At 39.5% G+C, this 144179-nt stretch overlaps 2 protein-coding genes across 3 annotated transcripts; one reads left to right on the top strand and one right to left on the bottom strand.

Moving 5' to 3' along the window:
* The first annotated feature begins 6755 nt into the window (after positions 1–6755).
* On the top strand, positions 6756–29312 carry LOC110726936 (leucine aminopeptidase 1-like). Its single transcript, XM_021906481.1, has 10 exons — positions 6756–7146; positions 7507–7912; positions 8001–8195; positions 8410–8632; positions 9201–9327; positions 9523–9618; positions 12490–12567; positions 16401–16461; positions 16913–17100; positions 28878–29312. Exons 1-10 carry the CDS (start codon positions 6913–6915, stop codon positions 29007–29009), a joined length of 1740 nt encoding a protein of 579 aa, XP_021762173.1. The 5' UTR covers positions 6756–6912; the 3' UTR covers positions 29010–29312.
* Positions 29313–30452: 1140 nt separating this feature from the next.
* On the bottom strand, positions 30453–52298 carry LOC110726937 (leucine aminopeptidase 1-like). Of its 2 annotated transcripts, XM_021906482.1 has the most exons (12): positions 52081–52298; positions 51548–51598; positions 51391–51464; positions 50722–51136; positions 50431–50625; positions 49978–50200; positions 49333–49459; positions 49053–49148; positions 48413–48490; positions 41300–41360; positions 40899–41086; positions 30453–30671 (listed from the first exon to the last, which is right to left on the bottom strand). In XM_021906482.1, the coding sequence occupies exons 3-12, from the start codon at positions 51454–51456 to the stop codon at positions 30540–30542; spliced, it is 1581 nt and encodes a 526-aa protein (XP_021762174.1). In that variant the 5' UTR covers positions 51457–51464; positions 51548–51598; positions 52081–52298; the 3' UTR covers positions 30453–30539. The 2 variants fall into 2 exon arrangements, with proteins under 2 accessions (XP_021762174.1, XP_021762175.1); XM_021906483.1 differs by lacking the exon at positions 51548–51598.
* Between the last annotated feature and the right edge of the window lie 91881 nt (positions 52299–144179).

Here is a 144179-nt window from a genome sequence, read left to right on the forward strand (position 1 = left end):
ATACAGAGTACAATCAATAAACAAATTATAACCAAACATGTCCAATAAATTTACACATAATAATAATAATAATACAATCACGTTAATATCAAACAATTCCAAAGGATCGATAGTGTGATTACTAGTCAAAAATATAAAAACATACGACTCCAAAACGACAAGTGTGATTACGCATAATAAACAATTCAATCAAATTATATTATCAAAAGATTGATATAGTGTGATTACTAGATGATAGATTATAAACATACAACTCAAAAAAATTAAATTTGTGTGATTACCTCTCGACAAACTAGCACTAGGTCGGGCGACATTGAGGTACGACTCTCGTATGCTTTGAGTTTTACAAACATAATATAGGCTTCTCTATTGATCACATTATAAAACATAAGATATGATGAGAATGATTTTTTTTTTATTTTTTTTTAAGAAAATATCAAATCTTGGTTTGGTTTCACGCACAGCCAATAGGAAAATGACGGCAATCTTTTTTTTTTTTAACATAATTTAATCAAATAAGTTGATAAAATTTAAAGTATACGAAATCTTTAATTTGTATTTTATACTTTATAATCACAAAATATACGGGTATTACAAATAATAATAATAATAATAATAATAATAATAATAATAATAATAATAATAATAATTAAATGCGATAATAATAGTAATAATTCTTAAAATATAATAATAATAATATTAATAATAAAAATAAGAATGATAATAATAATAAAAATAATGATGATGATGATGATAATAATAATAATAATAATAATAATAATAATAATAATAATAATAATAATAATAATAATAATAATAATAATAATAGGACTGTGGAGACTGACCTTTTGCGTAACCCTAGTGAGATCGCTTCCCCCAAACTCATGAAGAAATTGACAAATATATATTTCACGAAGGTCACTGCATCTGTAGAATCCACTTTCTCCTTATCTCAGCGTCAGGTTGCCTTATGGATGTCCCAGCAGGGGGATCACATTTCTGCCTGGTTGCGAGCGGTCCCGATATCAGGTTTGGGTCAGACTATGAATGGTAAGACTTACCGTTGTGTTCTTTGCTACCGGTTGGGTGTTCCCTTGTTCTCCGTTTCGACACCTTGTTCTGCTTGCTCAAGGGTTTTCGATGGGGATATTTTTGGGGATCATGCATTGTCTTGTGCTGGGATGGTGGGTATTAAACATCGGCACAACGTTGTTCGTTATACCCTTGTTAATACTTGTTTCCGCTTTGGGATTTCTGCAAGGAAGGAGGTCAACGTTGGGTTGACCGGAGGGAACGACGGGGCTCTTCGACCAGCAGATGTGTTGCTTTATTCTTGGGATAGAGGCCTAGATGTATGTGTTGACTTGACGGGGTCTTCTCCATTGACACAATCTGGGTTGTCTGACTTCGTTCCTGGTCGTGTTGTGTCGGCTGGGGCTCAGCGAAAGCGAGACAAGTATAGGGCGCGTTGCAGGGCTATTGGCTATGGTTTTCTTCCTTTCTCCTTTTCTTCATTGGGGGAATTAGAGAAGGATGTTATTGCGTTGCTGAAGTGGGTTCAGGCGTTCGCTAAGACTCAGGATATTGGTGCTCGTGCGGCTGCTCACATCTTCAACAGGATTGAGTTTGCTATAGCTAGAGGGGTGGGCCCCAGATTGTATCTCGGCTCCCCACTAATTTTTTGTAAATCATTTGACTTCGTAGGTTTTTGTTATAATAATAATAATAATAATAATAATAACAACAACAACATTAATAATAGTATTAATAATAATGCCGAAATTTTCTATACTCTGCTGAAATCTAATCTACTCTGCTCTGTCCAGAAGCTCAAAAGAATAGGGCCTAAGTGTAACTTAGCCTTGTAGGGTTGTCCTTTATTTTCATAGACACTTAAAATTTCCATGAATTTCCTTTTGGCCATCTTATTTGGTTAGCGTTAAAAATAAAATAAAGAAGTCAAAATTCATGTAATTACAATTTCCCACAAAGAATTTATACTCACCCACCCTTGTTCAATCATAAGTCCTATGATTGACAAATACAACCAAACATATTTGTGTAAATCCTAGGAATTTTATAAGGCAATTAATTTCTCATGTATTAGAAAATCTTCAGAGTTTGTCCGATATTCTAAGCTAATATAGTATACTTAAAGTGGGTTTGATCGTGCTGGTGGATTTTCAATAGAGGGATTGTACTTGCGGTTCTTGTTCTTGACTTCTCTTTACAAACACGCTCTAAAGGTATAATTTTAAAAGTATATTATGTGTTGTGATTAATCTTTTGAATTATTTCTCATAGAAATTTTTTCCATCCATCAACCAAACGAGGCCATAATATGGAAACACAACCTATAATCTCCATGATAAGATATAATCTTATCCGCCAAGCTTGTGTTGTTTTCTTCCTATTTGTCCATTATCATCCATTACTTGATTATGGAGAAGGCTTTTTTCGTTGATTGCACGAGCTAGCCTGCAAGTCTTCCGCTGACTAATCTCCTATCGGTAGAAAGCCCAACCAGTAACCAAAAGAAGCAAGCCGGCTTCGGTAGTGGTAGTAGCTTCAAAGGAATTGGTAGTATGTCTTGAATAGGAAAGCTTTCATAATGTATGAACTCAACCTATGTTCAAGAGCTTGAACAATGAAGTGAAAGGCTTGACTTTAGAACAATCAATCGAACGGCTAAGGCCAAGGTAAGGGCCTGTTCATAATCCCTATTCAAATTACTTGCTTGACTGATTAAGGTGGCTTTCCTCTTGTTGCAGTCACTGTGGCTCTTGCTTGAGCCGAGAAGTAAAGAAGGCACAGAGGTGAGAAGTGTTTAGATTATAGATACGAAGGTACAAAGTGGATTTCTCATGGCCCCCCAATGAATCCTTTTTATGCTATACGAGCATAAACAAGAACCATTTATTTAAAAGACCCGCAGGTTGAGGTAGTTTCTACTTGCTTACTTCTTAGAGTAAGGGAGAACTGCTTTGATTCATTTTCCACGCATAAAAGGGTTGTAATAGCTAAAGCTATGCTTTTGGAAAGCGGTCCCTTACCTTGTGACCTCTATTTCCTTCCCGTAATCGAACCTTCCACAGAAAGCAGCTCGCACTCGGTAATAAGACTTTAACATGGATTCTTTCCCATCGACTGGACCTTTCACAGGGACCAGGACGAATAGGGAACGGGAACTACTCTTTTCGTTTCGGGATTGGAGTAGGTAAGGGCAGCGGGACCAGCAAAGCAAGATGAACAATCGGACCAAGCAAGCTATTAAGACAACTAACAAAGCCACAAGCTACAGGCAGGATCCTTTGTTAGCTCTACGATTAAGGAGTACGTCACCTTCCTTTAGTAAACTAACCTCGTCGTATGTTGAGTTTTACTATACTAAATGAGTTGGCCTATTTGAGTCTTTCCTTTCTTTTTCACTATAGGAATCGACACAAGCACAACACAAGCAAAGAGGGAAAGAAGCAATCTAAACCATTTAGGATAGAATGACTCGCCACTGAATAGCAAAGAAAGGAAACTCTTTCTTTGCCTCTGGTTAAGCCCCTTCTTACGTAGGACATCGCAAGCTCCTCGCCTTCCGCCAGAAATCAAGGGCGGCAAGATATGAAGCAGGCCATGAAATAGGTATAATAAGAATTTAGAAAGCCCTATATAAGATATATAATAAATAGGGCCTTTAACAGAGACCAAGGCAAGTAAGCCCGAAGTAGCGTAAGATGAAAGGCACAAAGCTTGACCTTAGAGGTCGGGAAAGGATTTGCTTCTATCTTTCTCATGCTGCTCGACCGTCGGAAGAGGGTGTTTGGAGCTTTCCTGCTTGTGAGTGAGGTTAGAGCGCTAACTAGACCCATTGGATTCTACTTTTCTTTGACTTAACTCTCTCCCCCGATCCGGATTTTGTGCTCTATGAGTGATCAACCGTATCACTTTGAGTAGTTAAAAAGCAGTGGGCCCATCTTCTTACTTAACGAGTTTGTGCCCCTTCTCTTGGTTTTCTATTCAAGGTTGTTAGCTCGACTTATCCTATTAGAACTTTACCTTACGTCGTAGCATCAGTGGAGCTCCTGGCTGAGGGTTACGTTCTGAGAATTCGACTAAGGGAGGCTCTCAATAGGTTGGAGGTTCATTCTCACCGATAAGGAGAGAGTCAACAGCTGGTGCCAACGCATAAGTACTCTCTTCTTTTAAGTAGTGCTCCTACCTTAGGGAGAGGAATATCAACCAACAAAGTAGGGGCTTTGGGTCTATAGACCTAGATCAAAGGGATAGAAGGTTACCTAAGTCGACAGAGATGAAGGACTCGGCTGATAATGCTAAGGATAGGGTTTAGGCTAGAGGTGCAAGGGAAAGGGGAGAGAGAATATCCCGGCTAGAAAAAGCCGATTCATACCATTCCTCGGGCTGACTTAACTCAGCAACTCTTAACTAAAGAATAACTCTAGCAACTAGTGCCCTCAGGGTGGATATCTCAAATCCAAAGAGCAACAAAGAAACTATCTAGCTCTAATAAGAGTTCGGCCTTACCAAAGTAAAGAGATTGGGCTCCTATAGTCATAGTCTCCGTATTATCCTCTGAAAGGCAATTTGAAAGGTCAGAAGGAGCTCCCCCATAAGAGAGAGGAATGAAAGGAAGTAGCTCTAATAAAATGAAGAAGTCAAAATTCATGTAATTACAATTTCCCACAAAGAATTTATACTCACCCACCCTTGTTCAATCACAAGTCCTATGATTGACAAATACAACCAAACATATTTGTGTAAATCCTAGGAATTTTATAAGGCAAGTAATTTCTCATGTATTAGAAAATCTTCAGAGTTTGTCCGGTATTCTAAGCTAATATAGTATACTTAAAGGGGGTTTGATCGTGCTGGTGGATTTTCAATAGAGGGATTGTACTTGCGGTTCTTGTTCTTGACTTCTCTTTACAAACACGCCCTAAAGGTATACTTTTAAAAGTATATTATGTGTTGTGATTAATCTTTTGAATTATTTATCATAGAAATTTTTTCCATCCATCAACCAAACGAGGCCATAGTATGGAAACACAACCTATAATCTCCATGATAAGATATAATCTTATCCGCCAAGCTTGTGTTGTTTTCTTCCTATTTGTCCATTATCATCCATTACTTCTTAGAAAGGTAAAAGGTGGTATTTACAGTGGCGGATCCAGGATTTAAATAATAGGTTGTCCCATCCCATCATCGTCCACCGACCGCATAATATCAAAAAATAATCAAAGCTTGAATAATGGACAAAAAAAATACATAAAAAAGTTAATTTCATAAAGTAATTCAAATTCATATTACAACTAAAAAAGTACTAATTTTATTACAATTGCTCTCGACGAGTTTTCATATTTTGATAACGATGTACAATATCATCCATGCTTGAAATAATGTGACAAGAGTAGGCACTTTTTTAGTAAAAAAAACTTGAAATATCTCGAGTTGTTTTTATTTTCATTCTGAAATTGAAGTTAAAGGTTGAATTAGATAAATCATACAAGTAGGGTTCTCTCAAGGTTATTAAAACTAATAATATCATAAAAAAAACGCCCATTGACCTCAATTTCAGTCCACCAAACCCCAAATCTCCAAATTAGCAATCACCATTCTCAATAGCTAATAAGCAAGTTGGACAACTATTATTATTTATCAATTAAACAGAAATAATACTATCCTCAGGTTTTATTGGCAAAGAAATTAGAATTCGGAGTCAGAATGGGAACACGAAGCTCATAAGCAATATTGGTCACTTTCTTCTTGTCACATTCTCACTCTTCTATAGCATTTTTTGGAGGGAGAATGGACGGAATGACTACTTACTACCTGAGCATCATCGAGTTCAAGCTTAGTCACGGAAAATTCATACAAAGGAGGTTGACAAAAATCCCCCAAAACCGTCTTACATCTTATGATAAGTAAGATATTGAGCAACCAAAAATTGAAGAGTTGTTGCAAATTTCATGAAAAGTAACTCACACGGAAATTGCAGCAATAAACCTGAAGAACCCTGAAGTATGCAGCTATAGATCCTAATACTATATCAAGCACTAATCAAATCAAGAAATTTCAACCAAAAAAAAAAAAAAAAAAAACTCATACACTGATATTAAATATACTGATAATTTTGATAATTAAACATTTAAATTGATGATTTCATATAGAATCTAATCAATCTATAATCTTATTGCAATGCAATTATATAAATTAAAAGTTTAAAACTAACTTACAAAAATCGAATTTGGGGAGCCACTGCACGAGCACGACGCTACGACAACCTCACAGACGGATTGACGGACGCCTCACGCCTGACGGAGAAGCACGAAAAGGCTGCCGATGATACGGTGAACGGCGACGGGGGCACTGGGACGGGGCTGCTGCGGATTTCAATTTGGGTGACTTTGAGACTTAGGGTTTCAATTTTGGGGGAATTGGGGATTTGGGGATATGTTCAGTGTGCTGCCTTCTGACTTTTCTAAATCATGAAAATGATGTTGTAAAGCCAAAAAAAAAAAAAAAAAAATTGTGAGTAATGGGATTCGAATCCATATCTCGTATGTGGTAGGATGGGGAAAAAACCACTAGGCTGCAAGCTAAAGATTTGATACTTATTTTTTTTTTTTTATATAAAATAATAGGTTGTCCGCGGACCCACTATGACTACACGTGGGTCCGCCACTGGGTATTTAGTGGGAATGAAAATTTATGAAGAGATATAGTCAAGTTAGTGGTAATATTGAGTAATTATGTGAATGAACATTAATTTCAATCCAAATTCATTCTCACTACCAAACGGGCCGTGAAGGGTATTTTTGTTCGTAGATAGCTCGTACTTGAGTTGGGAATTGGAAGGTGGTGACCGGTGAGTAGTGCTCCAGCTCCAGAATAGGGATAATGGCGGCCACCGTAGTGTCTGCTGCTTCAGTGGTTGCATCGGCCACCGTAATTTCGAAGTTGCAACCTATGCAAATTCTGAGACTATTTACTGCCTCTACTTGCATATCTACTTCTTCTTCTGCACCGTTAGGACTCCAATCCCGCGGAAGGAGGATGATGATGGTGCACTCTCTCAGCAGCAGCAGCCCTACATTAGGACTCACTCAACCTGCTACTCTTGAACCTCTTCAGGTTTATCTCTCTCTATATTGGCTTTTGTTTTCGTTTCCTTTAATCACAATTTTATACCCTGTCCAGACAAAAATTGATTAGTCGTCGGCGTTGTTATATCAGTCTAGAATCACCAACAACCAAAAATTAATGGCTTTTGTTTTCGTTTCCTTTAATCACAATTTTATACCCTGACCAGAAAAAAATCGATCAGTCGTCGGCGTTGTTATATCAGTCTAGAATCACCAACAACCAATAATTAAATTAACAGTACATTACCAGATTATGCTCTCAACAAGAAACTATTTCATATGTGTCACAATCGGCTTGGTTGTGCATCGACAATAATCAAATTAATTTAATTTACTGTTTGCAAGGAAGATATCATTTGCGGTTAAAGATATTGATGTGGCAGAATGGAAAGGAGACCTGCTTGCTGTGGGTGTTACAGAGAATGACATGAGCAAGGATGACAATATGATTTTTCAAAATTCTATCTTAAAGAGGTTAGATTCCCTACTCGGTGGTTTACTAACTGAAGCTTCTGTTGAGGAAGATTTCACGGGCAAGACTGGCCAGTCCACTTTTCTTAGGCTTCACGGTTTTGGATCCAAGAGGATTGGTTTGATCGGACTTGGTTCGAACCCTCCTTCGATCCCAGCATACCGTGCTCTTGGTGAAGCTCTTGCCTCTGCTGCTAAGACTGCACGAGCTCGTAATATTGCTGTCTTCCTTGCTTCTTCTGACCCCCTTTCCAACCTAAACACTGTCTCTGCCATCACTTCTGGTAACTGCTAAATGCCTCTACTCTTTTTTTTTTTTTTAAATGCTTGTCCTATTCCTGATACTTCAGATATATTTATCGTCTGTCTCAGGTACTATTCTTGGAATGCATGAAGATAACAGGTTTAAATCAGACTCAAAGAAACCACTTCTTAAATCTTTGGATATTATTGGCCTTGGAACTGGCCTTGATTTAGAAAATAAGCTCAAATCTGTTGAAGATGTTTGTTCTGGAATTATATTTGGAAGAGAGCTGGTTAATGCACCTCCTAACGTACTCACACCTGGTTAGATGCCTGTTATATCTTATTCGGTTTCAGTTGACTATCTTACCTTTCTATGTTCAACTACCTAAGAGGGTAGTGCACGATTATCAAATTCATGTCTTATCTGTTGTTTTTTTTGAGCTTGAGTTGGGTTTGGAGGAGGGGATAAGGGAAGAATAAACTACTAAGCTTTATGCCTTTATGACTAACTACATGTGTTCAATTTATTCCTCAGGTGTACTTGCTGAAGAGGCTTCTAAGATTGCCTCAATGTACAGTGATGTTCTGTTGGCAAAGATTCTTAGTGTAGAGCAGTGCAAAGAACTGAAAATGGGATCTTACCTTGCGGTTGCTGCGGCTTCAGCAAATCCACCTCACTTCATTCATCTATGCTACAAACCTAGTGGGCCAGTAAAAACTAGATTAGGGATTGTTGGAAAAGGACTGACATTTGACAGGTGGGTTTGTGTGGGATGGTTTTTTATCATTATAAAATGATGTTTTACCCATTGAAAACAGAGTGGTGCCTGATTTTGTAATTTACTTTAGTCATCTATGACGTGGGAGGGGGGTGATGAGATGCTACTTACTGAAACATTAAAAAAAATGAGCTGTTCAGTCTGTATGTGACTGTGGATTTGACTTTAAATGTCTCTTATTGTGGCATCATGTCCTGGGAGGGGGTGATACTTCTTAGTACGTAAATGGTCTTTGTTGCTCATGCTATTAGCCCCGTAAAATTTCTCTGTGCCCACAGTCCCTATTTGTCTGCCCTCCCTCCTTTCAACAAAACATTTCTTTGTCTAGAAGTTGACGATTGATGGGGGTTTTTAATTGCATAGTTGCCTCTGATAATCTTCTCCTGAATTATTGACTTTGTTCTTCTTACATTTGATGTGTGTTTTGTAAGGTTCTTTTTCTTACTCATCAAATGTCAAGAGTGGTCTCTATCTGTATTTTCCTGTTAGAAGTACATTTGTATTCTGAATATGGAATATTTCTGAGTGTATCACTTTGATTTTGTAGTGGGGGATACAACATTAAAACTGGACCTGGCTGTTCAATTGAGCTAATGAAGTTTGATATGGGCGGTTCAGCAGCAGTTTTAGGTGCAGCTAAAGCGATTGGTCAAATCAAGCCTGCTGGAGTTGAGGTAAGTCACAAAAAATATTCTCTCACTAATTATATAGGAATAAGTGGAAAAAGAAAAAAAAAAATTCTTCTCCAAATTGTGTAAAGCTAGAATCCTAGAACTACTTTAACTTTTAAAGCTGTGAATTTGTATTCTTCGTTTATATTTTCGAATACAATTTGTATATGAATCATTGAGGATCTTGGACATGTGCAGGTTCATTTTATTGTTGCTGCCTGTGAAAATATGATTAGTGGGACTGGTATGCGGCCTGGAGATATAGTCACTGCTTCTAATGGAAAGACAATAGAGGTAGTTTATTGAAAGCAATGAATTTATTATTACAAAGTATGCATTTGGCATATGTGACTAAATTAATTTGGGTATATTCTTTCAAAAAATAAAATATAATTTGGGTATATCTGTTCTATAGTGAAAACTATATGCTTTGAAAGCCCTATTGCACGGGCTTTGGATGAGTTAAAAGCCAAGTATTTTACAACAAGATTGGCATCCTCTATCCTCTTCTGTGTGTAGTCTGAAGGGAATGTCAAATGTGCGCTTCCTTTTCTTAACAAACCACAGAAGGTGTTTTGTGGAATTTCTGCATAGAAAGAAGAATGCCCCCATCCGTATTATCTATCCTCTTCACTATTTTTTTTTTAAAATTAAGTGTCGGTTGAAAATGAGATAATTAGGAAGAAAGTAGGGGTTATATCTATTGAGTACAAGATGAGGGAAAATCGTTTAAGGTGGTTTGTCCATGTACTAGGAGGCTTGGAGAGTTGCAAAGTGTTGGCAGGGGCCGGTGGCCCAATCCCGTGGCCCATATTTTTTTTTTAATATGGCCCCTGTAAAGTTTAGTACTATTGAACTCCCTTGTATGGCATAATTATTTTCTTGTTTAAGTGGTAAGTGGGTGTAATTATTACACAAGGGTACTGGGTTGGAGGATGCATATGGGCTATAACGTAATTTTTTTTTATTAATGTTTTTTTGAAAAATTAAAAATAAATTACAAAACCATTTCTAAAAACTCCAGACTTCCACTTGCTTTCTAGAGACTTCGACCACTTCGTCAATGTCAGTTCATCTTCTCTTTTTTAAATTTTTTTCCCCATAAATTTGCTTAAACCTTTCTTCAATTCCTCTTTTAATCTTTTTAAATTTCTTGAATCATCACTTATATGATATCAAAATTCAATTTTCTATATACAAAGCCAATTCTAAAGAGGATAACAATTTCAACCCTAGAAATTCACCTTAATTTAATTGGTTTGTTTTCTTTGATTCTTCCTTTATTTTAACTAGTTTCATTCATAATTTAGTGTTTTAGTATGATGTATGTGATTTTTATTTTATTTTTATTTTTTTTTAAATTTTTTTTATAACTTTTGTGGGGAGTTTTTGTTTAATTCATGACTTTGCCCTTTCTATGATTTTTTTTTGGGTCTTTAATTATGCATTATGCTTAATTGCTTATGCAAAAAAATTTCTACTACTATTTTCGAGTAATTCTAAGCATAGTATATAGTTGGACTATAGAAGGTTTAGCAATGAAAATTGATGATAATTGGCAATCACCTTGTATGTGAATGTGAGTAAACTATAATCTAGTAGGTCTAATACACAAGGTGGTAGCTATGGGGGGCTGGCCGGTTTGCCCCGGTAGATTTAAAATCCGGCTACGCCCTTGGCGTTGGGATTGCGAGGGGTAGAGGAAGACCTTAGAATACTTGGAAGAGAATGATTGAGATTTGAGAGTGATATTAGTGCTTTGGGGATTGAGGAAAAAATGGTGTTGGATAGGGCGATGTGGAGGGTGAAAATTCATGTCAACCACGTGTCATGATTATATATATATATACTTTTGTTTATATTATCTTAGTATTTACCTATATAACCTTTATTAATACGTTTATAACCTTTATTGATTTCTTTTGCTAAAGTTTTCTCAAGCTATTATGGTTTTTTTTACTAATACGTTTTTACCACTTCTTAAAACTTTCTTAAATTTTATTCTCGGCACTCTTTTAAAGCTCTCTTAAATTTCATTTGTAAATTTTTTAGAAACGGTTATCTTGTTATATTCTTTTTTCTTTGTCGAACGATCCCAAATTATTTTGGGACCAAGGCTTTGTTGTTGTTGTTATTGTTGTTGTATTACTAGTTAATTATAATACCAATGTGATATTTGTATCATTAAGAGAGTTTTATGCAATACTCCTCGTCTCATACTATAAAACCTATTTGGGTTTTTTCACGGGAAATAAGGAGGTTGTAGATTTCGTAAATTTATGATTGGGAGTACATATGTGCATGTGAAGTTAGAGAGAGATAGAGAGAAAGAGAAAGTAGTTGAGAATTATTGAAGAGAGAGAGAGAGAGAAAGTTTTGAGAATTAATGTCAAAAGACATCATTAATACAAAAAAGAAATAGAAAAAAAAATGACCACTCATAAAAAAAAAGAGGGGAATATTGTCAAAAAGTACAACCATTAAATATATATAGGCTTTTGATTTTGGTTTACCCAAAAAGGAATACATGTTTTGTAATATGAGACGGATGGAGTATTGTTTATATTTTTTTTTTTTGCATAATGTTAGGACGTTTATTAACAAATGTAGGGACTGGAGGGAGAATTTGAAAATTGAGTAGGTAGTGATGATAAGTAGATGAGATAGTCTTCCACCGTTATAAAGGGTTATAGTAGACTCTTGATACGGAAGATTTTTTTATATTACACCACTCAAATATTCTGGCATCAACCAAAACATCGTTAAAACTTGAAATCTCGAATCCAACGAAGGTTAGCAAATTAGAGAACACTAGGTCATCTTAGATTCCTTAGCAAACCATTAGGTGGTTTTTTTAATTAATCAATTAATTAATTTATTATTGTTATTATTATTATTTGGTATAAAAATATTTCTTCCATCTTGATGCGTCTAGTGTGGAGAGTTTGCAGATCCTTTTGATGAAATCCTTCAAAGTGAAGAAAAAGGGGCAATTAGCTAGTATGGTCCATTACAACATCTGAGTTGATGATAAGCACTAAAGAGAGTCATGTGATTAATTTACATTAATTACTGTATTATTTTATAGAAAATATTGTTTGCGCGTTTCACTTGTATGTGTTTCAATATCTAACTTCTGCTTTCCAATCATAATCCTGAATGCAGGTAAACAATACCGATGCAGAAGGTAGGCTTACTCTTGCAGATGCTTTGGTGTACACTTGCAATCAAGGTGTAGAGAAGGTATATTTAAGTGGTATATATCGTTGCAAAATGATGATTGAATGGATATGCATGCATGCGCCTGCACACAAACATTAGGATGGAGAGTTGAAGTGGCTTGCTCCTCTACCCCTCACATCTGGCACAATTCATGAGTGTTCAATTCTTATTACCCCCAACCCCGTAGTGTTTTTGTGTGGATGTTTGTGTGATATACTTTTGCTTGATATTTGTTTTCAATTTCATCGTTTTTGGGCCATTTTTCAATTATGTCTAAAGAAGACTAAGGAGGTGTTTGGTTCATAGGTTTTAGGTATGGGGTGATTGGGTGTGCACCGGTCCAAAACTGGACCAGGATCAGAATGTAGATTCTTCTAGGATCGGAATAACCGGTCCGTACCTAAAAAGTAGTCCGGTTCCGGTTTTGGACCTAATCGGAGTTTGCCTTTTTATATATATACACATTTATTTTAATTATCATGGTTAGATGACTTAGATCTAAATATTTATAAAAACAACTTTAACATATATGTATAATCTAGAATATTTACAACATACTTTCTCCGTTCCAAATTAGATGACACAGTTTGACTTTGTGCACTATTCACATAACTTGCTTTTACTTCACTTTGTGATTTCGTTTTGAGAAAAAACGTAGTCATGTGGGATTTTGTTAGATTCGTCTCAAACATCTATCTTTCAAAAATCAAATTTTTATTATTTTTGCTAATATGTAATCAAGGATATTTGCATTAGAAAGCATGCATGGACAAATGTACCTGAATGGAATGTGTCATTTAATATGAAACAGAGGAAGTATAAATATGCAATACACAATCTAGCACTGGATCCTACCTACGTTTAATGCATTCTTAGTTGTCGCTGAAAGAGAACAAACCTTTGTCGAATATTAGGTAGTTAGGAAAGAATATCTTATACCCTTACTCTTCTCCGTGGCAAGCTACGCACCATTGTGCGAGCTCGAAGTGATGAATATGGAGACTCGCAGCTCATCCCAACTGTACGAGATGTTGCATATTCGCTATCAATAGGGTTTGGTTTATTAACTAGCCTTTTGAAGAATAAGATAGAAGGCGGCTTAATGCCAGCTATTTTAAGACACGATGCCACTAGTAAGAGATGCTGACATTTATGCTACTTCCAACACCCATTCTCATTAGCAAAATTAGCCATGCATCTCGACAAGTCCTCTTGAGGAACTACCGATATAACTTTATCAAGGGTTTTTCCCATTCACCATAAACCTTCAATAAATTTAGAATCCGCCCATTGACAATTACCCACTTCATCCCTATCCCTTAAGTCGAGTCATTGATTTTAGTGCTTTTAATAATCCCACACCTTACAACGATTATAACATTTAAAAGTATAGAATTTAGAAACATTAAATTTGAAATTATTGGATTAAAACAAAAAAGTTTGGGGGAATATACATTATAGTATTATACATAGTACTTAAATTCCAAAAATGAATAAAGCTTACAACAATTCAATGAACCAGTATTAAAAAAATATATTTTTTTTTTAAGAAAACCAAAAATTAATAATTAACATACTTCTGTGGTTCCTACCTATGTTACATGGACTCGGGAACGGGTGTCGGACACGGACACATGTCCAAGTGTCCGATCCGGCAAGTTCCAAAATTTTAGGACACGGGGACTTTGTCCGATATTTGGACACGTGTACGGGGACACATTATACGTCACTTAAATTTATATTAATAAATTATATATTACAAAAGTTTCAAATTTTTCATTATGTCTACCCCTATTTTTTATTTTTATTTTAATTCTTCCTCGGTTAATTCTCCTAATAAATGGCAATCTTCTTCTCTCCATCTTCTCCATACTAATGGTGGTTTTCGAACAGATATGTTTTTCTTTCATGTTTCTTCTCTTTTTTCCTCTCTTCTCTTAATGGAAAGTGTCCTTCTGCACGGTGAAGGATCGGACACGTGTCCCGTGTCCGTGAAGTGTCGTGCCGACATGGACTCTTTGCGATATTAGCCGTGTCCGATTAACATAGGTTCCTACCTGTTAAACAACAAAGCAATAATGTAATGCAAAGTTTTAAAAAACAAAATGAATCCCTAAAAAGGAAAAAAAAACGATTATATATGTTGTTGCTGTCAGCCCCGAGACCAAAGTGGTGGATTGGTGGCCGCCGGTGTATCCTCGCTAGTGGCCAACAATGTGCACAGTAGTGGTTCTTTAGTGTTTTCTTCTGTTTGTTTTGAAAGAGGGAGTTAGGATGAGTGAGAGAGGGATGGTGGGTAGGGTTTTTGTTTTGAGAGGGAGGGAGTGTCTGTGTATGTTTTTAAAAAAACTATGTATATGGACCAGGAGGGAAGGAGTGGGTGTCTCCAAACCAGAAACCTAGACCGAAAACCCAAAATCACCTAATTTCATGCTATCGGAGATCAAACCTATTCCAATTCGGATTCAGGTCTTTTTTTGCACACCCCTATGAGGTATTGGGTTGGAATGAGTAAAACTAATACCTAGTTTTATATATATATTTTTTATTTAATAAAATCCAGTTTTAAACCTATACCTCAAACATACAAGGTATGGGGTTTAAAAACCCAAGAGGTGGGTATGGCTCATAAGAGTATTAAGAATCAAGTTCCAACCATATACCACTTTAGTTTTATTCCTGATTCCAAACCCATATCACCTTGTCATAAGGGTTGTAGTCTACGTTATAAGTGACGAGCACCAGTGTCCAAGAAACATAGGTTGTAGAACAATAGAAGTCAATTTTTTTTTATTTTTAATTAGTTTATTAGAAATTTACGTCTTATCATAAACGGCCTATGCTATCGATTTAGATGACATTTTTAAAATGGGCAATGTTGAATATTATTTAGTCTTGTTAAGAACAGGAATTATGTTAACAACTCAAAAAAAGGAGCACAAACAAAAGAGGACAAGCTTTCCTCTAAACCCTAAAATTTACACCCCAATTGATTAATCCTAAATAGGTGTTCCACCTTATAACCTATCACAAACACCACATTAGATAAATCACACAGAAAGATCAACACCTTCCTTGAAATTGCCATGAAAGGATTGCACCATAACAACTTCTCATTACTCTTGCCAATCTAAAACTGTTATGTCCTAACTTCTAATCAATATATTTAATGAGTTAATCCAAAATTAGCAACAGATTCCTAGCAAGTCTTATCTCTCATTTTTTAGAGATAACAGCAAAAAATTTCATTAATTATATTTAATCATAATTGAGTGGGCTTGGAAGGGTTGCATACTTGACAATGTTGTTTGTCCCAACTATTAGTTAAAAAGTAATTTACGCATAAAATTAATAACTGCTTTTAGCTACTAAAGACAACTATGACACGTTAGCTCTACTTTTAAAGGAAACAATAACTATTATAGAGGAGACAAAAGCATGCGGTCCTTGTCTACGTGGCCTCTTTATGTTTCCCCATTTTCTTTATTCTTGGAAAAATGCTCACTTTTTTTGAAGACATCACATAATTAGCCGTCCTAACTACTGTGTAATATTATGAAGAACTATTTGTTTTTGCTGCTGTGTTAATTTAGTAATTGAGGTTTTTACTTCCCCCGTACTTGTATTGCAAATTGTATTGCCCCACGTTCTATGTAACAATGTGTTGAACTTCTTAGAAGGCAAGCTTACTACATTTTTACTTGTATGCATGGTATAATCCTAACGAGATTGTGAGCTAGGTGTTATGATCCTTTTTGATTTTAACAGAAAATCCATCTTTGATCAATCGTTTTCTTTGTGTGTAAAATTGGCGTCCAAGAGATGCGCTTATTACTTTGTTGTACCTTTGGCAGATAATTGATCTCGCAACATTAACTGGAGCCTGTGTTGTTGCTTTGGGACCTTCCATAGCAGGTAAAGTGCATAATTAAGATCTTTCTTTGCCATCAACTAATTTGCCAAACATGGTTGAAGTGGTCTTCAAAGTTAATCAATATTGTTATTATTTAGGCTCTGTTCTATTCACCTTATTTTTTCTAACCTTAAATTATTTTTGCAATACTTAATTATTTTTACTGATTAAAACTTATTTTTATTCATCTCTATTACATTTTTTCCTTGAACTTACGGAAATTTACCGATTAAAACTTATTATTGCTTAACTGAACTTATTTTTGCTTAACTGAACTGATTTTTACTGAAAGCATTTGAATAAAGTGAAGAGAATAGGGCCTAATTAGTCCCATAAGGCAAGGATGTCAGATAAGTCATGCCAGGCACAATCTGTGATTTTTTCTCTCCTCTTGTTGTCTTTGATTGTTGATATAATTCAGCTAGCACTCACTCATCCCTGTTTGTTGTCCAGGTGTCTTTACACCCAATGACGCACTTGCCAAAGAGGTGTTTGCTGCATCAGAAGCTACCGGAGAGAAATTCTGGAGGATGCCTTTGGAAGAAAGTTACTGGGACTCGATGAAATCAGGAGTGGCTGATATGGTTAACACCGGGGGGCGTCAAGGTGGTTCTATCACCGCAGCTCTGTTTTTGAAACAGGTAGGCTCAATACTTTATCTTGCTTTTTTTATTTTTTATTATTTTTATTATTTTAACTTAAATGTTGCCCGTAGTGGTACTTTCTATCACCTTTACGTAAGCTTTTCCCCAGGCCATTACTGTTACAACTCCTTTTTATTTGGCTCTTCTTGTTATCTTCATTTTAGTAGCATTTTGCTCAATTATTGGCACCGATTTAATAATACAATATCTTTCTGCTATCACAAATTTCAGGACTTCTTTTTTTATTCCTCTAAGGGGGAAGGTTGACCTTATTGGTTAATGGTGTATATTGTCAAGCATCCATCGTTACCTTATGTAGTTATCCTTGTTCATTTGTTGCTCCTTCAATTGAGAAATTTGAGTGGATGTAGTTTACCATTGGCTTAACTTTGTGGGCTAAAGTCGTATCACCTATTCAAAATTTAATCATAGAGTCCACTAACAAGGTAGTTAGGAAGCAAGCTGGGTCCAAGGGAAACAACAATTTTCTATTCTTAATTGATTAATATAATCTAAATTATTAGGGGATGAGTATGGTTTGTATAAAGTTAAACTAAAATAATAATTAAACTAAATAAAATAATCAATAATAAAAGGCTTAAGGTATAGATTCACAGATAAAACATAACAATCAACAGTCAATATTTTAATTAATCACATTAACAAGCTCTTGCATTTATTAGTCACATAATTTAGAAATAACTAGATTTCGCATTTATTAGATCTAATTCTACTTATTGAAACTAACCTTAATATCAAAATTACATCTCTGGATTCATAAAATCAATATTGCGATACTAGTACAATCAAACCTGCGCGAATCTAATTGCATAGAATTAAAATAATCAATAGGAAATCAATATGCAACATCAACAATCACATAATATCCCTTCATATTAATCATGGATCCCCAAAACCCTAGAATTAAACTATTTACACATTTAAATCTAAACTAATCATAACAATTACAGTAAAAATATTGAAAGCAATAATTAAAAAATAATACCAAGCGAAAGGAAATCTTAACTTGTAATTATGGAAAGCTTGAATTCAACAATAAGATAAAAAAGTGCTCTAAAACTAAAAATCTCTCTAAAACTAAAGCTGGAAATTAATTAATGAAAAGCTTACTTAAAAAATTGGTAGTCTTCGTTTTTATAACAATAACAATCAGGCTTCGTAGGAAGACTCACGTGCCCAATCGGGCAAATGGTCGCTTAACCAGGCTGCCTTTTCTCTCATAAATCTCTAGTGATATGCCTGACAACAAACTCGATTTTGCTAGCCTTTTTTAGGATCTTTGAGTTGTGCCTTGCCATTTAGGGCCTTCTTCACATTTATTTGTGACTTGAATTCTCGTGGCCCTTTTTCTCCTAAAACCGAGCCCTTAATCAACGATTCTTTGGCCTTGGGCTTTATAAGCGGTTATTAGCAATGCAATCTGACTCTAGTATTTCGTAATGGACCAAAATGATCAGAAATCACCGAAAATTTGGAAATTCAAAAATCCATACCATTTCTACAAAATACTAAAAAACACATATTAGCAATAAAAATAACTCCATAGAGCTCAAAAGGGGGAATAAAACCGTATATGAATACACACATCACCGCCGGGCGTGCCCTACTTCCCAAATATTAGTGTTATAACTTAGTTTTAGAGCCTTTAGACTAGTTCAAATGTCTTGTAACAAAAATATTTGCTTGCAATTTGAATAGGCCCTTGGTATAATTGTACAAAACCTCACTTATGATGTTTATTGATGAAGCACTTAACAATAAGATCAATATGGGTCTTAGAGATTTTTGACCCTTTAATGTATCAAAGGTTTCAAGTAGTGTTAATGAATGAAACTTGTAGAAAGTCTTAATTGGTAACAATTTATAAGTTTGATCCTTAGAGTAGTGGCCATAAAAGCTTATTAAACTGTTTAAATTCTTAGCAAGAATTCTTTTCAAGCAAAACTTAACAATTTGATTTTTATTTCACTAATCTAATCCAATATATATATAAATAAATGAGGCATTTTTCGGGAGTATTCGGCACGCCACATAACTAATGAAAAATTAGAGGAAAAATTCATTTTATTATTCCAACTTTTTCCAATTTACTTTGAATAATCCCAACTTTCGATTATTCTGCAATAATCCTAACTTTTATATGCGTTTTCTTTTATCAATTCTGTCCGGTCATCAACCTATTATATCAGGTGACCCGGACATATATGTCAATACGAGGTTGTCCAAAAAGTAATTTTTTTGTAAAAAAAAATCAATAAAAACTAAATCCAAGCACCAGCCCACAACCACCAGCGGCGGCCACCCCCTCCCATGCCACCCAAAACCACCCCGAACTACCCCCTTCCGACCCCTTCCATTACCCCCACGCCGAAATCCGGCCCCACCGCATAAACCGCCATCCCCTTCATAGCACAACCCTTGAAACCATCCTCTCCCGAATCTTAACCTTTTAAAACGGACCCCTTCCTTCCCACACCCCTAAAATCGACCCCTCTTCCCCCACCCCAAAAATTGCCCCCCTTTCTTCCCCTCGACCACCTTCAAAATTGGTCCCCCCTTCCCTTTTAACGCACTACATAAGCGGTAAGTTCTGGGGTTGGGGGAAGGGAGGGGGGTTAGAAATCGGGTGGAGAGGGCTAGGGGAGGGAGTGGTTCGAGCTAGGAATGGGGAAGGGGTGGCCACCGGCTTTGGTGGTGGTTGTTATGTTGGGGATAACTCTTATGAATAGTGTTTATTGGTGGTGGCCACCCTTTCCCCATTCCTAGCACCTCCACACCACGTATTGTGTTAATTGGTTTAAGAAAATTTAAAACTATAATAGATGAAGCCACTCCTTTAATTAATTATTATCTCTACCTTAAAAGTTTGAGATAACTCTTATGAATAGTGTTTAAACAATTATACTTAAGATGAAGCCTAAAAAAGCAGTTGGCCCAAATGGTATACCGATAGAGGTGTGGAGGTGTTTAGCTAAGATTGGTATTGATTGGTTAACAAACCTCTTTAACAAGATATGGAGGGCTACAAGGATCCCACAAGATTAGAGAAAGGGTATCTTGGTCCCGCACTATAAAAACAAAGGAGAAGCTTAAAATTGCTCTTACTATCATGGGATCAAGCTTATGAGTCACACTATGAAGTTGTGGGAAACAGTGATTGAACATAGGTTGAGTGCATGCGCAAGCATTTCGGATAACCAATTTGGTTTTATGTCCGGGAGATCTACTATAGAAGCTATCCATATGATAAGACAAATAATGGAGTTATATAGGGTAAACAAAAAAGATCTCCATATGGTTTTTATTGATTTAGAGAAGGCATATGACAAGGTGCCAAGAAAGGTACTTTGGTGGGCAATGTTGAAGAAAGGTACTCCATGAAGGTACGTGAACCTGGTTAATGATATGTATTTGGATGTGTCAATAAATACGAGGATATGTGCAAGGGTTTAAAAGATTTTCCTATTACAATTGGATTGTATCAAGGGTCTACATGAAGCCCTTTTCTTTCTGTAATGGTTCTAGATGAAGTAACCAGGCCAATTTAAGATGAGGTTCCATTGTGTATGTTATTTGTGGATGATATAGTTTTGGTGGATGAAACTAAAGATGGAGTTAATGTCAAATTGGAGCAATAGAGGCCAAGGCTAAATCTAGAGGGTTTAAGCTAAGTCAGAGTAAGACTGAATATTTGGTATGGCGCTTTGGTACACAAATGAGCTTAGTTTTACAAAGCGCGCCTTAGGAGTGCCTAGGCGCTAGGCGAGGCTAGGCGCAACCCAAAACGCCTCGGTCTTCCTAAGCGAGAAGCATTCCAGAAGGAGAAGGAGCGCGTCTCCGACCGCCTCTACCAAGGCACAAGGCGCAACGCCTTGGCCCCCTCATGTTCAAAAGCAAGAGAAATAGTAGATCTGAGTCAAATAATAATGGAAAATCATTTTTTGTAACAAAAAAAAAAACCTTACCCGGTCTTTAGGAAGCTATTTCGAGTAAAAACCCTCAAAAAATTGCATGAATTTACTTCAATTGAAAAGCCTTCATTCTATAGAACTGTGATTTTATGAATCCCTAGTTTTCTGGTGTTGAAGCAATTGGAAAACAGTTGGTTGCCGACATGACAAAAATTTTCGGCAAGCATCTTATGGTGGTTTTTGGCACCGCATTTGCTGGTGTTCGTCGCCGGTTGAGTTTTCAAGTTTGCTTTTTTTATTTTTTATTTTTTTTTATAAATCCTCTCTCCTTGGACCTTTTTCTAACCAATTTGCGTTAGAAAAGATTTTTTTTTTCTTTCCAAATTCCTGTATTACTATAAGTCACGTGAACCCTGTTGCCACTTTCGAATTTTATTTAAAGTGTTTTTTTTTTTTTTTTTATGTTTTTTTTTATATATTTTTATAGGTTATTATTGGAAGTTTTTTTTATTGAAGGGATTTTATTTAATATTGTACGAAATAAGTAATTTAAAAAAAAGGAAGTAAATAACTATGCAATTTTATTCCAGAAAGAATTAAAATAATAATAGTAAAAAAAATATGCGCCTCATATACAAAGGCACGCGCCTTCGCCTTGTGCCTAGGCTCCTGGGGACCATTTGTGCCTTGGTGCGCTTGGCGCCTTTTAAAACTAAGCAGAGGGGGACAAGAGATGATGTAGTGAGCTTGGACGGAAAGGACTTAACCATGAGTGAATGTTTTAAATATTTTAGGTCGATCATGAAGAAAAATGGTGGCCCACGGGATTAAGTCAGGGTGGCTTAAATGGAGATCGACCTCGGGGGTGTTATGTGACCGAAGTATTACTTCAAAGCCTAAGGGGAAATTCTACAAGACTGCCATAAGACCTGTGTTGCTCTATGGTACAGAATGTTGGGCTTCTAAGAAGAAGCACATTAAGAAGATGGAGGTTACGAAAATGCGCATGTTAAGAATCTAAAATGGATGCGCGGGAACACTCTAAGAGATAGAATCAGAAATAAGGTTATTCGTAAGAAAGTGGGTGTTTGTGGTAGACGTTGCAGACAAACTAAGAGAAAATCGTCTGCGTTGGTTCGGGCATGTAAGACGGATACTCATTGTACGAAGAGTGGGACCATGGAGGGGTTAAACGAGGGAGAAGGACACCGAAAATAACTTGGTTGGAAGGAGTTAGGAAACATATGAAGTATATGGATTTGCATGAGAATGAGACATTTGATCGTAAGAGATAGAGGAGAAAGATTTTGGTGGATGACTATACGGAATAATAACTTTTGGTTCATGTAGCCGACCCCACTTATGGGATTAAGGTTTTGATTGATTGATTACTTATTCGCCTTATTAATTTTAATTTTTACTTCTTTAAAACTATTAAGAACAGTGTGCGAACATTTATACCCCTAAAAATATTTGTTTACGTATTTTCCTTCATTAATGCTACCAACCGTTAAAGTTGTGATATAGGGCCAAAACGAAAGTGCTCCTTGAATATGTCTAGCTATGGCGCACGCGATGCGCGCGTTAGCCGCCCTAGTTTTTATTATGTGTACTTTGCTACACTTCCACATAAGGCTAGGGATTTACACTTCATGTGAGTATGAAGGAAAGAAAGGGCAGTTTTACAACCCAAATTTTGTTAGCATCTTTTTTGGGAATAGTAAAGTTAGTTATGGTATTTCTTTGCCATGAAGTAGAATGGTATTAGATGGAATTTGTTAGGAATTTGTCAGGAATTAATTATGATCATTTGTAATGGATAGGGAGTAGAGAGGAAAGAAAAGGCTTTCAGAATATTGTATTGATACACTTAGTGCCTGAATTAAAGAGTGTAAACATCTCGAATACAAAATTGTTGCTATACCTTATTACTAATACATCTGTATTCTGTACCCTAAAATTTTCCTTCTTTCCGACACATTTTTTCTCTTAAAGCTTTTGTATCCATTTCCTTATTCTTTTCTATCTCATTGGATCTGATTTCTAGTATGCCTCACAGGTTCCCATCAATGAGGTGCGCACCTTACACATGCGCTTTGACCCCTAGGCTTTAGGACCTTTATAGCCTCTGTACTTTGAGCTATTTTGAACATTGGGATTAGATATCATTATTATTTGAAATATACTTCTCAAGATTGTGAAATGATATAGCATAGGTTGTGTAATGTTAGAATGTTGAACCTGTAAGTGATGATTCATGGTTTGGTTGATTTCAGAGGTAATGTTATTTGTTTGAGGTGGAAAGATGGAATATATGGGGAAATTGGCCAACGAAGGATCAACCATTATACCATGGACACGAGACCTTGAGGCGCATCCTCATCCCAGAAGAACATATAGTTAAAAATTAGATGACTAGGATGTCCACTGAATTGTTCTTTAGAGAAGGAAACCTAGTTTTGCAAGTTAGAGCAGTGTAAGCAAAACAACAATACTCCCTATTGTGATGGGATCTTTTTGGTTCAATTGACCCGCAGTTTTCATTATTCTACACGGAGCATCCAAACGATGAAAGAACATATCTTGTCTTAATCTGCTAAATAAAATCCCTTTCATAATGAAATAACATACTTGCAATTCAAAGTAATATAACATGAAATTACAATAAAAAGAGATTTAAGCTAAAGAACTAAAGAACACTGACTAGGAGAACAATATAATGATTGCAACCTACCCTATCTAGAGATGCTTCAACATACATGAAAGAGTAGGCTAAAGAAAATGTGGATTACTTCCTCTATATTATGATACAAGACTTGAACTCTGTTCGTTTCACCTTCAAAATTTTTTTAGGGAAATAAAACAAAGTTCAAGGCTTATAAGCTCATATAGTGTAAGACAATATAATATTGACCAAGCACACAAAAGGTGCAATATTTGTGGAAATTGAGGAAGAATGTAATTTCTGAACCTCAAATGTGCTCTTCTACCATGATTAATATTGTACGTCGTTTGGGAACCTGCAATGTGCACCATAATGAATTAATTAAACATACCTAATCTACTCGATGAATTCAGATTCAATCTTATCTTTAGTATGTACCACACTTCAGCTAACATGACTTTTGCAAAGTTTCATTGCAGCCTCAACAATGCTACTCAATTTTACCCTGTTACCATATGGTGAAGTTACCAAATCTTCTCTTCACACTTTTTGTCGGACAAGAAATTTCAGAGTCAAACATTCAACCTTCTTTTGGTCCAACATCTCCTTCCAAAAACAAAACACTTCCCTTACCTTAAATTTTCATCGACTTCCTTCAACCTTTTCCCACTCTGCTCCATAAAGAGTTGTTAGAGTAAGGTTATTCAGGGTCTTACCTCAGATCGTGGCCTGTAAACACTGGCTTGTAGACTGTTAGAAGAGTTGATGTTCCAACAAGCTTCACCAAGAGAACAGCGTTCGTGAGGACTTGAGCTTTTATCTTCTACATCTTAACCATCTTCTTTCTTTAAAGATAAAAATATGAAAAAAAATTCTTATAATTCTTTTATCTTCAGCCTGTTACAAATTGGCACATATGTTATCCATTTGTTCAAGGATTTTCTTAATATTGTGTATGCAGTATTGAATGAGGACTTGTTAACCAGCACCTTTCTTAGAACATAGGCTTCCATACAAACTGACTTTTTTTTTTTTTTTCTTCCTTTTTACTATTGCCATTTCTCACTACAAGGAGGTTAGAAGAGTTAAATCTCTTCTTAAGAGGAGAAATCATAAATAGGATCCGATGTCATCCATTGCCTTTACATTCAAGATTTTTTTTTAAAGAGATTCGGTTTGAGGAGAGTAATTGGGAGAGAACACAATTATGCTCTTCTTGATGTTTATTCTTAGCCAAGATTTGAAAAATAATATCGAGGAGTGCTTCATGGCTACGTGTACGTATCTTGACGTAAAACATGAACTTTTTTTGTGATTAATGAAAGGGATTGATGTTATTGAAGCTCGCAAGCAACCAATGGAATTTAGTATCCTCTCAAGTCTCAAGAACACCCAAAGAATGTATTAATGACCTATTGACCTATATAGCCTAATAACTAACCCTTACAACTTGGAACCTACCTATACTATAAGCCCAAAACACCTAAAAATGAAATCCATTAATAATAAAGACAAATTAAAATCCCACTTGTAAGACCCCTACTTCAAGAGTAAGGTGAAACTAAGAGTTCCTAAATAAAGTTATAAAGATAGTTATTAGGAGTCTCGACGCTTCAACTAGACGGGTGGGCTCGTTCCTACTTCAAAGAGTATGAGATCCAAATGGGATGTGGAATATGTTGACATGAGATGTAGTAACTTGAAAGGCATGCCTACAAGTCTTTAGAATTAGGTGGGAGATGAAAGGCATGCCTACAAGTCTTTAGAATTAGGTGGGAGATAGTGCCCATGCAAATAAAGTGTAATGGAGATATGGAGTCTCCTTACCTGATACCCGGAGTCTAGAAAGAGTTTAAGGGGCCGTTTGGTTTGCATGGGGTAAACGGAATGAAATGAACAAAGGGAATGAAATGGAATGGAATGAAAATCCCTCAAATGTAGTATGTTGTTTGGTTGTAAAAAAACAATGGGAATCACTAGATTCACCACCACCACTGTTGATCTCTTTCATTAAAATTTTCCCCACTCCCGGGCCTCCGGCGACCCCCTTCCAGCACCCCAGTCCCCTCCCCTGCGCCGGCGACACCAACCCCGACCACCTTACCGCTCCCTCTCCCTTCTCCGACTCCTACCCACCACGTAAAAAACCCTAACTCCGACGACGTATCAATCCCATTGCTCCAACGTTCAGATTCGTTGGTGGTTTGAGGGGAGGGGAATGAGGTTTCGGTGATGGTGGTTTGGGGGAGGGGAGGGCGACGACGATGGTGGTTTGGCGGAGGGGAGGGCGACGACGACGGCGACGATGACTTGGCTGGCGTCGTCGGGGGTTTGGGGAGGGGAGCTGTTTCCGGTGATGTGGTTAGGTAGGAGGGTGGTAGTGACCAAGGAATGGAATGGAAATACCTTGGGGGGGGGGTGGGGAATGAACTTGGAGGGATTTGGGGGAATAAAGGGGGTAAAGGGAATTGGAAAAGTGGCCTAACAAACAACAACAAAGGGAATGATTCCCGTCGATTCCCATTCCCTTTGTTAAATACCCCCAACCAAACAGCCCCTAAGTGTTTAGCCATTTCATGAGAATTGAAAAGAATATAGAAGAGATGCAGCTCATAATAAGCTTTATTGAGGTTTCATTAGAGAATTGTGGCAAATGTGCTGTGATAAAGTCCAGGTTTAACCTTCATGGGCTTTCTGAGAATCAATAATAGGGTAAAGAATCCTTTATTTTCCTTTTAATTGGAATTCATAAAATGCAAGACATCAAAGGTCATGATATAAGTTACTGTCAGCCCCCCTCCCATGTAAAGAAATGATGCCAAGGACATGATACTTTCTTATGTGATCTACAGGTGAGGAGATGATCCCCAGGATTAATCATGTGCTTCTTTGGATGAAAATGAAGTCGATTATTTAGATAGGTTTTTGAACTCCCAAAGAGCTTATGTTAATAAGGCTCGAGGATTCTTAATCACTTCCAAAAGAGTGTCAGTCCTACACTGTTTTCAATTGCCACTCTTTGAAGTCGTAACCCATAACCAGTCCATGGTACACCATGGCATCCTTCATGCTGATTGCTAAAACACAAAACTAATGAAATCTAGAACTCGCCATAATGGGTCATGTCAAACTACCGCTTAAGGTGATTTCACAACCACTATTCAACAAAAATGTTTTAAGGCACAAATTTAATAATTTAATTCCTGTCTTACTGCACATAATGCGGTACTAGTGTGCCCTAGGGTCTCCGTCTTACATACCCGAAACATCGCAGACGATTTTCCACACCTACTTTCTTGCGATGTCATGTGGTTATGTCCAAGTCAATATTTTTTCCTACTCTATATTCTATAAATGTTGCCAATTGCATATGGTGGTTTAGGAATATGGAACTAAATAAATCCTTAGTTGAGGTAGCAGCTGCCTGCTGGTGGAACAATTGTTACTTTCCTGCTCGTCATAACATGACCCGAAAATAGTGACCCGTAATCAACCCGACCCGACCCATACCCGACCCGAAGTGGAATTGACCCGACCTTGACCCGTAACCCGAAATGACCCGACCGGAAACGACCTGACCCGAAGTTGACCCGAGACCCGAAGTGACCCGAGACCGAAGTTGTCCCGACCCGAAGTTGACCCGATACCCAAAGTGACCCGACCTTTAACTTGAATTAATTGACCCAAATAGACTCGAAACCCAAAATGATCCGAACTAAAATTACCTTATACCTGAAATGACCAGAAACTATTTAAGCTAACGATTTGATATGATCAAACCGAAATAGAAAATAACCGCAATCAAACTGACTTAATTTTTTTTTTTTTTTTATTAATTTGTAATGTGTAACATTGTAAGTATTTTACATATTTTGAGATTCTGGGAATACAAAATCTTCTAGGCCACTTAGAGTAAAATACGCTTCAATGGAAAATGAGATGAAGTGTGTAGAGATTAGAGAAGAGTGAAGACAAAAGAGAGAGATTGGACTCCTAATTTGCAATTTAGCAGTAAATTTAATTTCAAACAAAGCATGTCATAACATATATCTGATCAAATCGGTTAAGAAAAGTTCACAGCGCGAGTAAGTACTTGGCGTCCATCCACACTACTACTCTTTAAGTCTTTATTAGAAAAAATATAGTCTTGTCATTCTTGTGTCATTGTGTGTACGTGTTGAAATCGCCACCACAATAAATATTTTAAGAATATTCAATTGGTAAAATTCTATAATGTAAATTACTGATAATAATAATAGGAAGTCTATTATTGATCAATTTCCTGCATTGGCATGCTTGCATACATGTATCAATGTATGTCCCATTAAAATTAATGGAGCACTTAAAAAACCTAGATTATTATAAGAATAATACAAAGAAATTATTATAACAGTGAACAATGACAATGATAATAAGAGTATTAAAACTAAGGTCAATAAGAGAGTGAGGTATAACTCAATTAGTTAGAGCATCCCTCTTAGTTTCAGGAGATCTTGTAATTGATTCTCAATCTAAACAACAAAAAAAAAACAAGGTCAATAAAAGTCTAACAATTACTATATTCCATGAAAAAAGTAGCCTTAATAAAAATAGTGAGTTTCTCGCCAAAAAATAAATAAATATATATACAGAATTGAATTTAACCCAATGCATCGACCCGAATATGATCCGACCCGAAGTTTACCCAAAATTTGCACCCGAAAATTGACTCGACCCGAATATGATCCGACCCGAAGTGTTGACCCGACGCCCGGCTCGGCCCGATTATTAGTCGACCCGAAATCAACCTGAAACCCGAAATGACCCGACCCGACCTTGACCCGATAACTTTTTGACCCGAACTTGACCCAACCCATATCCAACCCGAATGACCCATTTGCCAGGTCTATCATAACATGATTCAAGACGTGTTTCCCTAAATACACGTAGGAAGTTGCTCTAATGTATAGATGATCTTTTTAGTTTAAAATGTCCTGCTCATCATAACATTCCTTAAGACCGTGTTTCCTTATATGTACATAGAAAGTTGCTTTAATTTTTAGCTGTTCTTTTTTGTTTAACAAAGATCCCGGTTCAATATTTAAGATTTATTGCAAAAAATCATACCTGATTGTATAATATGTTCTTTTTGTTTATCGCTATTGATTTTCAATCCTGACTTTACAAGTACTTTTCAGTTTGTGGATGAGAAAGTTCAGTGGATGCATATAGATATGGCTGGCCCAGTTTGGAATGAAAAGAAACGTTCAGCAACAGGATTTGGCGTATCTACATTGGTGGAGTGGGTTCTGAAAAATTCAACCTCATAGCGGTATAAAGCGTTACTAGAATGATACTTTGGAGTAACTCACAGTTCAAGAGAGTTATTTCGCTTTCAGCATGACCATCCCCTCAATATTACAAGTTGGTTGGAATGCAGCCCCTTCCACACCCTATCTTTCCGTTTTTTTCAATAAAATTCATTTGTACTGATGTTTTATGGAACCTTTTTTTTTTTTCGTGCTCCACAGAATCCAAAAGAAAATAAGAAGTTAATTGGGGTCTTTGAAAAGCAACAAACTTTTATCCCATAACTTGACCCACGCTATATATTTTGTACTAATTCTTTCACATGTACTTAATTTTTTAAATTTTTATGCTTTATAATTCCATGGTAGGTAATTTTTTAATTTTTTTTTATGCCTTATAATTTCATGCACTAAGGTGGGTGAAGGCTCAATAGTGGGAAAAAACCATAATAATGACGTTCAGAAACCCTTATTTACTCCAAGAGCCCACCTCAGCCACCTGTTTAGACATCTCTATTGTCTAAACTACTCAGGGGATACTAATCAGGAACAAAAATATAAGAAAAGATGATGTTTAACTAAACTACAGTAGTTAAATTTAAAGCTCTTAAGTGTGAGGTTTTGATGGTTAAACTTAACCATCTAGAGTTTTATGGTTAATTTTAACCAAATAAAGCCATAATTGAAAAAAAGGTAAGTTTAGGATTTAAAATTTGTGGGTCGTTTGGGGTTCGTGATGGTGGTGACCGGTGAATAAGGGTGGAGAGGATCGTGGTGTTGACAGGTTTTGATGGGTGGGGTGGTGTGGGACTCTGGGTAATAGCTTGTGGTTGTGGTTGGTAGGGGGGTAGTGGGGGTGGGAGTTTTGGTTGAGGTGAGGTTTGTGGTGTTCTTATGAATTAGTGGGTGATGACAGGCTAGTCGTTGCATGACGCACGTGACTGCTTACAGCTGGTGGGAGTTTGTGTGGCAGCAGGTGTTGTGTTGAGTGCAGTGGTGATGTTGGTGTGTTGAGGTGATTGTAGGTGCTATTGTTGGTGGGTAAGTGGAGGGGATGTGAGGTGGTAAACTGGTAATGGAGGAAGGTGGTGACGGGGGTAATGGAGAGGAGAGAGAAAGAAGCTGATAGAGGAAGAGAGAAAAAAAAGGGGGGGAGGGGATTTTTAATTTTAATTTTAATTAATTACTATTAGAATTTAAAAATTAAAATTACTTCCAAGTTAAAAGTAAAAGTAACAAATAAGAAAGTGACACATGATTTAGTAACCGGTTTGATGGGTAGGGTGACTTGTTAGGATTGGTAGAAGAAAATGGGTAGCAAAAGTTGAATTATTCTAGAAAAATCAAAGGTAAAATATTTTACGAGAATCGACCAAAGGTTGGATTATTCTTGTTAAATTTTCCAAAAAAAAAAAAAATTGTCATATCATGCAAAGTTGTACATTGAAAAAAAAAAAACAGGGATGAGATGTTTCAACTCTTACTGGAACTATAAAATTATTTTGAGCATTATCCTGGCATGCAATACAATCAGTTTCAACTGGTCACCAATTATGAGGTTGAGTTTTTCAAAACCCACTCCACTAACGTTGATACGCCAAATCCTGTAGCTGAACGTTTCTTCTCATTCCAAACTGGACCAGCCATATCTATATGCATCCACTGAACTTTTTCGTCCACAAACTGCAAAAAGTAACATGTGAAGTCAGAATTGACAGTCGATAGTTAAACAAACAAAAATGAACACTTTACACAGTCAGGTCTGATAATTTTACAATAATCCTTGATCTTAAACCTGTGAATATTAAACTAAACAGGATCACCTACATTAGAGAAACTCCCTATGTGTATTGCTTTATAGCCCGCGAAATAGGGTATTCACATTAAGCACTTTCAGTTTGGGGTAAGATAGAAGTTACTTCAGGCAATTAAATGAGGGTTTTTGCTCGAAATTGTAACGTGGACTGGACAAAAATTAATCTGGAAAAACTCAAAAAATTTAACTCTGATCGTTTATCTTGAAAAAAAATTTTACCTCAGTTTTCTAAGGTTCACTTAATCATTAGGATTACTTCAAGTTCATTTTCATACGAATGAAGATATGTTTTCTCTATGTCAATTCAAATTTTATGCAGATGATGAATGCTATCCTAGATCAAGACTTCCTCCCATGGTATTCCTCCTGTAATTAACAAAATGGTTACCAAGAAACCACAAAGCTTTCATAACTTTGAGATCTTAGTTCTCAAGAGTGAATTTTCTTTTTTTGTCAGAGGGGAACCCAATACAACTCATTTACTTCCAAAATTTTTTGACTTGGAGTCTGTGCCAAGCCCCAAAGTTGATGAATTCCCAAAAAAAAAGAGGGGGGATCACCTTTTTGTTTTGCGTTTTATGAATTCGATTAAAAGGGAAAAATAAATCTTTGACTTCATTATTCATTTAGAGAAGGCCCATGAAGGTTACAGTAAAGCTTTACCACAAAATATTTGCCACGATACTCCTAGTGAAAAAACTCCTAATGAAAAAACAACGCTAAAATTATTATGAGTTGTATGCTTGTGTCTCCTCTATTTTCTAATCCATTCTAAAAATAAGGACAAATAAGTAATTCTTTCAAACTCTAGAGGTTGACAAAGGAGACCACAAATTCCAAACCTCTTCATTATTTGCATGGAAGTTACTAAAATTTAGTCCGATTAGTAAGGAGGCATGTATTAAGAGCCAAGGTGAACGCTATGTTCCTAGAAACAACTAGATAATTAGTCCTCATAAACGTTACCACCTTAGCTTTCCCATTAATTGAATTTTTGATGCGATACAAAAACGTGCCAAAGAAAGTCCATCATCAAATAGTTAACATAAGAAATAAAAAACTTCACCATAATCCACAATAGAAACTCATCAGCCCTAAAGAAAGAAGCTGGTTAGGATTCAGCACTATAGTCATGGCCATGAGTGAGTCTCAAGTTTCAGTAATCTTCTAAAAACATCAACAACATCAAACCCATCTTCCGGCAAACCACAACGGTTGTTGGAGACAGATTGCAAGAGAGAATGGCAAAAGGGCTGTGACGTGACAAAAGGTGGGGAGTGGGATATCAGCGTAAAAAAAAAGGGAATTAAATGTCTTGCTATTCGGGAAGAAAGATGGTACAGCAAGGAAGAGGCGGCACAGGCGGAGATCCCTGTATTCAATGGTGGGGATTTTGAACCCTAAAACCATGAAGGTATTGGCAGGTCGGTGAGAGGGAAGTGGTGATAATAATTAATTCCCGGGCTTAGCATAACTCATCTCCACCAATATCATGACGTAAGCCTGAATTATAGCCAATTAAGGGAAGGAATTTAGAGTATTGTTGGGCAGTGGCGTTTTCACACAAGAAAAAGGGACCTGCCAAGTGGTACAAAGTACAATAGCCGTAAAAACTTGGGCCGGGAACTCTAACCACTAATTGGTTCGAGTAAAATCACAAGACACTCGCAAAACAACATTTCAAACCCAAGAGGGGCACTGCAAATTCTTGGTGACGTCCTTTGGCTTAAATTATGCTCTGAAAACCTTACAAGCTCTCAGAAATGATGTATTTCAGCCGATTTGAGGAAGTTTTTGCTAGTCTTTTATGATAATATTTCGATCTATAGCGCTACTCAAGAAAGCCATCTTTGAACATATGAAACTGGTCCTTTCGAAATTGGGAGAACATTGCATATCAAAACAAGCCCAAATTTGGGAAGGAAGAGGTATTTCATGGAGTGGAGTGGCGATAGACATGGAGAAGATAAAGGCTATGGTCAAGTGGGTTGCCCAATGAAATCTAAGGGAGTTAGAGAAAAACTAGGGTTAACCGGGTGTTACAAAAATTTTTCTCGAGATATGCCTATATTGCCCACTTATTGACCGAGCATAATGCAGAGCATATTACGCAACATAGTAGGAGAGCACAATGGAAAGATGAAAACGTATTTGCAAGTGGCAGCCAGATGGAATTGGCCGTGAATACGTAAGGATATCGAAGCTTATATGAAGCTAAGCACGGCTTGATAGAAAAATAAATAGAAGGTTTGCCACACTAAAAGTAGTCAATACGGTAATGTTAGTAATGGAAAGAACATCAAAGTTTGTTCACTTTAAAGGCCTCAAACATCCATTCGAGAAATTCACGCAAGAAATAGTCGAATCCATGGGTTTCCTTCATTGTGTCGAATCGAGATCGAGTGTTGTTTAACTTGCAAAGGACGGAGCTCAAGAGAAACACATTGATGCATATCAGGAAGATACTAGAAGAGTTAGTTAAAGTATATCTTTTGGGTGGTTATTATAGATTATATTTAGTTGTTATTTATCTTTTATTTTGATAGATTTAGTTTAGAAATTAGTTTATCTTTAGATTTTAGAATATTTGCCTATGTAAAGGGCTTTAGGTTGTAACGTTTTCGGTAGAGATTTGAGTTTTGATTATCATATGAAAAACGTGAGCTTAGCTTGTGTTTATGGTTTGTTAAACCTTGCCGTTGTGCTAAATTTTGATTCTTGAACCGAGCAAGTATCACCTCTCAACCGAGCCTTGGGAGTTCTATCATTGTGTCACAAAAACTCTTTAGTTCATTTTTCCTCCAGGAAAACGAATACATACAACTACAATTGTATATTAAACATATTAAACATATTAATATCCAAGAAAGGTTTAAAGATTGTTTCTTTTATTCAAGAAACTCAAAATAGCTGCGTAAATACGCATCACACATACCATCCCCAAACGAAAGGACAAACAAAAAATATCTAGAGCCGAATTTTCCTATCATAACTCTTAAATTCCTCGATCGGCATGACACTATTTAGGGTAGTGTATGGAAAGGATCCCGCAAGCCTCATCAAGATTAGCAAAGGGCGGACAAGCAAAGAAGGGAAGAGAAATTTCAGCTTGGATCAATGAAGAACTTCACATGAATCTACTTAAGGCGCTAATAGAGGATGAAGAGCAATAAGGACAAGCAAAGAAGGGAAGACGCATTTTAGCTTCATCTAAAGCTAGAGGATGATGTGTACTTAAAGCTAAAGGATGAAGAACAACGGGAAAGAACTCCCAATGATAGCTACATAGGAAGAGGCCTCCCTCATCAATAATTGTTTTCCTTCGTTCACTAAGGACAAGGTAAAGCTTCATAGAAGAGGAGATGCAATGAGCAAGGACAAGTCTCGATGTGGCTAGAATACCTACTACAACTAAGGCTGGGCAAATAATCCGATCTGATCGATCCGTGATCTAGTTGATTCGATCCGGAACTTCTGATACCCGATCCGCTTTTTTATATTTCAGGTTTTCCGGATTGGATTCGGATCACTTATTTTGGAAATTTCGATATCTGATCCGATCCGGTTTTCTTACAAAATAAGAAGTAATAAACGTTTAAACAAAAAAAATCCAAATGAAACAAAACCCAAAACCTCATTCTGTCATTCACCTTCCCCGCCTCCCGTAGCCCTCATCGTCACCGCCCATATTCGCCTAGCCCTCCTCAACGTGAGTCGTTAGTTCGTCACTCTCACTCGACCATCTACACTCATGAGTCATTACTCTCACTCGACGGTCATTCAGTCTTTTCGACAAATTGAAGTTTGTCTAACGTAGTTTGTACTCTTTATGGTTTAGGTGGTTAGATTTTGGAATTGTTTATTGGGTTTATGGGATTAACCAGATTATGTAGTGATAGTAATATGATAATTATTTTGTGGAATGTGATTATGGGTTTTTAATTGAGGTTTATAGATCTATCATCTATGTTATGTAATATTTTTGAAGGTATTGTTATATAAAATGAATTTATTTACACTTTTTACTGTGATATTCTACTCGTTTTCAATTTGATTAAAAATAATTTATTTTGGTCTATTTTTTTAAAAACATGGTTTTTTAAATTAAATCGATGGTACTACGGTACAATCTGAATTTATTTATGCTATGCTTTGGTTATTATTACATGAAGTTTGAACAGGTGGTGCTGCCACTGCCAATAAGTATGGTTTTTTTTCAATTAATAATTTCGGATCGAATAGCCGGTGCTTTCTAGATCGGATTTTTTGCCGATCCAAAATATCGGATCGAATCGGATATCCGAAATGGCCTGCCCTCGATGACTACAAGAAGCGAAGGAAAAAAGAATGACTAAGGAAGGCATTAGTGGAGCAACAATCATCATAATAGAAGACAAACGATTAGTAGGAGGGTAGGTAGGATCTTTTTGATAGGATGAAAAAAGGGGAAGGGGAACAAGGGAGAGTGGCTTATGAGTGAGTGAAACAAGAGAGGGTGACCTAAAGTTACCAATTAAGACAGTAATCAAACAACCTTTCCTAGCTCTTTTTAGCTTATTTTTCTTATTAATATGTTCATCGTAAACAACTAAAGAAGTAATTCGTTACACTATGATGAAACTTCGAATTGGCCATACTTTAGTGTGGAAAGTACCGAAGATGGATATAATCTAACTTCATTGAGATTGAATGGCCTTGGTTATACCATTACGATGCAAAGCATTTGATTAAAAGTTAACTAAAAGAGGTTAGTTTATACACAAAGGTCTGTAAAATTCGTCTAGAACGTCATCAGTTTGATTATTATTATGAGTTCAAAATTTGTTATTATACATATTTTGTAAGCTTTATCAATATTATATTCTCTTACCTTGCCTTATACTTCCTTTGTTATTTTACTTCAAACACTTAGTTAAAATGAAAATGTCACAATACTTACAACACAATATAAATGGAAAGCTTTTACCACAAACTTACAAATTTCCCCTTATTTGATCGATCTGATATTATTATCTTATTACCCGCTCTCATCCTAATTCCCCGTCCCCTTTTAACAACTTTCTCATTCTATCTCTTCAACCTACTTTCACCATCTTTTACGATTCAACACTTCTAACCCACCATCTTCATTACAACTACCAACCATTCTCATGGAAAACCACCGGCACCCTCACCACTATCATCAAAACATCCAACAAATCTACAATCGCTAAAACCTCAGCAGCAGCAACTGCAATTGCCTCCGCCACACAACTCTCTATATCTACAACTCATCTCACCACTACCCTAATTAAAACCCCAAAATCATCACCACCTACCGTACCTATGCAACTCCACCATTATCTAACCATAACCATGAGGGTGATGAGTTTTCTCTCTCCTCTAGCCTCTCTCATCTTTCAATTTTTTTTAACGTAGATTTTAATTATGTTTGTTTAGATTTGAATTTCACAATTTAAATTTGAACTTTCTTATATATGCTATAAATTATGATTTTTCATTAATTTGAAGATGATTGTGAGGATTTGATGGAGGTGGTGACAGTTTATTTGTAGTAGGTGACTTTTGGAGTTGAGGTGAGTGGTAGTAAAAAAAATGACAAAGGTGACATTGGTTTAGGTAGTGGTTGTGGTCGTGGTGGTGGCTTCCGCAATGATTGAGGCGATGCGGTGGTGCCTTTTACTATGGTAGGGATGAGATTATGAAGTGGGTGAGTACCGAGTAATTAGAAGAATTAGTTTAAGTGTTTAAAGTCATGTGGGACCAAATTTCTCAAACAGTGTGAAAAAGGGTATGTTGCAACATTTAATAATTAATAACAGAGGAAGTATATCATATTAGCCCTAAACTTAGCTTTGTTTTAAGGAAACTTATGTTTATTAGGCTACTTATCCAAGTGGACTGAATATCATTGACAAAAGGTGATTGCAATCAATATATTTTGTGAACCTTATTAATGTCCTTTAATTTTTTTTTTTAATTAATTTATCAAATCTCATGTTATTTATTTATTTATTTGTGTTACTTTGTGGCATTTGTTGTCGCTCTTGGATAAATGAGGGATAAAGGAGAGTAGTAGTAGGTCTATGGCACTAAGCATAATAACTTAGTCACATCTTACGGACATGAATTGAAATTTGGATATACTGGGGCGTTCCTTTCTCGGCAATGTGTTACATTTCATAGGCATGGTGTAGTGAAAAATATGGAAGAATTTCCATCCTGGTGTCAAATATGCAGTTTGTGACACAATATATCCGATGTCCGATGTTTGACCGAGAAATTGGTAAAATTAATAGAGGTTAGGAAGAGGAAAAAAATAACATTATGTGCGTAAAAGAGACTAAGTGACTTGGATACAACGCAATATATATAGCTCTAAGCGATTATAAGCTTCGTTAACTGGGAAAGGATAAAGGAGGAACAGAGTAGGTATCATATTGATCCAAAATATGTGTAATCAAGGTGTGTAGAAAGAGTGGTCAAATTATGAGCATTAAGCATGTGATACGAGATCCGGTTGTAACTATTATAAGTTTACATGCATCACAAATAGGATTGGATGACTTATAAGACATGAATTTTAGGAAGTTGGTGAGCAGTTGGACATTGGTAATGATCTCAACGAACATGTGGGTTTTAGGAGGGATAGCTTTGAAAGTATTCATGAAGATTTTGTTACAACGACAAGAATGGAGTTATATTTGGATTTGCATTAGTATATCAATTAGGTGAAATGAACACTTGATTTGATATCCCACCTAGTGACTTATATCAGTGGGGATGATGCTAAGTCAAAATGACTTCTTTTTGGTAAGGAATGCTTGGAGAAAGAGATGCTTGATTTCTATAATAGGAGATAAATAAGAAACTTTTAGTAAAAGATGGTCGATGCAAAATTAAGTTAAGTCTTATAGCAAAGACTAGATTTAGTGTGGAGTAAAATGGAGAATAAGATTGAGGAAGTAGCGAAAGAGGTCGTAAGAGAATCTAAAGGAAGCATGACACTAAGGACAAGTTGAACAAAGAAGTGCAACAAGTGAACGAGAATTGCTATAAAATGTTTGAGAAATGCAGGAGTGATGTGTATTATGAGAAGTATAAGAGCTAGAAGGGAAGCAAAGAAGCTCGTACGAGATGCAAAAGCAAAGGTGAACCGAGACCTATATGCAAGCTTGGATACGAAATATAGGTGATAGGGATTTAAAGACTTGCTCACATGAAAGATAGGAAGATGCAATACATTGGAAAGGTTTGATGGTTAGAGACGAGGAGATAACGGATAAATGGAGGTCCTTCTTTGAAAGGTTGTTCAATGGGGATCAAATCCAAGATATTGGAGATATCTAGTTAATTGGGAGTTTATGCGAAAAATTCAAAAGGAAGAAGTCAAAATGGAATTGAAAAGGCTGGGATTGAATGACGGAATTTTAATGGAGGCTTAGATATATTTGAGAGAAAAAGAAGCTTACAAGACAACATTTTTCAAGCAAATTTGAAGAAGTAATAAGATGCCTTTGGAGTGGAGAAAGTATTTTAATCTCTTTATTAATTTTTATGTTAGATCTTTTTTTATTCAATTTATACCACCATTCTTTATTTGTCCATTCAAATTTTCATCCACTTTCATTTAATCCCTATTCTTGCTTTGTTCCATATTTTGCAAATTCCTTATGACAACTCATTTTAGCCAACCCTAAATCATTTGGGACTAAGGGCTTTGTTGTTTGTTGTTGTCATGTTATTTATTTTGTTTTAACTTCTTATATTCACATTATTTTATTTTTTTAATCATGATGAAGATAGAGGGTCAACTGAACTAAAAGACCCCATAACATTAAAAAATAAAAAATAAAATTAAGAAAAAAGGGAAAGATTGCAAAGGTTTCTTAAACCTGGAAAGTTAGATATCTTTCACTGGAAGGCTTATGCGGGGATCCTAGTTGTTCTACCCTTGAAATTATAACATGAAGGGACATGTAGTTCAAATTTTATCAATAGTTCGAAAATATGAACAAATATAGTATTTTCCAACTGCAAAAAAAAAAATGAACATAGCTCAAATGTTATTATGAGATAAGGATACGTAATCATGGACTTGGATCCATGGTATAGTACTCGATATTGTCGTGCATTGTTGTCCAAATAAAGTCTTACTAAAACACCTACCCTTAATCGTCTCGCTATCTTGAGAAGAACAATCACAATTGTTACCCCATGTATTCCATCTTTCACCTCTAACACATTACAATACCTCATAACTTAACCAAACACCATCACTTAGAGATTTGACGTCAAACAACCTATCCAACATCATTTCATAATCTTAAAAAAAAAAAAAAAAATCAATGGTAAATAATATCTGATCCCCACATTTAAATTCAGCTAGTGTAAAGGCTATAATGGTCCGAAAGCCTGGTGCAAAGAGCACGTGTAAGGTGTGCACATTATAGAATTTAGGCACACTTAAAAAAATTACTCCATAAAAGTTATGGAGAAAAAAAGGCATGTCTTGTCGAACAAAAAGCGATCAGCCCCTAACGAAGTTAATAATCTCCAATCAAAATAATTAATTCATGCATCATAGCTACCTTAAAAGGTGCTAAAAATATGCTATTTGCTTTCCAATAGATGATTTCCACAACATATGATCTACAATCATCCCACTTTTGGCCCTAAATCTTACTATGGCCCTATTCACCAGTAGCGTATGAGCTAGCGGTAAACATTTTGACCAAGTCTAAACACTACTAAAAAAAAGGAGTGTTTGGCAAAGTAGTGGTTTGGATAGGTTGAGCTAGCGTTTAGGTAGCTTTTCTAACGTTAAAATAAGTAGTGTTTCAAAGGTAGCGTGGAGATTTTGTCAAATTTTGGTTACTTTATTAAACAATAAGTATGTACTTTAGTATTTCAACCGTTACTTTTGCCTGACAACTAACCTCTACCTAATACTAATTAACAGCTACTCGCACTCCCACTAGTTATGCCGAACAAGAACTACGAGATAAGAGGTGCACATTAGAACTATCCCTAACTCCTTTGATAAGCGGAGCTCCTTAATATATTTGGAAAACATCTAAAATCATCTCTAATGTGGATCTAAGACCCATTCTTATAATAACCTTTATTGGTGTGTTTATAAATTCCTTCATTTTACCTTACTCTTAATATATGGGTTTCAACAGTGAGTTTTATAACCAACTATTATTGTATTTTTATTACAAGTTATGAGGCCTTAGACTTCCAAACTTGTGTTAATTAATTAGCAGGTCATTGTTTCATTAATTAATTAGCCTTTTTTCTTTATTTAATTTGCTCACATATACATCACCATGTTTGATATTGTTTTGCTGGAACATAATTCTTGTTAACAGTTGTGGTAACTAGGGTTGTACAGTCATTACACCTAACATAAAACCTAGAAATCATTACCTTCTAAGACTATCCTTGAATTTTCCACCATTGAAATCACTTGAAACCTTCAATTTTGGGGCATCAAGTCCCATAGTGAAGGAATATTATTTCATTAGTAGTGCTTCATTTATAAACATCACAACAAAGTTTTGTACAAAGTACAATTAAATCAAGGGCCTACACTTCTCTTCACGAGGAAATATCTTTTTTACAAGTCATTTGAACTAATCTAAACCCAAATATTACACTAAGATTAAATTGGGGGAAATAGGGTATGTCCTTCAATGGCAAATTTTATCTCTCAACTCAAATGAAGTATCAACAACAACCCAACAATGATTATGAATAGACAAACCCACATGATATTGTACACCACTAACCAATAAGATCAACCTTCCCCCTTAGAGGAATAATAAAAATAGTAATCATAATATTTGTGATAGCATAAGATATTGTAGTATTAAATTGGTCCCAATAATGGTGCAGGATGCTACTAAAATGAAGATAACAAGAAGAGTGAAATAAAAAGGAGTTGCAACAATAATGGCATGATGACAAGCTTACTGAAGTGATAGAGAAGTACCACCATGGCCCAACAGTGACTTTTAAGGTTGTTTTAAAGATTAAATATAAAGACAAAAGGGGGGGGGGGGGGGGACAAGATAAAGTATTCACTCTACCTGCTTCAAAAACAAAGCTGCTGTGATGGAACCACCTTGACGACCCCCTGTGTTAACCATATCAGCCACTCCTGATTTCATTGAGTCCCAGTAACTTTCTTCCAAAGGCATCCTCCAGAGTTTCTCTCCAGTAGCTTCTGATGCAGAAAACACCTCTTTGGCAAGTGCATCATAGGGTGTAAAGACACCTGGAAAACAAGCAAGGGATGAATAAAAAAGCCAGTAGGATGGGAGAAACTCTTCTATTTTTTCAAGATACAATGATTAATGAAAGCATATTTAACTGATATCCTCACATTATCAGGCTAAACAATAAAAATTTTGATGCACTATGATGACAACATCAACCACAATAGGCAAATTAGCTACTGGCAGGGAAAGATCATAAATATGCACTTAACCTGCTATGGAAGGTCCCAGAGCAACAACACAAGCTCCAGTTAATGTCGCGAGGTCAATTATCTGCCAAAGAAGGTACATCATGATGATTAGTGCATCTCTTAGATATAAATTTTACACAAAGATAAAGGTTTGTCAAAGATAAGTTTTTTCAGTACTACTGTACAAAAAAAGTCCATTAACATCTCATTATAATTACACTATCTGACCATCCACAAAAACATATTTTCATGTACTGCATAATAAACTTTGCCTTTAAGAAGCTTAACAGCTCCATGACCTATATATACATCAACCGTCAAAATTTAGTTGGATTACTTTTTTGCAGCGAAGAATCGAAGTCACTCACCTAGAGCTAAAGCTCATCTAATTTTGAATGAGATACATAAAATTTCAACAAAGAATAAATTCTGAAGACAATATTCTACTTTGTGAGCTTGCATTGAAAAATGCTGGTGCACTGGGAATTACCATCGGAAGTTTTCTAGGCTGGATAGGTTTATTTTTTCCAAGGACATCAATGTAACAAACTACAACAGACCACCTGTGAGTCTGTGACCCTCACTACCAGGAGGCGGCAAGACAAGCACCAGCAACAACCAACCAAACAGCAGCCAGGCAGGAGGCCAAACAAGCACTTGGTAGTGGGTTGAATAACTGTTTTTTCATTTTCAGAAGCAGACAAGTAATAGTAATTAAGTTCTAGTACTAGGTAGCATCTTAGAGATTGGTGAACTTGTTACATAAGGGAAAAAAGAGTAGATAAGGGGGATATTTATAAATTTGTAAGCTTGGACATTTGCTATGGTGGCCTAAAGCCACATTTAAGACCCGTTTTTGCATTTCCAATAATCAAAGATCTAATCTTTCTCTCCAATTTTGAAAATTCACTTAAAGACATTACAATGAACTCGAACACACTGCACATCGAGTTTGACTTTCCTTTGCATGTTCAAAATCATTTTGCTATTCTTCTTTACTTATCTCCAGCTCAATGGGTACCTACGCTTCTTCAAAATGAAATTATGGACCAGACACCCAAATTTTAAGATGCTAGTAAAAATGTGGTGTGATGAGTTCAAATTCCAAGGATGACGAAGATTTTATTGTATGAAGTAATTCAAAATTTTAATGAAAAATCTGATACTACTCAATTCTCACAGGAATTCAAGGGTTTCTAGTTAATCACAATCAATAAGATGCAAAAAAAAAAAAAAAAAAAAAAAAATAAATAAAAAAAAAACACAGTTTTGTGTTTGGTTTACAAAACCTAAACCTATGATAGCAAAAGCTCATCAAAAGAAATTCAATTCAATCAACTCTGTCTAATATTTATATCAGCCTATCAGGTGACATTATATAGCCATAAAATATAACACTAATGTAATTTAAAAGAATCCTACTAGATAGTATAACAAAATAACTAAATAAAATAAATCCAAAAGTAACTAAAATAACCCCATAAAATATACTTCATGCATCTTTAACCTGTAATATAATCCAAATCTATATATTTGAAGTCCAATAAGATAATTATTTATGAATATACCCTTTGCTCCCACATCAGCCACCATCGCAAATAGCTCTCCACAAGGCAGCTACTATTGTTAGTTTGTTATACCCTTCTTGAAACTATATTTTGTCCGAACTGGGGTTTTGATTCAAGGTTGAATTTGAATGTGCTTTTGTAAAGAAAAGACAGATCTAGGATGTTGCTTCAAAGGCTAATAAAATGATGGATTAGGAAGTCAAAGTCAGTTAAGGCCATCTTGAACCTACGCTTTGAAAAGGCTTAAGAATTAGAAATTTTATGATGTACTTATAAGTAAAGATTGTATCAATCAGATTTGCGATTGTTTGTCTAACTCTGAATTTTATAGTTATGGTGAATAGTGCCCCTATGGAGAGGTTAATTTCATCCCATAGAGGGTTGGGCAAGGCAATCTCTCTCCTTTTATTATCACAATTTGGGGTAGGCATAAATAACCAGAAACTCAAATTGAATCAGACCGGACGAGTCTCCAGTCCAAGAAAAAGTAGGATTCCAAGTTCCTAGTCAGGTTCGGGTATGATTAATAAAACCTTATAACCCTCTAGACTTGCTGTGCCCTCCTTTCCCCTCTTTCTTCCTCCTATGTCCTCTCTCTTCAAATTTTCATCATACCCTTCCACTCTTACGTAACCAACGAAATCCTTACTAGATCTAACCTTCATGCAATTTAGAAAATAAAAGTAAAAGGGATCGTAGCCATTGGATCCAGTTCCCTTAGTGCTGCTGCTTATACAAGCCCATTTCGTTTTCAATTGAGTAACTTTTAAATACATTATCTCTTTAAATGGTGAATGTCTTACTTGAGTTTAGCAAGTGATTTGGTTTTGATTTAATTTCTTAGTGGGGTATGTAAAAGCTGTAATTCACTTTAATTTTTTAAAATCTTTTGAGAAAATTGCCAAACCAACTAAAATGGGTCTTATCAATCTAAATTAAGACCAAATAGGAAAATTAAGGTCTAGACTAATTTAACAGGAATTTTTCTGCCGATCTCCGGTCCAAGAAGGTGCACAGTCCTAATCAATTAAGTAGTTGATGTCTCACCGGAGATCGAAGGTCTTAATGTGAGGAGAAAAGGAGGTGCATGCTACCCATTTGCAATATGTGAACAACACTACATTGTTTGTGGCCAGTAGATAGGTGAAATTCAAGAGAAGTTCTTACCCTACTACAAATATAACGCTTAAAAATAATTCTCACTAAATGTAGTTTTGCAGGGATATAGTAATCTTTAATCATGATTATGTTGTTCTGTTGTATGCATGCAGCTATGGTTGGATGTTAAGCTCTGGGTTTGCCTCTTGGAGGAAAATCACTTACAAGATCTTTTCAAAACTGGTTATTTCAAGGATACCTCTGAGACTCAATAACATGGGAAAGGTCTGCTATTCTTTTGGTGGAATAAATTTAGTCTTGTTTGTTTGGCATCCCACTAAATTTCTGCTTTGGATAAATTTAGTCTTGTTTGTTTGGTATCCCACTAAATTTTACTAAAGCAATAAATAGGTTTGAATATTTAACTTTACTTTGTTGCGCTAATAATGAATCTTGTATATTATACGGCAAACCACTCACTTCTCTCTCCTTAAGTAAAAAACCTCCCCCACCTGAAACCTAGGGACTCACCAAGGTTCCTGCGTGAGAAAACTCCAAAAAAAATCGGTGCCTCTCCTGTGCAAGCGGACGTTATTTTTAGCCACCACAAGGTTCAAGTGTCCTCGGTAGAAAAGTGGATACCTCTAAGACTTAATAACATGGGAAAGATTTGCTATGCTTTTGGTGGAATAAATTTAGTCTTGTTTGTTTGGTATCCCACTAAATTCCTGCCTATTCAAAATTCAAGATTTGCTGCAACTAGGATGAATAGGATGATGAGGAAATTGTAATAGTGTGGGTCAACCAATATGAACAAACATCACTGCGTGAGTTGGGATTTGGTGTGTCGATTGATAACAAAAGAAGGTCTAGAATAAGGGTAAGAGGTCACTATATTACAAAATGATTGTGGCGTTTTCTTCGTGAATGTCATAATGCTTGGACTCTTTGGCATTGATAAGTTGCACCAAAACCAGTGGGATGCACAAGATGCACTTATAGTGACACATGGTTGTCCTTAGAAATTCGTTGCACTATTTGTTAACCCGTTTACAAAGATTTAAGGTAGAAGATGGTCATCATATTAATCGATGTAAGGTATTAATAGAGGAGAGCCTTTCGATGCCCTATATCCTCAATTTATACCAATTGTCATCTCCCCACCAGGCCACCATACAAATGTTGTTTTTTTTTTTTATTTTTTATTTGATGTTAGATGAGCTCACTTCTAAATTAGAGGAACGAAAATAGATAGAGGCATTCAAACGAAAATCTTCCTTGAACCAAGGTAGACTACCTTTCTAAACTAGAAGGACTTGTTCTTGCTTTTCTCAATTATTAAATCAACCCACAAACTTCATTTGAAGAGGGAGGATGCATCTAAAGGTGAGAGCTTTGATGAACGCATTGGCACTAGGGTTTAGGGAGGATTAACATTGATAACATACTCCAAAAGCAATAAATAGGTTTGGATATTTTACTTTGCTTTGTTGCGCTAATAATGAATCTTGTATATTATGCAGCAAACCACTCACTTCTCTCTCCTCAAGTAAAAAACCTCCCCCACCAGAAACCTAGGGACTCACCAAGGTTCCTGCTCCGTTCAGTGAGAAAACTCCAAAAAAAAATCGGTGCCTCTCCTGTGCAAGCGGACGTTATTTTTAGCCACCACAAGGTTCGAGCGTCCTCTATAGAAAAGTGGAGCCAAGCCCCTCTCCACCTCAGGTGTCTTTCTCGTTTTCCTCGGTTTCAAAGGGGTTCATGGGATTTAAAGTTTTGGGAATCCTTTTGCAAAGCTTCCTCAAACGTGCTACAATATATCACTCCTTTAAAGGTGAAGTTTGGGTTAGGATTTCTTGTTTGGGATGGGATTTGTTACCTTACGGGTTGTCAACTAAGGTTTTGGGCTTTCATCCTGGAGCTAACTTCGTCGCCACCTCGTGATTTCGAATCAATTGGTAAAGGTAAAGACTCTGTTAAGGTTTCTTTTTTGATTTTCTGCCCTCTTTTCACTCATGGTCTGCCTTTTGAACTTTTTCATATGTACTCGTCTTTGTGTGGCTTTCGGAGTTAAGTTCGTGTTTTGGTATGTGTTGTGGTGTCCTTGCATTTTTTTGGGCATTTAGTCGAAAGTTCAATGGTGATCTTTGATGCTATAAATGTTGTTTTAATTGGGATTGTTCCGGGTTTTTTTTTAGGTTTTTTAAGTTTTTAGGGGATCTGGGAGGCTGTGTTAGCCTCCTCTTGTAGTGTTTTAGGATTCGAGTTAGGTAGTTTTGGGGATGGATGATGGACCTTTCCTATGATCAGATTTAGTTTTTAGGGCTAGTCTTGACTTGGTGTGTGTGTGTGTTGTTACCTTTTTTATCTGTGTTGTTACTAATCAAAAGGGGTTTAAAAAATTATCTCGAGGTAACTCTTGTATTAGCTTAGCTTAGTAATGGATTTTCGATTCATTACATTGAAAAAACCTTTATCTTAACCCTACTCTCCAAAATGGGGGCTCCATAAGTTTCTTGTGGGGTTTTTAGTATGGTAATAGTCTCTTCCTTCAAGGATATGCCAAAGGTACCCACAATGAAGGGTACCGTGTCACTTGTAAAGGTAACTCTGTTGTGTCTAAGTCGTCATAATTCCTTTCCCCTATTGCCTAACATTCAGCTCGTTTAGTTATAAGCCAAAGCCTTACTTCTTTATGTTCTCTTGTTCAATTCCCAAGTTCAATGCAATACGGGATTTATGCTAGGCCTGAGCACGGATCGGATATCCGATCCGAAACTGGATTTCTGATCGGATATCCGTATCCGAAAATCTGGATATTTGATATCCGTATCCGATCCGAAAATTTCGGTTATCCGAAAATCCGGATATCCGAAATTTTCGGATCGGATATGTCGGATATCCTATATCCGACTTCTTTAATAAAAACCTAGATCTACTTATACAATTATTGCAAAACAATTATACATAACAAAGTCCAAAAATTAGAAATTAAAGTAATTAATTATATAAGTATAAACTACAATTACAAACTAAAATTCCAATAATATCAAAATTAATAATATAGTAAATATAAAATTGAAAAAAATAAACCTAGATCAATTTTCTAATCTAAATTAGAATTAGATCTAAAATACAAAAACCTTGAAATTTCGAAGCTCATGGGCTGCTAGAGTTGAAGCTTAGGCGGGCGTCGGTGCTTGGCTAGGGTTGAAAGCAGGCAGCAGCATGGGCAGGGCGGCAGCTTGGGAAATGGGAACCCATCCCACCTAACGCCTATGAACCCATCCCACCCACCACCAATTTCGACGCCTGTGAACCCATCCGACACCACCCCAGCCCACATTATTCACGTTGCTAGTGAATTTAACCCAATCCACCCCCATTCTCGAAGCTAGTAATTTAACCAAGATAATTTCAAAAAAAAATGTAAATAATTCACTTGGGCTAGGTCGAACGGTGGAGTAGGAGGTGATGGTGGCCTGAGGTGACGGCGGCGACGAAGCCGAAGTTGCTAGAGGTGGCGGTGCTGGGTATTTTGTTTTGAAGCAATAAATTAATTCATTTGGGCTAGATTAAGAGAAAGAACAAGATGAATTTTGGAGAAATGTTTGGAATTTTGGAGAAGAAGAATGAAATTAAGCAAATTTGTGTTCGATCTAAAATGAATAAGATGCTGAAGATAAAGAGAAGGATGGGGGAGAATGAAGGAAGAGGGATGAGAGAGAAATGAGTAGGGGGCGGTATAAACTATAAAGTAGATCCAGGTTTTTAACTTTTTACCCGAAAATATTTTAAAATGGTAAAAAAGTGTTTTTTTCGGATTTCGGATCGGATATCCGACTTTTTTTCGGATATTCGGATATCCGAAATCGAAATTTTCGATATCCGATCCGATATCCGAAATTTTCGGATCGGATGCGGATCGGAATTTCGGATTATCAGATAGTTTTGCTCAGCCCTAATTTATGCAGCATGTTCGTAGGGCTTCTTTGTGTAGTTCTTCGAACTTGCTTCGTAACTTGTAATTTTTATTCTTGTAAAAAATAATAATGAGTCTTGTTTGGATGTTTTCATACATTATGAAGTGGCAAGTTACCATTAATATAGTTTATTTAGTTTGCATGAATAATCAATCATGCACTTTTTCTTTAAAGTTATGAGGTGGCTAAAGATTTATTTTCATATGTTTCATTGTCTTTTATTTGTTGTGATACAAAGTCTTTTATTCGTGATGGGCCAAGGTAGCGAGGGGCTTCTAGGATTACTCAATACGGGAAGTTAACAAACAAGAGTAAATCATGCACAAAACCATTCCGGATGGTGATGGTAACATTTTGAGTCGGTGAGAGATATAGGAGCAAGCCACTTCAACTCTCCATTCACATATGGTTTGTGTGTGCGTGCACTTGTTCATCCATTAACTAATCATTTTCATGATACATAAATATTGAACACCTAACTATACCTTCTCTACACCTTGATTGCAAGCATACACCAAAGCATCTGCAAGAGTAAGCCTACCTTCTGCATCCGTATTGTTAACCTGCATTCAACATAATGATTGACAAGCTAAAGTTAGATAAATAATAAGTTAAAAAAAACATACATGTGACACATCAATACAACCTAAATGTTTATAAGGACATTAGATAATCATATCAACTCTTCTTAGTGCATATCACCAATGCAGAAGTGCAACATACAAGCTAATTGCCAAGACACCCAATCTTTTTCACTTTGAAGGTGTTTGTCAGAAAGATAACAATCCTCTCCACATTGGATGCATCAAGATGGAAGAGACCAAAACAAGAAAATAAGAACCAAGAGACGACCTAATGATTCACTGGAAAATCCGAGATGAACCCAGTCTTCTTTATCCTGTCAGCCTTCAATTGATTCAAGATTTCAAGTCATAACAGTATTCTGGTTGGACAACCAGAATGTCTGAGCGGTCTAATTTTTTATAAATAATTTATTTCAATTGTCTTCTTAATTTACAAAAACTCCCTCCAGTTCCAACAATTGTTAAGAGTCCCTCACTCCCTCTGATTAGGAATTACCTAATTATTTGATACAAAGAAAATCTTGTTACATTCCAGAATTACCTCTATGGTCTTTCCATTAGAAGCAGTGACTATGTCTCCAGGCCGCATACCAGTCCCACTAATCATATTTTCACAGGCGGCAACAATAAAATGAACCTGCACATGCCCAAGATCTTCAACATTTCATACATAAACTGTATCCCAAATGGAGAGTGCAATTTCACAGCTGTCTTTAAGTTAAACTGGTTCTAGGCTACTAGCTACACACAAATTTGAATAGCATTTTTTTTTTTCTTATTCCTTTATATGTGATAATGTGAGAATAAGTTTTGAGACTTGCCTCAACCCCAGCAGGTTTGATTTGACCAATCGCTTTTGCAGCACCTAAAACAGCTGCTGAGCCACCCATATCAAACTTCATTAGCTCAATTGAACAACCAGGTCCAGTTTTGATGTTGTAGCCCCCACTAAAAAATCAAAGGGAAGCACTTAAGAGCATGCTAATTTCAGCATCCAAATGCACTTCAACAAGAATATACAAATAGAGACAACTATTGACAATCAATCAAAAAAAGAGATAACCTTAGTAAACAAACAACATCAAAATATAAGAAGTACAACATTAATCATCCTGAAGAAGAAAAGTATCAAAAGCACCTACACACTGAAACAGCCCAAAATTGTGAATTTATAGGTAAAGAAATGTAATAGAGGTAAAAGCATTAGCAATGAAGGAAATTAACATACTATAGGTGGTACCATCACCTCCCAAGGTATGATGTCATGAACTCATAATAAGAAACATCTAGAGCTAAATCCCCACAGTCACATACAGGATATAAAATCAACTTCTTAAAGTAGCATCTTATCATCCCCTCCCATGATAAAACCGTAAATAACTAAAGTTGACTCCACAATCAGACACAACTCAGTTCCAAAGGGTGAAGCAAAATTTAATCATATCAATTCATCCCCACAAACTCACCTGTCAAATGTCAGTCCTTTCCCAACAAGCCCTAATCTGGCTTTAACTGGACCTCTAGGTTTGTAGCACAGATGAATGAAATGTGGCGGATTTGCTGAAGCTGCACCAACAGCAAGGTAAGATCCCATTTTCAGTTCTTTGCACTGCTCTACATTAAGGATCTTTGCTGAAAGAACATCACTGTACATTGAAGCAATCTTGGAAGCCTCTTCAGCAAGCACTCCTGAGGAATATATTAAGAACTCTTGTATTTAGTCCTGGAGGCATACAGCTTAGTAGTTTATTCTTCTTATTCCCTCCTCTAAGCCATCTCAAACTCAAAAAATGTTTAGATAAAAAATGTATCATTTGCCCTTGGAAATTCAATAAACTTGCACCAACCTCTTAGGAAGGTGAACACGGAAAGAAAGGAAGCTCAATTGGAACCTAACAACATATAAGAGCCATACTAACCAGGAGTAAGTACATTAGCAGGTGCATTAACCAGCTCTCTTCCAAATATAATTCCAGAACAAGTATCTTCGACGGATTTAAGCTTTTTCTCTAAATCAAGCCCAGTTCCAAGGCCAACAATATCCACAAATTGAAGAAGTGGTCTCTTCGACTCTGATTTAAACCTGTTATCTTCATGCACTCCAAGGATAGTACCTGTCACAGACATTTCACCACATAAATATAAAGTATCATGGACTGGACAAGTGCAAACGACAAGCATCAAACAAGGAATGAAGTTGAGGCATTTACCAGATACGATGGCGGAAACAGTGTTAAGCTTTGACTCTGCTGAAAGCCCCTCAGAAGAAGCAAGGAACACAGCAGTAGCACGAGCTTGAGCAGCCTTTGCAGCTGTGGCAAGAGCTTCACCTAGACCACGGTATGCTGCCAGAGAAGGAGACTCAGAACCAAGTCCAATCAATCCTATCCTCTTGCATCCTAATCCGGGAAGCCTAAAAATAGCAGATTGGCCAGCCTTGCCCGTAAAATCCTCCTCAACAGAGGCTTCAGCTAACAAACCACCTAGTTGGGAATCTAACCCCTTTAAGATAGAATTTTCAAATTTCATATTGTCATCCTTGCTCAAGTCTTTCTCTGTAACACCCACAGCAAGCAAGTCTCCTGTCCACTCTGTCACATCAATATCTTTCACCGTAAATGATACCTTCAATCAAATTTCAACAGTTAAGAGTTTAGAATCTACAAGTGACATTTATATTCAAAAGGAAACACTAACTAATATTCAAGTCTGCTAAACGAGAGATCCAACCAGTAAAATAGAGCACGAAGTAATATATATATATATATATATAATAAAAAAAACAAACAAAAGTGGATAAGAGCAAACTTTAAAAATGCAGGCAAAGCACAAAATGCAAATGAGCTTCAAAATTTTGCTGATAATGATGAGAAATAAACCTTAATAGGTTCAACGCTGGTAGGTTGAGTGAGTCCTAAACTGGCTTGACTGTGAGAGTGTGCCATTCAGCCTCCTGCGTGATATAGGCAACATAAAAATAAATTAGAAGGCGTTAATTGATAAAACTGATAAAGCAGTGGATACAACGATGGCAACCTGTATTGGAGCCAGTGACAGATTTGAAATTTTTGGAATGAAAGACCACCACTGACCACGTCCCATTGTGCCAATTGACAGCCAAAACAAGAAAGCAAGACAAAAAAAATATCATATCATATAGTTTTATTCAAAAATACGTAAATATTCAAATCACAGCCTAAAAGTACTTAATAAAATTATTACAATTGATTACAACTTTCATAGTTTGGTACAATCTACAATAGCATCTATGCTACATCCAAAAACAAATCTCTCCAGATAAGTTTAATTACATTATATAATCCATCCTCTTTTCAATTTTGATTCCAATTACAATTCACATGATTAGATAATCACATTTATTCTAACTTCAACAATAAGATATAAACTTAACAGCTGACTGATTTACCAAAAAATCCGTAACTATATTACAATTTTATCCAAAGTTGCCTTAATTTCTAGCATCAACAACCAATTAAGCAAATGCAATCAAAAGCATTTCAGGAAACAAAATTTATGAACATGAACTTTTAATTAATAGAAACCCTAACCTTTTTCAAATGATGATGAGCAAGGAGATTGTCGCCTCTTGGAGAGCTCCCGCCGACTCGTGGACTTGTGACGGTGGATACGTGGTTGTGACAGGTAATGGTTGCGGTCAAGCGGGAGACTTAGGTCGGCAATTCGGTTGCTGGTTGAGCCCGAGAGTAAATCCTGGGAGAGTATTTTTGGAATAGTTACGGAGTACTTGTGTAGTGGGTTACTCGTAAGAAACCAACGTACTAACGTAGTTATAGAATTTTAGTCCTCTACTCCCTCCGTTTCGCATTAGTTGTAACACTAGGCTTAAGAAATAGAAATAATTAAAAAAAAAAAGTAGTGTGGGTGGGGTTAGACCTGATCAAGTATGGTCCGGCCCGACCCGACCCAATTTTGGGCGGGTTTTTTTTGGCCCGAAATCGGGTCGGACCCCCGGCCCGGATTTTTTTTGGGCGGGTTTGGGAATGCGTTTTTATGCATATTTAGTTGTTTTTTTAGGCGCGGCCCGAAAATGGCCCAACCTCTTGAAAAATGCCTACTTTATTTATATATATGGGTTACTCGTAAGAAACCAACGTACTAACGTAGTTATAGAATTTTAGTCCTCTACTCCCTCCGTTTCGCATTAGTTGTAACACTAGGCTTAAGAGATAGAAATAATTAAAAAAAAAAAAGTAGTGTGGGTGGGGTTAGACCTGATCAACTATGGTCCGGCCCGACCCGACCCAATCTTGGGCGGGTTTTTTTGGCCCGAAATCGGGTTGGACCCGGCCGGGCCCGGATTTTTTTTGGGCGGGTTTGGGAATGCATTTTTATGCATATTTAGTTGTTTTTTTAGGCCCGGCCCGAAAATGGCCCAACCTCTTGAAAAATGCCTACTTTATTTATATATACTCCTACTTTAGATATAGGATTTATATACCTACTATTATCAGATAAATTTTAATAGCGTTTATGATAAGAAATAAAAATTATTCCTTAATTATAATTAAATTAAAATTTGTGATATTTACCATTATAAACAAATGTATCATATGACACCAACAAAATTTCGTATCAATACTGTTTCAAGGGTTTTTGGAGTCCCTCGGGAGAGTTACAATCCTGAGTATGCGCGTCCGACCGTCTGTACCTGCAAAAGCACGGAGACTCCGGTTGGGTGGAGTTCCGCCTCCGAAGATCAAGTTAATATGATTCCGGATGGGTAAAAGTGCGGAAAGTAAATGGGTTTTTCTCCCTGATTCAAAGAGATTCCGCAATTAATATTGCTCGGTTTTTTGTGTTTGTATTTATGTATCCCATAAAGGAGAATCTTTCCCCTATTTATAGTGGGAAAACATGCACCCTGATTAGGGTTTTAATGCCACGTGTCAGCATCCGATTGGATCCCGTTGGCCCTCTGATGGGCTGCCACGTGTCATCATGCTACTGGGCCACGTGGCATAGGGTATTTTTACCCTAAACATTTGCCCCTCACAGGTGTGACGTGGCTTTGCCACGTGTCACCTGTGACAGGTGTCATACTCAGGGGAAGCGACGGTTGGTCTGCTTCCCGCCTCTTTTTTGAAGTTCGAATTTTGAATGTTTGAGGCGCAAGGTGGCGATTCGCCTTCTAGGTTTGTCTATAAATAAAGACCACCCCCCTCTCCTCTTCACTTTACAAATTTCGCAAAAAATTCCTTGAGAGTATACCGGCCGCTTTTTGTGCAACCAGATTCTTCTTCCAGACGTATCCGGATACCGGCTGAGCGCTTTTTTAATCAACTCGTTAAGGTACCGGCTGACTTTTGATTTTCTCTTGATTTGAGTAATATCTCAGACGGTCTTACACCGTCTGGGGCACCTTAGGCCCTTTCTTATCTTGCATTTGATAGACCCACAAACGGTTATGGACCGTCTGGGGTATCTTTCAAACAATGACCCTTTGTTGCGAAGAGGTCTTATTCAATAGACCCATAGACAGTTACGTGCCGTCTGGGGCATCTTCAGACAATAGTTTTCAACATTTTGCATTCAATAGACCCTCAATCGGAAATATTCCGCTTGGGGCATTTTCAAACAACTGATCTTCAAATCTGGACCCACAGACGGTTTGTATTGTTTGGGGTATCTTCAAACCACGGTCTTCAAAAATAGAACCCCAAACGGTTAGGGCCGTCTGGGATATCCTCAAACAATGACCTACCAATAATGCATTCAGTAGGCCTACAGACGGTTACATACCGTCTGGGGCATCTTTGAACAATTGTCTTAAACTGCTCTCTAGACCCACAACCGGTCTTCTTCCCGCCTGGGGCATCTTTAAGCAATTGATCTTCAAAGCGAGACCCTCAGCCGGTTAGCATGCCGTCTGAGGGGTCATTGAGCAATCCTTCACGAATACCGCTTGGGGTATCTTTGAGGAGTCCTCAATAAAACCATTGAATGGACCACTACACGAAAAGAGCAAATTGGCAACGGTTCAAACCCCCCCAATGGCAACGGTTTTGAACCGTTGCGTATTTGAGGGTTGCCAAATCCCAAAATAATTGGCAACGGTTCAAAACCGTTGCCAACTCAAGCAATTGGCAACGGTTAACCGTTGCCAATGACCATGGAGCCTTTTTTTTTAACCGTTGCCAATTGCTTGAGTTGGCAACGGTTAACCGTTGCCAAATACAATGGCGCGCTTTTTTATTTTTTTTAATATTGGCAACGGTTAACCGTTGCCATTGACTTGTATTCTTTTTTTTTTTTTTTTTTGCTGCACTAATATTGACCTGTTTTTTTTTTGGCTGCAATATTATTAGTATTATAATATTAATATTAATAATAATAATAATTATTATTATAATAGTAATAATAATAATTATTATTATGATAACAGTAACAATAATTAGTATTATTAATAACAATACATAAATAATTAATAATAACAATCGCAAGAGATGATATAAATTAGAAAAATGTTTCATGTATAGTACATAATTAGTAAGCTAAGGCTAGGATTGATGAAGTAGCTAACTAGTAAACGATATTTACAAATTAAATGTGATGTAGGTCGCCAACATCTCCCGAATTACATGGAGTTCCTCGCTCGTGTATGGCCGTCCCATTTGGCCCTTGCAAAACTTAGAATACACAAAACGTGAGTTAGTAGAAGTGAAGTAATAATAATTGGGGTTAGTTAAATGTGACTAATGCTTGAGATTACAAGAAAAGAGCAAGTAAGAGGTTTTGGGACGCAATTTCAACCAAAATGGCTCAAGTAAGGCCATTTTGGCTACTATGATGCCTATTTTCTACAATTCATGTCTATTGAACTCATAAATAGTTAAAACATGTCATTATCACTTAGTTATAGGTGACTAATGCTTGAGATTACAAGAAAAGAGCAAGTAAGAGGTTTTGGGACGCAATTTCAACCAAAATGGCTCAAGTAAGGCCATTTTGGCTACTATGATGCCTATTTTCTACAATTCATGTCTATTGAACTCATAACTAGTTAAAACATGTCATTATCACTTAGTTTAATGTGACTAATGCTTGAGATTACAAGAAAAGAGCAAGTAAGAGGTTTTGGGACGCAATTTCAACCAAAATGGCTCAAGTAAGGCCATTTTGGCTACTATGATGCCTATTTTCTACAATTCATGTCTATTGAACTCATAACTAGTTAAAACATGTCATTATCACTTAGTTTAATGTGACTAATGCTTGAGATTACAAGAAAAGAGCAAGTAAGAGGTTTTGGGACGCAATTTCAACCAAAATGGCTCAAGTAAGGCCATTTTGGCTACTATGATGCCTATTTTCTACAATTCATGTCTATTGAACTCATAACTAGTTAAAACATGTCATTATCACTTAGTTAAATGTGACTAATGCTTGAGATTACAAGAAAAGAGCAAGTAAAAGGTTTTGGGACGCAATTTCAACCAAAATGGCTCAAGTAAGGCCATTTTGGCTACTATGATGCCTATTTCCGATAATTCTTGTCTATTGAACTCATAACTAGTTAAAACATGTCACTTAGTTATAGGTGACTAATGCTTGAGATTACAAGAAAAGAGCAAGTAAGAGGTTTTGGGACGCAATTTCAACCAAAATGGCTCAAGTAGGCCATTTTGGCTACTATGATGCCTATTTTCGATAATTCTTGTCTATTGGACTCATAACTAGTTAAAACATGTCATTATCACTTAGTTAAATGTAACTAATGCTTGATATTACAAGAAAAGAGCAAGTAAGAGGTGTTGGGACGCAATTTCAACCAAAATGGCTCAAGTGAGGCCATTTTGGCTACTATGATGCCTATTTTCTACAATTCATGTCTATTGAACTCATAACTAGTTAAAACATGTCATTATCACTTAGTTATAGGTGACTAATGCTTGAGATTACAAGAAAAGAGCAAGTAAGAGGTTTTGGGACGCAATTTCAACCAAAATGGCTCAAGTAGGCCATTTTGGCTACTATGATGCCTATTTTCGATAATTCTTGTCTATTGGACTCATAACTAGTTAAAACATGTCATTATCACTTAGTTAAATGTAACTAATGCTTGATATTACAAGAAAAGAGCAAGTAAGAGGTGTTGGGACGCAATTTCAACCAAAATGGCTCAAGTGAGGCCATTTTGGCTACTATGATGCCTATTTTCTACAATTCATGTCTATTGAACTCATAACTAGTTAAAACATGTCATTATCACTTAGTTATAGGTGACTAATGCTTGAGATTACAAGAAAAGAGCAAGTAAGAGGTTTTGGGACGCAATTTCAACCAAAATGGCTCAAGTAAGGCCATTTTGGCTACTATGATGCCTATTTTCTACAATTCATGTCTATTGAACTCATAACTAGTTAAAACATGTCATTATCACTTAGTTATAGGTGACTAATGCTTGAGATTACAAGAAAAGAGCAAGTAAGAGGTTTTGGGACGCAATTTCAACCAAAATGGCTCAAGTAAGGCCATTTTGGCTACTATGATGCCTATTTTCTACAATTCATGTCTATTGAACTCATAACTAGTTAAAACATGTCATTATCACTTAGTTAAATGTGACTAATGCTTGAGATTACAAGAAAAGAGCAAGTAAGAGGTTTTGGGACGCAATTTCAACCAAAATGGCTCAAGTAAGGCCATTTTGGCTACTATGATGCCTATTTTCGATAATTCTTGTCTATTGAACTCATAACTAGTTAAAACATGTCATTATCACTTAGTTAAATGTGACTAATGCTTGAGATTACAAGAAAAGAGCAAGTAAGAGGTTTTGGGACGCAATTTCAACCAAAATGGCTCAAGTAAGGCCATTTTGGCTACTATGATGCCTATTTTCTACAATTCATGTCTATTGAACTCATAACTAGTTAAAACATGTCATTATCACTTAGTTATAGGTGACTAATGCTTGAGATTACAAGAAAAGAGCAAGTAAGAGGTTTTGGGACACAATTTCAACCAAAATGGCTCAAGTAAGGCCATTTTGGCTACTATGATGCCTATTTTCTACAATTCTTGTCTATTGAACTCATAACTAGTTAAAACATGTCATTATCACTTAGTTATTGGTTACTAATGCTTGAGATTACAAGAAAAGAGCAAGTAAGAGGTTATGAGACGCAATTTCAACCAAAATGGCTCAAGTAAGGCCATTTTGGCTACTAGGATGCCTATTTTCGATAAAACTTGTCTATTGAACTCATAACTAGTTAATACATGTCATTATCACTTATTTAAATGTGAATAATGCTTGAGATTACAAGAAAAGATCAAGTAAGAGGTTTCGGGACGCAATTTCAACCAAAATGGCTCAAGTAAGGCCATTTTGGCTACTAGGATGCCTATTTTCGATAAAACTTGTCTATTGAACTCATAACTAGTTAAAACATGTCATTATCACTTAGTTAAATGTGAATAATTCTTGAGATTACAAGAAAAGAGCAAGTAAGAGGTTTTGGGACGCAATTTCAACCAAAATGGCATACCTCTTCAAGCTGACGTGTGTCTGTACAATGACTTATCACTATGTCATACATGAATCTCATCACGTATAGGCCACAGTCAACTCCGTTTTCCTGTTGTGCGCACTAGCATGAGGAACAAAGCATATGAATCAAAATGCATAGCAAATAAGCAACATCTTAAGCATTGTAAAGTAAGAAAATCACAACATCATGGGTGAATTACCTTGGGTGCTTTCCATGTAGGACCTCGAGGAGATTGAGGATTTATCTTCTTTATGGTACTACAAAAAATCAAAGTAATAAGTTCAAATTTGACTAGTATAATCAATACATATGAGTTCAGATATGAAAATGAATAACAAGAAGTGAAACAAACTAGATGCTTACTTTTGCAGTATGGACCTCACGAGGCGCTTTCTTACTTGAGGTAACCGAGCATAATCAAAGTAGAAGATTGTGTTACTGGAAACACAAATCACAAGTAGGGTCCAATGATAACTACACACGAGACAAACGAATCAATAGTTAGCCTGTTACAGCAAATAAACTGGGAAAACAAATGAACTTGACTAGCATAATCAGACGTACTCCTCATAGTATGGGACGAATATAAACTTGTCTCCCGCACTCACTTATTGCCTGATACCCCGTTCAGCATAGTACAACACGTCAGCGGAGTTGCCTAAGATTCTAGCAGTGGACATCTGCTCAGGGCACAACCACCCAACTTGACAAGGAGATTCAAGCTCCCATATTTGCTCCTGGAGTGCTCTGCATGCATGATAACACAATGTTAATCGAAAACCAAACGACAAACACCACTAAACTGAATAACATAAATTGAGTACCAGTTGAATTACCTCATGGATATTTGAATGAGGGAAATGTTAAGCATTGCACCACTTAGAAATTCCTTGACATCTTCTTTGAATATTCATGCCGTTGCATCATCATCGTAGTGGAACATTTCCTTAGGAAGTTGAATTTGGATGGGGCTGTCATTAGGCAACACGCAAACACGGTTGTGCAAATAAGCTAACTCCTGAGATAGCGATTGAAGCACTGTGTCTTCAACTAATGGAGTAGCTTGCGTAGCTGAACCTCGTGAAGGGCTCTTCATCGACGCCTTTCCACTCACCGAGCCATGTTCACTCCTGTTCTTTGGCCCCTCCACCCTCTTCTTTGGAGTTTGGCTTTTCCTCGATGGCTAATAAGACAAATCACACAAATGGTTAGAAAAGATTTCCATCCAACTCTTGGGAAGAAAATATTAAAGCGTGAAATCTAAATCTTAATTACCTGGTTCATCAACCGTATCCAAGCAGATGTCCATTGCACAAAACTACCTTTTGCTGCCCACAGTGTAGTGAACTCATCCTCCTCCACGGGCACAGGTATTAAGATGTCCTCGAACCCGGGAACCACAAAATGGATCCCGACAGAATAATGCTTAGGCAGAAGAGGTCGAAGATGGACCGTACCTTGTTCGGCCGGTTGTGCACTACCATAGGCAACAACATTCAAAGGTCCATCATATTATTCGCCCGGGTGAAGAAGTTCACAACGGGTCTCTTCCTGCACCAATTAGGAAGATACTTCATTTAAATATTCATAACTAAGTATCTTAGGTGTAATATAGGAGTTAAATCAAGCATTGAGCTAAAATCATGAAAAATGGGCAAGTTAGAACTCATTTAGGCCATTTCGAGCCGTAAATACTCTAAATGAACCTAAAACTTGTGAAATTGCTTTTTTTAGGTTGTTTCAAGCCATAAATATTCATAACTAAGTATCTTAGGTGTAATATAGGATTTAAATCAAGCATTGAGCTAAAATCATGAAAAATGGGCAAGTTAGAACTCATTTAGGCCATTTCGAGCCGTAAATACTCTAAATGAACCTAAAACTTGTGAAATTGCTTTTTTTAGGTTTTTTCAAGCCATAAATATTCATAACTAATTATCTTAGGTGTAATATAGGAGTTAAATCAAGCATTGAGCTAAAATCATGAAAAATGGGCAAGTTAGAACTCATTTAGGCCATTTCGAGCCGTAAATAATCTAAATGTACCTAAAACTTGTGAAATTGCTTTTTTTAGGTTGTTTCAAGCCATAAATATTCATAACTAAGTATCTTAGATGTAATATAGGAGTTAAATCAAGCATTGAGCTAAAATCATGAAAAATGGGCAAGTTAGAACTCATTTAGGCCATTTTGAACCGTAAATACTCTAAATGAACCTAAAACTTGTGAAATTGCTTTTTTTAGGTTGTTTCAAGCCATAAATATTCATAACTAAGTATCTTAGGTGCTAGTTAAAAAAAAGAAAAAAAAAACAAAACGAGTGCAAAAAAAAAAAAAAAAAAAACCCGAGCGCGAAGGGCAGCAGCTGCAGGCTGCACAACTGCTGCACAGCTGCTGCAGTGCTGCTGCAGCCTCTCCTACCTTCTCGGCTTCCCAATAAGAAAGAGAAGGAGAAGGAGAAGAAAGAGAAGGAGGAGGAGGAGAAGGAGAAGAAAGAGAAGGAGGAGGAGGAGAAGGAGAAGGAGAAGGAGAAGGAGAAAGAGAAGGAGAAGGAGAAGAAAGAGAAGGAGGAGGAGGAGGAGGAGAAGGAGAAGGAGAAGGAGAAGGAGAAAGAGGAGGAGGAGAAGGAGGAGGAGAATGAGGAGAAGGAGAAGGAAGAGGAGAATGAGAAGGAAGAGCAAACAACAACAACACATCACATCAACAAAGCATACTGACAACACAACACAGCGAACTTGACCATTTCACAGCCAACTTAACCATTTCACAACACAATCCAAAAACAAATATCATTATCCAAACAAGTAAGTATAAAATCACCTGTAGAATAGGAAAGTGATGAGGTGTCGGAGTATCAAGCCCCCTTGAGTTCGCATGTGAAGGAGTAACAATCTACAATAGTGTACTGATAGTGAAACATTAATTAGAACCGTACCCACGTAACTCAACATATCAAAACTTATAGAGTTGAATTCTAATCATGTACCTCCACGCGTGCATTTATCTCCTGTTCTCCTTCTCTTCGTGGGTGGCTACTTGAGTCGGCCGGTGCTGTCGAGGAAAAGGGCAAGGTCGGAAAATTCATTTGCTTCGCCCATGCATTGAACTCTTCGCGCATCTCATTGCGCACTTGTTCTTTAATTGATGCCACTGTGGCATTAAAGTTCTGTGGCGAGTTCACACTTGCTCGGGATCTTCCAGATTTGGTATATTCGGGACCCATTACCTTCTCCCATCCTAGAAAGCTCCCCCAGCACCTAATACCTGTCCCAGATGGTAGGGCTTTCCCATAGCCAAGGTGAAGGGGTCCTTCTCTACCGTCGGGACGAGCTTGCCTTCAACAAGCTCTCTAGTGTACACAAGCTGTAGCAAAAACAAAATGGAAACATGAAGTAAGTGTTTATATAAAGTGATATACATGCAAATGAATAATGTAGTTCACTAGTTCATAGTTGCTTACTAGCTTATCTGTCATTTCTTTGGTTTCCGGAGCCTAGATGGACCATTTTCCGGTTTTCTTGTCCCGCGAATGCATAGAGCAAAAAAAATCCCCAGCACGACTCACCAAAGTACTGGTCGTGGAGTCAGACGACGCTGTGGAGGACCCTAGAAGCGCAGTGGGGTATACTCCTTCACTCACCCACGTATCCCTCCATTCATCATACGTCATTGCTCCCATATGATGATTGCTTTTGCAATGCATTCTTGGAATTCTGCTCCCTCATTTCCTACATAAAAAGACATGTTAGTTTCATTTCTAATAAAAAAGACGATAAATTACAACACAATTTTCATCAGAGTTTTTTAAACTTACAATTTCTTCTTTTTTACATTTTTGAAGAACGAAAGCGTCCCAATCATCCTTCGATATGCTAGGCCATATTTGCCATGTGAGTTTCTCTTCATCGATGACATCATCATCACTGCCACCTCCTTTCTTGTTCTTTGGTTTCCTCACAAGTTTCTTTGTGATAAACCGACGAACTAAGTTACACTTGAAGCTTCTGAATCTTGCCGCAAGTAAGGATTCAAACATCCTTCGCTTGGCGTACTCATTTGGAATGTTAAATAGACTCTGCAAGCACAAATAATAAACATTATTAGTTTGCCCATAACATAACAATAAATTGAAATTGTTTATAAATAATGTGGAATCCATAAACTTTACCCTAGTATCATTCCAAAACGTGTCAATCAAGCCTGTAGGCACGTCGCTCATACGAAGCGTAATGGGGATTTTGCGAGCACAAATCCCAACTTGACCAGCATACTGACGCCGCCATTTACCTGAGGGTTGCCCTACCCTGTCATACTCCAAGACCATAGGACCGACAGGTTTCTTGAAAGCTGTCGTCGGACCCCTCTGTTTTTTCTTCGCTGGTGCATGCACCCCCCCTCCACTTTGATCCTCACGAAACGGCTCCATAATGGCATTATCGATTGGAGGCGCTTGCTCAGCTGCAATTTCAAACTCATCTATCATTCTCTCCAATACATCTTGCGCCTGATCTTCTGGCTCACCCAAATCAGTTTCCTTGTTCACATCATACGGCTGGTCCCCATCATTAGATGAATCATCTGAATTAGATTCAACATCCTCAACTCGAACACGGTATCGATCGTCCGCCATTAGATGTTAAAACCTGTCATTACAAACATAACACGTTATTAGCTGCTGAATTGTAAGGTAAACTTATAATCATATATAAATTGCTGAATTATAATACAAATAAACATAGAAAATGGTGATGCAAGTTACTTTATTCATTTAAAAGAATATAAGAAAAATGGGCAAGTAATTCAACAATTCATTCATTTTCACCTAAAATGTGATTTTTTAATTCTTTCTACGTCTGCAATTCAAACTAACAGAAAATATATAGTACCTCAATCTAATATTCCTTCATCGTGGTCTGATCTCATGTAATTGGCTTGGTCGTCTTTCTCATTTGGCACAGCAGGTCTAGGAACAGTGAAAGGTGCCGAGTCATCAAAGGCATCATATTATTCCTCATCCTCGACATCTCCAACGCCAAGGATTCTTCTTTTGCCGGCTAGCACAATAGACCATTTTGAGTCGGCAGGGTCAGATACGTAAAACACTTGCTTAGCTTGAGATGCAAGGATGAATGGTTCCGCACTATCATTCAGGTTGCCAAGATCTACAAGAGTAAAGTCATCAAATTTGACGTTACGCCTGATATTATCAACCCACTTACACCGGAAAAGAGCAATCGTGAAGTCACAATAATCAAGCTCCCATATTTCTTGAATTCGACCGTAGTATGACAACTCTGCATCAACGGGTGATTTATCCTTAGCACTTGCAAACTCCCTTGGCGATGCCACAACCGTTACACCACTGTTTTGGGTCGAGGATGATTTCAAATCTTGCCGCTCAGTCCAAAATGTGTACCCATTTATGTCATATCCCTCAAATGAGCGAACATCATCCCTAGGACCATAAGCAAGCCACCTTACTGTAGCTGTGACACTCTCATCCATTCCACCCATCACTCGATCACGAAACCAACTCACAAACTTCTTGTTGTGCAACTTCATCAGTGCCCTTTCACCTTTCGACGGAAACTCATCACGCAAACTAGCCATGTGCTCGTCTAAATATGGGTGAACATCTGCAACATGGTGCAACACATAAAGGTGTGCTTGTAAGAACTGCTCTCGATCAGGTGACATTCGTTTCGACCCGATTGTGCCATGACCATCAAGTCTACCTTCATGTCCAGAAGTAGGAATACCAATAGGTTCAGCAACGGCTATGTAGTCGGCCACAAAATTACCAATCTCCTCGGCCACGGTCCCTTGAATCATACTTCCTTCCGGGTGAGCCCGATTCCTAACTTTATCTTGCAATGTACCCATGTGTCTTTCAAAAGGATAGCACCACCTCATGAACACTGGACCGCACAACTTTATCTCACGCACCAAATGAAGAATCAAATGCACCATTATGTCGAAAAATGAGGGCGGGAAGTACATCTCAAATTTGCACAAAGTCACAACCACATCCGCCTGTAAAGCATCAAGGGTACAAGGATCAAGCACTTTGCTACATATTGTATTGAAAAACGAACAGAGGCTTGTAATAGCTTCCCTCACGTGCTTTGGCAAAATACCACGTATTGCAATTGGTAGAAAAACTTGCATCAGAACATGACAATCATGGGATTTCATACTTGTCAGCTTCAATTCTCCATTTAAGGATACAAATCTTTTCATGTTAGATTTGTACCCTGATGGAACCTTAATGCCATACAGACATTCACAAAATATCCGTTTTTCTACCCTTGACAATGTGTAGCAAGCCGGAGGTAAATAGGCCTTCCCCTCTTTGGCTTTTCCCTCATTTTTCTTCTTCGACGCATCCGCGGCCTTTCCCTTTCCCTTGCTCTTCCCCTTTCCCTTTTTCGAACCCATTTCCTTTTCCTTTTCCTGTTCCTTTTCCTTACTAACCCTTTGCTGAACCCACAATTCTGGACGCACCCCCATCTTTTCCAAATCTAAACATGCACCCTTTCCGTCCTTTGTCTTGTTTTGAATATTCATCAGCGTTCCCACAAGAGCGTCACACACATTCTTCTCTATATGCATTACATCAAGACAGTGCCTAACGTCATGTTCTTTCCAGTACGGGAGCAACCAAAAGATTGATTCTTTTTTAAAGAGAGCAACTGATTCCGCCGTTTTTTCAGATTTCCCAAATACTGTTCGTACACCCTTGACCCGAGCATAAACCTCCTCACCAGTCAGTGGCCTAGGAGCAGTCCCCTCCTTCACCGTCCCATCGAAAGCCTTTTTCTTCCGACGGTACGGGTGATCGCGCTTGAGCAACCTTCTTGTCCTCAAATACACCTGTTTGAAAGAATGATCAAGGCGTCTGCTTGGCGTATTATCAATACAAATAGGACATGCCTTTTTCCCTTTATTCTTATACCTAGACAAGTTTCCATATGCAGGAAAATCATTAACGGTCCACATAAGAGCTGCACGTAATGTGAACATCTCATTCTTATGAGCATCAAACACGGAAACCCCTTCGTCCCACATCTTTCTCAAATCATCAACCAATGGCGCAAGATACACATCAATGTCGTTTCCAGGTTGCCTTGGCCCCGATATCAAGAGTGAAAGCATTACATATTTCCGTTTCATGCACAACCAAGGAGGCAAATTGTAGATCACTAAAAGTACCGGCCATGTGCTGTGCTGGGTACTAAGAGTGCCAAATGGATTCATCCCGTCCGTGCACAAACCAAGCCTTAAATTTCCGACTTCATCACCAAATTCCCCAAACTTCATATCAAGGTTCTACCATTGCGGGGAGTCGGCTGGGTGCTTCAGCATTCTGTTTTTCTTTCTTCCCTCTGCATGCCACCTCAAGTTTTTAGTGTCTTTTGGTAAAGAGAACAGACGCTTAAACCTAGGAATTATGGGAAGATACCACAACACCTTAGCAGGAGGTCCCTTCGTACCAGCATTGCAACTCTTGCGCTTGTAGCGCGACTTCTTGCATCTTGGACACTCCTCTAATTTTTCATATTCATTTCGGTAAAGAATACAATCATTAGGACATGCATGTATCTTCTTATACTCCAAACCAAATGGACACATGAGCTTCTTAGCGTAATAGTAAGACTTAGGAATTGCATTCCCATCTAGCAACATCTCACTTAACACGCTCAACAAGGAAGTAAAACTACTGTCCGTCCACCCATGCTTCGACTTAATGTTAAAAAGAGTTAGCACGGATGATAGTTTGGAGTATTTTTTGCACCCAGGATACAAAGGCTTTTTAGAAGCCTCCGATAATGACTCAAACACGTCACCTTCAAAACCACGCATCATCTCATCCACACCTTCATCCTCAACCTCATCCACATGATCATCCTCAAATCCCTCCTCAGCACCATCATCATCAATATGTTCATCATTCTTGTATTCCTTGTCCACACGGATATCATTGCTTCTATCATCATGCACATCATACCCAATAACATCCCCACTGTACTCTCCTTCTTCACCATGCCAAATCCACACATGATATTTAACCCTAAACCCACGACAAACTACATGATCTCTAATGATATCAACACTATTGACCACCTTCACATTATTACAATCAACACAAGGACAATAGAGGCACTCGAAACCCATTCTGCGCTGATAAGATGAAGCCGTCTCGCAGAACTCTTGAACCCCATTAAAGAATTCCAATGTATCATGTCTACCATACATCCATCCACGATCCCTCTCCATTAAGTAAATTGTCTCTAAACATGGCAACATATTACGAATAATGTATAATTGCTACATCTATTATATATACAAATCAAATTCAAACACACAACATGCATATAACATTCATATAGATACAAAAATGCATATATGCTTCCAAAGGATCCTTATCACTCCAACCTAACCCATCCTTGAACGTTTACTCTCACTAGTGAATGTATATCAGATTTCCAATTTTAAGGAAAATCCGGCAACATTTCCCCCCAGTTCTCCAAGTACACGACGTAGGTAATTACTCACCCACATATGTACCCAGAGAACATGGTGATCTAGGAAATGCTAAGCCAAGATGTTCCTTAAAATCGAAAAAACTGACATACATTCACCACCTAAGTGAGAGTAAACGTTCAAGAACAGTCCCAACCGGGGACTATTCAAGACTTTCTCCTAATGAGAAAGCCTTGAACGGGTATCTAGGCATATGATGATACATGCAATCAATTAAAAACCAATGGATTAATCACACATCATGATAGAAGATGCACTAAAGTTATATCACACACCATCTCCACAAAATTGTGCAACCAAGAACTTATTTAAAGCACATAAAGTTATATATATATATACCTGAGTACCTATAAAGGCTCAACACTCTCAAATAAAAGGTCAATGCCTAGGTCTATGCTTCGCCCCAAAATTCCTGATAATCTTTTTCAGTGTAACCTATATAGAACACAAATAGAAAACCAGATTAAGGGAAAAGATAAGAATGATATTAGTGAGCAATTCAAGAACAAGGACAGTCAGAGTAAGATACCAGGATGTTTTCCGCCCACTCTCCAAACTGATGATCTTACCCTAGAAGCCCTTGACACCCATTTCTTAGCCTGAAACACGCATATATATAGTGAGAAGCAACTCATAAAGAAAAATATATTCAAACCCTAAACCCTAAACCCTAAACCCTAAACCCTAAACCCTTAACCCTAAACCCTAAACCCTAAACTCTCAACCCTAAACCCTAAACCCTAAACCCTAAACTCTAAACCCTAAACTCTCAACCCTAAACCCTAAACCCTAAACTCTCAACTTTGTTCTCTTAAATAAAAAGGACTAAATTATCCTATAAACAAAATAAAATTCTCAACTTTATTAGTGATGATAAATAAAGTTCTCATAATAATTTAGAAATATAGGTAAATTTAGCTTGTACTAAATACAATAACAACTAAAAAAGGCCTTACATTTGTGGAGGGGGAGCCTTATGCGTTCAATGGAGGGGGAGCCGAGCCTTGCGCGTATAAATGTAGGAGTTAAGTAGCAATTATTGACAAACCCTAGCAATTACAAGAAACTTGTCAATATTAACTAATTTAAAGACCAATTCTTCAAAAATCATAACAATGGAGGAGTGCTATTACGACTTACCTAGCAATGAGGAGCGCTATAACAATGGAGGAGCTGCTACATACTTCAATAATGCAAGCATATATGGAGGGAGGCAGAAGAGAAGAGCTGAGTGCGTGCGTGAGGGAGGCAAAAGCAAAAACGTGAGTGCGTGCGTTTTTGGAGGTGAAAGCAAAAACAGAGATGAAAGCAAAAATAGAGGAGTGCGTGCGTGAGGGAGGCAGAAGAACAAACCCCTTCAATGGAAGCTTCAATTCAATGGAGGAATGGTTTGGGGAGAGGGAAGGCGCGCGTTTTTGGAGGTGAAAGAAGAACGTTTGCACAGTATAGCTCTTTGTATTCAAAAACCCGATTTTTTTTTTAAATTGGCAACGGTTAACCGTTGCTAATCTACCCCTTTTAATTTTTTTTTTTAAATTTTATCAATTGGCAACGGTTAACCGTTGCCAAATGTAACCAATTTTTTTTTTTTTTTTTTTTTTTTTTTAAAATGGCGCTCACAGCAAGTTGGCAACGGTTTTCATGAACTGTTGCCATAGGGGGGTTGCCTAATTCTTTTTTTCTACTAGTGGACCCTCAGCCGGAAATGTTCCGTCTGGAGCATTTCTGAGCAACATTCATAATTTGCCTTGCATAGACCCTCAGTCAGTATTTATACTGCCTGGGGCATCTTCGAGCCATTTCGATTTGTATTCATAAGGCCCTTAGCCAGTCATAACGCCGTCTGGGAGTCCTTTGAACAATATTCATTGATACCGCTTGGGGTATTTTTGGGCAAATTTCTTTGATACCGTTTGGGGTATCATTGAGCAATTTTATTCAAAAATGCCAGACTGTTTGTTTTGTGCTTCAACTTTTCTTAATCAACTGGACTGCTCCGCCTGTGGCATCTTCAAGCCACACTAGGTTTTCAGCCAAGTATACTACAAACGTCTTCACAAACTGAAGGTATCACCTTTGCCCCCTTATAACCTTTTGAGTTTACCGGTTGTATAGGTTGTTAGAGAATAATGGAATCTCCTAACTCACACACGACACGGCCTAGGGTAGTTGTCAACCGGTCACCGGATACGGCTGAGTCTAGGACTGGGGATGCCGTCTGGGGGTGTTTGGACCACCCTTACTTTTCTGCGAATCCGACCGTCTCTGTTCATGTGCAAGATAGAATGGCTCGGACAAGAAAAACGGTTGTTGACCTTGAGTACCAATCTGATGATTCAGCTGGAACTCCGGTTGAAGATGTTCCGTTTGACCAACCAAGCGTCCCAAGTACGCCTGGTGATGAGATTATGGGAGAACCCGGGAGCACTGGCGGTGAGGAAATCGATCAGGAAGCCGGGTCTACTGATTCTACCATGACTCCGGATGCCCCTATAGGGAATGACGAGGAGACATACAATTGGCCTTCAATAAATAATCCAATAGAGGCGCACATGAGCGCCCGGGATGTTATGACGTTAAACGCAACCCTCCCGGCTTTTTTGGAAAAGCGCCCGGTAGGAACTGGTTGGGAGGTGGGCGTCCCGCCTGCTGATGCATCAGTCGTCTGGGATGACGACCTTTTACATGCCGACAATTATTTCGGCTGTTATGAGGCGGCGTTCAAAGCCGGCCTCCGGTTCCCCCTGCATGGCTGCATCAAAGCCATTCTAAGAGGCTACGATCTGGGAGTCCGGCAACTCACACCCAACTCCTGGGTCAACATACTAGGGTACATTGCCGCCTGCGAAATGCAGGAAATAAAGCCTAGTTGGGAGGCATTCGCGCACATGCATTACCTTAGCCAGGCACCGGGTGGCTAGAATGCGTGGTACACACTGACCACTTATCCGGAATATATGATGACCTTGGAGAAGCCCTCCAAGTGGACTAGCTGGAAGAGCAAGTTTTATTATGTCTCTTCCCCATCTACAGCTGCTAATCACTAGATGCGCCGATACAATAAGAAACTAGCTCTGCTAGGAAAGAAATGCGCCCTTCCCAAGATACCGTTTGAGGCTTGGGATGCCATTATGGAGCCTGGGTTGTTCAAGAAAACCACCTAGCCGTTGGATGATGGGACTCAAATCATTGTCCCCAAATTCTGGCTCCCTCATCTGGACTGGTTCAAAGACGAGGCGTTTCTTTCCGCCTGCGGTCTCAGCACCTTTTGGGACAGACGTAGGTTTACTGTATAACCGGCATACTATGCCGCTTGTATGGTGTTTGAATGCTCTTAACATTTTTCTTTGATATTTTGCAGAAAAAGGATTCGAGATGACTCCTCCAGTGAAAACACCGGCTAAGTCAGCAGCCGAAATAAGGAAGGAGCAACTTGAACAGATTCGGGCCCAACTTGCGGCCCAGACCGGCGGGGTGAGTACCGGCTAATGTTATACCGTCAGTATGTCTTGCAAACAACTTTGATTTTAACTTGTTGATTTTCTATCTTTTCCAGACGGGGAGCCAGAATGTTCCTCGCTCCCGCAGGCAGATGGTCAGGAGACCAGGGGAGGAGCTCCCTCAAACAGCCTCACAGAGGCGAAGGGTCTCAAGCGGGCCTGCCCCAACCTCAGCCGGGGAAAGACCCACAACCGCAGGCAAAAGTCTGCAAAGCCTAGGTACAAGCTTAGGGCCGGCTGGGGCCAGAACTAGGGAGCCTGAAACTCCTTCTAGCCGGGTGCCTGCTATTGCATCCGGCCCTAATGCGGCTTGGGGTGGTGGCACCCCTCAGCCTGATAACCAAGGTATGGATTCCCCTTTTGACCCCCCCTAGCCGCTTGGGCCAGTTCGAGTCAAGTCTCATACTTCTCAATCATGAGAGTCTTCCGGCGACTGGCTGAATATAGGAGCCGCCTATGCCCATCACTTAAGCAATATATCTCATGATGCAGATACTGCTTCTCGTTGGCCGGATATGCGAAACTATGCCAGGAGAATGCTGAGGACCCTTACCCGGTCTGAAAGGGATGAGGTGCCGGGTATCAACCAGGTCAATCTTGACCGGATTAACTCGCTGCTGGCTGAGGTAAAAATACCGGTTGGGGTAGTTTCATACTATTTTGTTGTATACCGGATGGGGTACTTTTGTGCAAAATTTCTATTTACCGGTTTGCTTATGACTGAAACTCACCCCTTTTCCGGTTGACTGCAGGCGTTGCTGAGGGTGGACGCAATGAAAACCCCCTTGCGGAAGAAGCAAGAGGAGGTAAGGGATGCCCAGAAACGGGCATCCGAATTACTAGATGTCTGTCAATACAACTAAATAATGCTTGAAGTCAAAACTAAAGCCAGGGAGATGAAACAGGAGGAACTCATCCGGGAGCTTACGGATGTTGTTGACGCAGCCAACAAAGCTGCCGCCGACCGGCAACTCCAGATTGACCAACTCCAAGCAGACACCAATGCATTGAAGGAGGCTAAAAAGGAGAGGGCTGGTCTGAAGGACGAGATCACCCAGCTGGGGGAAGAGCTGAACAATACCGAGGACGAGCTGGTCAGGACCAAGAAAGAGCATCTGGACCAACTGTCGGCTGAGCAAAAGCGACTGGTGACCGAGAATGAGCGCGACTGCGAAGCGCGCATGAAGATGGCGTGGTCCATGATCCACCCGGATACCGACTATGCCTACTTCAACTTGAGGTACAGATACGCAACGGAGGTATTTGATGCTCAAGTACTCGGGCTCCAGCAGCCGGTGGCTTTCGAGGAGTGGGCCGGCGCAGAGGAGGAGCAGGCGGCAGAGAATATGGGGCTGGAGAAGCCCAAGACCAGGAGAATCAGGGTTCCCCTCCAGCCGGTCAAAACCAGCCATCCGAGCAGCAACCACAACAAGAGCAGCAACATCAGCAGCAGTAGCTTTAATTTCTCCACTCCTACTTTCATCCGGCTTGCGAGCCGTGTCAAGTTGTATCACTTATCTCCGGATAGGGGTCCGGCTAACATTTTTAAAAATTTATATATATGCATACCAACTGTGTCGGTTTGCTTTGCCAATGCTTCAATGTTTTCAATTTTGCAATTTTTGAAATTTTTGCTTTTGAATGACATATCTTGTGATGCGCCGGATTCATTGGCCCTGTCTGCTCCTGGATGGTTGTTTGCTTAAAGTTTTCAACTCTAAGCAGGCAACCTTCCATAAGCATCCGGTTGAATGAACAGACGGTCCTTGACCGTTTCAAAACAGGATTTACCAAAGTTGATTTTGTCGGCCGTGCTGGCTAAGTCAAACTAGGGTTACACGCTTACCCGGATGCTGGTATTCAGCACAACCGTTGTCAACAAGCAGGCGGCCTATGGCCGGACGCATGCGTATTAAACAATTTTGATTTATTCGACAAGGGTTTGAGCTTGGTTTTGGGAACGGGAGCCGGCTGTATTGCTTTTTGCAAAAGCCGACTGCTGATCAAGAGTTAATCCACCGCTTGTATCGCATTAGGGCAATAATCGGTTGTCTCTTGATGCTTAACAGGGTATTGACCTTGTTTACAAAAATTGAGGCCAGCTGTATTGCATTTTGGCAAACGTCGGCTGCAGATCAAGATCTAATTCATCGACTGTCTTACTTTGGGGCAAGAGCCGGGTGATCTTGATTTCAATAGGTCATTCGAATGGCCATGGGTTATCTTTAACCTAATCGGTTAAAGCCGTTTGAGTTCATGACGCGTAGAACAATGTACCACCCAGAAGGGAGATGTTCTCTTCGACGAATTCACCCAAATGGGTGTCGCCGGATGCCTGCCCATGATTAGGACAGACGGTTTAAAATATGTTGGCCTTGTGCCTTTTGAATAACTAAGTTAGGTACTTAGCTTTCGGGTACCCGGCTGTGTATTGCACATGTGGGACCTAGGAGATGCCCGGTTTTGCATTGCACATGGGACTTTATACAAACTTGTACAAAAATTAAGTTAAATAAAGTACTCTTTAGTAAATATACTCTATTTACAATAATTACAAATCCTTAGTAGTACTTTTTTAGGTTGTTTACATTCCAGGTTCTGGCTAGCTGCCTGCCGTCTGGTGTTTCCAGGCGGTAGGTGCCGCCTCTAACTTCTTCAAAAATCCGGTTGGGGCCTTCCCAATTTGGGGTTAGCTTTCCTTGTTCATTTGCCCTACAGGTTGCCTCCATCTTTCAATTCGTAACACAAAGTCCCCTACTTTGAGGGGCCGTTTGTGTACTCTTTTATTGTAGGCCCTCGTCATTCTCAGACGATATATCTCATGACGCAAGACGGCATTGGCCCTGCGCTCCGGGAGTGAATCCATTGCAAGACGCATGGCCTCCCGGTTAGTCTCTTCGTCATAGAGCATGACTCGGAGTGTTGGCTCGTAAAGTTCAATTGTCAGGACGGCTTCAGTGCCGTACGTCATGAGAAACGGGGTATCACCGGTTGCCCCTTTTTCAGTTGTTCTGATGGCCCAAAGGACGTGAGTTAACTCATCCGCCCAAAGACCGCCAGCTCTTTCAATCTTCTTCTTTATGCCGTCTGAGATGAGCTTGTTGAAGGCTTCAACTTGGCCGTTTGCCTGGGGGCGGCCAACGGATGCAAAGCAATGTGAGATCCCCTGATCTCCCAACCAACTCTTAAAGGTAGGCATTTCAAACTGAGGACCATTGTCAAAGACCATAGACATAGGGACCCCAAACCGGGTGATGATGTTTCTCCAAATAAAGGAAATGACATCCTTTGTCTTTATGCCCTTGACTGCTTCTGCCTCAACCCATTTGGTGAAGTAATCTATAGCCACCAAAATGTATCTGCGCCCGCCTGGGGCAGGCGTATATGGACCTAAGATGTCCATGCCCCATTTTGCAAATGGAATCGGGTTGTAGATAGCCGTCAGATCTGTTGCCGGACGGTGTATGAGCCGGCAAAATCTTTGGCACTTGTCACATTTCTTCACCAAATCCATGGCGTCTGCCTCAAGAGTGGGCCAAAAGTAGTCTTGCCGTCTGGCCCTCTTTGCTAGAGTCCTGCCGCCTATATGTGATGCGCAAAATCCCGCATACAGATCCTCTAGCACCTCTTTTCCTCTTTTTGGGGTAACACACTTTAGCAATGGTTGGAGGTAACCCTTTATGAAGAGTTCCCCTTTGTACATTTCAAAGCTCAAAGCTCACTTTTTTAGTGCTGCCGCTTCTGAAGAGGCATCCGGCAGAGTGTCGTCTACCAAATAATCCCGGATGGGGTCCATCCAGGTAGAACTTCGGTCAAGAATTCCAATGGGATCATGCTCAATACTTCTTTTTTCCATGACCTCCCAGAAGACTGACCTAGGCGTGTCACAAGTGGCGGATGAGGCCAACTTGGACAAAGCATCCGCCTGATTATTTTCTGAGCGGGGCACTTGACTTAGATGAAATTCGTCAAAAGTACCCGCCTCATCTTTGATCGCCTGAAGGTATTTGATCATTGCCGGATGGGTGGCCTCGTAGTCACCATTAAATTGGCTAACAATCAATTGCGAATCAAAACAGGCGTCAACCTTTCTTGCCCCTGCTGCCTTACACATGCGCATACCGGGTAGCAACGCCTCGTACTCAGCTTCATTGTTTGAAGCTTGAAACTTGAACCGTAGTGCATATCCATATGTATCCCCTTCCGGAGATTTGCAGATCACGCCTGCACCACAACCGTTCAAGGTAGAACTACCGTCTACAAATAACTTCCAAACCTGATCGGTATTCTCTGGCTGAGCCGGCCTAGTCATATCGACAATGAAGTCGGCAAACGCCTCACTGCCCGCCTTGGTTCGAAAGATATCTCCAGGCTTTGCATTTCAACAGCCCACTTGATCATTCTGCCGGATGACTCTATGGTAGTCATTGGACGCTTGAGTGGCTAATCAGTATAGACAGTCATCGGATGAGCAAAGAAGTAGGGCTTTAGCCGCTTGACTGCTTTGTAAAAAGCCAGCCCAAATTTTTCAATCATTGGGTACCGGAGCTCAGCATTTCTAAGTATGTGGCTGATGAAATACACCGGGAGCTGCTTGGCGTCTCTCTCAGCAAGGAGAACAACACTAAGGGAGTGATCTGAGATGGCTAGGTACATGTAGAGAACCTCCTTGGGCAGGGGACTCACTAGCCTTGGCAAAGAGTGCAAGTGTGTTGGGTTTCGTAGTGACCCTCACTACGCGGAAAGAAACCCGCCAAGACCCGCTCCCATAATAAATGCAATTAACAAGCAAAACATAATTAAAACATAATTAAGGATAAAAGATTATACCTTTGACGCGTGCTTCGCTCTACTATGAGCTCTTACTTGAACCCCGAAAATACGAGGTCTCCAACGGGATCGTACCCTCGAACCCAACCCGAACGTCCTAAGTCTCGAAGGTTAGTCGAGACCCAGACAAATAAAACTGAGTTTTACGAATCAAGGTTTATTCAAATTAAGAGTTGCCTTTTAATTCCACTCAAGGTTGTTCTTTCCCAAATACCCAAACTTTGGTATTTATAGGGAAATGAACCCTTGAACTTCATTTCCCAACCAATGTGGGAGAATGAATAATTTTGATAATTAATTTAATTCCAAAATAAATTAATAATCAAATCAATCACAATGCAACAAGTGTCAAGGGAGAGAGAGGGTTAGGTGAGGACCGTGAATCTTGGGGGGGGGACCATTGCCTTGCTCCCTAAGGCATGCTCCAAGCCTTTGGGCCCCACTCACCACAAACCGCCCCAAGCAAGGGCTGCTAGGCTGCTTCCAGCTAGCAAGCCAACTAGCACTGCCAGCTAGCCCAGCCAGCAACCTCGCATCCCCAGCCAGGGAATGCGTGTTGGCGCTGGGCGATGCTTGTGCTGCTGCTGCGTGCCAGTGCTAGGCGCTGCTAGCTGCTGATGCTAGTGCTGGTCCTTGCCTCTCTCACCATCGCACACGCACACACCCTCTCGCATAGCCAGCACAGCCAGGCCAGCATACGCATAGCCCAGCCAGCGCACTCACGCACGCAAGGCCTAGCATGCGTGCTGCTAGCGAGCCACGCATGCTGGGCTTGGTGCTGCTTGCTAGCTTGTTGTGCTTGGTGCTTCCATGCGAAGGAACGCACGCAAGCACACAGTTACGCGAAGGCTCGGTGCTGCATTGCAAAGCTGCTGGGCGATGGTGCACACGCACACGCACACAAGCATGCGCCTAGCACTGCAATGGTGCTGTGCGTGGTGCTAGGGTGCTGCGATAGTGCCTACTTACATTGCACACACACACGGGTGCTGTGCTTGGTGCGATAGGGCTGCGATGGTGCATAGGCATGATGCTAGGGCTGCGATGGCGCCTAGGCATGATGCTAGGGCTGCGATAACGCCTAGGCACTCATGCCTCGCCTAGCACACCATGGTGCGCCGGCCACGCTCATACTTCGCTTGTGATTTTGCGACGCTCATACTTCGCTTGTGATTTTGCGACGCTCGGTCTCGACGCCCTAGGCTCGATATCTGACGTCTGTATTCGTAAAACTCTGTCGACTCATTAAATCCTTTGGATTAATTCGTCGTCTCGGATCGGTTGTTCGATTGGGTTCGACCCGAAGGGTTCAGTTAAGATTAAGCTGTAATATTAATTGTACCTTAATATTACTGATCGGAAGCGGCCTCCACCTAGGCATTCCGATCACTTGACCTTACTGAAGAATTTGCTCTGTAATAATTCTGAACCCTCTATCAGAATAATACACTTGTTGGAAGGACACCATTCCTTTCAATCTCCCACTTGTCCTTCTGGACAAGTGTGCATATAGTGTATATCCCATTTCCTATGTCGCTTAATGTCTCTTCGTGAACTGTAAGGTAAGATTCATCATCATCCTTATTACGTCCAGAAGTGTTTCTCGATCTCCGAGTTCGACTGTCAATAAATAGATGATTTCTAAAATCCATCTGAGCACGGCCATGCATTTTCACAGTCTCGCTCATCGAGCGGCCTTGTAAACAACCAAGACATATTCCCTATTTGTTAATAGGGGAACATTCACAGTCTTGCATTGTAAGTTTCTCTTACTAAGAGGACCTAATCTCCCGAGTGTTCCCGTTATGATTCCCAGTTACGGCAGACGTTAGGAAACATCAAAGAGACTAGTTCTCAAACAAGAAAACTTCACAATACTCATGGTCGAGGAAACGAGTTCCGATAGCTATAATGAGAATTGTACTTATGACAATTTTTGAATCTCTTAAAGTACTCTCATAGGTCGATCCAGTGCAGTTCCAAACTTCCACCTGTGCAAATGATTTATGACCATCATGTCCTTGCAGCACAAGAAACGGTGCTGTAAATCATACTACACACTAATCTCTGGTGGTCATCAATCGTCCATCATTTAGATGACCTCGATTAGGGATAATTTTCGATTTAAATATTCAATGTTCACTTAACATGTGTTTCTTTATCCAAGATATGGTCTTGATACCCTGTTTTGAATATTTCCATAAATCGAATGGACTCATTATTTAATTTTAAACCACAATTAAATAGCAATGGAGTGAATGATAATTTTGCACAAAATTAATTACTCCATAAATGAATGGTTTCAATACAGTGTCTTACATTAAAACAACTAGTTTAATTAAAACGCATGTACAGGGAATTTCAAAGCCAATCTCCAACGTGCTTGATTCCCATTGCCTCAATGTGCTTGTTGTGTTTCACTTGAGGCAAAGGTTTAGTCAAAGGATCAGCCACATTATCATCCGTGCCGATCTTGCAAAATCTGATTTCACCTTCGGATTTTCATTCCCTTATCATGTGAAATCGCCTTTGGACATGTTTGACCTTCTGGTGTTCTCTTGGCTCCCTGGCTTGAGCGATAATTGTTGTCACAGTAGAGATCTATCGGACCCTTGATCGAGGGTACAACACCAAGTTCACTGATGAACTTCCGAATCCAAACAGCCTCCTTAGCAGCTTCTGAAGCAGCCAAGTATTCGACTTCAGTTGTAGAGTCTGCAGTTGTGCTCTGCTTGGCACTCTTCTAGCTAAATGCTCCTCCATTTAGGCAATATATGTACCCTGACTATGACTTAAAGTCGTCTCCGTCAGTTTGGAAGCTAGCGTCGGTGTAACCTTCAACAACCAGATCTTTATAGCCAACATAAACCAGGAATTTATCCTTGTTCCTTTTCAGGTACTTCAGGATATTCTTGGCCGCAGTCCAATGCGCCTCTCCTAGGCTTGATTGGTATCGGCTCGTAGCACTCAAGGCATACGAGACATCTGGCCTGGTACATATCATGGCATACATGATCGACCCAATTAGCGAAGTATATGGAATCTGATCCATTCTCTCTCGCTCAACAGGTGTCTGTGGACACTGTTTCTTGCTGAGAGTTACGCCATGGGACATGGGTAGATGCCATCTCTTGGCATTCTCCATGTTGAATCGTGCCAGTACTTTATCAATATAAGTACTTTGGCTCAATCTAATCATCCTCTTAGATCTATCCCTGTAGATCTTGATGCCCAATATGTACTGTGCCTCTCCTAAGTCCTTCATTGAAAAGCACTTTCCCAACCAGCCCTTTACGGACTCCAGTAATTTTGTGCTGTTTCCAATGAGCAGTATGTCATCGACATATATGACTAGGATTACGATGTCACTCCCACTGACCTTCTTGTATACACAAGATTCATCTGGATTCTTGATAAAACCAAACTTGCTGATGGCTTCATTAAATCGCAGATTCCAACTCCTGCTGGCTTGCTTTAGTCCATAAATGGACTTCTTAAGCTTGCAAACCTTTCCAGCGTTACTCGGATCGACAAAACCTTGTGGATGTGTCATGTACACAATTTCTTCCAAAATTCCATTTAGGAAGGCGATTTTGACATCCATCCGCCATATTTCATAATCGTAATATGCAACAATCTCTAGAATAATCCGGACAGACTTTAGCATTGCAACTAGTGAAAAGGTTTCATCATAGTCAATCTCGTGGACTTGCCTATAACCTTTTGCCACCAGTCTAGCCTTGTATATCGATACATTTTCATCCTTGTCTGTCTTCAATTTGAAGATCCATTTGCAACCAATGGGTGTGTAACCCTCGGGCAAATTCACCAAGTCCCAGACTTGATTTTCAGACATGGAGTCCATCTCGGATTTCATGGCTTCTTGCCATTTAGCAGAGTCGGGGCTCGTCATAGCTTGCTTGTATGTCGCTGGCTCATCTCCATCCATAACTAGGATGTCCTGATCATCGGTTAAGACAATACCAAGGTATCTGTCTGGTTGAGATCTTTGCCGTTGCGACCTACGAAGGGTAATAGGTTAAGCATTTCATTGTCTGTTTGATTCTGACCAATCTTCCCAGCTGCTTCCAAAGCACTTAGATTGTCAGTTTTATCAGGTTGACACTATTGCTCGTCCTCTCGTACTTCGTCGAGTTCGATTTTCCTCCCACTTGTCATTTTGGAAAGGTGTTCCTTCTCCAAAAAGAGACCATCACGAGCAACAAACACTTTGTTCTCGGATTTATTGTAGAAGTAATACCCTTTGGTTTCTTTTGGATATCCCACAAAGAAATACTTATCTGATTTGGGGTGAAGTTTGTCCGAAATTAATTGCTTGACATATGCTTCGCATCCCCAAATCTTGAGAAAAGACAACCTAGGAGGTTTCTTAGTCCATAATTCATATGGAGTCTTTTCAACAGCTTTTGACGGAGCGCGGTTCAGTGTTAGTGCCGTGGTTTGTAGCGCATGTCCCCAGAAAGAGATAGGAAGTTCACTAAGACCCATCATTGATCGAACCATGTCTAACAAGGTTCGATTCCTCCGTTCGGATACTCCGTTCCATTGAGGAGTTCCAGGAGGTGTCAACTCTGAAAGAATACCATTTTCTTTCAAGTGATCGTCGAATTCATGGCTCAAATATTTGCCACCTCGATCCGATCGAAGTGCTTTGATTTTCTTGCCAAGTTGATTTTCAACTTCTTTCTGAAATTCTTTAAATTTCTCAAAGGATTCAGATTTATTCGACATTAAGTAGATATAGCCATATCTACTAAAATCGTCGGTGAAGGTGATGAAATATCGATAACCTTGTCTTGCACGTGTACTCATTGGTCCGCATACATCCGTGTGTATTAGACCTAATAAGTCGCTTGCCCTTTCTCCCAACTTGGAGAATGGCTGTTTTATCATCTTGCCTAATAAGCATCCTTCGCAATTTTCAAACGACTCCAAGTCGAATGAGTCAAGAACACCTTCTTGTAGAAGTTTCTTGATGCGTTTGACGTTAATATGGCCAAGACGACAATGCCACAAGTAGGTTTGATTCGACTCGATGGTCTTATCCCTTTTGGCGGTATCATCAATGTTATAGACTTGTTTGTCAAGAGAAAGCACATAAAGACCATTTTCTGAATATGCTTTACCATATAAAACATTATCGAAATAAAATGAACAACTATTGTTTTTAACTCGAAATTCAAAACCTTTGGCGTCCAACGCCGATATTGAAATAATGTTTTTGGTAACTCTAGGAACATGATAACAATTTTCAAGTTCTAAGATAAGCCCAGAGGGCAATGACAAACTGAGAGTTCCAACGGAGACGGCAGACATTCTTGCTCCATTGCCGACCCGAAGCTCGACCTCTCCCTTCTCTAGCCTCCTATTTATCCTTAGTCCCTGAGCATTGGAACAAAGGTGTGAGCCACATCCGGTATCTAATACCCATGATGTTTTGCTAGCGAAGTTTAAGTCTATAACAAAAATACCTGATGAAGAAGCAACGGTGTCGTTCTTCTTATCTTCCTTGAATTTGGGGCAGTCCCGTTTCCAATGTCCCTTCTTCTTGCATTAGAAACATTCGGAATCGGATTTAGAAGAGGCTACCTTCTTGTCCTTGCTGCCCTTGGCAGTGTTTGACTTAGGCGGAAAATTTCCCTTTTTCCCTTTAAAGCTCCTCTTCTTGCCCGGACGTTTGAATGGCTTGCCCTTCCTCACCATGAGCATGTCATGCTTACCCTCATCCTTGAGGGTTTGCTCAGCTTGCTTCAACATACCATGAAGCTCGGTGAGGGTTTTCTTCATGCTATGCATATTATAGTTCATCTTGAACTGATCATAGCCTTTGTGAAGCGAGTGGAGAATGATGTCAATTGCCATCTCGGTTGAATACCTAACATCAACCCTTTCCATGTTCTCAAATAATCCAATCATTTTGAGGACATGCGGGCTGACTGGCTCTCCTTTCTTGAGCTTTCTCTCAAGGATCTGCCTGTGGGTTTTGAACCTTTCGGTTCTTGCCTGCTCTTGAAACATATTCTGAAGCTCAGAAATGATCTCAAAAGCCGTCTCCTTTTCAAAGAAAGTCTTTTGAAGGTCCGGAGCCATAGTGGCCAACATGATGCATTTGACATCCCGATTAGCACTTTGCCATCGGTTAAGGGCAGCCTGAGTGACCTCCTCATTGGGAGCGTCGGGCATTTCCTCATCAAGAACGTATTCCTTTTGCTCTTGCATTAATACAATGCGCAGATTTCTTTGCCAATCAAGAAAGTTTGGCCCGCTCAACTTCTCCTTGTCGAGAATTGAGCGTAAAGAGAATTGGTTGTTGTTTGAGTTACTTGCAGACATTGTTCTACAATTGAAAGAATTTGAAATGAAAAACCATTCATATAACCAATAAGTTGAAATTTAAAGGCGTTCATGCATATATTCAATCTTATTGAGCATTTTATCCACGCATTTATAAAATTGTCCCTTTTAGGCGAGAATAAAATGATTCCGAGATCCCAAAGATCAAGAAATGGTTAAGCATGATTTGGCTTGTCTTAATCATTAAATATCTTAAGGTAAGAAATCCAATTGCTAATAGCTCCAAGCTACTCTCGGTTTGATAAAATGTCGCATCTAATGCATCCCTGACATTTTATCTCTTTTGCCACGACATCTAAGGACTCCTTACTAATATCGTTGAGCTTAACCAAGACAACTTGTATAACTAGTATACCTTACGTTCCTAGGGAAGTAGTGATGCCTCGCATGGGCGTAGCCCATCACATACGCGCATTAGTTTGGTAAGTGTTGTTCTTGGAACGACAAATTTTAGCTCAATATTATTAAGGGACCTAGGGTTTCTATGTTGGTTTGATTTAAGTGAACTTAACTAATCGTCGCAACATATGAAATCCTAGACATGCATCTAACATTCATATATAACAATAATATATATAAAGCATAAATTAGTGCATTTGGCAACTAGCATGACCCCTTGAAATCTTCAATTTCCATGGGTCTTCATCTTGGCTCGTCTTCATTGAAACGTCGTCTTGAGTCATCTTGGCCAAAATAAAATAACTAGCTAGAACGACTAAGATTAATCTAAAGTACAAAAATACTTAACGATTCGCAGACCGTGTTTAGATTTACAAAAATACATAACGGATCGCAGTCCGTATTTTTTATCCTAGTCGGCCCCACTAGTTGCCATTTTCAATAACCTGTTTTGAAAACAATCTTCCATTCACCCATTCACTATTTGTGAATGGCCCATGCAAATTACGAAATACATAATTAAACACGCAAAACTAGTAACTAACTTAGGTGGTTAATCCAATTAACGCGCCTAATTAAAACTAGTCAAAGTTGTTTAATTCATTATTTCTAAAAGCAAATTGCTCACGTAATTAACTAAGCTCCCACTAAATCTGCATCCATACTTAATTAATCCGATTAATTAAGTTGGCATAACCCATAATTTGTCAAAATCAAAAATTTTGCAAAAGCCGGAAAAATCGAGGTCTAACCTCGTTAAAATAATTACATAAATAATGTAAAACGGCAAAATTTTCGCAAAATTGCATAGCTCAAAATTAAGCAACAAAGCCTCACCCAAGCATGGTGCATTGCGCACCATGGCTGCTAGGCAGCAGTTCGCTGGCTGGCTGGGGCTTGCTGCCTCGCTGTCTAGCAGCAGCACAAGCTCGCCAGCAGCCTACGCCACACACGCACCAGTAGCATTAAGGGCTGTGCTAGCGCCTGGTGCTAGCATGCTGCGCCCAGCACAGCACACTACGCTGGCCAGCACCACGCATGCCTGCTCGCATGCTGGCGTCTGCCAGCAAGTGGGGGCTGGCTTGTGCTTGCTACCACGCTGCCCAGTAGCGCCCCAAGCAGCCAATGCCACTGCCCAAGCCCAGCACCTTGGCACCCCTCGCCACACAGCCATGCAACATTGATGCTTAGCCATGCGCGCACTGTAGGCAGCCTAAATCATCCAAAAATTTTATTTCTAAACAAATTTAGGTATTTCTTTATGCTTAAAATTAAATGAGCTATGTCCATAATAATTTTGGCCAATATGCAAATTAATAATGGATTTGACAAATGGGAGTTGGAAAAATAAATTAACCATCTAATGATAAAATTTTTTCCAATTTTTATACTTGTGTAAAATAACAAGATTACATCTTCCAATATGAAGATTAATCAAAATTTTACTCACAAGTATTTGAACTTCATGGATTTTAATCAACCAAAATGAAAAAATCCAAACTTTGTTCAATATGGAATTTAGGGTTAGAGTTCCAATCATTTAAACCTTTAAAGATTAGAACTTTAACATACTTGGGAACTTAAAATTACACATTCACTTCAAACATTCACACATTATTGCAATTAATTTGCAAAATTGTGAAAAATCAAGTTTATGTGAAAAAGGCATATCAACTCAAGCACTAATTAAAACTCAATAATTATGCTTAAGGATATTTAAAATAGCAGTAGATTAGGGATGCAATAATGCATTTAATCTAACCTTGTAATGCTTGCATTAATCAAGGCTTAAAAAGATTTAAAATTTCTGTTGAAAAACGAAAAAACCCCAAAAACTTGGGTTTTTGGTTCGAATTTGGCTTCTGGACAGCTCTCGAAGAGGGTTGATTCTATTTCAGAATGTCGATTCCACCCAAGAATCACTATTTTTGAGCCAAAATATGGGTTCGATAGCCAAATCGATAAAAATACGAGTTTTAAAATTAATTAAAACGAGCTTCTAATCTAATTAGAAAAGCAAAACCAGAAATTAAATCTTACTTTAAAACACCTTAATTAATCAATAATTGCAAAAATCAAAAGGAGCGTGGCTCCGATACCGCTGTAGGGTTTCGTAGTGATCCTCACTACGCGGAAAGAAACCCGCCAAGACCCGCCCCCATAATAAATGTAATTAACAAGCAAAACATAATTAAAACATAATTAAGGATAAAAGATTATACCTTTGACGCGTGCTTCGCTCTACTATGAGCTCTTACTTGAACCCTGAAAATACGTGGTCTCCAACGGGATCGTACCCTCGAACCCGACCCGGGCGTCCTAAGTCTCGAAGGTTAGTTGAGACCCGGACAAATAAAACTATGAGTTTTACGAATCAAGGTTTATTCAAATTAAGAGTTGCCTTTTAATTCCACTTAAGGTTGTTCTTTCCCAAATACCCAAACTTTGGTATTTATAGGGAAATGAACCCTTGAACTTCATTTCCCAACCAATGTGGGAGAATGAATAATTTTGATAATTAATTTAATTCCAAAATAAATTAATAATCAAATCAATCACAATGCAACAAGTGTCAAGGGGAGAGAGAGGGTTAGGTGAGGACCGTGAACCTTGGGGGGACCATTGCCTTGCTCCCCAAGGCATGCTCCAAGCCTATGGTCCCCACTCACCACAAACCGCCTCAAGCAAGGGCTGCTAGGCTGCTGCCAGCTAGCACGCCAGCTAGCACTGCCAGCTAGCACTGCCAGCTAGCCCAGCCACCAGCCTCGCATCCCCAGCCAGGCAATGCATGCTGGCGTTGGGCGATGCTTGTGTTGCTGCTGCGTGCCAGTGCTAGGCGCTGCTAACTGCTGGCGCTGGTGCTGGCCCTTGCCTCTCTCACCATCGCACACGCACACACCCTCTCGCATAGCCAGGCCAGCATATGCATAGCCCAGCCAGCGCACTCACGTACGCAAGGCCTGGCATGCGTGCTGCTAGCGAGCCACACATGCTGGGCTTGGTGCTGCTTGCTAGCTTGCTGTGCTTGGTGCTGCCATGCGAAGGCACGCACGCAAGCACACAGCTATGCGAAGGCTCGGTGCTGCATTGCAAGGCTGCTGGGCGAATGTGCACACGCACACGCACACAAGCATGCGCCTAGCACTGCGATGGTGCTGTGCGTGGTGCTAGGGTGCTGCGATAGTGCCCACGCACATGCACACACACACGGGTGCTGTGCTTGGTGCGATAGGGCTGCGATGGTGCCTAGGCATCATGCTAGGGCTGCGATGGCGCCTAGGCGTGATGCTAGGGCTGCGATAATGCCTAGGTACTCATGCCTCACCTAGCACACCATGGTGCGCCTAACACACACATGGTGCGCCTAAGCTTGCGATGAGCTAGCCTAGCCTAGCTACGGCCACGCTCATACTTGTCGCTTGTGATTTTGCGACGCTTGGTCTCGACGCCCTAGGCTCGATATCCGACGTCTGTATTCGTAAAACTCTGTCGACTCATTAAATCCTTTGGATTAATTCGTCGTCTCGTATCGGTTGTTCGATTGGGTTCGACCCGAAGGGTTCAGTTAAGATTAAGCTGTAATATTAATTGTACCTTAATAATACTGATCGGAAGCGGCCTCCACCTAAGCATTCCAATCACTTAAACTTACTGAAGAATTAGCTTTGTAATAATTCTGAACCCTCTATCAGAATAATACACTTGTTGGAAGGACACCATTCCTTTCAAAGTGTTTCTTTAACCTTTGAAATGCCGCCTCGGCCTCTTCTCCCCATTCAAATCTCGACCTCTTCTTGATCGCTTGGAAGAAGTAAAGGCATTTGTCGCCTGACCGGCTAAGGAATCTTCCTAAAGCCGCCAGGCAACCGGTTAGCTTCTGGGCCTCCTTGACGGTGCGAGGTGACTTCATATCAATTACCGCCTGCACCTTTTTCGGATTGGCCTCTATGCCTTTTTGATCAATCAGAAATCCGAGAAACTTCCCAGACTCAACACCAAAGACACACTTTTTGGGATTAAGCATGACCTTATGCTGCCTGAGGGTGGTGAAGGTTTCTCGGAGGTCGGCTAGGTGATCCGTCTGGAGCTTGGATTTGACTATCATGTCATCAATATACGCCTCTACGTTTCTTCCAATTTGATTAATGAAAACCGTGTTGATCATTCGTTGGGAGGTAGCAGGCGCATTTTTAAACCCAAACGACATTACCGTGTAGCACTACAACCCCTGATCAGTGACGAAGGTCGTCTTCTCCTGATCCTTCTTCCATAGGGGGATCTGATGGAAGCCTGAGTAGGCGTCCATGAAACTCATTAAGGCATGGCCGGCTGTAGAGTCGACCAGGCTGTCAATCTTAGGAAGTGAGTAGCTATCCTTCGGACACGCCTTGTTCAGATCTGTGTAGTCTACACACATTCGCCAGGTGCCGTTCTGCTTCTTGACAAGGACAACATTTGCTACCCAATCCGGGTAGTAGCATTGTCGAATGAACCCAGCGTCGAGGAGTGTATTGAGCTCGGCGGCTGCCGCCTGAGACCTCTCCTCACCATGATCCCTCTTCTTTATCCTAACCGGCTTCATTTTAGGATCAACGGCTAACTTGTGGACGGCTAGATCCGGGCTGACGCCTGGCATCTCCTCCACTTCAAAGGCAAAAATGTCTTTGAATTCTTTCAGAAGTTGGAGCAAGTTTGCCCCCAACTTTTCAACAGCAACCGTCCCAACCTTGACTGTTCTGTCAAGACGGCTGTCGTCCAGGACGACATCAATGCTCTCACCAGCCGGCTGGGGTCGAGAATCATCCGGCCTTTCCCCGGCTAGTGATTGCTATTTTTTTTTTCTAGCGGGGGCTAACTGGTCCGCCTTTCTCTTATTACCGGTTGCCTTGGGGGCAGGCGCGGCGTCCTCGTCTTCGAGGTTGGTGGGTTCCTCATTAAGATTGGCTGCAGTAGCAGTCGGCCTGACATCTGAGAGATAGCACTCCCTAGCCGTCTTTTGGTCCCCGCTTAGGGCACCCACTGATCCGTCATCCCTCTGAAACTTGATCATCATAAGAGAGGGGATGATGACTGCCTTGGACTCGTTGAGGGTGGGACGACCCAGAATAAGGTTGTAGGCGGTCAGTTCCTCAACCACCAAAAACTTGACGACCATGTGCCGTCTTTCCCCCTTGTCCCCTAGCCGGATGGGTAGGTCAATCTTCCCCACCGGATGCACTACCCCTCCCCTAAAGCCGAGTAGGGGGTGAGGAGCCTTGTGCATGCTGCTAGGCTTGTACTTGAGCTTTGTCAAGCACTGGTAACCGATCAGGTCAGACGAGCTCCCGGTATCGATTAGGATCCGGCCAACTCGTTGATTGGCAACTTTGCATTCGATGACTATGGGGTCATCATGAGGCCGCCTGACCATGCCCTTTATCCTTCTCAGAGATGAAGACCTCAAGGAAGGTGTCTTTCAACGCCCGGCCCTCATCCTCTGGGTTGGATAATTTCCGGATGTTATCCTTGGTTCCCGGGATGGTTAGACCTCCGCTTGCGAAGCCGCCTGCTATAGTGAAGATGTGCTCTTCATCAGTTTCAGAGCTAACAGCCGGCTTTTTGGACGGTTGTCCCCCGCTTGATTTGGAGTTTCCCTTGGATTTCACCAAATAAGACTTAAGAGCCCCCTCGTCAGCTAGACGGTCCAATAGCCGCCAAAGGCTATAGCAACCATTGGTGTCATGGCCAACATCCTCATGGAACTGGCAGTACTTGCTTTTGTCCCTGTTCTTGACAGAGCTTTTCAATGCAGCCGGTTTCTCGATTGTCAACCGGTCCTTTATCTCCATGAGGATGGAGGAGCAGTCTTTGTTGAACTCGTACTTGGGGACGTACGGTTCCAACTTTCTTTGCTTCTTCTGAGACGGCTGACCTAGGCGGTCTGCTGCCCAGACTTCTTTTCTTTTCTTTTCTTCTTTTTTGACCGGCTGGGTAGGCCAGCTGTCTCTCCTGTCGGACCGCTTGGGCTCCGACGGGTGCTTGATGGCGCAGAGTTCATTTGCCTGTATATAGGCCTCAACTTCCATCGGCGCCTCCTAGAGGGTAGCCACCCTCTTACGGACTAAGTCAAACTTGAAAGTTGACCTATCCTTCACACCCTTAAAGAAGTCTATATATGCAACTTCGTCAGACAGCCCCTGAATCTGAATTCTCATCAGATTGAACCGCCTGACATAGGACCGAAGTCCCTCCTTGTCACCCTGCTGGATAGCCCCTAGGTCGAGACTTGTCTTTTTGGCAGGGATGTTTATTGAAAAGTTAGACGCGAACAGGTATGCTAGCATCTTGAAATTATTGATGCACCCATCCGGCAGGTTGCCAAACCATCGTTGGGCTATGCCCTTCAATGTAGCCGGGAAGCATCTAAACCAAGCGGCGTCATCCAACCCTTGTAGGTACATGAGGTTGGTGTATGCCATTAGGTGATCTTCCGGGTTGGCGGTACCGTCGTAGGCACCAACCAACACGTTTTTAACCTTGGCCAGTTGTGTCGCCTCGGTTATTTCACAAGGGAAAGCCGAAGGCTGCTCCCCAAGGTTTAACAGCCGGAGCTGCCAGTCCATAGGCTGGACTTGGTATGCCGCCTGACCCTCGAAGGGAGTTGACTTCATGAATGGAGATCCATACGGTGCGTAGTGTTGTTGGGGCACATACAGAGCCTGTTGGATCACGTGAGGGCCAGTACGTGCGAACACACCGCGTGACTGACTCCCTTGTTGCGTCTCCGAGTGCTTCATTGAAGCATTTCGGAAACTGTCTGGATAGGTCGACGTGGAAGCCGACTAAGACATGCTCTAACTTCTCTTCTCCTGGATGAACATTCGGGCGTCAGAGAAAGTCTTCTTGGACCCATCCGGCTGGGTATGCCGGATGGCTTTCCGTTGCCCTGATTCAGGGAAACGAAGTTTTAAAAGGTCGATCAGGGGCCCATCCGTCCCCTTGGGCTTGGGGTGAGGAGTGGGCACCCGGTCTTTGACTTGCTTCTTCCCAGAAGCCTTTTTTGCCGACTGACCCTTTCTTGGGCCAGCTGACTTCTTAATTATGTCCTTTATTTCCCCCTTGAAGCTTGTCATGAGGTTCATGAGCTCGTCTCTAGTGACGGGGGTAGTTCCCACCGCCGCCTGGGGTTGCCAGCAAGCTTGCCGCCTGGGTTACTGGGACCAGCTTTGTCTTGGCCCCGTTCCTTTGTTTCCTTGGAACGGGTGTGCCTGGATCGAAATGACCCGTCTGGGGCCATATAGGTTTCGACTTCATAGTCGTCACCACTGACACTTTCATGGTCCGTATGGACCTCAGGGTCAGCCGTAGGCCGGCTGCCCTCTGCATTTGGTACAGTATCAGATGCCATCTCAGTAGTACTCTCCCCACAGACGGCGCCAAATGTTTCAAGGGTTTTTGGAGTCCCTCGGGAGAGTTACAATCTTGAGTATGCGCGTCCGACCGTCTGTACCTGCAAAAGCACGGAGACTCCGGTTGGGTGGAGTTCCGCCTCCGATGATCAAGTTAGTATGATTCTAGATGGGTAAAAGTGCGGAAAGTAAATGGGTTTTTCTCCCTGATTCAAAGAGATTCCGCAATTAATATTGCTCGGTTTTTTGTGTTTGTATTTATGTATCCCATCAATGAGATTCTTTCCCCTATTTATAGTGGGGAAAACATGCTCCCTGATTAGGATTTTAATGCCACGTGTCAGCATCCGATTGGATCCCGTTGGGCCTCTGATGGGCTGCCACGTGGCATAGGGTATTTTTACCCTAAACAAATACAAAACCAAACCAAGCAAATTTTGTGTCATTAATTTTGTGTCAGTTTTATTAGGTCATCAATGGTTGGGTAATTCTTAGCCTAATTTTTAAAACCCATGTTTAAATGCATATTTGTGATTATTGCTTAAATTGTGTTTATTTGGGATACTTAATGATTATATGTTTATGTTTTGTTTTTAGGTAGCTTAATTAAGTCATAAAATTAACTTAATTTTTTATTCTTAATTACAGGGTGATTACGTTCATACCTCAATTAAAGAACTTTGTTCTACAATTTTGTTCAAAATTGATTATTATTATTATTATTTTATTTTTGATTTTGTTCTACGAATAATGATTTAGGATTTAAATTATTTTAAAAATAAAAAATTATTATCTTTTCACATTAAAGATTTTATCCTAATATGTAATCAATGAAATATCATATTTACAATTTTTTTTTTGAAAGATATCATATTATTGTCATATAACTACCAACAACGAATAAAATACAAAACAACAATAAATTAAGTCGCATTATAAATTACATTAAAAAAATTATACTTTTGTAATTGGCAATATCATTTTAATTAAATTATTATTTGTTTTTTTTGTCTGAAATTATTAAATTGTAAAATAAATCAAATAATTATAAAAAAAAAACTTAGAGTATATAGGAAAATATCTTTTCTTGAAATATATGTATGACAATTCGTGCATCGCACGGTATTATTTCGACCAATTAAAAGTTAGATTTGTATTTTATTTTAGAATTAAAAAATTCACTCACCACATAAGCAAAAGTGACGAATGAAATTTAAAATTTTTGCCACGTAGGTAAAAACGACGAATAATGATTTATTAAGATTTAAATTATTTTAAAACTAAAAATTATCTTTTTTAAAAGATGATCTTTTGATATTAGGATTTAAATTAAAAAAAACTATAAATTATACAATTATTATATACAAACACTTTAAAATTAAATATTCGAAAAAGGAAAATATATGTTCATTTTGTTTTTCAGAAAACGTTCAATCAATTTTTTTTTTTTTTTTAAAAAAAAACATTTTAAATGAAATATAAATTATTAATAATTAACTAAATTCTTCAATTGTTTTTTTTAAAAAAATCAATATTCTTCAAAATAAATAAATAATAATAAGTTAAGACTTTATCAATATTCTTCAAAAAAAAAAAAACCAATAATGTTCAATTTTTATCTTATCTAGCAACCCATTTCATGATTAGATAAAATTTTTTATAAGAGATTTATTTGCTACTCCACAAATATATAAGATAGGATGATATTAAAGATTTGTATACATCCTCTCAAAAATAAAATTTTGATTTTTTTTTTCAATTGTAAATAGACAATATATATACTACCTCCGTTTTTTTTTATGTGCAACTTTGGCACATAAAACGATTCACGAGGCAAAAGATTGAAGGGCAAAGATTAAGAAAGTATAATGGTGATTAATATATTATAAGAGTATGTAATTAAGGTGGAGAGAGAATGTTTGAATAATTAATCAAACCACCCATTGCCACCACCAAGACCAACCACCACCGCCGCCGCCTTCACCACCACCACTGTCGGCTTCACCACCACCGCCACTGGCTTCACCACCACCACTACCACCCCCACAAAACCACCACCACAACCGACCCCACGAAACCACCACCACCCTCACGTCTTTCCTTCTTTTTTCCGGCAGCCCCCTCCCTAACCAAAAAAACCCAGATCTAACCCAGACCACCTAGACCCACATCTAACCCAGACTACCCCACCACCTAGACCCACATCTAACCTAGACCACCCCACCACCTACGCCACCAAGACCCAACCCTAACCCAGACCACCCCACCACCCAAACCCACCTCTAACCCAGAAAATCGAAACCCAGAAAATCAAAATCAAAACCCTGAAAATCAAAATCAAAATCAAAACCCTGAAAATCAAAATCAAAGATGAAAGAGAGAAAGCCGGTGGTCATAGGGAGCAACAATTGGGCCGGAATCATCACCGGTATCCGAGAACCCACCACCGCCGGCGCCGTGAACAAACTTGCAGGCGTTACCATTCGAAAAAGGGTCGTTCAAGAGACCCAGTTTTCGTTCAAGAATTCGGGTCTTTCATTGATGGGTTCGGGTTTGGATTCGTGTTTCTGGGTTTTGTCGATGAGAGGGAGGAAACGACGGTGGCGGAAATGGTGGTGGTGGAGAGGGCGGAGATCGGCGGAGACGACGATGAAATGGGGGTTGTTGGGGAGGTCGGAGTTAGGGTTTTGAGGGAGGAAAGAGGAGTAGGTGGAAACGATGAGGGTGTTGCAGGGGTGGAAAAGGAGGCCGGGGCGGGTTGAGACGACCGAGAGGATGGTGGAGATCAGGAGGAGTGAGAAAATGGAGGTCACCGACGATGACGCCATTGAAGGAGAAGTGAAGAGAGGAGAGAGAAAATGGCAGGTTTGGGGGAATTTGGGATTTCTGAGGTGATGAAGAAATTGGGAATGAATTTCTGAGGGGAGGTAGTCTTGGAGAAGGTACAATTAGGTTAATGATTTTAGATTAGATAAAAAAGTTATTGTGATTAAAATAAGATAAGGATAGCATTAAGAAAATCTGAATTTTTAAGTAAGGGTAAGTTTGTAATTTTCAGGGTTTTTATTTACCAAAAATAGAATGAAAAAGGAAAGTTGCACATAATAGTGAACGGACTAAAATGGCAAAAGTTGCACATAAAAAAAACGGAGGTAGTATATACTGTACAGTTGATTAACAAAAAATATTGGAAATAATGTAAGAATATCAAGGCTTTTTGATGGTAAACAAAATAAATTGATTGTTATTCATTATTTTATAAAATGTATGTTTTGTTTTATTTTACCTAATCTAATTATGTTCTTATCGTATTAAATTTTGTTAAACAACTTAATTGTAACTTAATATTAATTATTTTGTATTTGAAGGGATTATGTCCATGCGCCAATTGAAAGAAATTATTGGAAAAGTAAGGGCCTGTTCTCTTCAGCTTATTTTCAGTTCAGTTCCTAATTTTCTTCTCTCATAAAATATTCAATTTAGTTCAGCTTCAATCAGTTCAGTTCAGCTCAGTTCAGTAAATCAGAACAGGCCCTAAGTCAACTACAATGTTACAATAGTAGGGAAAAAAAATTAAAGATTGTAAGAGATGTCTCTGATAATTTTGATTTTTTGTGTATTATAGTTTCTGGTAGAATATCTATATTATTACTGTAAAAATCATTGTAGTAGTGTATACATATAACTCTATTATTAAGACATATGATAATGAAATTTCATTATAAAGATTTAATTTTATTCAATTAGATTAATTTTAGTAATGCAACACTCTTGGTAGTACATATATATTTTATTTAACTATTTAAAAATTTATAAAGTCATATCTTTTACTATTACTCCCACCGTCTTTATTTTAACCTTATAATTTTGGGTTTACTTTATTAATTTTCATTGAATAAAGTTGATACGGAGTAAAAGAATAATGGTGGTCTAAGTTATTGTTTGTGAAAGAAAAATAGTGATTCTATAACTATATATGTATAGTGGAATAACGTGTTTTCGTTATACAAACGAATCGTAGGTTAAAAAAATACGAACAGGATTATGATTTTATTCTAATATCTATCCTACTTATAATTTTCATATAACTAATATTAGTAAATTAAGGTCGTATTATAAGTTGCATAAAAATAACTCAAATTATTCGTTTTCTAACAAGCAAAATAATAAAAAAATTATAGGGTTAAATTAAGAAAATAATCTTTTTCATGAGATTTATGTATAAAAACTGTGCATCGCACAGGCTTCCATCTAGTAATGAAGTATTTGTAAAACTGAGATTAGTGGGAGAGAGAAATTATAAATAATGGTGGATCCTTTCCAAATGTAGTAGTGTTGCAAATAATATGAAACGGATGAAAATGGAAAGTGTTGCAACTAATGCGAAACGGATGGAGTACTATTGAGTGAGGCAAATTGGTCCCTGGCCACCATGGAAAACTATTTTCAGCTACTCCCTCCGTGTTTTAATAAGTGTTACACTTTGACCGACACATAGTTTTAGGCAATAATATTATCTTAAATAAAATAAGAGGTAATCCGTAAGTGGGATAGTTAGAGTATTAAAAAAATAAAAGAAAGATAGTGTGGTTAATAGTTTATTGAAAAGTAATGAATGTGAGAGGAAATAAATAATAAAAAATGTAGTAGGGGGTTTAGGTGGGGACCACGAGAGGAAAAAGTATAACACTTATTAAAATACGGAGGGAGTAAATAGTTTAGGGACCTAACATAGTCAACAATAGTTTAGGGATCATTTAAAAGTACGTGGTTAATTTGTGGTGCTCCTTCCTTTAAGCATGCCATTTTGTAGTTTTTTTAGCTTCTAATTAAACTCGGCTTATGCACCCAAAAAAAATTAAACTTTATATTTAAGTAAAATAATTTAGTTCAGCAAAAATGATTTCAGTTCAGCAAAAATAAGGTGAAGTGAACGGGGCCTAAAACTTCAAAATCTATGAATTTAGACATATATTTAAATAACGATCATTTTAAATGTTAAAGTTCAAATTATGAAAATAAATGCATAAACTTTATGATATACTAGGTTAAGTCCCGTGCATGCACGATCATAATTAAATTTTACAACAAATGAATTATAAATAATGGTGTAATTCAACATTAATTTATCTAAAAAAATTATTTGTAACAAAATAGCTTGAATTTTGGTTTATAACAATACCAAATAAGTAAAGGTTATTGAATTGGAGTGTATAAAAAAAAATTAATATAATAATAGAAATTTAGAAGCTATAAGGTTTTATATAAGAAATTAAAATATTAGCTTAGATTAGTGCCCATATACGAACTCATATACATTTATCCTTAGATGTTGACACACTTTGACCGGCATAATATGAAAATTTAATTAATTTCATTTTACTTTAGAATAATTAGTATTCCGTAATCAATTTTCTAATATATTTTTAGTGAGTAGTAGGGGTTTTTATTTTTTAAATAATCACATAAATATTTAAAGTAATTAGATTAAATTTTCCAATATATGTTATGTATACTATAACAGAATGATTTTGTTCTTACAAACGTTATGTAATTTTAAGATTTATACAAAGTGTGCTACCAAATGATTTTTCTTTTTTAATTAAAATAAATTTTATTGTCAAATGATGAAAGTTGGAGAAATAAATTGATATTGATAATATTATAATAATCTTGAAAAATAATACATTACAATACCTTATTTTTAATCTATGTTAGTATTTTTGTGACTAAAAAGTTTCCTAGTATATAAAATATATGTAAAAAAATTGAGCATAATCGGATTAAATATGTTGTTAAAATGGAAATAACTATTATTGTAGGTTATAAAATGAATGTCATTAAAATATGGCAAAAAAAAAATAATAATAAAGGAAAGAAAAAAAGGCGGGAAAATTTTTAACCAGGAAATGACAAGTGTCATTCCAGATTTCGCCTTTAGTATATATATATATATATATATATATATATATATATATATATATATATATATATATATATATATATATATATATATATATATATATATATATATATATATATATATATATATATATATATATATATATATATATATATATATATATATATATATATATATATATATATATATATATATATATGTATATAGGGTCGGGATCCGGTGAGAACCAACCTTTATGTGAGAACACTCCTAATATATGAGAACAAATCTAAGCCTTAGGATCAAACGATATCAACGGTTCTAATAAATCCAACTTTTGATATCAAACGATATACTGCTGCTATTCAGAAAAACAGAGCAAAGAACTACGAGCTTCAATTTCAATGAGATTCAAGAATTTCGAACACAATTCCGTTCGATTTTTGTCAGATTTCAGCAGTAACAAGAATCAATAAGCTTCATAGATTATACAGGTAAATAATCAACAAAAGTTAAGTTAGTTTAAACCGAATGTAATTTTCCTAATTTTTGTCAGTATTTTCGAATTTCATGGTTTGAATGTTGGATTTTCGTTAAAATTTTAGCAATGAGTGATCTTAGCATCAAAATTTACAAAATATTTTTCAATTGCATGTTAATCTTAGTGTTTGAGTATTTCAAATTGTTCCGTTCGAATTATTTTCGTTAAAATTTTGGATAATTTTTGTTAAAATATTCGATTATATTTGTTAAAATTCAATGAGAAATTTTCGATTTGAGTATTTAAGAACTATTAAATTGCCTGATAATCTTATTATGTCCAGTTGAATGAGCTCAATTTTTGGTTTGAGTATTTCAATTGAAGGTATGTAAATTGAGCGAGCAAACCTAAATATGTGTAATAATATAGAAAAAATATAATGAGCAAACATAATGAAAATGAGCAAATCCAAAAAAAAAGAGCAAATATAAAAATGAGCAAATGAGCAAAATAAGTTGGTGATGGTGGTGGTGGTAAGGTGCAGGGGATAGGGGCGGCGGCAGGGGAGTGAGGGTGAGACAGGTTATGGTGGTGATAGTGGTGGTGGTAGGGTGCAGGGGCAGGGACAGGGGCGGAGGAAGGTGAGAAAGTGGTGGTGGTGGTGATTGTACGGTGTAAGGAAGAGGGTGAGAAATAACATTCAGCTCATTATCATGAGTTGCAGAAGCAGTGAAAGTGAAAGAGGTAGCTGTAGCTAATGCTAGAATTAGAAGAGAGTGAGTGCCCATATTATTGTGAAGAAAACAGAGTAGAGAGAAAGAAAGTGGAGGGAAGTGATGGGAAGGCTTATGTAGTTGCTTCGTGGAAGGTACAAGACTGCTAGGAGCCTTGCATTAGTGAAGCGAAGGTAGTCCTATGGGGACTTCAGCTTGCTGCAGATTTCGGTTACTGACAGATCACAGTAGAAAGTGATTTCAGTTAAGGAGCATTCATGATTGATTGCAGATACAACAGTATCCAAAATCAATTTCTCCTGCATCTGCCTGGTCTATAATTGACTGTTTATATAAAATTGACCGTTCGATGTAAATTTGGTTCTATAGATATGCTTTATGCTTGATGTTGTTGCGTTGTACTGTGTTTTTACAAGTAATATATCATATATAGGCTCATTTAGCAAATGAGCAAATAGTTAGTTGCTCATTTGTCAAATGAGCAAATAATCAGTTGCTCATTTGTCAAATGAGCAAATAATTAGTTGCTAATTTCACAAATGAGCATTGAGTTATTTGCTCATTTGACAAATGAGCATTCAATTATTTCACAAATGAGCATTGAGTTCCTTGGTCTGCTTGCCTGTGCACAAGCCCCACCCCCTTCTTCTTGGTCTGTTTCCTGCACACCAACCACACTCCCTTCTTCCACTTCCCTGCACAAAATTATCCCCCCTGCCCTTTCATCTTTCTGCTTGTAGTTCTGATTTCAGAAATAGTTGTGTGTGTGTGTGTGTGTGTGTGAGAGAGAGAGAGAGAGTGAATGTAAGAGTGTATGTATAAGTGTGTGTGTCTGCTTCTGGTCGTGTACATTCTTATTTAAGAATCTGATTTCAGTTCTAATTATTGACAGCCTGTGTGTAAGTGTGTTTAAGGGGGTGCATATTCACTTGTTACTATTTTGTGGGAATGTTAATGACTTGTTGATTCTATTATGTTTAATGACAGAAATGATGAGAAACAACGAACAACTTGACAGTCATTCTAGTACCATCACAAATGTGCCAACTAGCTACTTCTACAATAGTGGTTTCTCCTAAAGTAGCACCTTTGCTCACTCCTGGAGGAAAAAAAGAATGGCTTCCAATATGCCCCAATGAGTTGAAACCAGCTATAGGGATGAAGTTTAATAATCTTGAAGAGGGCCTTGAATTTTATAAAAGTTACGCATTTGCTGCTGGATTCAACACAAGAAAGTCTACAACTTAAAGACAAAGAAGAAGCAAAGAATTGAAATCACGGTATATCTTATGCAATAAGGAAGGATACAAAGAGAAAAGAAAGGCTACTGTTGAAAAAGATTTAAATAACAAGGAAGGAGAAAGCAATGAAGAAAAAGCTTTAATCAAAAGGAAGAGACTCGTTACTCGTGTTGGGTGCAAGGCACATATTGTCATAAAGCATTATGATGATAACAAATTCATAGTGTCACAATTTCATGAGGGACATACTCATGCACTTTATACACCTAGTTGCAATCTCTTCCAAAAAGAAGGAAGGAAAATGAACAAATTGCACAAAAAAATAATTGTGAATAATTCTAAGGTAACACTTTCAAAGTCTCTTATGTTTCATGAATTCTCTATATGTTCTAATAAAATTAAAGCTGTTTGCTTATTTGACAAATGAGCAAATAATTATTTGCTCATTTGAAAAATGAGCATTGAATTGTTTGTTCATTTGAAAAATGAGCATTAAATTGTTTGCTCATTTGACAAACTGTTTTGTTCTTTAAATAGGTGACTATTGGTCCCGTTACAACTTTTTGAATGATGAAGGAAATTGTTGGAGGATATGATAACATTGGTGCATCTAAGCAAGATTTCAAATATTTTCATAGAGATTTACAAGCATACATTCAAGGAAGCGATACTTAAATGTTCGTGGATAATTTTACCAACAAAAAGCTAATGTGGAGTGCTTTTTCTTTGATTTAGAGATGGATGAAGATTATTGCCTTTGTAGAGCATTGTGGGCAGACCCCCTTTGTAAAAAGAGTTATGCTCTATTTGGTGATATGGTATCCTCTGATACCACATACCAAATCAATAGGTAATACATAATAATCACAATTCATTTCTATGTTATAACTGATTAGGGGATTTTTCCCGTCCAATCATAGCTTGCCACGTGGACCACTCAGGTCCTGCCACATGTCCGCCATGTGGATCAACATCAGACTGCCACGTGTCACGCAGCTATTAGTCCACCTTGGACCATTCATGCCACGCCAAGTGGCCTGCTGATTTTCCATCTAGGAAGCAAGGCCACCTAGGCCCAATTACCGAGGAAAGCCCAGTCAGCCCAAGGCTAACCTAAACCTAGGAGTTGGCACGCTTCCCAAGGTTATAAATACTCTCATTAATCCTCATTAAAGGGGGTTAAGCAATTTTTTACTCTCACCTAGAGAGAATACACGCATATTAATTTCCGCATTTATTACTCCTTAATCAAGTACTAACTTGACCGTTGGAGGCGGAGCTCCCACCATCCGGAGTCTCCGTTTGTTTTGTAGGTACAGGCGCCCAGTTCCAGTCTTGAAGTTGTAACTCTCCCGCAGGACATCAGAAAACCCCGAAACATTTTGGCGCCGTCTGTGGGGAGAGTACTTTCTAGATGGCAACTAACCCTGTACCAAATTCAGAAGAGAGGCGTCCAGAGGACGACCCTCAGGTCTATACTGACCATGATACTGAGAATGAAGTGGAGGTTGAAACACACACCGCCTCAGACGGGACCCTAAGGGCCCGGCGCACCCGTCACACCGAAAGGAAAGAACGGGAAGATCAGGTTGGACCTAGTAATCCAGCCGGCAACCCGTTTGTTCAGCAACAGGCGGCTGATGGGTCTGCTCCCATAACACGGAACGATCTCATGACATTCATGAGGGGATTCAAGGGGGAGATCCAAGACTTGATCAACAAAAGGACGCCTGCTCAGCCTAAAGAGCAGTCGGCCAGAAAACCCTCTCACCTTGAGAGGAAAAAGTTTGTTAAAGATCGGGAGGCAACCCCGCATCCCAAATCTAGGAAGTGGGAGCCGCCTGTGATCGACCTAACCAAGTATCACTTTCGTACACCAGGAAAGAGAAAGCCCATCCGACATATTCAGGCGGGTGGATCGAAGAAAACATATTCTGATGCTCGAATATTGCTGGAGTAGAAGAAGAATGACCGACTATCACAGTCGGCCTCTACGTCTGATTTTCAGGACACTTTTCAAAATACCTCGCGGTATTCAAGGTCAAATTATGAGGACCAGATAGGCGGCACCTCCCGTCAGTCCGAGTCTCATAAAAATCAAACGGCCCCGTATGTAAAACAATAGCCATACGTGCCGAAATAGCAATACTTTTTGCAGCCTACTCTATTTGGAGGACAGGCGGCAAGAAACGCCCTGCCTCAGGATTGGTAGCTGCGGTTGCTTAGGCTTGGAGAACAGCCGTCCGCCTTCTTCAAAGAGATTATTGAAGCCGCTCAGCTGGCTAAAGTAAAGAATGTTCTAGTAGGCGCCTATGATGGCACTACTAATCCTGAAGACCATTTGATGGCATTCACCAACTTGATGTATCTACAAGGGTTGGATGATCCCGCTTGGTGCAAGTGTTTCCCAGCAACACTCAAGGGAATCGCGCAGCAATGGTTCGGCAACTTGCCGACTGGTTGCGTGAATAATTTCAGGACGCTTGCTTATTTATTCACCTCCAACTTTACTATGGACATTCCTGCTAAGAAGACGACCCTTGATTTAGGGACAATTCAGCAGGGAGAGAAGGAGGGACTCCGTTCCTACATCAGGCGGTTTAACTTGATGAGGATTCAAATTCAAGGGCTACCGGATGAGGTAGCCTACACATATTTCTTCAGAGGTCTCAAGGATGGGTCAACCTTCAAGTTTGACCTGGTAAGAAAGAGGGTTGCTACCCTGCAAGAAGCCTTGATTGAGGCGGAAGCTTACATACAGGCGACTGACCTGTGTAGTATTGGAAAGCAGTCGGACGGAAGGAAGTCCGACAAGAAAAAGAGCCGGCCAAAACAATCGGCCGGTAAAGATGAAAAGAAAAGGAAAGAGGTCTGGGCGGCCGAGTCATCAAAACAGCCGGCCTAGAAGAAGAAGAAAGAATTCAAGCCATACTCTCCCAAGTATGCGCTCACCAAGGATAGCCAGGCTATCCTAAAAGAAATCAAGGACCGGATCTCAATCGAGAAGCCGGTCCCCATGAAGGGTTCTACAAGCAATCGGAACCAAGACAAATACTGTCATTATCACGAAGATGTTGGTCATGAAACCAACGAATGTATCAGCCTCATGCGCTACCTGGACCGCCTGGCTGAGCAAGGCGACCTTGACTCTTATGTCAAGAAGTCTAAGGGGAGCACATCCTCGAAAAACAAGCAGTCGGCTAAAAAGAATCAACAGGCCGATAGCTCTGATACAGATGATGCAATCGTTTACACAATTGCAGGCGGCTTTTCAGGAGGCGACCCCACTATTAGGGGCAATAAGAACAATATCAGGCGGCTAGATGTCAATTCCGTTCACCAAGAACGGCCCTCCAAAAATTCATTTCCGGAGATTGTTAGCACCGAGGAAGATATGGGAGGAGTGAAGGGGCCGCATGATGACCCCATCGTTATTGAATGCAAAGTGGCCAATCAAAGGGTTGGCCGGATCCTCATAGATACCGGCAGTTCCTCTGATTTAATCAGTAGCAAGTGTCTGTCAAAGCTCAAATACAACACCGATTGCATACATCCGGTATCCCACCCTCTAGTAGGGTTTGGTGGAGGAGTCATTCACCCTGTGGGACGAGTGGATTTACCCGTCCGCCTGGGCGAGAAGGGGGAGGGTCGTCACATGGTGGTCCGGTTCCTGGTAGTAGAGGAACTCTCGGCTTACAACATGATTCTGGGACGACCTACCCTAAACAGCTCCAAAGCTGTAATTATCCCATCTCTTATGTTGCTCAAATTTGAGAAGGATGATGGTACATTCGGCTCCCTAAGGGGAAATCAGAAGATGGCCCGGGAATGTTACCTTTCGGATATCAAACCAACCGTCCTGGCTGCCGCGTCAAGCGGTGAAAAAGCAGATCTGGACATTGTCAAGATGGATGAGCCTGCACAAGAAGCAGGCGGCAAAAAAAGAAAGGTTGCCCAGTTGGGGGTCGCGAGAAAAGAGAAAAGATAGCAATCACTGACAGAGGAGCGGTCAGACGAATTCCGCCCTCAGCCGACTGGTGAGCATACGGACCTGGTCCTAGACGACTCGCACCCTGACCGAACAGTCAAGGTTGGGACGACTTCTCTGAGAGAGCTGGGAGAGGATTTTCACCAACTTTTGAAAGAATACAAAGACATCTTTGCGTTCGAGGTTCATGAGATGCCGGGCATCAGTCCTGATCTGGCGGTACATAAACTGGCAGTGGATCCGAAAAAGAAGCCGGTAAGGCAGAAAAAGCGGAACCATGGTGAAGAGAGGAGTCAGGCGGCAGCCGCCGAAGTTAAAAAGCTACTTGATGCAGGGTTCATTCGGCAGTGTTACTTCCCAGACTAGGTTGCAAATGTTGTGCTTGTTAAAAAGACGAATGGTACCTGGCGAATGTGTGTGGACTACACAAACCTAAACAAGGCATGCCCCAAAGACAGTTACCCTCGATCCAAAATTGATAATCTGGTCGATTCAACAGCCGGCCATGCTTTGATGAGCTTTATGGACGCCTACTCCGGTTTTCATCAAATTCCTTTGTGGAAGAAAGATCAGGAGAAGACGGCCTTTGTCACTGATCAAGGGCTATACTGCTACACGGTCATGCCGTTTGGTTTGAAGAATGCCCCGGCCACCTTCCAAAGAATGATGAATACTGTATTCTTTGATCAAATTGGGAGGAACGTCGAGGCATACATTGATGATATGATTGTTAAATCCAAGTTTCAGGTAGACCATCTGTCGGACCTCCAAGAAACCTTCGCCACACTCAGGCGGCACCACGTCATGCTCAATCCCAAGAAATGTGTATTTGGGGTTGAGTCTGGGAAATTTCTCGGATTCCTCATAAATCAGAGAGGAATAGAGGCGAACCCAGAGAAAGTGCAGGCAGTCATTGATATGCAGTCTCCTCGCACCGTCCGAGAGGTTCAGAAGCTAACAGGTTGTTTGGCGGCTTTGGGAAGGTTTCTAAGCCGATCAGGCGACAAATGTCTTTACTTTTTCCAGGCCATAAAGAAGAAGGCAAGGTTTGAGTGGGGGCCGGATGCTGAGGTGACCTTCCAAACGTTGAAAACTCACCTACATTCCTTGCCGAGGCTGGTCAGTCCATTGCCCAAAGAAGTGCTTTACATGTACCTGGCCGTTTCTGATCATGCTCTAAGCGCTGTCCTTCTTGCTAAAAGAGACGGCTGCCAGCTTCCGGTCTATTTTGTCAGTCATGTACTGAAAAATGCCGAGTTGAGATATCCATTAGTAGAAAAGTTCGGTCTTGCTCTCTTCATGGCCGTCAGAAAATTGAGACCCTATTTCTTGGCACATGCAGTTGTTGTGTATATAGATCAACCAATCAAGCGGCCCCAGACAACCATGGAGTTGTCAGGCCGGATGATCAAATGGGCAATAGAAATTCAGAGCCTCGAAATCACATTCGAGCCTAGAAAAGCAGTAAAAGGGCAAGCCTTTGCTGATTTTATTGTAGAGATGACTCGTCCCCTTGATTCTCAAGTTCCAGACCAAATATGGAAGGTATATGTGGACGGGAGCTCTACCTCAAATGGTTGCGGAGCAGGTGTCATATGTCAGTCGCCAGAGGGCGACAGGTATGAGTATGCCCTACGCTTCAATTTTCAGGCCTCGAACAACGAGGCAGAATATGAAGCTTTACTAGCCGGAATCCGCATGTGCAAGGCGGCTGGGGCAAGAAGGATAGACGCCTGTTCTGATTCACAATTGATAGTGAGTCAGTACAATGGCGAATACGAAGCGACCCATCCAGCGATGATCAAGTATTTACAGGCGGTACGACAAGCGACTGGATCTCTTGAAGATTTTCATTTGACTCAGGTTCCCAGGTCTAAAAATAACCAAGCAGATGCACTTTCCAAGCTGGCTTCCTCGGCCTCTTGTGATACTCCAAGAACCGTTTTCTGGGAAGTTTTAGAAAAAAGAAGTATTGAGGAAGACCCGGTGGGAATCCTTGATAGAAGCTCAACGTGGATGGACGACATCCGAGCGTATTTGGCATCCGGCACCTTGCCAAGTGATCATAATCAGGCTGCCCAGCTGAAAAGGCGAGCGGCCAGTTTTGAGATACAAAAAGGGGAACTCTTCAAGAAAGGGCACCTTCAACCCCTCTTGAAATGTGTTACCCCGGAAAAGGGGCGAGAGGTTTTGGAAGACTTGCATTCAGGGTACTGCGCCTCTCACATAGGCGGCAGATCGCTTGCCCGAAGAGCCAGGCGTTAGGGCTACTTTTGGCCTACGCTAGAAGCAGATGCAATGGAGATGGTGAAAAAATGTGACAAATGCCAAAGGTTTGGCAAATTAATTCATCGACTGGCCACTGATCTCACTGCTATCCATAGCCCACTGCCGTTTGCTAAATGGGGCATGGATATCCTCGGCCCCTATACGCTTGCAACAGGCGGCAGGCGGTACATACTCGTTGCAGTCGACTACTTTACTAAATGGGTAGAGGCAGAGGCTGTCAAGGGTATCAAGACGAAGGATGTAATCTCATTCATCTGGATAAATGTCATCACTCGATTTGGGGTACCCATGTCCATGGTTTTTGATAATGGCCCCCAATTTGAGACGCCTGTTCTTAAAAATTGGCTGAGCGACCAAGGCATCTCACACTGTTTTGCATCAGTCGGCCGGCCGCAAGCAAACGGCCAAGTAGAGGCTTTCAATAAGATCATCTCAGACGGTCTTAAGAAGAAAATTGAACGAGCAGGCGACCTATGGGAAGATGAACTACCACATGTTCTCTGGGCCATTAGGACGACTGAGAAAGGGTCGACTGGAGAGACCCCATTCCTTTTAACCTACGGTGCAGAAGCTGTTCTTCCAATTGAACACTACGAGTCGACTCTTCGAGTAATGTTGTATGACAAAGAGGAAAATTGGGAAGCCATGCGCCTAGCATTGGACTCACTCCCAGAAAGAAGGGGAAATGCAGCCTTGCTCCATGAAATTTACCGCCTGAGAATGACAAGATCATATAACAAGCGAGTGCACAAGCGCCCACTCAAAGTGGGGGACTTTGTACTGAGAAAAATGGAAGCAGTCGGTAGGGCTAATGAATCGGGAAAATTAACTCCCAACAGGGAAGGACCCTACCGAATCAATGAAGAGGTCAGGGACGGCACCTACCGCCTGGAAACACCAGACGGTCAATCCTTGCCTCGAACCTGGAATGTAGATAATCTAAAGAAGTATTATTTTTAAATAATGTAAATAGCTAAGAGTTAATAATAAAGTTTGCCATTTCATTCTATATATTGTACTAAGAGGGGCACGCCTACTAATATAACAGTCGGCTACTCTCCATGATAAGTTCACCAAGAACTACCTAAGGCTCATGGCCAAAGTGATTAGACCAGGCGCCCAGCCATCTGATCTAACTACTAAAACTAATCCGACCTGTCCTAATATCAAGCAGGCGTCCGGCGACATCCATCCGGATGAAATTTGTCGCAGAGAGCAGCTCCCTTTTGGGTGGAACATTGTTCTATAAATTAACTACATGGCATCTAAACGACTGTCCCCAGAGGGCAACCGCGTAGCCGTTTATGAGACAAGGATAGCTCAACACTTAACGAACAAGTGTTCGCAGCTAACATCTGCGTCAGAATACCGACTGTATTACTTGGGATAAGTACAGTCGGTACCTCTTGAGTAAATAGCCAACAAAAATTGGCGAATCAAGTGGAATAGCCGGCCTTCGTCGCCTGTCACCTCTACTACTCAAGCATAAATTGACTGGTGGGTGATCTCAAGGATTACTCATAAGTTGATCTATCATACTTGGTTTAGGTCCAAAAAGGTATGACAAGTCCGCCTGCTCAAAGGCGCCCAAAAGCTCTCGTACTACGATCTTTACCAAGATATATTCTTTACGAACCTAACGGTTCTTCTAAAAAGCGTTGGAGTCTGACCGAGTAAATGGCCGACTAATCGCCTAACCTGGAGCCAAGACGATCAGTCGTCCAGGGGCATAGGAAGGCAGTCGGTATCTAAGATTTGTTCTTTTAGCATTTTCTTAACCGAAGCAGTCGGTATGATGTGTAAGCGGTAACCAAGATTCTCTGCACTCAGCAAAAATAAGAGCATAATTCGAAATTTAGCAGCTAAGGCGACCTAAAAAGATGGTCGCCGAAATTCTATTAACAGCCGGCCATAAAGACTGGCACAAATATTCAAGACCCCGACCCCTTGGCCGGGTAAAGATACAAAAATAAGCCGGCCATAAAGACCGGCAAAATATTCAGACCCCGGCTCCCTGGCCGGGTAAAAGGAAACAATGACGAATGGCACGCAGGCCAAAGAAAAAGAATTCAACATTAGCTTAAGAGGGGGGCAGATCTTCAACAACAACAGCCGCCTGATCAGCAAGACTCCTCTTCTTGCTCGACTCGGCATCAGCTGCCGCCTTCTTAGACGCGTCTGCCCCAATTGGCACCAAGGCCACAACCGGCTCCTCCTCCTCCTCTATTGCATCATCCTCGGCAGCCGCACGCAGGACTTCTTGGTTATACGCTTCAGAGCATTTGCTAAACGTTTTTTCCCAAGAAGAGTAGTCGGCGCTTGGAAAGAGGCGGCCCCAGGTCATGCGCATGATTTCGGTCGAGTCATCCATCATGTCTCGAACCAAATCTTTCTTTTCTTGTTCAGCCTGGGCCGAGAGCTGTTCTGTGAGGCTCTTCTCCTGGTTGTCCAGGCGTACCTTGACATTCTCCAAAGATTGCTCTAAGGAGTCGTATGATAGCATTTTTTGCCTAAGGGGCTTCAGCTCGTCATTGCGCTTTTGGTTGGCCGCCTCCAACTCATTGTTCCTCTTCTTGACCGACTCCAACTCGGTCTTAATAGTGTTGGTGGCATGCGCCTGATAATAAAGAATATCAGTTGTCAAAATTTCGTTCTGGGCAATTTGAAACATTGCCTTATCACAGTCAGAGGCGACCATGGCCTTAGCAGCTTTTACCTCTTTGTTCTTAGCGCTGATGGGTTTGCGCAGACCGTGCACTCGCAGCAAGGACTGTAAGGGGAAGCAGGCGTCAGAATCCAAAATTACAGACAAAATGAATGCATAAAAACATGCGTCAAGTTTACCTCAGCAAGGAGCCCTGCAATTCCATCTAGGTCAAGGGTGCCGAAACCCTTGATCGTCTCTCTCTCGGCTGGAGGGACGGCTCTAATCATGGACTTGGCCATTTTGACCACGTCCGGATCTTGAGGGCCGGCTGCATTAAAAATAAGCAAAAACATCAGACAGGAATGTGAAAGAAAAGCGGGTCAATCTAGAACAGTTTCATACCTCTAGGCGGCCTATTGGGAGTTTGAGTTTGGGTGGCTGGCTGTTTCTCAGCAGCCGGCTGTCTCCTGGTAGAACTAGGCAAACTTCCCACAGTCGTCTTTCGCGTCTTGGGGTCCGGCTGTTAGGAGGAGGAAGCTCTTGGGGTGCCCGTCTGTAAAAAGACAAAGGGTTAATATTCTTATAGATCCTATCTTTTTAGAAGAGTCAACTAAAGGGTTGGAAACTCACTAAGGGCGCCTCCTTGGTAGGAGGATCGGTTGATGTGTGTTGTTGTAGGATGGATGCTCGCAGCAAAGCAGCCGCTGTTTTGGAGGCGGTAATTTTGCTCATAGCTTCAGCTGCACATAGAAACGCAGAAGTTAGAAAGATCGAAAAAGTAATTCCTCAAGCGTACGCATTCAACAAGTCGGCTACCTCTAGAGCACCGACTGCTAAGGCCACAAGCGGCCAGGAAGAATTCGTCATAGAGCCATTTGTAACTTGGAACGCAGTTCAGGGGTACTTGCTCTCGTACTCCCGTAGCAGGATTGGCCCTGGTCTCTACCTTAAAGAGTCCTCGGTCCAGGATCTCTTTTTGGGATTTGGGAGGAACAAGAGGCATGCTACGACCGCCTGCTAGAAGAGGCGGATCCCTGTTCCACCTATTGAAGCGTTCGTTCAGCTCCTTGTCTGAACTCTCAATTATAAGGAAGGTGCTTCTCCAATCCTTCCATTTGTTCTCTTTACCTCTTGTCATGAGGTAGCCTCTGTGGCTCGTCAATTGGAACCAGCCGGTACCGCCTGCTTTAGGGGTCCGGCTGAGATAGTTCATATGGGCGAATGCCTCGAAATTAGGCTCCTCCCCATACATCTCACACCCGGCTACATAGCCAAGGATGTTGAACCAGGAATTGGGGGCTAACTGCCATAACCCCAACTCATATCCGTCAAGGATTTCTTGAACAGCCGGATGTAAGGGGAAACGCAGACCAGGCCTAATGGCCGCCTCATAGCAGCCAAAGCAGGCGTCATCATAACTGGTACCAGCCGGCCAGACAACTGTGTCTTCCGGATCTGGTACAAAAACCAGGAAGCCAGGACCCATTACATGGTCCGCTAAGAAGCTGCCCGTCTTCTCTTGCATGGCCTTGATTCGGCCCTTTGGAACGGTGCAGTAGTAAGGGGTGTTTTGTTCTCTTTGAGTGGCGGATGGCTCCGCCCATTTGTCCCCTTTCTCAACTGAATGGGAGAGTCTCGCCTCATGCAGGCGGTTGTGCCTTTCCTCGGAGTCAATGGAAAGGTGACCCGAAGAGTTGGAGTCAAACTCGCTTTCAGAAGAGTCCGACTCCTCCCCTCTCCCTGAGGGGCCCGCCTCCTCTTCTTCAGAAAGGGCGGGAGAATGAGTGGTCATATCTACAGTAAAATGGGAAGGGACCACCTTGATCCCTTCCCCAGAGCTATCGGCAGCTGAGCTGCCTTGGTTCACCTCGACATCTGGCACATGGTCAGATGTTTCACTAATATGCACTTGGAAGGAAGAGCCATCTGAGTGGGAGATCCTAGCCGTTTTCTTTGTTCTGGCCATTGTGTTCTACATAGACACAGAAACAGTCGGACTTTGTATAAAGGGCAAAGACTGGTTCGAAAAGAGGCAGGCGGCACTCCTAGTCCTAGATTCAGCCGTCCTCGGTGACCGACTGATCACTAACCTAGGTCGTGTCGTGTGCTTCCGAGGTACCATTTCAAAAAGAGAAAAAATAATAAAGTAAAAGAAAGAGAGAACAGACGGTTACCTGAACGAGAGAGAAGTTGACAAAGTTCTGAAAAGTCGAAGTATCAGTCGGCTTGTCACAGCAGGCGGTAGGCAGGAAATGTCCGAAATGTCAGAGCAGGTTCAGGGGTCCGAGTGTTCTCTTACAAAAGTTCTCAAGTGTGAAAATATCTGAGGTCAACATGCCTTTATATAGGCAAGGGGAGAATTTGAAAGGTCACAGCCCAAATTCAAAAAATGAGCGGGAAAAACTCTCGGCCTTTCACCGCGTGACACCTGTAGCAGGTCGTCGCCTGTTAAAGGCCGACACCTGTCACAGGAGACATGTGACCAGTCACGTGCCACCTGTGAGGGGCAAATGATTAGGGGATTTTTCCCGTCCAATCATAGCTTGCCACGTGGACCACTTAGGTCCTGCCACATGTCCGCCATGTGGATCAACATCAGCCTGCCACGTGTCACGCAACTATTAGTCCACCTTGGACCATTCATGCCACGCCAAGTGGCCTGCTGATTTTCCATCTAGGAAGTAAGGCCACCTAGGCCCAATTATCGAGGAAAGCCCAGTCAGCCCAAGGCTAACCTAAACCTAGGAGTTGGCACGCTTCCCAAGGTTATAAATACTCTCATTAATCCTCATTAAAGGGGGTTAAGCAATTTTTTACTCTCACCTAGAGAGAATACACGCATATTAATTTCCGCATTTATTATTCCTTAATCAAGTACTAACTTGACCGTTGGAGGCGGAGCTCCCACCATCCGGAGTCTCCGTTTGTTTTGCAGGTACAGGCGCCCAGTTCCAGTCTTGAAGTTGTAACTCTCCCGCAGGACATCAGAAAACCCCGAAACAATAACTATGGATTAACTTAATGACTTTGTTTTAAATGAACTTAGTATAATTGTTTGCTTACTTCAATGTGAAAAGTGAATATCCCCATAAGTCTAATTTTCTTTGATAAGAGTATGTATATGGGCATTGAATTGCATGTTCATTTGACAAATGAGCATTGAATTATTTTCTCATTTGACAAATGAGCAAAGAATTATTTGCTTATGTCACAAATGAGCATTGAGTTATTTGCTCATTTGACAAATGAGCATTCAATTATTTGCTCATTTGACAAAAGAGAAAAGAATTGTTTGTTTATTTCAAAATGAACATTGAGTTATTTGCTCATTTGACAAATGAGCATTGAGTTATTTGCTCATTTGACAAATGAGCATTGAGTTATTTGCTCAATTGACAAATAAGCATTGAGTTATTTGCTCATTTGACAAATGAGCATTCAATTATTTGCTCATTTGACAAAAGAGCAAAGAATTGTTTGTTTATTTCACAAATGAGCATTGAATTATTTACTCATTTAAAATTTAATCTGTATGTATAAACAGGTACAACATGGTGTTTACTCCATTTATAGGGGTTGACCATCATAAGAGCTGCATTACTTTTGCTGTTGGTTTCATAGCAAAGGAAGATATTGTGTCATTTGAGTGGTTGTTCAAATCATTTTTCATGGTAATGGGTGGGAATGAACCTGATTGTATGATCACAGATCAGGATCCAGCAATGAAAATTGCTATTAAAAGTGTGTTTAAGAAGATTGAACATCGGTTCTGTATGTGGCACATAATGAAAAAGTTACCAAATAAGGTGGAGAAATCAATCATGCAAGAAGAAACTGGTTTCCTAAAAAAAATATGTGCTTGCGTTTGGCATCTTGAAATTGAACCCACTGAGTTTGAAGAAAGGTGGAACAAGGTGATTGTTGAATACCACTTGGAAGAACATGAGTGTTAGGTTATATGTACAAGATAAGGGACAAGTGGATAACGACGTGTTTCAGAGATGTGTTCCTTGGAGGAATAATGCGTACAACATCAAGATCCGAAAGTGAAAACTACTTTTTCTGCTGCTTTATCAATCCTCATGTGTCACTTGTTGAGTTTTACTTGAGATATGAAGCTGCAATTGATGCCCAAAGACACACTCAAGGTCAGAATGATAATGATTCAAAGCACAAATATCCCGAGTGCAAAACACCACTAGGGATAGAAAAGCATGCCTCACATTTATATACTAACTCTATCTTTTATGAATTTCAATATGAGGTTGAAATTGCTTGTTTTTCTTGTGGTGTTGATGAATTGAAGAAAGAAAATGGATTGGAAGTTACAAAAGTAAGTGAAGGAAATTGGATTAGAACATTTGATGTTGTGTTTAATCCAACTAACTATGACACCACATGTTCTTGCAAGCTATTTTATAGACAAGGAATTCCATGTAGAAATATGATTTGGGTTTGGAAAGCAAAAAGGTTTGAAACCATTCCTGAGCAGTATATGCTACACAGATGGACTACTATGGCACTGAAGAAACCAATTTTTGACTTGGGTGGAACCCTGTTGGAGCAATGTGCTAATTTAATTGACAAGAAAAAATTGTTAAATGATTTATGGTCAGAGATACACACTTGTGTAAGTTTGGCAGAAGGCAAAAATGAAGATATTCAAGACCTTGTCATAAATATTCAAGGAATAAGAAAGGATTTGGAGGCTAAGAGGATTACAAGAAATAATGAAACAACAGCTGGAAGTGCAAATAACAAAGGACAAGACATTGAGCTATTGATTGGAGCTAGTGTGCCAACTGAAATAATTTTCAAACCTCCAAAAATTTCAAAGAATAAAGGGACTAGAGTTCATGTATCAAATGAAGAGACTTCAAAAAAGAAAGGGGCTGAGATTAATGTGCCAAATGTTGAAACAAGAGGTAGAAGTGCAAAAAGGCTGAAGGGAGAAAAAGAAAAGGATGTAGAACAAAATCTTAAAAAGAAGAGCTTATGTAGAGGTTGTGGTGAATTGAGTCATCGTGACATTAGAAATTGTCTAGAAAAAGTGTAATGATAACTTTATATAAATATAAGATTTAATATTTTTATATTTTTGAAGTTTAATATTTTTAGCACATCCCCTCATATAGAAATTTTGTGTTTTTAGTTTTGTTGAAATGAGCAAATAGTTAATTGCTCATTTGTCAAATGAGCAAACATTTCTTTAATCATACATTAAATCAACAAGCATTTCTTTGCTCATTTGTGAAATGAGTAACCATTAGTTTGCTCATTTGTCAAATGAGCAAATAATTAGTTACTCATTTGGAAAATAAGGAAACATTTCTTTGATCATTTAGGAAATGAGCAATCACTTTTTTGCTCATTTAGCAAATGAGCAAATAGTTTGTTGCTCATTTGTCAAATGAGCAAATAGTTAGTTGCTCATTTGGAAAATAAGGAAACATTTCTTTGATCATTTAGGAAATGAGCAATCACTTTTTTGCTCATTTAGCAAATGAGCAAATAGTTAGTTGCTCATTTGTCAAATGAGCAAATAGTTAGTTGCTCATTTGTCAAATGAGCAAATAATTAGTTACTCATTTGTAAAATAAGCAAACATTTATTTGATCATTTGGCAAATGAATGATAGGCTAAAGTCGTATCACCTAATCAAAAGTAATTCCTAAGTCCTCTAACTAAAGTAGATAGGGAAGTAGGGTCGAATCCACAGGGAAATAATGTTCTTTTATTCCTAATCAATTATTATAATCTAAATTATCAAGTAACCAATTTGTATTGTGGGAATTAAACTAACAATTAAACTAAGCAATTTAAATAAAGGAATAATCAATAATAAAAGGCTTAGGGTATAAGTTCACCAATAAATAATATTTCAGGGTAAAACATAACAATCAATTATCAATGCATAAATTAATCAGATTATAGCTACGTATTATAATCACAGAATTAATCTACCGGTATTAAATCGCATCTCTCGAATCTTGACTTAACCATTTATAGATTAACATGCCTATTGAAACTAAGCCTAAACATCAATTCTCATCTCTCGAATCTCGAATCAATATTGCATAACTCATACAATTAAATCTGGCCAAATCTAATTGCATAGTATTTAAATCAATCAATAGGAAATTAATCAATCATCAATAATCAACAATAATAAATTACCCCTTCGTATTATTCATGGATCCCCACAACCCTAGAATTAAACTACTCGTACATAATTAAAACTAAACTAATCAAAGCGATTAAATTAAACATAATAAAAACAAGAATATGAGATTAAAGGAAACAATTAAATTAAAACTAAGGAAAAAGCAATAATAATCGAAAGCGTAAAAATTGCAATCACGTTAGCATGAACAAGCATCAGTAAAAGCATTAAAAGGAATTCTTAATTTCTAACCAAAGAACAAAACTAAAAAGTTAACTAAAAGAAAACGTATATTAAAGAAAGTTAACAAAACTAATAGCAAAGTTAAAGAAAGTTACCACTAAAAACAAAACTATGATAAACAATGAATGAGAGAAAGCTACGGGTAGGGGTGGGACTTCGGTCTGGCGGTTCGGTTTGACCTCGGTTTGAGTCGGTTTCGGTTTGGAGCGGTACGGGTTGAAACAGTTTTATTTAGCTGACGGGCCGGTTCGGTTCGGTTTGGATTAGTCGCTGGTCGGTTTGGTTTTGGTTTATTTCTTTACGGTTTAAATTCGGTTTGGGTCATAAGCGGGTCGGTTTACAAACGGTTCGGATACTGCTGGTTCGGTTTGAAGTGGGTCGGTTTAGGGGGCGGGTTTACCCGGGTCGATGTCGGTTTGGTATACAAACGGTTCGGATCATACCAGTTTGGTTTGAAACGGGTCGGTTTAGGGGCGGGTTTACCCGGTTCAATGTCGGTTCGGTTTATAAACGGTATGGATCATGCTGGTTCGGTTTGAAATGGGCCGGTTTAGGGGCGGGTTTACCCAGGTCAATGTTGGTTCGATTTATAAACGGTTTGGATTATGCCGGTTCGGTTTATAAACTGTTTGTATCATGATTGAATCGGTTTGAAACGGGTCGGTTCATGGACAGTTTTACCCCGTCATTGTCAATTCGCCAATTCGGTTTATAAGCGGTTTGGGTCATGATTGTTTTAAAGATCGCGTCATGACCATGATTTAATGAGTTGATACTTAGAATACGATAAATCGATAATTAAGAAAGTACAAGTATTCAATTAGATCGATCAATAAGTGTTTTAAACTTTTAAGTTTTAAATCCTAAACTTATTTATTTTTAATGTAAAATGTAGATGAAATGTATTTTTTGGAATAATTAAAGTTATTTATTTTAAATTTACATTTATTGTTACCTTTGTTAAATTAAAGTATATATATATATATAATAATACTAGTATGCTACATTTGATATTAATTAAAATAAATAAGTAATCTAAAACGATATTAGTAATGTCGTTGGACTAGGTTATATAAATCGTTGTATAAACCTAAGCGGTTTGATTAGATCTACATTTATTAACATTAATTGTATTTAGGTCGTAAAAAATTCAATTTGAATTAAGCAGTTTGTAATCGAATCGGTTTAAACAGGTTGCGATTCGAAAACAGTTCGATTTTAACGGTTTAATGGGTTATAGCGGTTCGGTTTAAACGGTTAGCGAATTACAAAGGTTCGGTTCAAACGGTTTTTCCTGCGGTTTAAACGGTTTCGGTTCATAAACGTGTTGGTTTAAACGGTTAGCGGGTTACAAATGGTTCGGTTTAAACGGTTTTTTCTACGGTTTAAACAGTTTTGGTTTATAAACGGTTCGGGTCAATAACGGGTTTATAAACCATTCGGTTCGGTTCCTTTTCGGTTCGGTTTTGAGCAGTTCGGTTTGTTATCAGTTTACGGTCCATAACGGGTTGACAATAAGAGGTTCGATTCGGTTTTGGTTTGATATTGTACGGTTCAGTTCGGTTTTCGGTTTAAAATTAGCGGTTTATAAACGGTTCGGTCCGTGATGGTTCGGTTCGATAACGGGCGGTTTCACGGTTCGGTTTGAAAAGTCCCACTCCTAGCTACGGGAAAACAAAACAAAAGTCTAAATATTTAATCTCCCACCCCCCACTATCTAATGAATACGACTACTTATAGCCTTCAATCCAACTCCTCACAAGATTGGAAACCGACATTGAAATTCAGCAAATAAAAGCCCAAAGCAGCCGGCCCAAATAAAAAGGTGCGTGCAACTTAGCATGCTTCGCTCGATCGGGCTTGGGACTTGGACCTTGTTAACTTGAGCCCAAATTCTCAATTAGCTTGTAAAACTTGGACTTGTTCATCAATCGAGCCCTTAATCACCGAACTAATTTCCTTTAACTCGATCTTGGGCAAATAAATACTAGTATATGATCATAAAATACGATGCGACTCTAATATTTTCGTAGTGGTTCAAAAAGCTCAGGAATTATCATAATTTTGCAAATTCCTGCAAAATAAAACCAACTCTACAAAAACACTAGAAAACGTATATTAGTAATAAAAATAGCTCCGCAGAGCTTAAATAAGCACAAATATGACCATGGGACGGACGGGGAATAAATATATATATAAAATAGACTCATCAATGAACAATTAATTTTTTGCTCATTTAGCAAATGAGCAAATAGTTAGTTGCTCATTTGTCAAATGAGCAAATACTTATTTGCTAATTTAACAAATGAGCAAATACTTAGTTGCTAATTTAACAAATGAGCAACAACTTAGTTAATAAGATCAACTTTTAGAAAATGTTTTCCATTACATTGACGTACCAAAAGTTATAAGAACAAAATAAACACAAACACATTTGTCAAATTTGATCATTTGTCCCATTGATAACATCATAAAAACTAATACTTCTATTGTTCTATACAAATCCTAAGAACATCCTAACAATTGATCAACTTCAGTCTTCAATTCTCTTCGTTGAATGCTCTTGGATTGCTGCCCCTAGCTTTCTTCAGTTGTAAGACTAGGTTCCTCAGCCTTTTTTTTCTTTTGAACAATTTCTTTAACATATTTAACAACATTTACTTCACTTGAAATAATTGCGAAGCAATACATCAAACGAATTTTTTCAATGATTATGACCTGCAAAGAGAAAAAATGAAGCAATAGTTCAGGGTAAGTATAGGGATGCAATAGTTAAGAAGTTGCAGAAGGTCATCTTAGAAAGCAAAATTTTGATTCAGCTAGTAGCAAAATAGAATTAAAATGAAAATAGAATTAAAATGAGCTAAATAGAATTCAAATGAACTTATAAGAGGCGAGACAAGAAGTAAGTTCTAACACATAATCGAAGTTTGTCACTGATACAGCCCAGACAAACAGTACATCTTCACTAGGTATGATGGCAGTTGCTAGTGAACATTGCTCATGTCAAGTTATCCAGCATCTAATGTCTTTTAGATGTGTCTCTTGATGACTTATCGCTGTAAGTAAAGCATGTGATTAGACTAAACATTAATCAATGATTTTATCACCAACTAGACTAGTATTCGAAGAAGGAAACAAGAAAACAAGAATAAATGTAGAACAAGGGACGAACATTGTGCTGTAACGCATAACGGAATCATCCGTTTAAACCGTCAATTTGCTTCTCTAATTTTGATTCGACTAATCTTGTAACTTATCTAACATGAACTTATAAGATCTTAACTTAAGTATTTGCTCATTTGAATCATTGAATCACAAGACAAAAAAGGTATCAATGTATATGCTCATTTGACAAATGAGCAAATAATTATTTGCTCACTTGACAAATGAGCAATTAATTAAGTATTTTAGTATTTGCAACTATCAAATCATGGAGGGTTCAAATACCTCAAATAAAGGACATTTATAATACTTATATGAGAGGAACATAGCCACATTTATAATACTCATATGAGAGGAACATGGCCCTGTAAGTTGCAACAACAAGCATGAAATGTGAAAGACTTAACATTATTTTTCTCTAAACCTAAATTCCACTTTTGCAAACCCATATATGTTTCCATATGCCTCATCATTGCAACTCCACAATGCAAATGATCATCATCTGAAGACTTCCAGAGTAAATCAATCACTACAGACTCCATAGACTTGATCTCTTTCGACAAAACAACACTTTGTATAGTTCCTTCACCATCCATGAAATATGAAAATGCGCTTTTCTGAAAATGAACAAAAAAATTAAAATAAGAATAAAAACAGGCAGAACCAATATAATCAGAACAAATATAGGCAGAACAAGACCAAGATAAACAACTAAACTCTAATCATTTTTCTAAAAACAAAATCTTGAGCCATACTAGATTTTTAAGAAATTTCTTGTTTTCTATAGAGCCTTCACTATAATCAATAACCTCCATTGTACCACGCTATGTGGTGGTGTTAAAACATACCAAGCTCAATATCTTTCTCTAGGATGATTGTTTTGTTGAATTCCTACTCCACAATATCACAAAACATTTTATTCCTTTGTAGAGCACGATCAGTTTCGTATTGAAAAAGGCATTCTAAAAAAATACATAAAGAAAATAACATAAATAAGATGAATATAAATGAAAAGAGTAAATATGAAATGAGCAAAGTGAATATGAAATGAGTAAATTGAAATTTATTTGACAAATGAGCACTGAAGGTTTTGCTCATTTGACAAATGAGCAAAAAATTAACATGCAGACAAATTTTCAAAAACTTCAGAAAAAAGCTCTGAGACCGGCTGTTATTTGCATAACTTTATCCTTTTCTTTGACGCATCCGGATTCCGCCTGAGTTCTCCTTCAACCGTCTTTCTAAGGTACCGGCTAAGTCTTTGACATTATTTGAGTAGAGTCGCAGACGGTCTTTTACCGTCTGGGTTGCTAGACTTGATTGTAATTGATGAACATGCAGACGGTTCAACTCCGTCTGGGTTATCATTGGACCATGACCTTCAAAGGCAGACCCCCAGTCGGTAATAGATCGTCTGGGGTATATCTTCAGCTTACATGCATGCATTGCTTAGGCATACAGGCGGTTTGACACCGCCTGGGTCAATCTTCATTTCTTTTGCCTTGGACCATTCAATAGACACACAGACGGTAATAGGTCGCATGGGGTTTCTTCAGACTGTTTCCCTTATATTGCTGAATGCCCCTCAACCGGTAACATTCCGCCTGAGGCATCTTAAGATCATAGCCCTATTTATTTGCATATGAAGAACCCTCAACCGGATTGATTCCGCCTGGGGCACTTCTATATACATAGGACATTTTCCCTTGAGCTGCGTCCAAAAGACACCCAGGCGTTTATATGCCGACTGGGTTAGTTTGGAATATATATCCCATGCATCTGAGAGACCCTCAGACGGCTAGGTTCCGCCTGGGGTATCTTCTATCAACACTGTTTTTAACTTAGAAACTTAAACGGCTAGATGCCTGCTGGGGTAGATTTGAAATTTTCAGTACTTGCATCTGATAGACCCTCAGACGCCTAGGTGCCGCCTGGGGTATCCTCAAACAACACTGATCAAAACTTAGAAACTCAAACGGCTAGATGCCGGCTGGGGTAGATTTGACTAATAGAAGCTTGATCTTTGCCCCTCAGACGGCTAGGTGCCGCCTGGGGTATGCTTCTGTGATCTTCCCTATAACTTGCCTCATATTTGCAAAACCTCAGACGGTTAGGTGCCGTCTGGGATACCATTGCATAACAGATGCTTGATCTTTGCTCCTCAGGCGGCTAGGTGCCGTCTGGGGTATCTTTGCTTAACAGATGCTTGATCTTTTCCCCAAACCAACATCTGAAAGACCCTCAGACGGCTAGGTGCCGTTTGGGGTATGTTCCTGTGATTTTCCCCTTAACTTGCCACACCTTTGCAAATCTTACAGCCGAAAATTGTACGCCTGGGGTACTCTTGGGCAAGCTTTGTAGATACCGCTTGTTATCTTTAGAGCAGACATGTTGATGCCGCTTGGGGTATCTTTGTATAAGCTACTTACAATACGACTGCTTTTATTTATATTTCAGGTACCTAAAGCAACCGGATTTGCTCCGCCTGTGGTATCTTCGAGCCACATTCTAGGATACCGATCAAGTCTACTACAACCGTCTTTCATAAACTCAAGGTATCACCTCTGCTCTTTAAACCCCCTTTGAGTTTACCGGTTGTCTAGGACTTAGAGAATTATGGACTCTCCCAACTCACACACGGCACGGCCTAGGGCAGTTGTCAACCAGTCACCGGGTACGGCTGAATCTAGGACTGGGGATGCCGTCTGGGGGTGTTTGGACCACCCTTACTTTTCTGTGAATCCGACCGTCTCTGTTCGTGTGCAGGACGGAATGGCTCGGACAAGAAAGACGGCAGTTGATCCTGAGTACAAATCAGATGATTCAGCCGGTACACCGGTTGATGAAGTACCCTATGATCAACCAGGCGTTCCTAGTACGCCTGGTGATGAAATCCTTCATGAATCAGGGAACTCCAGTGGGGAGGAGTCTGATCAGGGAACCGGGTCCAGTACTTCTACCATGACACCGGATGCCCCTCCAATCAACGAGGAAGAATACAGCTGGCCTGCCATTAAAAATCCAATGGAGGCTGCTATGAACGCCCGGGATATTGTGACTCTGAATGCTACATTTCCCGGCTTCTTGAGAAGTAACCCGGTTGGGAAGAACTGGGATATTATTGTTCCACCGGGTGATTCATCCATCGTTTGGGATGACGACTTGGAACATTCCGACAACTACTTCGGCTGCTACGAGGCGGCGTTCAAAGCCGGCCTCCGGTTCCCATTGCACAGATGCATCAAAGCCCTGCTGAGAGGCTATGACTTGGGAGTGTGGCAGCTTACACCCAACTCTTGGGTGAATATTATTGGATATATTTCCGCCTGCGAGATGCAGGAGGTGACGCCTAGTTGGGAGGCGTTCGCCCACATGCATTATCTTAGCCGGGCACCGGGTGGGTGGAACGCATGGTACACCCTTACAACCCATCCGGAATACACGATGACCTTGGAGAAGCCCTCCAAGTGGACCAGCTGGAAGAGCAAGTTTTATTACGTCTCTTCTCCCTCCAATATTACAAATCACCGGATGCGTCGGTATAATAAAAAGCCAGACCTTTTAGGGAGGAAGTGCGCCCTACCCAGAGTTCTGTCTGAGGCCTGGGAGGCAATAATGGTCACGGGTCTATTCACTAAAACAACCCTTCCCTTGGATGATGGGACTCAAGTGATTGTTCCCAAATTCTGGGTCCCTCATCTGGAATGGTTTAAGAACGAGGCGTTCCTCTCCGCCTGTGGCCTTGGCAACTTCTGGGACAAACGTAGGTTTACTACCTCATCCGGCGTAATATTCCGCTTGTATAGTGTTTGAACAATTTCCCTTTGTTTTGCAGAAAAAGGTCTCGAGATGACACCGCCCGAAATGACGCCGGCTAAGTCAGCCGCGGAGTTAAGGAAGGAGGCTTTCGAAGCCAAACGGGCCCAACTAGCGGCCAAAGCAGGTGGGGTAAGCTTCCGGATGATTCACCCTTGTATATTTTAATCTAACTGTTTACTAACTTCATTTTGCTCGTTTGCAGTCTGGGAACCAAAATATACCGCGCTCTATCCGCCAAGCGGTCAGGAGGCCGGGTGAGGAGCTTGCTCCCCCCGCCTCTCAAAGGCGGAGACTAGCACCCGAGACCGCCCCGGGTAACTCAGAGAGGCCCACCACCGCGGGCAAGTCTCTTCAGGCCCCGGGTGGAAGCTCAGGGTCGTCTAGCCGGGTGCCTGCAGCATCCGGTCCTGATGCGGCTGGGGGTGGTGGCACCCCACAGCCTGAAATCCAAGGTACGGAACCTCCTTTTGACCCCCCCTGGCCGCTTGGGCCAGTCCGAGTGAAGTCTCACTCTTCTCAGTCTGGGGAGTCATCCGGCAGCCGGCCGAATGTAGGGGTCGCCTATGTTCAACACTTAACCAGTATCTCTAATGATGCAGATACCGCCTCCCGCTTTCCTAACATGCAGAGTTATGCCAGGCGGATGATAAGGACCCTCACCCGGTCCGAGCGCGAGGAAATACCTGGTATTAACCAGGTCAATATTGAACGAATCACGTCTCTGCTTGTTGAGGTAAGAATACCGGTTGGGTTATTTTCTTGTTACTTTGAAAATAACCGGTTGCATTACTTTTACAGAATTACTATTTGCTTGTTCGTTTTTGATTTGAACTAGCTCCTTTTCCGGGTGAACATACAGGCGCTGCTTAGGGTGGATGCAATGAAAACCCCCTTGCGGAAGAAGCAAGTGGAGGTAAGGGATGCCCAGAAACGGGCAGCCGACTTGCTTGATGTTTGTCAATATATGTCCCTTATGTATGAAGTCAAAACTAAAGCAAAGGAGATGAAACAGGAGGACCTCATCGGGGAGCTGACGGATGCCTGCGAAAAAGCCACCAAGACGGCTGACGAACGGCAGCTTCAAATAGACCAACTGCAAAAGGATCTTGATGCTTCCAAGGATGCTGCCAAGGAAAGTACCGGTTTGAAGGATGAGGTTTCCCGGCTGGGGAAGGAGCTGGACCAAGCTAAGGATGATTTGGTGAAAGCCAAAAAGGGATTCTTGGACCAGCTGGCGGCTGAGCAAAAACGGCTGGTTGAGGAAAACGAGCGTGACTGTGAGTCACGCATGAGGTTGGCGTGGTCTCTTATCTATCCGGAGACCGAGCATGCCTTCTTCGACTTGAGGTTCAGATACGCAACTGAAGTATTCGACGCCCAAGTCCTCGGACTACCTCAGCCGGTGCCCTTCACCGAATGGGCCAGCGCCGAGGAAGAGCAGGCGGTAGAGAATTTGCCGGGTGGGGATGGTGAGGCCACAACCGAAGAAGATCAAGACGCCTCTGCAGCCGGTGAGGGTCAGTCGCCTGAGCAGCAACAACAGCAGCAAGATCAGCAGCAGCAGCAGTAATTTTATTTCTTTTATTTCATCCGGCCTGTGTGCCGTGCATTTGTGTATCATTTCCCGGACGGGGTTCCGGTTAACAATTTAACACTCCCGGCTATGCCGGCTTTTTATCAGTAATGAATGCATCGGCTGTGCCGGTTTGATTTGATAATGCTTTGCTTTATTCTTTTAATTTTTGCAACTTCGAAATTTTTGCAACTTGCGAATTTGATACCTGCCGGATGGGATTGACCCCTGCCCCTGGTCGGTTGGTTACTTGATTTTCAAAGTAAGCAACCGACCATAGGCTTCCGGCTGCGCCTAGGCGGCCTAGGACCGGCTAGGTGGTCTTTGTATATTTCTAGAATTGCGTCTGATAGACCCTCAGACGGCTAGGTGCCGCCTGGGGTATCTTCAAGCAACACTGGATCACAATGTAGAAACTCAAACGGCTAGGTGCCGTCTGGGGTATCTTTGCATAACAAATGGTTGAAATTCTAGATAATTTCCCCAAACCAAAATTTACAAGCCCCTCAGACGGCTAGATGCCGCCTGTAGTATCTTTGGGTAACAGCCGGTCATAGCTTTAGGAAAGGTTTAACTTCAGAAGTAAAGCGGCCCGGCTGCCATGCTTTATGGCAAAGCCGGGTGCTTAGCAAGATTTGCATTGCCGCCTGTATTGCCTTTGAGAAACGATCGGTTGTATCCTGCTTGCAATAGGTCATTCAGATGGCCATGGGTTATCTTTAACCTAGACGGTTAAAGCCTTCTGATTATGACGCGCAGAACAATGTACCACCCGGAAGGGAGATGTTCTCTTCGACGAATTCACCCGGAAGGGCGTCGCTGGATGCCTGCTCGTATGTAGAGCAGACGGTTAATAGATGTTGGCATTATGCCGGTAAGCAGCTAAGTTGGGTACTTAGAGCATTTTTTATCTGATTTGAGCAAATTAGTACCCGAATGGGCGTTGCACTATTATACCTTTTGGGTGCCGGCTGTGCATCGCACAGTGGACTACATTGATTGCCCGGTTGGGCGTTACACACGGTACCTAGGTGGTGACCGTAGATGCATTACCCATGGGACTTAGACGGTGCCCGATTGTGCATTGCACAGGGGACTTAGACGGTGCCCGGTTGTGCCTTGCACACGGGACTTAGATAAATCAACATTGAAAAAATGTTTCATTCATTTGTCACAAAAAGTATTTACAACATTCCTAAAAGTAGTACTTTTTCAAGTTGTCTACGTTCCAGGTTCTGGCTAGCTATCTGCCGTCTGGTGTTTCCAGGCGATAGGTGCTGCCTCTAACTTCTTCAAAAATCCGGTAGGGGCCTTCCCAGTTGGGGGTTAGCTTGCCTTGCTCATTTGCCCTACCGGTTGCTTCCATCTTCCGTAACACAAAGTCCCCCACTTTTAGGGGCCGCTTGTGTACTCTTTTGTTGTAAGCCCTCGTCATTCTCAGACGATATATCTCATGACGCAATGCAGCATTGCCCCTGCATTCCGGGAGTGAATCCAACGCAAGACGCATGGCTTCCCAGTTAGCCTCTTCGTCATAGAGCGTGACTCGGAGTGTCGGCTCGTAGAGTTCTATTGGCAAGACGGCTTTTGTGCCATATGTCATAAGAAACGGGGTTTCTCCGGTTGACCCCTTCTCGGTTGTTCTGATGGGCCAAAGGACGTGAGTCAACTCATCCGCCCAAAGACCACCGGCTCTTTCAATCTTCTTTTTTATGCCGTCTGAGATGAGTTTGTTGAAGGCTTCAACCTGACCGTTTGCTTGGGGCCGGCCAACAGATGCAAAACAATGTGAGATCCCCTGATCTCCCAACCAACTCTTGAGGGTAGGCGTCTCAAATTGAGGCCCGTTGTCAAAGACCATAGACATAGGGACCCCAAACCGGGTGACTATGTTCCTCCAAATAAAGGAGATGACATCCTTCGTCTTAATGCCCTTGACTGCCTCTGCCTCAACCCACTTGGTGAAGTAGTCTACAGCCACCAGAATGTATCTTCTGCCGCCTGTGGCAGGCGTATAAGGACCCAAGATGTCCATTCCCCATTTTGCAAATGGGACCGGGCTGTAGATAGCCGTCAGGTCTGTTGCCGGACGGTGTATGAGCCGGCCGAACTTCTGGAACTTGTCACACCTCTTCACCAATGCCATAGCGTCCGCCTCTAGGGTGGGCCAAAAATAGCCTTGCCGCCTGGTCCTCTTTGCTAGGGTCCTGCCGCCTATGTGTAAGGCACAAAAACTTGCATGCAGGTCCTCTAGCACCTCTTGCCCCCTTTTTGGGGTAACACACTTCAGCAACGGCTGGAGGTAACCTTTCCTGAAGAGTTCCCCCTTGTGCATTTCAAAGCTCAGAGCTCGCTTTTTCAATGCGGCAGCCTCTGTAGGGGCATCCGGCAGTGTGCCGTCTACCAAATAATCCTGGTTGGGGTCCATCCAGGTAGAGCTTCGGTCAAGAACTCCAATGGGATCATGTTCAATACTCCTTTTTTCCATGACCTCCCAGAAGACTGACCTAGGCGTATCACATGTGGCGGACGAGGCCAGTTTGGACAGAGCATCCGCCTGATTGTTTTCTGACCGAGGCACCTGACTTAGATGGAATTCGTCGAGTGCCCCGGCCTCCTCTTTGACCGCCTGCAGGTATCTGATCATTACCGGATGGGTTGCTTCATAGTTGCCATTGAATTGACTGACGATCAGTTGAGAGTCAGAGCAGGCGTCAACTTTCCTTGCCCCTGCCGCCTTACACATACGTATACCGGCTAACAGGGCTTCGTACTCAACTTCATTGTTTGAAGCCTGGAACTTGAACCGTAGTGCATATTCATACGTGTCCCCTTCTGGAGATTTGCAAATTACGCCTGCACCACAGCCGTTTGCCGTAGAACTACCGTCTACGTATAACTTCCAAACCTGGTCCGCATTCTCCGGCTGAACCGGCCTAGTCATTTCAACAATGAAGTCGGCAAACGCCCGACCCTTCACTGCCCGCCTTGGTTCAAAAGTTATCTCCAGGCTTTGCATTTCAACAACCCACTTGATCATTCTGCCGGATGACTCCATAGTGGTCATTGGACGCTTGAGTGGATGATCAGTGTAGACAGTCACCAGATGGGCCAGGAAGTATGCCTTCAGCCGCTTGACTGCCTTGTAAAGAGCCAACCCAAATTTTTCAATCATTGGGTACCAGAGCTCAACACTTCTTAGGATGTGGCTGATGAAGTACACCGGAAGCTGCTTGCCGTCCCTCTCAGCGAGAAGAACGGCACTAAGGGAGTGATCCGAGACGGCTAGGTACATATAGAGAACCTCCTTGGGCAGGGGGCTCACTAGCCTTGGCAAAGAGTGTAGGTGTTGTTTCAACCTCTGAAATGCCGCCTCAGCTTCTTCTCCCCATTCAAATCTAGACTTCTTCCTGATTGCTTGGAAGAAGTAAAGGCACTTGTCACCTGACCGGCTGAGGAACCTTCCTAATGCCGCCAGGCAACCTGTTAACTTCTGGGCCTCCTTGACGGTACGGGGTGACTTCATGGCAATCACCGCCTGTACCTTTTCCGGATTGGCCTCTATGCCTCTTTGATCAATCAGAAATCCGAGAAACTTCCCAGACTCAACACCAAAGACACACTTTTTGGGATTAAGCATGACCTTATGCCGCCTGAGGGTAGTGAAGGTTTCTCGGAGGTCGGCTAGATGATCCGTCTGCAGCTTGGATTTGACTATCATGTCATCAATATACGCCTCCACATTCCTTCCGATTTGATTAACGAAAACCGTGTTTATCATTCGCTGGAAGGTAGCAGGCGCATTTTTCAACCCAAACGGCATCACCGTGTAGCAGTACAACCCCTGATCAGTGACGAAGGCCGTCTTCTCCTGATCCTTCTTCCATAGGGGAATCTGATGGAAGCCTGAGTAGGCGTCCATAAAGCTCATCAAGGCATGGCCGGCTGTGGAGTCGACCAGACCGTCAATCTTAGGAAGTGGGTAGCTGTCCTTCGGACATGCCTTGTTTAGATCCGTGTAATCTACACACATCTGCCAGGTACCATTTGGTTTTTTGACAAGAACTACATTTGCTACCCACTCCGGGTAGTAGCATTGCCGAATGAACCCAGCATCGAGGAGCTTTTTAACCTCGGCGGCTGCCGCCTGAGACCTCTCCTCGCCATGATCCCTCTTCTTTTGCCTAACTGGCTTCATTTTTGGATCAACGGCTAACTTGTGGACGGCTAGATCCGGGCTAACGCCTGGCATCTCCTCCACCTCAAAGGCAAAGAGACCTTTGAATTCTATCAGAAGTTGGAGCAAGCCTGCCCCCAACTTTTCAAAAGCAACCGTCCCAACCTTGACTGTTCTGTCAGGGCGGCTGTCGTCCAGGACAACATCAATGCTTTCACCAGCCGGCTGAGGACGGGAGTCGTCCGGCCTTTCCCCGGCTAGTGATTGCTATTTCTTTTTTGCGGCGGGGGCCAATTGGTCCGCCTTTCGCTTTTTGCCGCCTGCCTTGATGGCAGGCTCAATTTTGTCTGCGAGGTCAGTAAGTTCCTCGCTTGGTCCGACGGCATGGGCAGTCGGCCTGACGTCCGAGAGGTAGCACTCTCTTGCCGTCTTTTGGTCCCCGTTTAAGGTTCCCATCGATCCGTCATCCTTCTGAAATTTGACCAACATAAGAGAGGGGATGATGACCGCCTTGGACTCATTTAGGGTGGGACGGCCCAATATCAGGTTGTAGGCAGTCAGCTCCTCAACAACCAGAAACTTGACGACCATATGCCGCCCCTCCCCTTGCATCCCAGCCGGATGGGTAGGTCAATACTTCCCACCGGATGCACTACCCCTCCCCCAAAACCGACTAGGGGGTGAGGAGCCTTATGCATGTTGTTGGTCTTGTACTTGAGTTTCATGAGGCAGCGATAGCTTATCAGGTCAGACGAGCTCCCGGTATCAATTAAGATCCGGCCAACTCTTTGATTAGCCACTTTGCATTCGATGACGATTGGGTCATCGTGGGGCCGCCTGACCATACCCCTATCCTTCTTAGAGATGAAAACATCTGGAAAGGTGTCTTTCGACGCCTGACCCTCATCTTCTGAGGCAGACAACCTTCTAATGTTGTCCTTGGTACCCCGGATGGTGGGACCACCGCCAGCGAAACCGCCTGCAATGGTGTAGATTTTCTCTTCATCGGTGTCAGAGCTTACAACCGGCTTCTTTGCCGATTGTCCACCGGGTTTGGGGTTACCCTTAGACTTCACCAGATAGGAATTCAAGGCCCCCTCATCAGCCAAACGGTCCAGTTGCCGCCTGAGGCTGTAGCAACCATTGGTGTCATGGCCAATGTCCTCATGGAATTTGCAGTACTTGCTCTTGTCCCTGTTTTTGACAGAGCTTTTCAAGGGAGCCGGCTTCTCAATAGAGAGCCGATCTTTGATCTCCATGAGGATGGAGAAGGAGTCTTTGTTGAACTCGTACTTGGGGACGTACGGTTCCAACTTCTTTTGCTTCTTCTGGGATGAATGACCTGGGCGGTCAGCTGCCCAGACTCCCTTTCTCTTTTTTTCTTCTTTCTCCGCCGGCTGCTTGGGCCGGCTATCTTTCTTGTCAGCCCGTCTGGGTTCTGACGAGTGCTTAACGGCACAGAGCTTCGTCGCCTGTATGTAGGCTTCGGCCTCCATTAGTGCCTCCTAAAGGGTAGCAACCCTCTTACGGACCAGGTCGAACTTGAATGTTGACCCGTCCTTCAGAACTTTGAAGAAGTCCGTATACGCAACTTCGTCAGACAGTCCTTGTATCTGAATTCTCATCAGATTGAACCGTCTGACATAGGACCGAAGTCCTTCCTTATCTCCCTGTTGTATAGCACCTAGATCAAGGCTTGTCTTCTTTGCTGGGATGTTCATGGAGAAGTTTGACGCAAACAGATATGCAAGCGTCTTAAAGTTATTGATGCACCCAGCCGGCAGGTTGCCGAACCACCGTTGGGCTATGCCCTTCAGCGTTGCTGGGAAGCATCGACACCATGCGGCATCGTCCAACCCCTGTAGGTACATGAGGTTGGTATATGCCATCAGGTGATCCTCCGGATTAGCGGTACCGTCGTAGGTACCTACCAATACGTTCTTAACCTTAGCCGGCTGCGCCGCCTCGGTTATCTCCCGGGAGAAAGCAGAAGGCTGTTCTCCCAGGTTCAATAGCCGGAGCTGCCAGTCCATGGGCAGGACGGTATTTGCCACCATTCCCCTAAAGGGAGATAGTTGCATATAGGGTGATCCAGCTCCATATGGTTGTTGGGGCACATATGGGGCCTGGTGGATCACATGGGGAGCAGTACGGACGGAAGTACCGTGTGACTGGCTCCTTAGGTTGGTTTCTGAGTGCTTGATGGAAGTACTACGGAAACTGTCTGGGAAAGTCAACGTAGCTGCCGACTGAGACGCGCTCTGACTCCTCTTGTCCTCGATGAACATCCGGGCGTCAGAGAACGTCTTTTTTGACCCATCCGGTTATACATGCCGGATGGCCTTTCGCTGTCCTGACTCAGGGAAGCGTAGCTTTGCGAGATCGATCAGGGGCCCATCCGCCCCCCTGGGTTTGGGGTGAGGAGTAGGCACTCGGTCTTTGACCGGCTTCTTTCCGGAAGCCTTTTTAGCCGCCTGACCCCTGCTGGAGCCAGAAGACTTTTTGATTATATCTTTGATCTCTCCCTTGAAACTCGTCATGAGCTTCATGAGTTCATCCCTGGTGACGGGGGCTGTCCCCTCCGCCGCCTGGGTGCGCCCAGCAGGCTTGCCGCCTGGGTTGCTGGGACAAGCTTTGTCCTGGCCCCGTTCCCTTGTTTCCTTGGAACGATACGCCGGGATCTGAATGACCCGTCTGGGGCCATACAGGTTTCGACTTCGCAGTCGTCACCGCTTGTACTTTCGTGGTCCGTGTGGACCTCAGGGTCAGCCGTAGGCCGAGTGACCTCTGCTTTCGGGTCAGATGTCATCCTAGTGGTACCCTCCCCACAGACGGCGCCAAATGTTTCGGGATTTTTTGAGGTGTCCTGCGGGAGAGTTACAACACCGGGAACGTACGCCTGACTTCTGTACCTGCAAAACCTCGAAACTCCGGTTGGGTGGAGTTCCGCCTCCGAAGATCAAGTTAGATTCCGGATGGGGTAATGAGCGGAAAGTAGAAGTGTTTCTCTCGGGTTCCGGGAGACTCCGCAATTAATATTGCTCTGGTTTTTGTGTGGGTTTGTCTGAATTGTATTCCATAAATGAGAATCTTCCTACTATTTATAGTGGGGAAGGCATGTCCCCTGATTAGGGTTTTAATGCCACGTGTCAGCATCCGATTGGATCCCGTTGGGCCTCTGGTGGGCTGCCACGTGTCATGATCAGATTGGCCCACGTGGCCAGGGGTATTTTTACCCCAAACACTTTGAATTATTAACTTTGACCATTGTGAGCAATATAAAGGCATTAATTCAATAGTTTAAGGGGTTTTAAAGTAATTTGGTATTGCTGTAAATTATGTTGCTTGGGTATTAATTGAGCTATGGTTGTTTTGTTTAGGAGAGGACTTCGTAGAAGGTGACTTCTAGCCTTAAGGTGGCCAACCAATTTGTGTACTCAAGGTACGTACAAGAATACGAAGAACCTTGATTTAGGAGCATGCTTAGGGACTTGGAAAAACCTAGAATCATGCTAGGGAATTTGTGGATTGGTTGACATTTTTTGGTAATGAGTTGATTGATGATAAACGTGAAGATTGCTTTAATTCATGTATGAGAAATCGCATTGCTTTTTCCTTATGAGCATTATTTGTGCAATACTTTACAAGGAGAGCTTAGAAGCAAAACTACAAGTATACATATGGAATGAATCATTTTAATTACTTATTCATTTGTATTGAAATGGAATGAGTAAAGATAGGGTTATAGTCTTATAATACAAGATTGTGGATATGAGGTGCCTTATGCATTTAAGGTGTTTATACACCGAGGTAGTTAAAGGATTCAATAATAAATGTTGTTTTTCACTGATAAATTAAGAATTAAATTGGAAACTTGAATGATTTGAATGATTGATGTATGATTGGTTGTGTTGTTTGCATATGAGTCATCACCAAATTTAAACTGGTAAATCACGTAAAGTGCAAGAAGGATGAGCAATAAAACTCTGGATTTGTGCACATCTAGAGTAATGACAAACAGGGGTTGGGGTTCACGGGGTATTAGCCGTGCACTTTTCATAGGCCGTCTGATCTACGAGTCTCTTGTTTTAAATTCTTTTAAATTATAATGAGTTAGATGAGATCGCATACTAGCTATGGCCACGGAGTCGCGCCCGTCTGCCATTGGATGTTTATTAATGTCTTCCGAAAGGGGGCATAGGGTTTTCTTATTTAATGTTCCGAAATGGAGCACAGGGGGACAACCCGGTCTATTGCTTAATCCAATTAAATTAATGAAGTGATCAATACTATTTAGAGAAACTTTGTAATAAGTAACAATTGAATCATGTGTTCGAGTCAATGATTATATTGTGAGTGTATGGAATGCTTGATAGTATCATGCTAAGACTCTTTACTATATTTCGTAGCTTGTATGTACTCAGCGTCGCTGATTGCGTGCTTTTGTGTGTTTCTCTTGGTCATGGCCTTCGCCTTTAATGACCCTGTAATGATCCAATTCTTACACTTGTAAAATTGGGGAGCAGATTAATCACAGGTTTTTGCATAAACTGACTTGCATCAGGGTAGTGGGGCGTTGGTTGATCAGTTAGCTTATTTTATATCATAGATTGAATTTTATTTTGGTTCTAATTCCATTTACTTCCTATTTTACTGGATTTTGAATAAGGGTCGTTATGGTTCCAACTTGTAATACTAAATTGAGTTTTGACTTTTAGTTTTGAAATTTATATTCTTTTTAAAACTAAGTTAGTTTTTCGCTGCTAATTTCTAAAACTAGCCTTAACGTTTGAACACGTGGCGGTAGCACGCCAGTAATTCTCTCACAGGTTATTAAAAGTATTTACAGGTGATTACAGGTTACTACAGGTTTTAAAGAGAGAATTATTGGGGTGTTACTTACAAGCACTTAACACAAGGGACACAAACAGGAATATAACAATCATATTGTCATGAGCAGGAACACATCATGGCAGGCAGCTTTGTCATGATTAACATTCTTGTTTTGTCCTCCTAACATAAAATACCAAAATTAAATTAAAATGATCAAACAAGAAGTAAAATGAGCAAAACGAAAGTAAAATGAACAAAATGAAATTAAAATGATCAAAATGAAAGTAAAATGAGCAATATGAAAATGAAAAGACTACCTGACATTAAAGTGGAAACACAAAGAACTACAAAATTGCGTTTGAACATTGGCCTAGCTGATTTATGGTTCTTCAAATACATTGAAAGCTCCCCAATGTTGACAGATAATGAGTTCTTTTTCAACTATTTTTTCCATTGGGTAATGACTTTATATCCTTTGAAAAAACATTTGCATCCATCTCCATGCCTCCAACTGGCAGCCCTAGGACCTCATGTACATGTTGTTGTGTAATCTTGAAAGGTTCGGAATCAGGAATATTCAGAGAACAACTCTGAGCATCAAAGTGCTTGACCAACCAAAAACCCAACTGCAAAGGTAGTTGGGACACTTTCAAAAACTCCAAGGATCCAAATCCTATAGCTCTAACCGCAATCAATTGATCTTTCGAAAACTTCTTAAAAAAATTAACAACAGATGAAGGCGACATTCTATTACGCAACGTCCCATAAACAACAGATTTTAATCCTTGCACTTCATCAACGCATCTTCACCATCTAGATCCTCAAACTTCACATTCTGTTTTTCTTTCACTCCTTTTTCAACCTTTTTTCCTTTACCCTTAGTAGCAACTAATTTGATTCTCTTTTGCTTCTTTTCACTGAGCTTCTCTTCTGCCACTACAGCCCCTGATGAACCAACATCAGCAGCAGCCCCTGATGAACCAACATCGGCAGCAGCCTTCTTTTCAATAGAGTTCCTGCTCATACAAAAACATAAAATAAAAAAAGTAAAATATCACATAGAGTTTTTTTTTTGAGGTGTAGTGAAGAAGATACTTTAGGGGAGGGTCTAAAGTATGTTATGATAGAGAAGCATAGGTCGATAATTATCTAATGAACACTTGTCAAATGAGCAATCAATATTTTGTTCATTTAGCAAATGAGCAAATAGTTAGTTGCTCATTTGTCAAATGAGAAAATACTTAGTTGCTAGTTTTACACAAATGAGCAAAAACATAGATGCTCATTTGTCAAATAGCAAATAGTTAGTTGCTCATTTGTGAAATGAGCAAACTAATCAAATGAGCAATTAACTATTTATTTAATAATTCATTAAATCAGCAAGCATTTAAGAAGAAAACATAAAATGAGGAAATAAGAAAACACGTACTTTATCCTTTCCAAATGTACATCCCTATAATCTTTAGCATTGTTAGGATTAGTAGCAACCGAAGAATCCATAGCACTGTTACAAAAAATCCGAAAAAAATGTAAGCTAACTAAAACAAAGGAAAAATCAATTAAGAAGCAAATTTGTAAGAGAATTAAAGAGAAATAAAGTCAAAAATATTATCCATAAGTTTTTTATCTCGACAATTTAAGAACACTCTATTAATTCAGATTTGAAAATGGGAATTGAAATTATACTGCAAGTTAGCTTAAGCTGCTGCAAGGCAGTTTACTAACTGGATACCTTTGTCTATTTAATAACTGATATCCATTTGACCATATATTGAACCAGAGATCAAAGGTCAACTATCATATAGCAAGAAAAATAGAGTAAAAATCCTAAAACACCCAAACCAGCCAGTGTTAAAAGACACCATGAGGACAACAAGCCTCATACATCAATAGGAAACAAAACTTAGAGACACATGTAAGACAACCCACAATCAATACAACCGTAGAAATTGATGCTGAAAATGTCACAACACTTAGAAGCTAGAAGCCGAGACTCAATACAATCTTGGGGAATATTAAATAAGAAGATCATCAATTAAATATGTACTACATTTGCAATTGATAAAATAATTTTGCTAGGATTCGCAGAATGGCAAACGTATTTAGAGTTCCCATCACAAACGAAACATTGAAAGGGATGAAGGAATACCAAGACAAGAAAACTCTGACCCAAAAGGACCGAGCTAAGGCAACAATGTGTATGAAGAACACTGATGGTAAGGATGTGAGTGCTCACAACTTCGCCACTAATCTGGTTGATCGTTGTGGTAGTAGTGTTGCCACCAAATGTATGATTTACAATGCAACTGGATGTCTTATAACATTGGAAAGGTACAAAAATAAGGTTGGACACCTTGGCGAATCACCTTTCCCTACTATACTTCTAAACGGGCAATATTAGGATTCATTGGGGAATATTGTCAAACACTTAGTGTGCATCAAAATTTAAGCACAAATTAGTGAAATGCAAGTACCAAAATTAACAAAATCAATCTCTATAACCATTCATAACCTCAGAAATTATAAATAAAAGTTCGAATTACACTATAAAGAACCTTAAATTAACAAATGAAGCAAAATTAAAACTAAAATCAACTAATAAGTTCAAAAATCGCCAAAAATCGCAAAAAAATTGACAAAAACCCTAAGTAATCAAGCTAAAATCAACGAAAATCAAACTTTAATCAACGAAAATCAAACTAAAATCAACGAAAAATCAAACTAAAATCAACGAAAATTACCTTGACAAAGAATCAATGAAGTTAGAAGCAGAATTGATGAAGAAACAAAGCAAAGGAAGAGAGCAGTAAGAAGGGAGCAGAGAAATTGAAGGAGGAGAGAGAAAAATGGCGCGTCAAATGAAGGAGGAGAGAGAAAATACTGGAAAATTGTATTTGAAATTACATTTGATTGGGATAAATTATAGCCATTGGATGCAATTAATCCAACGGTTGTAATATGTCCTCACATATAATAGGGTTCTCACATAAGGGGGGTGGTCTCATATGATCCTATATATATATATATATATATATATATATATATATATATATATATATATATATATTCCACTTGAACATGATACTATTATATACTTGTTTAATCAAATACTACGCCAAGCTTTGCAAATTGACGTACCTTGAGTAAACTTGTATTCTCATTACGAACGAATGGACAATGCCTCAAAAGCACTTAAATAATATTCTTCTCCTAAAAAATCAAAATGGAACTAATTAATATTAATTCCACAAAATTACAGCAGCGTCTACCATAATTTATCTCCTCTAAAACGTGTCTAATAAATCAATTAATGCTAATCTAGTAAATATATCCACTAGGATTAAGTACTAGACAATCTATGTCTTTAAAAACACTTTTAGTAATATTAAAAAAAACCCTTTTAAATATAAATAAATATTCTGGAAATTTTGAACACTTTTTAACAAACTACTTTTTATTAAAATACTTAGTAAATCACTTGTAGACAAAGCTAATAGTGTAGAAAACTAGTTTTGAGGCTTAAAACCTCATTAAAACACTTTAAAATGCCATTAAAAATACTTCTAATATTCTAGAAATTTTATTACATGTTACTCCCTTCGTTATGTATTGTTCTGTGCATTTGAGTTTTTTTCACTATTCACGTGTAGAGAGAATTTTCTATATATACGTGAATATATGAGAATAAATATAGTCATTTTGGGTCTTATTTGATTCGTCTTAATAATTACAATATTAATGTTCAAGTATTATAATTTTTACAAATATACAATTATAGAATGGAGGGAGTAGATAATATCAAAATAATTCAAATTTTTACTTTAGAATCATCAAACAATATTCATAATAATCTATAATGATTTCTACTCTTAAAACAATTTCTACTACTCTATATATTAAATAATAATTTCTGAAAATGTGAAATAAATTCCGAAAATAATATTACATAAAAATAACATTATTTTATAGTCTAAAATCATAGATCATATTCAAACATTAAACTATTTCAAGTTTTAAATCATAAATTACAATACTAGGGTTTATAAATACAAAATATTAAAATCTGAAAATACTTTATTAATTCTGAATATATTTTTCATAATTATTAGGGTTATAAAAAACTCTGAAAATATGATAATTAACATAGATTTTCGTGCATAATTGGGTTAATTCATTTAAACACAAAACAGATTTATAAATAGTAAATTGTCAATCCAAAGTAGCAATTTACTAAATAGTAAAGCTACTATAAAAATTCTTACAATTTTACACAAAGTGTATAATAATGTATATAATATACATATAAAATTTCGTGAAATTCCTACGTATAGAAAAATAATAAAAAAATCAAAACCAGAACTGGCAGCAATTCAGAAAACAATTAAAATAAAAATAAAGAAAAGGTGTTAGGGCTAACCAAAGGCACGACTAGGCTACTTCCATCATGGAGTACCGTGTGGTGCTGGTGGTCGGATTTTGGCATCGCCAGAAAGATCCATAAAGTCCCCTATGGCCACCGCTACAAGGAGGAGAAAGGAAGAAAAGAAATTTATTTATTTATTTTTTTTTCTGTTGAAGATGTCAATCAAAGTAGGGAGGAGAGAGAAATTTTTTGCTCCTTATGTAATGAAAACTAGGGTTGATTTTTAGTGGGTATAATGAATATTTATAGAGGAGTGATTAGGTTAAGTGGAAAACTTGGAGAATAAGTAAAGGTTAATGGACTATTAATAATATGGCCCATAGAATTAATATAGGCTCTATATTTAAGTTGGACTATTAAAATCATTTGATGACATGAAAATAATTGGGCTTATGAAAAATAATTGATGAACAAAGTATCTGGCCCTTTAATAAAATGCTTATATAAATTTGGGCTTTAAAAATAATTTAAAACATTTACTAGTAATAATAAAAATAATAATTTTCTTAGCAAAATAATTTAAATAAATAGTTTTAATATAAAAATTAATTATAAAAAGTCACAAAATTGTGGGGGATTACACATCATGACGCTTTTCACTTCTATTTTGCAATCTCATGGGACCACACAAATTCATGTGAACAAGTTCCAATGGTTTTGTAGTGCTCACCATCTTTTTAGATTTAAATGAAGATCTAACATGCTTTCCTTTTGCACAAGCATTTCAAACTTTGTCACTGTGGAACTTGACAACTGGTAAACAAGAAACAAGTTCCTTGGACTTAAGTTTGTTAAGCAGTGAAAGGCTAGCATGTCCAAACAGTTTGTGCCAAAGTAGAGGATCATCCTCAATAACACTTAAACATGTCAAACTTGTCCTTGGGACTGCATTGAGATCCACAATGTATATGTTCCCTTTGTGTTGTCCCTCAAGTATAGCTTTTTCAGTGTTATTGTTGACAATTTGACAATTGAGACATACTAAACAAATTGTGCTTTAAACCTTCAAAAAGAAAAACATTATCTATTGTATGGGAACTTCACTTACCAACCTTACCTATGGCGATTATTTCACCTTTCTTATTATCACCAAAAGTCACAGTTCCCCTTTCATAAGATGCAAGTGAGAGAAACTTAGATTTGTCTCCTGTCATGTGCTTGGAACAACCGTTGTCGAGGTACCACTGGTTGTTCCTCCTCACTCGCACCTGCATTACAAGCTAGTTATCAAGGGTAGGAACCCAGTTCTTCTTGGGTTCCTCTGTTGATACACATACATCCATTTTTTTTAACCCAGACATTTTTTACATGTCCCTCATTCTTTTTCACAAAGTTGTTCCTTGTGGAACATGACCCATTTAAGTGTCCTGTGTTCCCACAGAAGGTACACATTTTTCTACTTGGAAGATCCACATAAGTGATCTGTTTGCCCTTTCTCTTTTTGTAATAAAAACCAAGACCTTTAGTCCTTTTAGTTTGGGCATTCAAAATCCACTTAGGAACTTCCCTTGGTCTATCACTTTAACCCTTTCTGATTAATTCAAGTTCCTTTTGTAAACCGTCTTTTTCAGTCTTGAGTTTCTCAAAATCAGTTTTAAGTTTTTCAAAACCAAACTCAAGTCTTCTATTAGGAACTTCAGAATTAACAGAATTGATACAAGTGTTAGCCAACCTATATTTGTTGAGTTCCATATTGGCTTGGAACAACTCATCTTTCAAATGTTCAACTGCTTCTTTCAAATAAATATTTTTATCAAAAAGCTCAAAGAAGCGGCCTTAAAGATCTGATCTAATTGAGTTCAACCAATCAATGTGTTTCTTGTGTTACTTTAAAGATTTTTCATTTTCATCTTTCAGATTGTTCAAATGTTTCCATTTACCATAATATTGTACAACTAAGTCAATCAATCTTTCTTTAGGAAGAATAGTAAGATGCTTAGGAGTATGAAGTACCTCAGATTCTAGTTCCTCAAGGAACTAGTCCTGATCAGTGTTAGCCACCAAGCAGAGGTGTGATGTTTCCTCTTCTGGCCTTTCCACCTCTTCATCCGACACAAAATCTCCCATGTTGTTATCATAGCTTTCTTCATGTTGGATTTTGAGTACTAGTTGTACTTTTCCTTTCCTTGATCTTTATTCTTTGCCTTACCCTTCTTAACATCCCATTGAGGACATTCCTTGATGAAATGTTCCAGATATCCACATCACTTGTGACAGCCAGCATTCTTCTTGGAACTTACAGTCTTTTTGCTTGTGTTCCTTCCAGAGTTCCTGCTTTTGTTGACTGCTTTCTTGAACCTCTTGACTAGAAGGGTTCCTCATCATCATTACTAACACCATCAGATTTATCTTCATTTTCTTCTGCCTTCAAAGCCACTCCTCGGTTCTTGAGGCTTTTACCACTGCTTGTTTCTAGATGTAACTCATGTGTTAACAAGGAACCTGTAAGTTATTCTATGTTGAACTTGGTGAAATCCTTGGTTTCTTATAGTGTTGTCACCTTGGCTCTCCATCTTTCATCTTGTGGTAGACTTCTTAAGACCTTCCCCACTTGTTCATCTATTAGAATGATCTTTCCAAGAGAAACTAATTCATTGATGATGTTGGTAAATCAAGTCAACATCTCTTGAATAGTTTCCTTAGATCCCATCTCAAATCTCTCATATTTAGACATCAAGAGATCTATCTTGGAACTTTTTACTTCACTTGTTCCTTCATGTGTAACTTAGAGTAGATTCCAAATCTCTTTACCAGTCTTGCATCCCATAACACGGTTGGGTTCATGAGGACCAAGGCCATAGTGAAGCAATTTTACGGCACGAGCATTGAGTTCCATCTTTTTCATAGTATTCCTTTTCGAATACTGACACGGGCTTTGGAACTACCTTGTTGTCACTAGTGGTTGTGATAACTTCATAATCACCAACCTCTATGACTCTCCAAACTTGATAATTCTCAGCCTTGATAAAGATCTCCATTCGGTTTTTCCAATAGGAATAGAATTTCCCATTGAACATTGGAGGTCTTTGAGTTGAGTAACCTTCTTCAAGCTTCTCGTGCGTGTTAATTCTATCAGGATCTCTCTTCAAGTTTGCTTGAATTTTGTGAGAACCTGCTCTGATACCAATTGTTAGTTAGAATGGACAAAACAAGAGAGGGGGGTGAATTGTTGTGTGGAACTTGAAGACAATTTTCGCGAAACTAAAAATAAATCTACAAGGAACTAAACATTCAAACAAGTGTTTCCTTGAGAAAAACATCCTGGGCCCAAACAGTAAGAAAAACTCTCTTTTTTATTATAGGCCTGCAACACTCATTACAACCTATACTCTACTCAGACCACTCAGTTCCACTAGGAACTTGACTCTTCCCTTTCAACAGTTCTCTCAAACTGCTAAACTCTCACACATATACTCTCTCTCTCTCTCTCTCTCTCTCTTTGTTTCTCTCCACACATACATAGATCTGACTCTAGTTCTCACTTTCTTTTTGATCTTACTCAAGATCACTCTAATCACTCCCCCATAATTTGAAAAGTTACAACTCAAATGACTCTAATATGTAGAAAACAAAGAACAATTCTGAATTTGGAACAATGGAACACAACTCAACTTGAGATCTTTACTTTATGAACTTTTTCACACTTAAACTCTCTAATATCTCTCTTATGGACATACATAATGATGCTTAGGTTTTTCTTATTTATAGTATGACACACATATAACCTACAAAACCCTAAACCGTGTTAAGTTCCTAATTTTTTCAGGTATTCAAATTCAAAACACAACATAAACTTACTAAGTCTGCTGTCAGTTCCTATTTTTCAGGCAGGAATATGTAATCATTATCCTAATTATTTGGACCTATTATTCTGACTTTAACAACTTAGAATCTAGACTTTATTCAATAGTTGATTAATTCAGATTATTCCAAATTAACCTACTAAAAAATCAGGCTTTATTCATTTGGTCAAAAACTAATTCAGGTTCATATAACAAACTGCCTATTTTTAATGAACTACTTAGAACTCTGACTTATCCGACACTGACTGTGTTCCACTGACCATGCATGTTCCATATTAGAATGAATATTCTAGATTTCTTGTAAATAGTTACTTACATTAATCATTACCTTCTCCCTAATCTAGGATATAATAATGAGGAATTTTCTAGGTTGTATTCTGCTCCAATCAAGAACGGCCTAAGAATCCTCCAAATTTAGAAACTGATCTTGCCATCGAACATATCAATCTCGAACTTAATAAGCGAAGACATCTTTAATGTGTAAACTATCTAATAAACCTTTGGCTCGAATACCATTTGTTGGGGTTGGTAAGTGCACATTGGAAGCAAAGAAAAGATGTAGAGATTGATAAACTAATTAGGAGAAAGTTGAAAGCAAGTTAAGTGATAAAGATGGACACACAATATTTAACGTGAGAAAAATTATCAAAAAACCCACGACAACGAGCACCCAAAATAATCCACTATGTGAAAATAGGAGAGTACAATAACCCTTGAAAGGGTGAGTATTACAAGAGAATTTATATTATAGGGGAACTCACAAAGGAGTAGTACAAAATAAGGAATAGTGGATTAGGGATATTGTGTGTATGTAGAAAACTCGGATCATGATATCTTAGAGAGCGGACATTTGTAGGTAAATTCTCTCTAAGCATAAATAATGTATGGAGGGACACTCATAGAGTGTATGATATTGGAGTATTGGAGGATATGTAGGTGAATACATTCGCTCCCAAATGATGCCCAACACCACTATTTGTAAGTGATGTATAGAGGTGGAAGAAGTGTGTGGAATCTTCTACACCCATGCTCTTTAAATTCTCCACACAAATCTAGAGCCTTCATGAGCATTGACCAATTCTAGATTCTTCCACAATTCTCCATCAATTTTTCAATGTAGTAGATATTTCTAGAAATCTTGAGAAACCTTGATATGTAGTAAGTTGGGCTTATGGAATTTGGGCCACACTAACCCAACAATCTCCACCTTGGAACAAATTCCATATGCATGTACTCGTCGTATGAACCCAAAAGGGTATGTAATATGTCACATGATAACCCAATCAACATTCGGAGTGAAGATAAATGTGACATACTCAAACTCGTTTTACGAGGACGCAACGCCAAACCAAGGTTGAATAAGAATCCACTGTGTACGGCTTTCACGTACGCCATCAAGCGTCCATTCCTAATTCTCAGGCTACTTCACCAAATAATCACTCAGCTTTTACTACATTATTTCGTGATTTGTGGCACAATTGCTTAGGTTATCCTAGTGATGAAGTTATTAATTCTCTTAGTAGTAAAAAGCTAAATGACTGTAATAAAACTTGTAAAACTTTTTGTTCTTCTTGTCATCTTGGAAAGAGTGTTAAACTGCCTTTTTATGATTCCTTATCTTAAACCTTCTTACCTTTTGATATTATTCATAGTGATCTCTGGACTTCTCCAATTTCTAGTCATTCCGATAATCGATATTACATTCTTTTTCTTGATGATTATAGTAAGTTCCTATGGACGTTTCCAATAGCCAAAAAATCACAAGTTAAGCAGCTGTTTCTCACTTTCCATGCTTTTGTCAAAACTCAATTTGAACGTAATATAAAAACTTTTCACTGTTACAATGGACCGGAATACATTAATGGTACTCTTAAACAATTCTTTGATCAACAAGGACTGTGTTTTCGTCTTTCTTGTCCTCATACATCTCCCCAAAACGGAAAAGCCGAAAGACACATTAAATCCATAAACAATATCATCCGGACAATTCTCTGTCATGCATCTATCCCACCCTCTTTTTGGCATCATGCTCTTCCCATGGCCACATATCTTCTGAATATTCTACCTTCTAAGGTCTTAAATTACCTCTCACCAACCCAAATTCTTTATCAAAGATACCCGCCATATTCTGACTTGCGTGTTTTTGGTTGTTTATGTTTCCCCTTATTTCCTTCCTCCACTATTCATAAATTGCAAGAAAGGACTAGACCGTGTGCATATCTTGGCCCAGCTCCCAATCACCGTGGTCACAAATGCTATGAGATGAATAGTGGTAAAATCATAATTTGTCGACATGTACGGTTTACAAAAACCAAATTTCCTTTCTCTAAACTTCATAAAACAAACCCATCAGATTATGATTTTTTGAGTAATGATATTATTCCCTCAATAATAAATTCATTACCTCAAAACCAAATACCAAAATCTATGCCATGTAACCCACACCCGCAGCCCACTTCCTCAACACAATCTGCATCTGGGCCGCAGTCTCACACGGGACCAGTCCCTCATCTCTCCTCTCACAATCCCTCTAGTTCTTCTTTTCCTAACTCTCACATTTATCACAGCAAGTCCCTTCCACTTCTTCCTCTTTAGGCCAACAATCAGCATCACCACCTAATCTTGCTTCAGCCCAACATCAAGATCCTTCCTCTTCTCCTTCTCTGGGCCAACAAAATTTACCGTCCAACACTCAAATTTGACTGGACCAACAGTCTACTACTTCTTACACTCCTTCATTGGATCATCAACCCATATCTACTTCTTCAGCCCTTATCCTATCACCCCAACAAGACAGTCACACAGCTCCTATGTCACACCGCATGACTACCCGTTCGGTCAATGGCATTTTTAAACCAAATCCAAAATACACTTCCAATTTTCATATTAGCGCCACTACAAACATTTCTCCCATTCCTAAAGATCCTATTAGTGCGCTCCGTGATCAAAATTAGAAGACTGCAATGATGGATGAATTTAATGCTTTAATTGATAATAACACTTGGGTATTAGTACCACGGCCGTCTAGTGTGAATGTCATTCGGTCAATGTGGATTTTTCATCATAAATATAATGTTGATGCTTCTTTTGAGCGTTACAAATCTCGTCTTGTAGGTGATGGAAATACACAACAGTAGGGTGTTGATTGTGATGAAACATTTAGTCCCGTGGTTAAACTGGCCACAATCAGAGTTGTTCTCAGCCTTGATGTCTCTAAATCTTGGCCTATTCATCAAATGGATGTCAAGAATGCTTTTCTCCATGGTCATCTAAATGAAACAGTATATATGCATCAACCCATTGGTTTTCGAAACAAAGAATATCCAGACCATGTCTGCCTATTAAAGAAATCTTTATATGGTTTAAAGCAAGCTCCTCGCGCTTGGTATCAAAGATTTACTGATTTCGTGGCTACCATTGGTTTCATTCACACTAAGTCAGATCATTCTTTGTTCATCTACAAAAATGGATCAAATACTTCTTATATTCTGTTATATGTGGATGACATTATTCTTACAGCCTCTTCTGATCATCTTCGCAAGCATTTCATGACTCTACTAAGTACGGAGTTTGCTATGAAGGACCTTGGTCCCTTAAGTTTTTTTGGGTATTTCTGTCACACGTCATACCCACGGTCTATTCCTATCTCAAAAAAAATATACTCCAAAAATAATTGAACGTGTCGGCATGTCTAACTGCAGTCCCTGTCCTACTCCCGTTGACACTAAGTCCAAGATTAGTACCAACGCTGATGCTCCTTTTAATGATCCTACCAAGTATCGTAGTCATGTAGGTGCTCTCCAATATCTTACTTTCACCCGGCCCGATATCTCTTATGTCGTTCAGCAAATTTGTCTTCATATGCATGCTCCGACAAATGAGCATATGAGTGCTTTGAAGCGTATCCTACGATATCTTCGGGGAACCTTATCACATGGTCTGCATTTGTACAAACCTTCCACTGATAGACTAATCTCATATACAGATGCTAATTGGGGTGGATGCCCTGACACCCACCGTTCTACTTCTGGGTACTGTGTTTTTCTTGGTGATAATTTAGTATCTTGGTCCTCCAAACGACAACCTACTCTCTCTCGTAGTAGTGCAGAGGAAGAATATAGGGGTGTTGCTAATGTTGTATCTGATTCCTGCTGGATTCGGAACCTACTTCTTGAGCTGCATTGCCCTATTCAGAAAGCAACTATTGTCTACTGTGACAATGTAAGTGCGATTTATCTCTCTGGTAATCCGGTTCAACACCAACGCACCAAACACATTGAGATGGATATTCACTTCGTCCGTGAGAAAGTGGCTCGTGGTGAAGTTCGAGTTCTTCATGTGCCGTCTCGGTATCAGATTGCTGACATTTTCACAAAAGGCCTTCCGCGCGTTCTATTTACAGATTTTCGAGACAGTCTAAGCATTCGTGAACCTCCCCGCTTAGACTGAGGGGGTTTATTAGAATGAATATTCTAGATTTCTTGTAAATAGTTACTTACATTAATCATTACCTTGTCCCTAATCTAGAATATATTTAATAATGAGGAATTTTCTAGGTTGTATTATGCTCCAAAATATTCTAGATTATTTCTTGTACTCTTATATATATTCAGAGGAATGTAATGCAAAGCAAGCGACTGAACTCTTTTATTCCAGACTTGTAAAATGAATTCTACATACTTACAAAGATCCTAGAAAATTAAACTCGTAATTTTCATGGACTTTTCCATCTGCAAGGTGCTCCGACTCTGGAACTTCTTGCCTCTGAACTCCTTTGGAACTTCGATTTATTTTGGCTTGTTCCTACTGGAACTAGATATACTAGCAGCTTGAGCCTTTAGGAACTAATCATGAAATGCCTCGAGTTCCTCTAGGGTTCTATCAAGTTACTTCGACTGATCTGAAGCTTCTTGATTACTTTAGTTCCTCAAGATATTGCAGCTTACATCTCTTGGAACTTGCTATTGTGATGCTTGGATTTCTTGTGACTCTACAAGTTCCTAGCATATGTCCATTGTGCTCTTAATCCCTGTACTCACATGGAACTCAAAAACACAATTAGTCAAGCTTGTTTGTTTTATTGTCATCATCAAAACTAATATGTGACACACATGTCAACAATATGGAGTATAATTAATACTCTGTATTATACATGCATGTTCATGGTATTTGTATTTACAAATACTAGGCCTTGCATATATTTTTTTTTAGGAAATATTGGATGTATCATGTATGTCAAGTGAAAGTAATTTTGATATGAAAATCAAACCCTAGTGATCCTAAGGCTCTTTTGGTAGGATGAAAAATATTTTTTATGAAAACTATTTTCCTCCATTTACAATTATACTGTAATCCCCATAAGGCCATAATATCCAGTATTATAAAAACAAAATTAAATAATTTTGTATTATGTTATAAATTATTTTCTAAAGGATTATTATTATAAAGTTAAATTACCCATAAATTATTATCTTTTTTTTTTATGTCATGGTCTTCCTTATTAAATTTTTAAATTGGTTCCCAATCATCTAGCCAAAATCCTAGTCCCTATTTTATTTTAAACATTCCCTATTCTATTTTCATATTATTTTCCTTGATAGTGTTCCATAATCTTG

Source organism: Chenopodium quinoa, unplaced genomic scaffold, assembly GCF_001683475.1.
Source record: "Chenopodium quinoa cultivar QQ74 unplaced genomic scaffold, ASM168347v1, whole genome shotgun sequence".
NCBI lineage: Eukaryota > Viridiplantae > Streptophyta > Magnoliopsida > Caryophyllales > Amaranthaceae > Chenopodium > Chenopodium quinoa.

Excerpts from the sequence above, each read along its gene's own strand:
- LOC110726936 (XM_021906481.1), top strand. The coding sequence starts at position 6,913 with ATGGCGGCCACCGTAGTGTCTGCTGCTTCAGTGGTTGCATCGGCCACC. Across the intron at positions 9,328-9,522 it reads TCAAGCCTGCTGGAGTTGAG|GTTCATTTTATTGTTGCTGC; the intron begins GTAAGTCACAAA and ends GGACATGTGCAG. Across the intron at positions 9,619-12,489 it reads CTAATGGAAAGACAATAGAG|GTAAACAATACCGATGCAGA; the intron begins GTAGTTTATTGA and ends TCCTGAATGCAG.
- LOC110726937 (XM_021906483.1), bottom strand. The coding sequence starts at position 51,456 with ATGGCACACTCTCACAGTCAAGCCAGTTTAGGACTCACTCAACCTACC. Across the intron at positions 51,137-51,390 it reads CCAGCGTTGAACCTATTAAG|GTATCATTTACGGTGAAAGA; the intron begins GTTTATTTCTCA and ends ATTTGATTGAAG. Across the intron at positions 49,149-49,332 it reads TCAAACCTGCTGGGGTTGAG|GTTCATTTTATTGTTGCCGC; the intron begins GCAAGTCTCAAA and ends GGGCATGTGCAG.